The 117,606-nt window shown below is 34.3% G+C and overlaps 5 protein-coding genes, 4 long non-coding RNA genes and 1 pseudogene across 15 annotated transcripts; 4 read left to right on the top strand and 6 right to left on the bottom strand.

Annotated features, from left to right (window-relative positions):
* The first annotated feature begins 13,611 nt into the window (after window positions 1–13,611).
* On the top strand, window positions 13,612–17,173 carry LOC133882369 (uncharacterized). The gene is made up of 3 exons (XR_009902659.1): window positions 13,612–13,907; window positions 15,748–15,848; window positions 16,868–17,173. It is a non-coding gene; the product is annotated as an uncharacterized LOC133882369 (long non-coding RNA).
* A 1,742-nt stretch (window positions 17,174–18,915) lies between these two features.
* LOC133882370 (uncharacterized) lies at window positions 18,916–20,624 on the top strand. The gene is made up of 2 exons (XR_009902660.1): window positions 18,916–18,990; window positions 20,320–20,624. It is a non-coding gene; the product is annotated as an uncharacterized LOC133882370 (long non-coding RNA).
* Window positions 20,625–22,785: 2,161 nt separating this feature from the next.
* Window positions 22,786–23,908, bottom strand: LOC133881045 (germin-like protein subfamily 1 member 7). The gene is made up of 2 exons (XM_062320009.1): window positions 23,707–23,908; window positions 22,786–23,478 (listed from the first exon to the last, which is right to left on the bottom strand). The coding sequence occupies exons 1-2, from the start codon at window positions 23,906–23,908 to the stop codon at window positions 22,940–22,942; spliced, it is 741 nt and encodes a 246-aa protein (XP_062175993.1). The 3' UTR covers window positions 22,786–22,939.
* Window positions 23,909–37,646: 13,738 nt separating this feature from the next.
* Window positions 37,647–38,629, bottom strand: LOC133882709 (germin-like protein subfamily 1 member 7; annotated as a pseudogene).
* Window positions 38,630–46,151: 7,522 nt separating this feature from the next.
* On the top strand, window positions 46,152–54,375 carry LOC133882448 (uncharacterized). Of its 3 annotated transcripts, none has more exons than XR_009902670.1 (6): window positions 46,152–46,410; window positions 47,608–47,737; window positions 48,014–48,168; window positions 48,718–48,831; window positions 49,612–49,691; window positions 54,084–54,375. It is a non-coding gene; the product is annotated as an uncharacterized LOC133882448 (long non-coding RNA). The 3 variants fall into 3 exon arrangements; XR_009902669.1 differs by having other exon boundaries at window positions 54,028–54,375; XR_009902668.1 differs by lacking the exon at window positions 54,084–54,375 and having other exon boundaries at window positions 46,154–46,410; window positions 49,612–49,816.
* A 4,867-nt stretch (window positions 54,376–59,242) lies between these two features.
* On the bottom strand, window positions 59,243–60,195 carry LOC133882175 (germin-like protein subfamily 1 member 7). The gene is made up of 2 exons (XM_062321289.1): window positions 60,011–60,195; window positions 59,243–59,916 (listed from the first exon to the last, which is right to left on the bottom strand). The coding sequence occupies exons 1-2, from the start codon at window positions 60,135–60,137 to the stop codon at window positions 59,375–59,377; spliced, it is 669 nt and encodes a 222-aa protein (XP_062177273.1). The 5' UTR covers window positions 60,138–60,195; the 3' UTR covers window positions 59,243–59,374.
* A 4,987-nt stretch (window positions 60,196–65,182) lies between these two features.
* On the top strand, window positions 65,183–109,669 carry LOC133882176 (uncharacterized). 5 transcript variants are annotated; one of them, XR_009902635.1, is made up of 6 exons: window positions 65,183–65,393; window positions 65,567–65,672; window positions 67,657–67,728; window positions 69,837–70,058; window positions 70,142–70,227; window positions 70,331–70,505. It is a non-coding gene; the product is annotated as an uncharacterized LOC133882176 (long non-coding RNA). The 5 variants fall into 5 exon arrangements; XR_009902636.1 differs by having other exon boundaries at window positions 69,800–70,052; XR_009902634.1 differs by having other exon boundaries at window positions 69,800–70,058.
* LOC133882546 (germin-like protein subfamily 1 member 11) lies at window positions 76,038–77,034 on the bottom strand. The gene is made up of 2 exons (XM_062321744.1): window positions 76,858–77,034; window positions 76,038–76,703 (listed from the first exon to the last, which is right to left on the bottom strand). Exons 1-2 carry the CDS (start codon window positions 76,982–76,984, stop codon window positions 76,162–76,164), a joined length of 669 nt encoding a protein of 222 aa, XP_062177728.1. The 5' UTR covers window positions 76,985–77,034; the 3' UTR covers window positions 76,038–76,161.
* On the bottom strand, window positions 99,156–100,106 carry LOC133882356 (germin-like protein subfamily 1 member 7). The gene is made up of 2 exons (XM_062321506.1): window positions 99,922–100,106; window positions 99,156–99,827 (listed from the first exon to the last, which is right to left on the bottom strand). The coding sequence occupies exons 1-2, from the start codon at window positions 100,046–100,048 to the stop codon at window positions 99,286–99,288; spliced, it is 669 nt and encodes a 222-aa protein (XP_062177490.1). The 5' UTR covers window positions 100,049–100,106; the 3' UTR covers window positions 99,156–99,285.
* Window positions 109,670–115,682: 6,013 nt separating the features above from the next.
* Window positions 115,683–116,694, bottom strand: LOC133882076 (germin-like protein subfamily 1 member 20). Its single transcript, XM_062321179.1, has 2 exons — window positions 116,512–116,694; window positions 115,683–116,354 (listed from the first exon to the last, which is right to left on the bottom strand). The coding sequence occupies exons 1-2, from the start codon at window positions 116,636–116,638 to the stop codon at window positions 115,813–115,815; spliced, it is 669 nt and encodes a 222-aa protein (XP_062177163.1). The 5' UTR covers window positions 116,639–116,694; the 3' UTR covers window positions 115,683–115,812.
* Window positions 116,695–117,606: the final 912 nt, after the last annotated feature.

Below are 117,606 nucleotides of genomic sequence, written 5' to 3'. Positions count from 1 at the left end.
CTAGGCTAGTTTTTGGTGTGGAAGTCTTTGGAACTTCCAGTATAAGATCGACGCTTCTAGAAAAGAAAGAAAAAATGATGGGGTGCGGCGCTGCTAGGGTTAGATTTTAGGGATTTTTGTTTTTTACTTTTAATGGTGCGGTGCGGGTGCAGGGCAGGGCGGGTCCCAGTAATTTCCAAAGGGCCCACCCGCAGCCCGCAGCCCGCACCGCACCGTGCATGGGGCCCAGAACATGGCTTGCGGCCCGCGTTTCATATGCGATTAGAGGGGCTTTTGGGGCGGGGCGGCAGACTCAGGGCAGGGAGGGTATTTGCATGTTTGCTCACCCCTAGCCATAATGAACCATTAGATGCATGGTTTGAATAAGGTTTGGCATGTTTCCCTTGTTTTAATGTCATAGCAATATATAATTATAATGAAATAAAATGGTTGCTTATGTACTCTCCTATTTTTTTTTCGACACGTACAGCATGCATGGTAACTAAGATTAAACTTAATGAATTTTTGAATCCATCAAGTGTGTGAGATAGGAGGTGTAAGTTCTCTTGTTACACGCCCTTCACATCCTCTTTTCTCAAAATAATAATAATAATAATAATAATAAACATTGAAATAAATAAATTAAAATTAAAGAAAGAAAAAATGATTCAAAAGGTTGCTTGTAGCATAAGGTCCAATTAATATCTGTACATTACTATCTAACATTGCTCACCTGACAGTCTTAGCCAATTTTTGGATCAGTTCTTGTTTAATATATATATATATATATATATATATATATATATATATATATATATATATATATATATATATATATATATATATTTCAAAGGTATATTAAGAGTACCACATTAACATTATAAAATAATTGTGATAAAAATATAGTTTCTTGCATTTTTCATATTTGTTTTCTTGCGGAAGCGCCATCTTGTTGTGTTAGAGCACTAGCAGCAGATTCCCAACAATTTTCCCTATATTTAGGGAACAAAACTATTTTTTCCTTCCCTATAAAAAAATGCCCCACAATAGATTCCCTTACATTTCCCTATATCAATTAAGTATTATTTTTTTTACTCTTATTTTATTCTTTTTCTCTCTTTCCTACTTTTTCTCTCTTCCCTATATCAATTAATTATACTTCTTTTATATTAAAATATACATAGGGAAGGAATAGTAGACATGTATATATAGGGAATTACTATTCATTCCCAACCCCCTCATCTAAATATAGGGAATCTGCTGTGAAAGGTTTTTTGATGTTTTTCATGAAATTTTCCCTAAATATAAGGAAGGGAACCAATATAGAGTAACTGCTACTAGTGCTCTTAATCCTTTCTTCACTTTTCCTCTGAGACGTACATCATACGATAATACCGTCTATCCGGATCTGGTGTGAAACTCCATCTTTACCGCCTCCGATAGAAATTTCAAAAGTCAACTAAAAACACATGCAAATAGAATTAATGAAGATGAAAACACCGAATATTTTTACCAAACCAACCCGTGGACAAAATTTTGTTGTCTCTTTTTCCATTCATTCCAACCCCGGCTCACTGCCCATCACCTACACCACCACGTAGACGAAGTGAGTATCTGATACCGGTGGCATAGGTGCAACCACCGCCTCCAAATAAGAAGCGGTTTGGTTTCTAGGCGAGGAAGAGAGACACCTGAAATTGATCTTCTTTTTGCAATAGCTCCAAGACCGCAAGCCCGTGTTTAGAAGCGTGGCATTTCTTTTCCTTTTATGTTTGTTTTTTTATTTGAAAGAGTGAAGAGAGTGTACATATTATTTATTTATTTTTTATTAGGGTATCCCGTTTCACTTATAGCCAGGCATACATCACGTCGACCGGACTATGTCCAATACGAGTGATTCTAGAGGCCCAGTCAAAATCCGCAGACTAATCCCAACCCACACCCGGCGCTACAATGGGTATAAAGCATTAAGTCTCAAGCTTTTCACCTGGGTGGCTGGCTCCAATAAGCAAGTAACACCAAGAGGATTCGATCAAGGGACCTCGTGGGAGTTATCCCCCAGAAGCCCCATGTTTAACCACTTGGCCAACCCCTTGGGGTTAAGTGTACATATTATTGAGGTTGTAAACTTGTAACATATGCAAGCACCATGTCCAGCTAGCTTCGTCGTACAGAGGCGACAATCTTGTCTTTAACTTCGCTACTAGAAATGACGACATAGCCAGAGTCAGCTAGCATTCGATTCCTATCGTGAAACGAAGGTATAGAGAAGCCAAACATCTCAGACATCCAAGGAAGGATTGAAGCAGCACTAGCTCTCAGGCCCGGCGAAGGCAAAAGCTCTTAAGCGGCCACTAGTCTCCTCAGGGGTGAAGGCAAGGGGTCGAGAGGGGTCAAATGCCTCCCTCACCTCCCAAAAATTTTCCCTACTCTTAGAATTTTTTTTTTTTTTTTTTTTTTTCTTGTAAAGTCTTAGTTGCCCACCCTAAAAAACTCATCAAGTGGCAAATATTTTTCAAGAGAATTGAGTTTCATGAGTCACACCACCTTTTACCATTTTTTTCACTGGTTTTTCAACCTCAAACCAGTTACTATAGCAGTTGCCAGAGGTTGAAGACGACATTTTCTTATTTTGATAAAACGCTTTGTTTTGTTAAAAAAAAAAACGCTGGTTTGGACTTTGGAGGAGACGCCTATGACTAAGAAAAAGAGCTATGCCCGGTCCAATTCTGAAAAAAGAGCTATGCCCAGTCCAAGAGCATGGCCTTCTAGGGTCCAATTAAAGCATGATCCAGCTTTTCATACTTTTTGGTCAGACAAGTTTATAAAGTAATAATTTAACCTTTTTTGAAAAAAGAAAAAAGAAAAAGCCTTACGCCTTTAGCTTAGCCAACTAAATAGGTTAGATGGCGGTCATGATATTTGTATATTTTGAAATTAAGACTTAGCTTAGTCTGACTTTTCTTAGACAGTCAAATGTGAGATCAATAGAGAAATTATTGTCTCGGTAGGTATATGGAGAAGGATATATTTAAAACTATCAGCAATGAATAAATCATACAATGATTTCAAGGTATGAAGACACGTCGAAGACAACTGAATAAATATAAAAATTAGTTGTGACAAAATAAATTATAAATTACATTTATATATTTTAAGGAATAATTAAACTTTGTTGAATTATTTATTTATTGTGTTAGTTATATTTTTTTATATAAAAATTATATATATATAAATATATATATATATATTGACCCCCCTCACCTAAAATCCTGGCTCTACCACTAAGGGTCCGTTTGGGTTTGCGATTTCAAAACGTGCGATTTAAAATAACGATTTTAAAATGTGCGATTTGAAAAAAGTGATTTTTAAAAACGCAGTTAAGCGTTTGGCAAAATCGCAGTTTAGCCTTTAAAATCGCGAATTTACATTTAAAATTCTGCATTTTCAAAAAAGTATCATTTTATCTGCGATTTTAAAAAAAAAAACAGATTTTTTACATTTTCAAATCGCAATTTTTAAAAACGCAGTTTCCAAACGATCTGTGTTCTGCGATTTGGTTTAAAATCGCACTTATTATCTACGAAATCACAATCCCAAACGCATCCTGAGTCTCTACCATACCACGTCCCCGTCACAGTACTTTGCTTAGAAAGCTTGAGCGGCTCAGCCCCTGTGTTTTCTTTTTGCAGCGAATTTGTTATTTTACCCTTGGGTGTGACTTCCCATGGGTTCTAAATGCAAGTTCGATTTAGTTTTGAAAAATAAAAAATTAAATATATAAATAAAAAGCTTAAGTTGTCCATTTTTGACCCTATGTTGCTACAGTAATTTGGTCTATTATTGGTCATGTTGCTGATCCAAACCCATTTTTGACACATTGTAGGCTCCCAGACTTGTTTAAGGTCCATAGTGGGCTTCAGTTCAGCCCTTTATTGGCTCTCATTGTGGCCTTTTATTGGCGTAATTTCTTCGGCCTTTTTGGTATTATTTAAAACTCAGGCTTATTTAAGGCTCATAATAAGCCTCATTTCAGCCTTTTATTAGCTCTCATTTTAGCCCATAGTTTGCTCCTATTTTTTTGGCATGTTGTTATTAAAGGCCCATCTTTAATCATTGTCGCCGACCGCCTTCAGTCACCATTGTGGGCCGCCATCAACTCCAACGAGTTTCTGGTCTTTGTCGCCACCTACTATCTCCAATCTAAAAAACAAAAAAAATCAAACTCAAAGTTTCAGAATCTTACACATTTAGTTTGGGGGAGAATGTTAGAGTATATTATGAGATTTGATTTTAAAAATTTATTGGAATTGATAGTAATCGATCTCCTATAATTAGATTTGATGGTAATCAAATCCAATTTCAAATCAATTGGATTTGATTACCATGCATACTTGCATACTTATCTACCACAATTATCATATAAATATGAGTTTGATGTATTATAAAAATATCAATGAATAAAAAACAAAATATAGCTTTTTGGGCTCTATCCCGTAGGCGTAAGCCATAGAGCGAAACACGTAAAATCTTAATTTGTCTCTATTTATCTTTATTCCGCTTTATTTTTATTCTTATATTTCTATTTGATTATCAATTCTTTCACTTTGTCTTTCTTGAAAAAAACTCTACACATCCTACTCAAACTACCACTTAATTGATAATGTCCTCACAACTTTGAATTATGACAATGTTCTCTCCAAACTACCTAAAAGTTGTCCATGTCCCCCTAAGGCATTATTGCCGCACAATAAGGAGCAAAACGCAAACAACCTCATAAAAATAAAATAAAATAAAATAATTTCTTTTCTTTTCTTTTTTTGTAAAAAAATAAAAAAAAAAAAAAAAAAAAAAAAAAAAAAAAAGCAACCAAACTAATACACACACACAATTTAAGTAAAGAACTGGAAAAACAAAAAAACAAAAAACAAAAAACAAAAAAAAAAAACCAAAAACCAAAAAAAAAAAAAAACAAAAAAGAGGAAAAAATAAAGAAAAAAATAAAGAAAAGAAAAAAGGAAACCTCATTTAATCTCTCTTTACTTCCATCGATCACATTTGCAATTATTTCCCTAAATTAAAAACGCTCAATTTAGTGTATCCATCTTTCATTTTTTTAAATTTTACCCTCCGTTATGATTTTCCGTTAAATCCTAACGGAGGGGTGTCAAAATTTCTAAAATACCTATCTTTTTTTAGGAAAAAGAAAAAGAAAATTAAAATGATTTACGCGTTAGCCAAGATTTAATGGAATTAGCAAAATACAGGCACCTAATCCATTTTTTTTGTTAAAAAAACAGGGATACAATTTTTTAATAATTTTGACAACATTTAACAGAAATCGTAACGGATTGTTGAAATTGAAAAAAATTAGAAAATGAATACACTAAATTGAGAGTTTTTAAAGTTTAGGAGGGTAATTACAATACTGGTAACAATTCAAAAGGAGTTAAGTAAAGTTTCTATTTAAAACCAAAAAAGAAAAAAATGATGTGGTGGTAGCAGAGAGAACCCATAAATAGCGACGGTAATCCGAGATGAAAGTGGGTACAAAACACGAATAAGTGGAAGGCCAGACATGAGACAACAGTGGGCTAGCAAGGATTGACAGTTAAGGTAATTAACCAAGGAAAGAGAGGAAATTAAGAGAGGAAACATGGTGTGGGTGTTGGAAATTGGAAACCACACACACTAGGAGAGAGAATGAAAAGGAAGAGAGACAATAAATTGATAGAGAACTTTGTATTCTCTCATTCAACTTGATTAAAAATAACTTGCTTACATGGATATTTATAGGATATAAATGACTCTTCTAACATATTTACATTAACTTCATTCATTTACATCTCAAATAACTCATATGTAACTCCTAGTAACTTACAACAATAACAAAAGACTTAAATAAATGTTATTAAAATTAAGTTTATGATTCAACACCTCCTTTTAAACTAAATTTCTAGTGACTCTAAGTAATGCTCGTAGCTTGCTAAAAATCTCATTCTTTATGGGCTTTGTAAAAATATTCACAACTTGATCATGAGTTTTCACAAACTTGAGTTGTACTCCTTCTTGACAATACACTCTCTAATAAATTGATATTTGGTGTCGATGTGTTTGCTCCAATCATAAAATACCGGATTTTTTGCCAATGCAAGTGCCGACTTGTTGTCAAGATAAATTTTCTTAGCATCCTCTAGTAGCATGTGTAGCTCTTTTAACAATTTCCTCAACCAAATTACATGACAAACACTTGATGTAGCGGCAACCTATTCTACTTCACATGTTGAAAGTGTCACAATAGGTTGTTTTTTAAAACTCCAAATAAATGCCGAACTCCTCAAATAAAAAACAAATCCAGTTGTACTCTTTCTATCATCAACATCACCACCCCAATCACTATCATTATAACCCACAAGTTTGAATTCATTAGAAGATGGATAAAGTAGACCAAAATCAATTGTACCTTTGACATAATAATGAATTCTTTTAGCCGCCTTGAAATGAGTTATGGTAGGTGACTCCATATAACGACTAACAAGCCCAACTCCATAGAGAATATCTAGCTTTGTGCATGTCAAATATCTCAAATTTCCAACTAAACTTCTGAACATTGTTGGATCTACCATTTCTCCTTTTTCATACTTTGACAATTTAATTCCACATTCTACCAGAGTGCTAACAGGTTTGCAATTGTTCATCTTGAACTTTTTGAGCATTCTCCTTGAGAAACTTCCTTGAGAAATAAAAATTCATTTCTCCATTTGCTTCATTTCAATTCTAAGATAATAGGACATGAGACCAATATCTGTGATTTTGAATTCTTGAGTTATTGTTTTCTTGAAATCCTCGAACATACTTGAATTGTTGCCTGTAAAAATTAAATCATTCACATACAAACAAGCAAGCAAAATATTTCCATTTTCACGCACTTTAGCATAAAGAGCATATTCATGAGAACATTTGATGAAACCATTCTTTTGAAAGTAGTTATCGATTCTACTATTCTATGCCATTGGTGCTTGTTTTAAGCCATACAACGTCTTTTTCAACTTCAAAACTTTTTCCTCATCCCCTTTGATGACATAGCTCATAGGTTGTTCAACATAAATTTCTTCTTCAAGAATTCCATTCAAGAAAGCAGATTTTACATCCATTTGATAAATCTTTCATTTATTTTGAGCCATCCTTATGGTTTCCAACCGTGCAACAGGATCAAAAACTTCACCATAATCAATGCCGAGTCTTTGACTATATCCCTTGACAAACAATCTTGTTTTGTATCTCTCGTTTCTCTTTTAGCATTTATATTTGCCTTTGAACACCAACTTTACTCCAATTGTTTTTTGTTATTTTGGAATAGTCGTCAACTCCCATGTGTTATTCTTTTCGATTGCTTTGATTTCCTCATCCATGGCATTCCTCCATTTGTCATCTTTAACCGCTTCTTCAAAACCTATTGGTTCACAATCCGCAAAATGACAATAAAGAGTTAGATCATCATTTAAATTATCTATTACCTCATAGAGTTCTTGGAGACTTCTCATGTGTAGTGGCATTTCACTAGAACTTCCTCTCGAAGATCATCACGACGATGTACTAGAATTTGTTGGTGATGGAGAAAGTGTAGTGAACTCTTCGTTTCTTGACTCTTCTTCTCTATCTTTGAAACAGATCTTTGTAGCAAGAACTTGTTCCAATGGCTCTTCTTTCTTCTTGTTGAACCTTTCTTCATGAGCTTGAAGAGATATCATGAGTTGATCAATACTCATGGCTTCTAAATCTTTTGACTCTTCAATAGCGATAACAATATAGTCAAATCTTTGTTGCAAGGGACGAAGGATCTTTTCAATGACTCGAACATCCTACAATCTTTCTTCATATCTCTTCATTTGACTTACTATGGCCAACACCCTTGAAAAATAATTTGCAATCGACTCAGATTCTTTCATTCACAAAACTTAAAAAATTCACCTATTAATGTTTGAAGGCGAACTTTCTTCACTTTATCAACTTCTTGGTAAGAGTTTTGGAGAATCTCTCATGCTTGCTTGGAGGTGGTTGCATTCGCCACCTTCTCGAACATAGCATCATCCAAACATAAATAAATAAGGGTGAGAGCTTATTGATCCTTCTTTCGAAGTTTATGTAAAGCCTCTCTTTATCAAAGTAAAGGTTGCTAAGTCTAAGGTCATTGGTGAGAAAGTCTTGGCCTTTATATAATTAACGGGTGTCAATCTGGTTGGTTTTGATAAAATTTCTTGAAATAGACCAATTTGGATGGATTTTCAGTTAGGTTAGTTACGTTTTTTCATAACCTTTTCTCACCCAGACCTACTTTTGATCAAATGATTTCATCCAAACACATTAGTTAGTCATATTTTTATTATTTATGATCATATTTAGATCAAATGATTAATTTCTTGGTTACCATGCATGCTATGTCGAAAAAAAGAATAAATAAGCGACCATTGTATTTCAATATAATTAAATACTGATATGACATTACAAGAAGGGAAATATGGCAAACTTTTTTCAAACCATCTAACGTACGGTTCATTGTGGCTATTACATATAGTTCTCTAATTGAACTGTTTCTGAAGATACTCAACCACATTCTTGTCCAATTGGAAGGCCTTGATGAGAACATTCGGATTGATAGGAAGATTGGATCCAAACACATTATCTGCTATAGTGATGAGCCCAGGATTCTGGCTGCTGAGAAAGGCAAAATCAACAGTATTGGTATTTCCTACATTAAACTCGAAGTGAATGAGACCAATTGGGAAGGCGAAGACGTCTCCTGCATTTAGAGTTTTGGTGATGAAGCGATTATTGGGGTTGGATGTGACGAACCCAACGTATATTACCCTTTAAGACTACTAAAATCTCGCTGGCACGAGAATGAGTGTGGGGTAGAATTAGGCCATATGGTGCAAATTGTGACGATTCGTTTTTTTTTTTTTTTTTTTTTTTTTTTTTTTTTTTTTTTTTTTATATACAAAACATAAAACGAGTCATCGCAGTGGCACGACTACGTGTCGCTCAGCCAACATAGGCATATGCCCCATAACATGCACATGATATACAAAGTTACATCTACAACAGAATATATATGATACCATCAAATATAGCAGAAAACCATAACTATAAATAAACCTATTATCTATACAAAAGTGAGCCATAACACAAGTCTATCTGTTTAAGGTTTAAATACATATAACTATTACAAAATAATACGTGACACATACGTCACAAGCATATACAAAAGTACTCAAAATAGACTTCATAGTCTATCCCACTACTACTGTCGCTACAGGCTTCAATCGTAATAACCCAAATAAAATGCTACCGGATCATCATCCGCATCAGGAGTACCTGTAATCATAGGAATATCTTCTACACGGTTGTGGTGGTATCCACATCCGCATAGGTGAAAGAATGAGTCCGCCGTTTCAGTATAAAACATACTTAGACCTCAATGATATTAAACTAACTGAGTTTTCACAAAGAACCAACCTTTATTTTATTTTTAATCACGCGAGCACTATATCAGCCACAATTTACCAATAGCTAATACAGTAAACACTGACTATCTAGAAAACATTTAAAACATACTATATAGTTGTGAACATATGTAGAAGTTTCAGTAATCCCTCCTTGGAAGTTTCTACATATAGACCCCTCTACAATAATACTTTTCAATGGTGGCTTAGACATATGTGCACACGATCACTCCATCACAGATATCACGTCTACACATAAGTCTTAAGTAATAAAATAGGGCATCTTACTCTTCCATACTAGGATATTATCCTTCAACAAAATACTCGTAACACTATCTCTAATCGTATTTCAACTTCGTGCCTTGAACGTCAGTAGATCATGAGAGCACTAGAGTTAACTCAATTATGCTAACATGTCTTTTCTAAAGAACAATAACAGTCAACCTTCTTACTTATAGACATGTCATTACTCGCACCTGGGCAGTGATGAATCCATGTACATTCAAGTTCAATGTATGGCATCTTAACACATGTGACTATCTGATAGAAATATGCATAAACGCTTTTCATTTAAAACACTTATGCATACCAATACGTCTAGTAAAAACTACTCATAACATAAAAACATCACTCATGAAACAATGATATACATGATATGCATAAAACTGGGTCTATTGGGGCTTGGGTCACCCACGATGCTGGATAACTGCTGTTTAATTGTGTTTACTGCGTTCTGTTACTGTTGTTGTATGTATGCTCTATACTACATGCTCTATGCTCTATGCTTGACCAGTGTATATTTCACTACTGTATCATGCTATAAAATCATGCAGTTACCAAATCACGTTCCCTTAAAACTAATCAATTCAATATTTTATCAAACACTTTGAAATCATTCAAAACATAGCTTCTTCATAAAACATAAACAGTTTCAACATGACATGTTATCAAACAATTTGCATAATTTAAATCACAACCGCAACACACACTCAAACACTTTAAATCAATTTAACACTCTTCACTCTCTTCACTCATACATTACTTCTTAAACATCATGATATAATTGAACATAATCAAACTAATCAAATTATCCAAAACATATATCTCATCATATAGTCAGTTTGATTTTATAAACAATACATACATATATATATATATACATATCGATCTATTACATATAAAAATATATATTTTTCTCAGTGAATAGAATACTCACCCCAGATCGCTTGTACTCCCAATATCCAAACGACTTTAAGCTCAACTGTACCGTAAAGTGCTGCTAAAATACAATACATTGTATTAATTAACATTCAACCAATAAACACCCTAGGTAGCATTTTGAATCGCTCAAAAAGCCACGAGGCTAAAGTATTCATATTTTTTCTAATTTTTTCAGGAATTGAAATTTTTTCATTAGTGAGAGACATGTTGCATGGGAGCATGTCTATTTATAGCGGGGAGTCAATGAACCGGTCTATGTTTTTCACTAGATGGAGCCTCGAAGACTTTGAAAGTTATCCATTTTTTATTTAGAGGGTGAACCGGCCGTTATTAATTTAACCAGTTAATTTGATCATATATATTAGAAATATATGCAGCCAAATCCGACCCTTCAAATAATGGAATATTGGTTTCTCCAAAACGCCAAAGCCTTAAAGTGATGGTATACTTGACCCTGTCCTTGCTAGTATTATCTGTCCCATTAAATTATGAAGCTGCGAAATGCATGTTTGCTTGTCTGCCTGCATGTTCACTTTTAATTACGATCGAACACTTAATCATGCATGTTTCGAGTTGTGAAATTATTTAATGATTTTATGCATTAATTCCAGGAAAATGAAACAGCGTGAAATGCTCCAAGTCAAATGATTTGATCTTATCTCTCATTAAGCTTATTATCTTTTGCTCTTCTAGAAAAAGCTCTCCTACGGACATATATAACAACTAATCAAATAAGTGTTCATTTATTTCCCAATATATCATTGCAATGTAGGGTAGAAGATGAGGTTTAGATTTGCGCGTCAGAACAAATTTCATGCCAACGTTTGAAAAAGCCTTTGATATTTTTATTATGTTAATTTAGATTTCAAAAATATTTTCGACCAAACATCATGGGAAAGAATTGTAATCATATATCATATCATATCATTTATATATATATATGAGTTAAATACGTTTTTTTTTTTTTGCCCCATATAGTTCATTTTTTATTGCAGATGGTATCTCGTTTATGGCTAAAGATAGATATGATATGACTTCCGTCCAAAAATAGACGGAAGTCCATGTCAACACCTCTAAGAAGCTAACACGTGTCTTATGTATGCCTAACTAAAAATTATATATATATATTGAAAATAATAAAAACATAAAAAATAAAAAATAGAAGCTTTAAATTTTTTTTTTTTTAAAAAAAAAAAAAATTGAAAAAAAAAGAGGGGTGTCTGATACACCCCATGGCCGATTTCGGTGGTTCGGCCACTCCTTAAAAGCAAAATCGAGGTAGTTGAAACTACCCCCAAGAGCCTTGGAGGTGGCTCTGCCACTCCCGTTTCGCTTGGGGATTGGTTCGGCCACCCCAGACCAGGCGGTCAGGGGGTGGCCGAACCACGCCTATGGCCCTTGGAGGTGGTTCGGCCACTCCCAAGGGCCAAACCCTTAACTTTTTTCTTTTTTTTTTTTTTTTTTTTTTTTTTTTTCCCTCTCTCTCACTTTGGCCTTGTGGGGTGGCCGAACCACCCACACTTTCGGCCACCTCCATTTTCTCTTTAGGGGTGGTAAACTGGCCAAGGGGATAGCTTGAGCCACCCCTCCTAATTTTTTTTTTCAATTTTTCTTTTTAATTTTTTAAAGCTTTAATTTTTTTGAAGTTTTTATTATTTTCAAATTTTTTATTATTTTTAATTTTTAATTAGACAACATATGACACATGTCAGCTTCTGAGGTGTTAACGTGTACTTCCTTCAAGTTTTGAACGGAGGACGGAGGTACCAGCTGTAAAGACCAAGAATTTAAACAAGGAGTTTAGCAATTAGTAAATCATATTTATTAAATAGGATGGACCAATAATAGATTTTAGGTGATCACATTTATATTATGAAAGAATAAAATAAGTTTAAAGTAAATAATGGAGTTAAAATAAATATTAACAATAATGAGTCCTAATGTAGTGTATGATTAATTGTAAGGTTAAGTGATAATGATATTGAATAAAATTGGGTTGAATAATAATTATTTGAGAAATGAATAAGATAAGATGTGGGCAAAATTGCAATTTAGAAAGGATAAAGGACTAGAATTGGAATAAGACTAAGGTTTGGTCTTATCCACAGCCACGTGTGTGGCTGTGGATTGATGTGGAAAAATATCCCTCTCCCCCTCATATCCCTCTCCCCCTCAAGCCCCACGCATCAGCCCCCCCCCCCCCCCCCCCCCCCCTTCCTCTTTTCTTTCTTTGTTCTTCTCACCCGATCGCACAGAGAGAGAGACGAGAGAGTGAGATGGAGTGATTGAGAGGGAGTTGAGAGCAAAGAGTGAGATGGAGACAGAGAGTGTAAAGACCAAGAAAATAAATAGGGAATTTAAAATTTAATAAATTATATTTACTATAGTAGGATGAGACTAATAATAAATCCTAAGTAGATAAATTTATATGATTCGAATAAAATGGGTTTAAGACAAAGTAATATAATTAGAATAATAAATAATACTAAAGAGTCATTGGGTAATAAATAACTAATTGTATGGGTAAAACGTAGTTAGATTAAAAAGGAGGCTAGAAATTAATTATCAAGGAAGAGAATAAATATTAGGTGGCATTGCAGTAATTTTATAGAAGAAGAAACCTTAAAATAAAAAGGAAATCTATCATGTGCCACTTGTCACATGTTGGTTGACTATGGAGGTATGTCATCTCTTGGTTTGGATAAAGAGCCCTTCTACACATCTTCCCTTCATCCCCCTTATCACCATTTTATAATAAAAAATTTGATGTGACATCAGAGACAACTTTTTAATAAAAATCAATTTTTTTAAGGAAAAGAGGGTGATGAGGGGGAATAAGTGGAGGATCTTTAGCATTTCCCTTGGATAAAAGAGATAAAAACAAAATAAAATTTGGAAAAGAAAAGAATGGGCAAGCCCATTTTCGGAAAAAAAAAATTCTCCCCCTCCCCACCCTTTCATTCACGCACACACATATCCATCTCCCCCTTCATCCTTATATCCTTTCTTCTCCCCATTTTCCTCATTTCTCCTCTCTTCTACCATACACCCACACACCCGTGAAAGAGAGGGCTGCCGCGTGAAGGAGAGTCGCCGTGGGAGAGGATTACCGGCTGGAAAAGGGAGATCCAGCCACGTTGCAGCCCAAGAAAAAGAGAGAAAAAGAAGAAGAAATAAGAGATCTGGCCATGGGCTTTTGTAGGGGTAAATTTCTAGCCTTTCTTCGTGTTCTATGTTGCCCATTGTTTATAAAGCACAAAAATCATGTGAATAGTTTGAAATTTATTTAGATTCGGATTTTAGGTTAAAATGGTAATGGGTTTTAGTTGTTAGGAGGTTATTGTAGATTTTTTTTTGGGTGAAAACCGAATGGGTATTGTTGAGAATTTCTTGGATTTGCTTTGTAAACCGAATGGGTTCCATTTGGTTTGATTTAGATTGAAATCGTGGATTTTGCTTAAGATAGAAATTGAGGGTTTTATGGTGAGTTTGGAAGGGGATGGCCGAATGGTGTATATCTTTTGGGGTTTTGGTTTTTAGTGATTTTAGCTTGTGTTTAATGCTTTATTGTTGATTGTTGGAATTTTAGAGGGATTTCCATGGGATGGACCGAGTGGGTTGTCCTCTTGGGGTCTTGGATTTTGGTGTTGGATGTGAAGAAATCTCAACAGATTTGATGTTGTATTTTTGAAGCTTAGCTTAGTGATTGATAGTTTGAGTTTGAGGGGTGTATGGGCTAATTTGGATGGGTGTTTGTGGTGGAACTCAAATCTGGTTTTGGGTGGTGATTTGATGATGTTGGTTATTAAGTTAATAGAGGTTTATTTTGGTAGCTCATGGTTAATGCCTTGGGCAGAATTATGAGTGGAGAATAAGAGAAATGACTAAAACAAATAATTATTAAAAATGGGAGTAAATGGAAATAAAGTGTAATAAGGGTCATTAAGTTAATAGTTAAGTAAGATGAAGGGGTAATAATGATAAACAAGTGAATGGATAGTGTCACAAGTAAATAAATTATAAATGGATTTGAAGGAAATACAAGGATTAATGGAGTTAGTCAAATAAACATAAATAGTGAGTTAAATGTTGAAATAGAAACATAATTAATATTGGAATAAAGTTCATAAGAACTATGGATTATTAATAAATCAATTATTAGCATAATGTTTAGTTTTGAGTCTAGGTATGTGCCTCAAGTTTTAGTAATGGATATAGTATAAATGTGATTATAATCTAGTTTAATTTGAGTTATTAAATTAGTATGTTAAATAAGATTAAAGTCTTAAATCTAAACTACTTGGAAAGTTAGAAACTAATAAGAATAAAATATTAGATGAAGTGATTAAGGTTAAAAGAACATAGAGTTGTTATGTCCAATACAATCTTACGTCAATAAGTATACATAAGTGAGGGAAAAACATAATAAGCTCTGGAGTCATTTGGTAAATGTAATGGGATGATTAATGTGTTTACCTATGTAATATGAAACCTCTAAGTGTGTTAGGAGACTATGTTTAACTTAATAAGCCTTCTATGCATATATGTACCTACATATGTTTATTGACCGAATACACATAGTTAGCCTAAGTGGATAAGCAAATTATAAGACTTAATTGATAATAATGATAGTAAGGTGACTAAGTACCTAATTCACCTATCTGTGTACACATGATATTTATGTATATCAATTGATTAGGTTTGAGCGTTGTATGTATATATGTGTAAATGTATATATATACATATATATACATATATATGGGTTAAATACATATTGTTAACTTAGTAAATAAGTAACAAGCCATTAAAGGATTAACGATGATAGTGTGACATCATAATAATAAGTAGACAAATAAAATAGTAAACGCGACTTTAAAATAAGAAGCGAAATAATTATGAACCTATAACCAATGGTTAACCTAATGGTAGCCAAGGTACTTAGTTGGCTCTAGAAGCGAGTAAAGCGACGTGTGAGCACGCAGGTAGTTTATGTGTCTTAGAGTATAGGTTCAATAGCATAGTTTAACGTCCTAAATGGTTGCAGGCACGTGCCGTGATTGGAAACTTCAACGTGTTCTCCAATCTAGAGTTCAAGTAACTAGAACACGGGGGAAATGTTTGAGTCAAGAGTTCGATGCAGCCAAGGTGAGTATTCTACTCACTGAGAAGTATTATTTTCATAAATGATGAATTGCAAAATATATATTGTTTTACAAACCTGAACTAACTTTATGTTGATTATGATCTGTTTTGGATGATTTGAGTACTTTTGAGTATATTGAAATTATGATGATGTTTTGAAGTATGAATATGATATGTGAGTTTAGAGTGAGTATAAGTTGGAGATTTAAGTTATGCAAATTGTTTAAGAAATGACATGTTAAATCGTTTACGTTTTTATAAAGAAAGCATGTGTTAAAGGCATAATTCATGAAATGAAATGTATATTGTTTTAAAGCATGAGGCATATGCATATGAACGCTAAACGTGCATCGAAGTGAGGTTTACAACTCACGGGAAACTATGCTTGGGGTAACACCCATGATGCTTGGATTAATTTCCATGATGCTTGGATTAATTCCCATGATGCTTGGGGTAAAACCCATGATGCTTGGGGTAACTCCCATGATGCTTGGATTAATTTCCATGATGTGCATTGCATAATCATTTATAGCATGGTTTTGATGAGTGTGATGTTTTTGTATTATGAGTAGTTTTGCTAGACTTATTAGTATGCATAAGAGTTTTAATGGAAAAGAACTTATGTATATTTCTATCGGATGGTTGCATGATTTAAATGTCATTGATTTCTAACATAAGGGTTATGTAAACCTAAGCAAATAAATCTTAAAGTATTATCGTAGGTGAGGTCGTACGTAGTCGTTTCTACAATAGAACTTCTACGTATAATCTTAGTTGCCAAGTATGTTCAAATGTTTTCTATTAGTCGGTGTGTGCTGTATCAGCTATGGGGGTTTTGAAACAAAAGTTTATAAAATTGGTGGCTGTTATAGTGTACGCGAGACTAAAAAAAAGAAAAGTTGGTTCTTTGCGAAAACTCAGTGAATAGTATACCTCTGAGGTCTTAGTGTATTTATTTATGATAAGATGGTGGGCTCATAATTCCACCTATACGGATGTGGCAAACCCCCACAACCGTATAGATGTTCCTTTGGCTGCAGGTACTCCGGTCATAGGGGAGAGTGTTGTAGATGTGCACTTTGGATAATATGACCGAAGCTCGCCACGACGGTCATAATGGTTGGACCACAGTTGTCCACTATTTTATAGGTTTTGTTTATGGCTGGTGACGCTTTAGTCACTTGTTATTGTATAAGCCATTCCTGTTGTTTAAATATTATGTTGATAGGACTTAAACATATAGATGTTAAATGGCTCTGTATTGTAAATAATTTGTAATAGATGTATAAGCTATGCTTTTTGCTATTCAGGTTTATGTTTCCGCTGCATAGTTAGTTATATGTTATACTCTGATTTACCAGGTGTATATATTATGGGATATATACCATATGTTGGCTTTGCGACGCATCGTCGTGCCACTATGAGGACTCGTTTATGTTTGAATTAAAAAAAAAAAAAAAAAAAAAAAAAAAAAAAAAAAGGGTCGTCACAGAGAGATTTCCGTGGAAACCCGTCGAACCCGCCAGACCCGGGAGTGAAACCCGTGACCCGTGTGTGCAACCCGACGAATTCGGGAGAACCTGTGCGACCCTTATCTTCAATGGCGAGGTTTGGTGCGATTTCCGGTGTTTGGAGGTCGATTTCCGGCGGTTCCAGTGGATTTCCGACGAAGACCTGTTGAACCACGAGGACCCCCGACCTGCTGAACCCGTGAAGGAAACCCGGTCCTCCAGGAGCTATTTTCCGGCGAATTTCCAACGACTGCCAGTAGCGTTTTCCGGTGGATTTGTTGAGGGAAATCCCCAAGGTATAAATTCTATAATTTTTGTGGATTGGTTTGATTATTATGGAATTAGGGTTTGATATTTTTGGGGCTTTTCAATTGATTGTGTTTCGGCTAGGCATAGTTTAAGAATTGATGAATTTGAACCGATTGTATGGGTTTTGTGTGGGCTGTTTACTGATTTGGGAGCTTTGGGTGTTCACTGTTTTGGATGGCTGGCCGTGTGTGTGTACCGTGATGGGGTTCACTGTGGTTGGCTGATTTGGGCTGATTATTGAAGTTGTTGAGTTAGTTATTATTTTGTATGTAGTTAAACGAACAAGATAATTACTAAAGTAAATAAATGAGTAAAGACTACATAGAGTAAACGAGCAAATAAAGTATGTGGGCATAATGAAAGAATAAACCCATGAGTATGTAAAGTGATTATATAAATAGATTATGGGATTTTAGTATAATATAGTTAAAGACATTTAGATAACCTTTAAGATTAAATCACTAGGGTCCTAGGTTGGAAAGACTAAATGGATAAGTGTATTAATAATAAGGTAGGAGCGTTAATGTAGAGTTGTGGTGGACTAATAGTAAATTGAGCTTAAGTGTAACGCTTAATTTTGAGGTCTTGGTATATGCCTCAAGCTTTGGTAGGCGTAAACATTACAAAACGAGATTGTAACCTAAGCTAATCTAAAGAGTTATTAGATTAGTACGTTAAATAAGATTAATTTTCTATAATCTAAACTACTTATGTGGTTAGTAACTAATTAAGGTTAAACATTAAAGTAATGGTTAAGATGTGAATGCCGTGAAATGATAATTATTCATATAATCCTTAGACAACGAAGAATTGATAAAAATGTAGAAGTACATAAATGTACTTTGAATCCTATAGGAGCTAATTTAGTAACTAACTCACCTATTCCTGTACACAAAGTATTTGAGTGCATCATCGGTTAGGTTTAAGAGTTGTATATGTATATGTATATATGTACATATGTACATATATACATATACATGCATACATGTTAAATATATATTGTTAACTTAGTAAATAAGCAACAAATCATTAATGGATTCACAATGGTAATGTGATGTAATAATAATACGTAGGCAAATAAAAAAGTAAATGCATCTCCTAATTAATAAGCAAGATATAATTAGCCTAATAATAGATTAGGATACCTAGTTAGCTTTAGAAGCGAGTGATGTGACGTGTGAGCACGTGAGTAGTCTATGTGTCATAGAGTATAGAGTTCAATAGCATAGTCTAATATTACCAATGTTTGCAGGATCGTGTCATAGTTGGAGACTTCAACGGGTTTTCCAATGTAGAGTTCGAATCGTGAGTCCAATGCAGCCAAGGTGGGTATTCCACTCACTGAGAAAAATATATATTTTTATATGTATTGGATTGATAAAAATATATATATATATATATATTGTTTATGAAACCGAACCGACCATATGATGAAATGTATATGCTTTGAGATGATTTGATTAGTTTCGATTATGTTTAAACTATATCAATGATGTTTAAAAGATAGTGCAAGAGTGAAAAGTATTGAATAGATTTAAAGTGTTAAGTTCTGTGGTTGAGATTTAAATTATGCAAATTGTTTGAGAACATATCATGTTGAAACTGTTTAGATTTTATAAAGAAACCAAGTTTTGAATGATTTCAAAGTGTTGGATAAAATGCTAGATTTGTTTAGTTTTAAGAGGACGTGATTTAACAACTGCATGATTTCAGCGTGATACAGTAGTGAAATATATACTGGTCAAGCACGGAACATTGAGCATGTAGTATAGAGCATACATACCAACAATATCAGTATATCAGCAGCATAACAGTATCAGCAGCATATCTGTATCAGCAACATAACAGTATCAGCAGCATATCAGTATCAGCAGCATTATTAGCCCCAGTTCATGCATAGCATATATAGCATTGTTTTATGAGTGATGTTTTTATCCTATGAGTAGTTTTATTAGACGTATTGGTATGCATAAGAGTATTCATGAAAAAGATCTTATGTATATTTCTATCGGATAGTCATGTGTTAAGATCATACATTGAACTTGAAAGTACATGGATACATGATTGCCCAGGTGCGAGTAATGACATGTCTATGAGTAAGAAGGTTGACTGTTCTTGTTCTTCAGGAAAGACGTGTTAGCATGATTGAGTTTAACTCTAGTGCTCTCATGATCTACTGACGTCAAGGCACGAAGCTGAAATACGATTAGAGATGGTGTTGCGAGTGTTTTGTTGATGGATGTTATCCTAGTATGGAAGAGTAAGATGACATGTTCCTTGCTTATGACCTATGTGTATGCGTGATATCTGTGATGGAGTGATCGTATGCACATATATCTGAGCGACCAATGAAAAGTATTATTATAGAGAGGTCTATATGTTGAAACTTCCAAGGAGGGATGACTGGAACTTCTACATATGTTCACAGCTATATAGTATGTTTTAAATGTTTTCTGGATAATCAGTATTTGCTGCATTAGCTATTGGTAAATTGTGGCTAATATAGTGCTCGCACGACTAAAAATAAAATAAGGGTTGGTTCTTTGTGAAAACTCAGTTAGTCTTATACCACTGAGGTCTTAGTATGTTTCATGCTAAGGCGGTGAACTCATTCTTTCACCTATGCGGATGTGGATACCACCACAACCGTGAAGATGATGTTTCTTTGGCTGCAGGTACTTCGGTATAGTTGATGAGTTGGTAGCAGTGTACTTGAGATATTATGACTGAAGCTCGCCGCGACAATTGTAATTGTCGGACCACGGGTTGTCCACTATGTTATAGGTTTGGTATGGTTTGTGACGTTTGTGTCACTTATTCTTTGTTAAGCCATTATTGTTATGTAAATATTGTGTTAATAAGACTCAAACAGATAGATGTTAAATGGCTCAATGTTGTAATTAATTTGTGATAGATGTATAAGTTGTAATTTTCGCTATTCAGATTTATGTTTTCCGCTGCATAGATAGATATATGTTATACTCTGATTATCTGGTGCATGTTATGGGACATGTGCCATATGTTGGCTGAGCGACACGTAGTCGTGCCACTGCGATGACTCGTTTATGTTTGTATTAAAAAAAAAAAAAAAAAAAAAAAAAAAAAAAAAAAAACGGGTCATCGCACCAGCTCCGTCTTTTCGCCATAGCCAAGGTACCATATGCGATATGAAATGAATCACAGGAGACAAAAAATAAAGGCGTTAAATAGTAGGGACCAAAAACAAATTTAACCCTGTGTATATATATATATATGTAAACTGAATCCTTCCTTAGAGTTATAAACTAAATCCTTCCTTAGAGTGGCCTAAAATTGCAACACGTACATAACGTGAAGCCATAATTTTTAGTTGATAAACTGGTCCTTTAAGTACTAACTTCCTTTAGCAAAAAATGAAGTGAACTGTATTTTTTTAAGTCGTTAACAACTTAAAAGTATCACGAACGTGAATTACTCACATCCTTTGAAAAAGGATCAGATTCACGTCGTTTGAACAGTTTAAAACGACGTGCGCCATTTAAGACAACTTTTATATTAATGCCATTTACAGTCAGAAACGACGTGAACCTATTTTCCATAACTCGCTTTCTCTCTCAGGAATTCTGCTTGCCTCCAACGAAGCAGCTTCTCTCCATCTCTCACAGGTAACCTTCTTTTTCTCTCTATTTTTCGGTAGATCTATCTCTTTTTTGGACGAGAAAAATCCCCTCTACTGTTTGTTTGTTTTTTTTTTTTTTTTTTTTTGAAGTTCTTTCTTTGATCAGATCACGTACATTTGCAGAAATTTGAAATTTTATTTTGTAAATAATGACGGGACATTGATAAACCCATTAGAAAAATTGCATGCCAGATTTCATTATGCTTTTCTTCGTGCTCTTGTTAATGAAACGGATGACCGTCTCTTTGATCTATATATCTTTTTAGCATATTTATCCATATATCTATATATCTGTTTTTCCCTTATAAGAAAGAGGTCTGAATTCCTATCAATTTCCACCAAAGTTTGTATGAAAATGTAAGGTAGATTACTCATCTGCAGCAGCTTAAGCACAGCGAGTTTATATAAGCTTGTGCCAAACTTATATGTGAGAGACTTGTTGCTAAACTTAATTAATGGATGATTTAGAGATATTTTGGAAAGCCCACTACTGACGTAAGATTTTGTTTTACCTTTTAAAAATTACGAAAATGAAGCCAATGATTTATATATGAACACAGGTGTCGCATAATTCAAACTTAATGTTATTGATTAGTGGTTTAATGACAAAATATATGAGGAGCCAGAAAGCTCTCGCAGGAGCTCATAGGAGCCCCCACAGTCAGACACACAGCCTAGATATGGAAATGCTGAATTTTGTGCCTCTGGTGCTCTTCTCTTGCTGGTTCCCTTGGTTAAGTTTCTTGTACAGAAAAATAATACTAGAAACTAGAAGTGTTCAGACAAAATTTGTCTAAGCAGTACTAGAGAGAAGAGTAAAACGACACCAATAATGAGTTAAGAGGCCATTTTCAATCGATTGGGTGTAATGTTTACTCAGTTTTTCACTCTATTGTTTTTGCTTTTCCTCCCTATAGATGTGCTGAGAATGAGTTAAGAGGCCGGAACGACTAGTACTGTTTCAGACATGAACTCTCAGTATTTACTTTCTTATACTTAATAAGTGTGCTTGTTTGGCACAGAGTTTTAAACTTATTTTGATTAATGTTGTAATTTAGGACAATTTTTCAAACATTTACTTGGATTAAGCTTCTTCACTTTATCGCCTCTAAAGTTTTTAATAAACTCTTTAGTTAGATTATTTATTCTCGGCCTTTCTTGTAATTTTTTGTGCCTTTGAGACTGAGTCCAGTTAGTTAACTAGCCCAACCCTAGGTCATGCATGGTACATTAACTCTCTCTAGATTATCACAATTTAGAGTCATATATATATATATATATATATGTGAAGATGCTTGATTATAAATTAGTCAACTAGTAATGGTGAATTATAATTCCTTTTCAACGACTCAAGATGATCGATTAAAGTTAACTAGTAATGGTGCATTCATAAATAGTGATACGTATAATTAGCAAGCTGCAGTTTTACTACCTTAGTTACCACGCATGCTAAGTCTAAAAATAAAAAAGAACAAAAAAGATCGAATATGAGAGTACATAAGCAACAATTTTATTTCATTATAATTATATATTGCTACGACGATACAACAAGCTCGGAAACATTTCAAACTTTTCAAACCATCAGACGGTTCATTATGGCTAGAACATATAGTTCTCTAACTGAATGTTTTCTGAAGAGACTCAACCACATTTTTGTCCAATTGAAAGGCCTTGGTGAGAACATCTGGATTGATAGGAGGATTGGATCCAAAAACATTCTTTGCTATGACGATGAGCCCAGGATTCTGGCTTCCAAGACCGGAGAAAGAAACAGCATTGGTCGTTCCTACATTAAATTGGAAGTGAATGAGACCGATTGGGAAGACGAAGACGTCTCCTGAGTTTAGAGTTTTTGTGATGAGGCGGTTATCCGGGTTTGATGTAACAAAGCCAACTAACAAAGTACCCTCTACAACTACTAAAATCTCTGTGGCACGAGGATGAGTATGGGGTGGATTTAGGCCGTACGGTGCAAAGTCAATGCGAGCCAAGGATACGCCTAATGTATTAAGGCCAGGTATTTGGTCTGCAGTCAAAAGAGTGACATTCGACCCGAGTTGATTTGCGGTGCTTCTAGGAATGTTCAGGCCTTGGAAGAAGAAATCATTGGCATTGGCAAGCTTTGGGTCTCTGCAGAACTTTCCATTCACAAATACTGCACAAAGGAAAGTTTGTTAATAGATATCACAAGGCACTTAGATAATAATGGTTTATAACGTGTGATGCAGAAATTAAAAAGGCCTATTCAAGTAATCCCTCCTACCATAATTACATTGATATGTAGATCCCATGGATGAGGAAAAACAATCCAGATTCCAGATTCTTCAAATGACTTCAAAAGAACATAATAATAATAACAAGAAGAAGAAGAATGTGAACGTACCAGCATCAGTGGAAGTATAATTGACTGCAACACAAAAGTCTTGCAGAGGAGCAGGGTCAAAGGCAGAGGCAACGGAGCATGCCAAAGCCATGAGTGCCAGAGCTACAACAAGGTAATTAAGAACCCCTTTCATGCTTATTTGCTTCTGTATTCGGTGAGTTGTTGGTTTTGTGAGGAGTGAGAGATCTTGGGTGGGAAACATGTCTATTTATAGCGGGGAGTCACTGAATTCACTAGATGGAGCCTCTAAGACTTGGTAATTATGGATTTTTTCACTAGATGGAGCCTCTAAGAGTTGGTAATTATGGGTTTTTTTTTTATTAGAAATGCAGCCAAATCCGAACACTTCCATTACTGGAATATTGGTTTCTCCAATATTCCGCAAAAGCCTTAATTAAAGTGATAGTATATTAAGAAATTGAAATTGAAATACCTAGTACACTTGACCCTGTCTTAACTAAGAAAATCTTTCCCATTAAAATATTAAGCTCCGAAATCTTTGCTTTTAATTACGAGCACTTAATCATGTTTCGAGTTGTGACATTATTTAATGATATATTTTATGCATTAATTCTAGGAAAATGTAGATGTTCAAACAGCGTGAAATGCTCCAAGTCAAATGATTTGATCTTATCTCGTACGTGAAGCTTGCTTCTTAGTTCTTTTGCTCTGCTAGATAAAGCTTTCCTAGATAACAACTATATATGTACCATGCTAAGGCATTTGGTATATTCTTGTCTTCTCCTTTTCTTTTCTTTTTTTTTTCTCTCTTCCATTACGTGTGGTTTGTAGGTATTTGGGGGAAATAAATTCTTGCAATTTAATGTTTCTGGTGTATTTCATTTAATTTAGAACAAAAGATCTAACTATCATTGATCCAAAATAGAAAAAAAAAAATAAAAAATAAAACAGAAACAAACAAAAAACAAAAGATCTAACTCCAATCGAAGATTTTACTGTTCAGACATGAAGTCCATTCTTTATATCTTAGCTGCAGCTTTCCTTTCAAGGAACTAGAAAACAGAGTCATGTTGGAATAGAAAATTTTGACACAAATTGCTCTTTGTCTTCTCAATCTACCGCTTTATATGCTATGTCCGTAACAAATTTCAAAATGCTCTATTAGTACAGTGACCGCACCTTGTTCGCCAAAAAGAAAAACTGAAAGAAAGTATAGAGGTTAGAGGGGTTCGTCGGGGCTATATATGGCGAGATCACTCCAACGCTCAAGTTGGTGTATATGGAGAGGGAATTTTAGCAGAGTCCTGTTAAGGCAATATGGGTGTACCTGAGTGAATATTATCCCTTTCTTTAGGGTTTTAGGGATTCTTGCCAATAAGTTGTTATTGAAGTGGAGATTTCCTCCCTAAATTTGTTTCAAATTGGCGTATGGCGCAGGCAAGCAGTAGCTGAGCTGGAAAAGTGAGGAATCATTTTTTGAGCACTGCATCTTGGTAGGGGTGCACTCAAATCATTGATAGTTATTTGGGCTGTGGCCCCGGTAGACCTTCTAGGCTTTTTTGTTGTGGCCGCTAGGAGAACATTGGTAACCAAGCCCTCCAGTAGTCTCACAATTCCCTTAAGGCTTAAGCGATTGGGCTGATAATCGTTTATGGGAACTTTGTCTATATGGTTGTCGGTAACCGGAACCTCTAGTAGTCCCCCAATTCTCTTGAGCGATTAGGCTAATAGTCGTTCATAGGAATTTTCTCTATAAGGTCATTAGTAACCCGACCTCTAGTAGTTCCCTAATTTCCTTAAACTATTGAGCGGATAATTAATCATGGGGATTCTCTTCTAATGGGCTAGCGTGACTTTGATTAGTCTGTCGAAAGTTGTGATTGTTAAGCCATCTTGACAAGTCGTGATTGGTACTCCATCCATACCAATGTGCGTACGCCGAGAATTATTTGTTGTCCACATTAATGCCGACCGCATCACAAAAGATTTTTCATCAAGATATCAAAAGTTTGTACCCCTACATTCCATAAATCCTATTATTCTGATATCAGAGGTTGTAGGTAGACATATATATTCATTCTAGATGAAGTTGGGCCTGAGATAATCATGGATAAGATGAAATACGTTTGTTTCATGCACAACCAAAAAGGCATGTTACAACAAACTAGCATGACAAGCCAAGTACTATAGGTTGTGTTCATGTTCCCAAAAAGATTAAGTCTATCTGAGACTTGCTCAAATCTAACATTGGGTGGGTTTGATGCAAAGTCTAGGTGTCGTATATCGAATGAGTTCCATGTTTTACCATCAGTCGGATGCCTTAATACCCGACTTTTGAGCGCCCATGAGTGTGCCACCTCATGCAACAGTACACTGTCACATAAGCAACCTTTGCAGTCTTGGTATCAATGGAGGCCACCGCAACATTTCACCGGCCATCTTTTCGATGTGCTAGATGATTCATCTTCATATATAATTTCGCACATCCTTCCACTTTGATTTTTCACACACTGTACATATATTAACTTCTCAATGTCCCTCAAAAATTGCATACAATCATTGCAACAAGCCCGAATCTTCTCATATCAAAGCTTTAAGTGCCTCAAATACTTTTTGACCTCATATGTATTTTTAGGCAAAGTTCCCTTTGTTGGTACGGTACAGGATATTTTTGGGATTTTTCATATATGCCCGTCTAGTAGGGTTTTGTTATAAATATGTTATACTGTGACTCTAAATTATTATTGAATATAGTTGCACTCCTGTGGACGTAGACACATTGTCGAACCACGTAAATCTATATCTCGATTTTCTCTTGCTCTTTCTCTTTTTCATTCCATATTATTCACCATTGTTGTGTACAGTAACAACATTGTTCATAAGTATGTCATGTTCTGCTTATTTTAAGTTAGTAGTAGTAATTATAATGAAAAGGTTTTTTATGTACACTTTATTTCTTTCTTTCTATTGTATTTATTTTTTTTTTTTTTTTTTTTTTTTGGGGGAAAACGTGGAAACAGAGGTAGGGAAAGCATACAATTGAATTGAATTAGATTAATAATCTTTATTGACCGTGAGATATCCGGTCACATCAGTGGGCCCAAGATTGGATGTATTAGAATTTTTGGTTCGAGTGATTTTTCTTTACAGCAATTTGTACTCCATCTTTAATTAGTGAATTATTTTGTGATCACCTTCTCCTGAAGACATATCTTATATCAAAGGAATCGATCACATAAATTCATGTGCTCTCGTGTGTGATTGATTTGTGTTATTTTATTGCGATCATAATCTATTGCAAAACAAATGGTACGTGTCAAGTTAAGTTCACGTGTTCCAATCGATGACTACATTAAATATGGAAAGAATAACTTCTCTATTAAGAAGAAAATGATGAAAAATCTTTCAATTCACCGAGTTTACATGAAATTATTGGGAGAGATGAAGAAATCCAAACAATGGACATCGATGAGTGAGAATTGATAGATGTCAAGGCTGCCAATGCAATCCATCTCAGTATGTCAGAAGAAATTTGATGAATAAGTTGTATGTAAAGAAGCATTTATATGGTTTACAGAAGAAGGAAAATATTGACCATTTGAACTTAACATGTTAAATACACAATTGTTAATTACATTACGAGAATCTTTTTTTTTCTTTTTTTTTTTTTAAGTACTTAACATGCATGTTCTCATTGTAAAGTTAAAAATAATAAAAAAGAAGTTATAGAAACTTATACTAGCCTATACAAGTCAAGTCGGGCTTATACGAGCAGAGCCTAAATTTATATGAGCCTGAATTTTTTGTTCAAGCTCTGTTCATTTAATAAACGAACCGATCTCGATTCTAGCTAAAGCATGTTCACGAGTAGCTCTGGTTGCTTACAACCCAAGTTCTAAGTGATTTTCTCTCTACTATATTTTGTACTCCATCTATTGATAGTAAATTTCTTCCGAGTCATCTCTACTAGTAGATGTAAAATTGTTAAGCTGGACCACTTAAATCTAAGTGTCATGTGTCATTGAGTTTTTTGCTTTCTTCTAATTTTTCGCATCTCACGGGCCTTGAAAAATAGAATAAATTTCCTAACATAATGCTAGTACTGTTTTGATGAGAAATGATGTTATGTGTAAGGCTATTGGAATAGCTACCATAAAAGTCAAAATGTTGGACAGGATTGTGAGAACACTTACTAATTTTATATATATTCTAGAATTTAAGAAAATCCTTATGTCTTTAGGCATATTAGATTTATTGGGCTATGGTTATTTAACTAGAGATGGAGTTTAAAATAATCAAAAGTGCTTTCGTAGTAATGACATATCAAAAATTGACAATTTGTATAAGTTACTCTTGAACCCAATCATATATGAAGTTGCACTAGTATCTCCTAAGGCAGAATTAGATTTTCATGATATGGTTTTGTAGAATATGCAACTTGGCTATTTAGGCAAACGTGGTATGTTTGAGCTTTACAATTAACTTTTGTTAAAAGGTGTAAACCATGCATGCAAATTGAGTTTCTACAAGTACTCTATCTATGGGAAGCATCGTAGATCGAGATGAATTTTTAGGGCAATGTTTGTTAACTTTCTCAAAAACACTTCTTTTCTTTTTCTTTCTTTCTTTTTTTTTTTTTTTTCCAAATACAAAAATACACTTTTCTCAAAATATCACACTTTTCAAAACTCAAAATGCAAAAACTTTTCAAAACACAAAACGTTTTTTCAGAAAATAAACACACTTAATGTTTTAGAATCTTCCAACACCTTCTTATAGAAATATTTTTATAAAAAAATGTACTTATTTTTTCTTCCACAAAATAGAAAATAAAAATAAAATTGGGAAAGATGGTCACATGGTCAATCCCAATGGAAGAGAAGGGTTGCTGCATGCCTACATCTAACCTATAGCGGGAGGTGGTCACTTAGCCGCTACAACAAGACCGGGGTGGCCGAGTGTCCACACTCTCTTTTCTTAGATTTTCTTTTTGTCTTTTTCTTCTTTTTTTTTTAACAGTAAAAATGTTAGCCTCCAGGCCTTAAAAGTTCATTTGGTATTGTATATTTAGTATTCATTTCTTTGAAAATACAAAGCACTTTTCAAAAAGTTTACCAAATGTAGACTCGAAAAATACTTCAACTTTCTATCACTTCAAAACCTTTTTCAAATAAGAAAATAAAAAACAGTTTTCAATACATTTAACAAACATAGATTAAATTTCACAAAATATAAGGCTTTACTCATCACTTCAACATTAAAAAGACTCCACAACAGAACGAAGTTGCTGAAAGGATGAATAAAACTTTGTTGGAAAGGGCAATATGCATGAAGATGAATGCAGGATCGCCAAAAAGTTTCTAGGTTGAGACAGTTAATTTTGCATGTCTCATCACAAAATGATCTTTATCTGGAGGGATAGATTTGATATTTGATGTCAGTGTGGTGTCAAGGGTTTTAAAGAATAAAATTGTTAGCAAACATTTGATATTTGATGAGTTCCATATGCTAAGAAAAAGTGAAGATGAAGCATCAACTAAATGATAAAATGGAAAACAACTCGTGGAGATGGATTTTGATGATTAAAGTTCACCCATGGAAAAGAGTGATGATAAACAGGTTTTTAAAGACTAACAGCACCAAGAAAGAGGCTTATTCTATAGAAAAAGGTAGAGAGGAACGTGATCAAAATGCACCAGAGAGGTGTAAATTTAAAGATATGGCTCATTTTGCTATAGTAGCTAGTAGCTGAGATCCATTGTGTATTTAGGATGCTACTAACACGAAGAACAGTAACAGTTATATGTTGGTAGAATTGCCTTAAAGAAAAAAGGTTATAACGTGCAAATGGGTTAATTTATAGAAAGACAGAGTTAGTTAATAAAAAAAATTAGACAAAAGGAACTGGTAGAAGATTATGGTGTTATGACCAAACCAAGTTCTATGCTCAAATTCAAGCTATGCTTGAACTTGAATAGTACTTGCAGCCTGTGGTTGTCAGTAAGGGCTTTGGCGGAGAAATCTTAATGAGACTCGCAATGTTTGTGTTAATGGAATGCAAATCAAGGTGGAAATTTGTTGATATTGATTTGATATTCCATCACATCAAGGGATTTATGTCTCTTTTCCCATTGTGGTTTAGAAGAAGCCGGCTATGTGTCTATGTAAAAAACCTACAAACTTAATGTTTTCAATGATGTACATGCTTAGCCAACTTAAAAAAAAAAATAGTATATATATTAGGCACTTCTTTTTTATTTAAGTGCAAGGTGAAGAAAGTGGCCGCACTAAAGATGAGAGAGAGAGAGAAAATTTTGGTAAAAAAATGAATAGAAGAAAATAGGAAGAAAAAACAGAAAAAGAGAAATAGTTTGAGCTGCCACACTAAAAGGTATTTCGATGTGTGCTGCCCATTTTTTTTTCTTTTCTAACGCTTATGAGCTTAGCCCAAGTCTAAGTTTCACGTCTAGCCCGCATTCAATGTAGCATTGGGATTCATGTACCTTCCAAAACCAAGGGTATTTAAGCCTATTGCTTACAATTATCTAGCCTTGCAGCAGCGAAAGGATTAGACATTCTCCCATGCTACGATTCCCTACAGTCCAAACCCGGTGCCGCATTAAGCTAGGGAGATGGGTGCATGAGAATAGCTCCTTTGGATCCAAAAGCGCATTGGCCTCCTAAGCTCAACCATATTAGTACCACTCAAATACCAAAGAAAGATAGAGAACGCTTAAAGGGTAAGCTAGTTTCGCCCAATAAGTCATTGCAACGAAGTTTACAAACAACAAATATTTTCATTATTATTAATTTTGAAATTATTTTCGACGAAACATTTTGGGAAAAAATTGTAGAAAATAATTTCATTCCACTTTGGGTCTGGATTTTCTGGATCCTCACCAGGGACAGAGAAGTCCACTCATGTAGGCCAATAAAAGAACCAAGAACCAAAACAAACTCAAGAGGAGTCCCATATTGTTTTCTCCTTCTCCAGTCAAAGCCAACAAATAACATTAGCTCTCTTTGAAATACCACAATGAGAGTGTGCGGAGATAAGAGAAATTTTGTACACGTCTCTCCACCAACTAGTAATCTAAGATTGCATATATACAATCGCTTTTTAGGTGCGTGCTATTGTAAAAAAGGTGGCAAAATATTTTTCAACAACAAGAATTAGTGGAAGAATATTGCATGTTGTAATCTTATATATAAATGTATTACTAAAATACTTTCTAACAGAATGCTTCCTATTTTGGATTCTTTGGTTAGTAAGAATCAATCTGCTTTTATTCCTGGCAGAAGCATTTCTGAAAATGTGTTGTTGGCTCAGGAATTGGTTAGAAATTACCATAGAAAGGTTGGGCAGCCTAGGTGCACTATGAAAATTGACTTGATGAAGGCATATGATTCGGTTAATTGGGATTTTATCATCCATTGCTTGTCTTGTTTTGGATTCCCAACTAGATTCATAAATTGGGTTAAAGAGTGTGTCTCTTCTCCTCGGTTCTTTATTGCTATAAATGAAACTTGGTTGGGTATTTTAAGGGAGCTAAAGGTTTGAGGGAGGGGGATCCCCTTTCTCCTTATTTGTTTGTCATTGCTATGGAAGTTTTCTCTAAACTCATGGAGGAATACACTGCTGCAGGATCTGATTTTAAATTTCATCCTAGATGCTCTAAAATGAAACTTACACATTTATGTTTTGCAGACGATTTGCTACTGTTTTCTGATGCTAGTATTCAGTCTATAAATGTTGTTAAGGCTGTTTTGATAGAGTTTGAAAAACTTTTTGGATTGAGAGCAAATCCTTCCAAAAGTTCTTTTTTCTGTTCTGGTTTATCTTCCAGAATGAAGGATTTATTGTTGGATGCTCTTCAGATGAAAGAAGGGACACTTCCTGTCAAATAACTGGGGGTGCCTTTAATATCTTCTAAGCTCTCTGGTAGCGGACTAACCGGCAACGTGAATTTTAAATTTATAAGTTTACCACTTGCAATAGTACGTATCGATTGTACTATAGTAAGGGTGATCGAACAACAGAGATTATTGGTTGTTTTGCGTAATGGAATATTAAAGAACGTATTTAACTTAACTTAAAGATAAAAATAAAAGCAAGGGTTGTAGAATTGAAGCTACAACAATAAAGTGAAGGAATGAAAGCGGAAATTGAAAACGACTTAAAGAAAACTTAGGGTGTTGATCTTATCCAATCCTCAACCAATGAAATGCTTAAAGTCTATATGGTTCTTCCAAACATGCATGATATGAGCGCGTAATGGGCGTCAACCATTACGATGACCTCGACGTGAAAACACTTTCGTTAAGATGTAGTTATAAAGCACCTAGTTTTACATTAATCTACTCTACGTAAAGATTAGTCTATAATTGAAAAACGTTTACACTACGAAAGGTGTGGAGTGATTAATGCTCCCTAGCTTACTACTCTACAACACATCCTAATAAGTATACACAATACATGAAAACCCTAATTAGGCCACAATGATAAAATATCTAGTTTCACACCAAACCATTTCACATAAAGTTTAAACTACAATTGAAAAACATTTTAGACTACCAAAGGTGTGAAATGATTGGTGTTCCCTAGCATACCCTATAAGGTGACTCTAATGAGAAATCACACATCATGTCAAATAGCATCATTGCAAAAGAAATCGTTCTTGTTTCCAAGAACGTTGGTTTTACTCAAAAAATCTAAGAAAACTCATAGACAAGTTTAACTCTTTTTCATGAATAATTAGATTGGAATCTTGAAAACAAAACCTTTTAGCATGGGTTTTGAGATCCTCTGACCCTTAACAATCATCAAACATCTAAAGAAAATCCTAAGAACCTCAAGAACACTTCATGATTTTTGGATTGGATTTTTATCAAACCTTAAGAACTAAATTAGCTAGATATGAAGTAAACTAATTTAAGCATGAAATTAAAGGAAAACAGTAAAGAAAACAAGATTTAAATAAACTAAGAACACTATATTAATCAAAGAGAATTCGGATTACAGAAAGAAATGAAAAGCATTAAAATTAACTAAGATACACCTGAGACAATCGAAACTCCTAAAAGATGCATGATAAACTACTGATGCTCTGGAAAATAAAGTCAGGAAAGCATACATCTCTCTCTCACCCATGCCTCATATATATAGAGGAAGATATTTAAAAATATCTAAAAAAGAGATAAGATAAGAGATATATCTGAAATATCTAAGATATTTTGGAAATATCTGAAAATATCTAAAAATATCTAAAAAATATCTAAAATATCTAAAAATATCTAGGAAGAGTGACATGTCATCATTGTTCCAGATTGTTTGGAAAATATCAAAATTCGATCGATCGATCGCATTTCGCTCGATCGCATTCGTGGTTGCTTTGTCTCGATCAATCGCATCTCACACGATCAATTTTTCTTCAACTAATGATTCGATCGATCGATTTGCCTTAGCCGATTCTTCACTCGACAGGAGCAACTTTGAACTCTGGAAATGACCAAATCACCCTTGATATATTTTCAGGTCTAATTCAAGTATTTTGAATTAGATTTCAATTAAGACCTGAAAATAAGACAAAACACTAAAACATAACAAAATATTATATTTACAACACAAACTAGGTATAACAAATGTAAATTAAGGGGTCTTGAATCGAATAATTCAAGGCTTATCACTCTCTGCTATGGATTGTAGAATTTTAGTTGAGAAGATTACCAGCTGAATTGACTCTTGGACTTCTAAGAAGCTGTCTTTTGCAGGGCGATTGCAATTACTTGTCTCTGTTCTCTATGGTTTGCAAGTCTATTGGACTAGTATCTTCATTCTGCCTAAACAGATTCTTAGGGAGATTTCTCAAAAATTTAATAGGTTTTTGTGGAATGGGAGGGATGGAGAGGTTGCTAAAGCCAAAGTTGCTTGGAATGATGTGTGTTTTCCTAAGGCAGAAGGTGGATTGGGTTTAAAATGTGTGGAAACTTGGAACATTTCGTCTGTGATGAGGCGCGTCTGGTCCTTATTTGCTCGGTCTGGTTCCTTGTGGCCGGGTTGCATGGGTGAAAGAATACCTCTTGAAGGGGAGAAGCTTCAGGAATATTAGTGTTTCCCAAAACTGTTCCTGGAGTAGGAGAAAACTCTTGGGTTTGCGTCAGCTTGCTCGAGGTTTTATCAAGTTTGAAGTGGGTGATGGGACTAACATTCACATGTGGCTGGATAATTGGCACCCTTGTGGTCCTTTACTTGAGAAATATGGCTTCCGAATTATTTATGATTCTCAAAGCCGAATTGATGCTAAGCTAGTTTCTGTCTTAAGGAATGGGGATTGGAATTGGACACCTGCTTGGTCCAAAGAGTTAGTAGACATTCAAAGTAGACTTTTGGAAGTCCATTTAGGTGTTTGTGATAAACCGGTCTGGACTACTGCACGTAAGGGTGTGTATGTAAGTGCAGATACATGGGATTTTCTAAGGAAGAAAAGGCCTGTGGTAGAGTGGTGGTCTATGGTATGGTTCCCCTATGCTATTCCAAAACAAGCTTTTTTGTTGTGGTTGGCTGTTCAGAATAGACTAACAACAGGTGATCGTCTTGCGGCTCGGGGGTATAAAGGGTATACTCGGTGCATGTTTTGCAGAAATGCAGCTTTAGTTCTCGGATATGGAGAACTTGCATGCAGTGGTGTAATGTTACTAACCCTCTCCTTGATTGGCAGCAAATGATGGATGAAGGGTGCAGGCAGTGGAAAACAAAGAAAATGTGGGGTATACTTTGCTGTGTGGTTTTGAGCTCTACTGTGTACAACTTATGGAGAACAAGGAATGAGATAAAATAGCATGGGTTGCCTAGAACAGAGGAGCAGATTCTTAGGATGATCTTCTGGGAAGTTAGGTTCCGGATTTCAGGAAAGGGCAAATTTGTGAAGACTAGGGAGAATATAGCTATATGTCATTACTGGAACATTGATAATTCGATTTTGGTTGAACTGTAGTTTCTTCTGTAGTGTTGTAGTTTGCTGAGTTTTGTTTTGCTCTGTGTATGACCTCTGGTTGTTTTGTTGCACTTTGTTTGTTCTTCGTTTGATGTTAGTAATAATATGGCTTACTTATTCATCAAAAAAAAAAATTAGTGGAAGAAGCCATGACAATTAGGTGATTGATTGGTTTCTTTTCATATAGTCTATCCTAATAAAACTTCCTTAATTAGCAATTGTCTATTTATTTTCATTAAAATATCGTTGAAAACTGTAAGTAGTTTGTTCATATCAAGGGCAAAAAATTTCGTTCTCTGACATCTCAATTTCTCTCTTATAAAGATACATATTTAAATAAGTAGAAACTTCGCTTAATCTTCTTGAACTTTCATCGCTTTTACAATCACCACCTTAAAGTTGATAAACTATCAATTCAGTGTTTCTAACTTTAAACAATTTGCAATGTCCCCCCTCCATTAGTATTTTCTGTTAAATCCTAACGGAAGTGGCCACACGGGCGTGCTATTTTGGCAATGTTCTCCCCATTATACCCCTTATCCATGCAAGTGAAACTCTAAAAAAACCCTTAACCCATTTGTTATGCTTTTAGTATTGGCAAATTCTGTGATGTCCCGAATATTTTTTCTTTTTAAAAATAAATTTAATGGGATAAATGATTAAAATTAATTTAACGATTGGAAAATACAATAGGACGCACAGAAAATATTTTATGGTCCTAAGAAATAAATTATATAAAAGAAAAAGAATTTAAAAGAATAAAATAAAGATTTAAAGAAAAGGCTAATAAATTAAATAAAGTAAAAATAATATAATTGGTGCATGGGGCGTAGACCTGCGCCCCACGTCCAAATTATTTGAGTGAAGGGCTAATAATTTTTCCACTTGATAAAGACTTCAAATTTATTTTATTTCTATTTGCTTTACAAAAAGAAAAAAAAAAATGTTTACAAATTTGGGATTAAGAGATGAAATTGCAACAAAATATCTATTGATTAATGTTCTTTTCTATAATCACTATTTGTTTAAGATTTTGCTCATTAAAGACTTTGGAGCTGATTTTGACCTGAAAAATCATGTCTTCTTTTAAGATTTGATGTAATTCCCTTTATTAGATGCGTTAATTAAAATGTTTTTTATTTATATATTTGAATTTGCTTTACTTATTGCTTACATACCTCTCTTGATATTCTTCTTCCTTTGCTTTTATTTTGCCTAAACTTTTATCTTTCAGTTTGTTTCTTAGTGATCGTATGATATTTGAAAAGCTTTTGAAAATTGTGAATGAAACCGACCTTTGAAATTTGTGAATCAAAGCGATCGACAGTTTTATTACGATATATATTACAAAAAATAAAAAAATTATAAAAGATTAAATTATAATAAATAAAAATTAGGGTTAAATACATATTTGCCCCCTGTGCTTTACGACCTTAATTTATTTTTTGCCCCCTCAGTTTCACTTTTTATCAAATTTGGTACATGTGGTATATGAAAAGACGGAAATGGTATCTCCGTCTGATTTCCCGTCCAAAACTAACGTCCACCCACGTCATTGGGTACCTAAAAATTTGAAGCCCAAAACCCAATTCTTTACACATCGTTTCCAACAACATGACAGAAAATGCTGTGGGTGAACGTTAGTTTTGGACGGGAAATCAGACGGAGGTACCATTTCCGTCTTTTCATATACCACAGGTACCAAATTTGATAAAAAATGAAACTGAGGGGGTAAAAAATAAAGGTCGTAAAGCACAGGAGACAAATATGTATTTAACCCTAAAAATTATTATAATATTAAGTATTCTTAAAATTAAATTATAATAAAAAAAAAATCCGCATATAGTGGGGGATATAGAGTAATGCTATACGTGCGTCAAGAGTCCGTCTGGTGTCCGGCTCTTGACCCACGTGGCACGTTTGTTTTTCGTTTTTTATTAAAAAAAGAAAAAATCAAAAAGAAAGGAGAAAACCGCAGGTATAGCATTTCACTTTCATTTCCAAAAAAATTTCCCCCCATTTCAAATCTCCCCCTCTCCACCGTACCCTACCCCACTGACCCACCAACCCACCGGCGCCTACCTACCGACCGCCCAACGACCGGCACCCACTGACTCACACCGTCCCTCGGCCAGCTCTCTGTCTCTCTCTCTCTCTCGCGAACCCAGCATACCGACGACCACCGACCGACCGGCGCCCAACCACCATCCGTCCCTCGCCCAACTCTCTCTCTCGGACCCAGCAGCCCAAGCGCCACCCCCCCTTCAGCCATCCTCCCAGCTGAAAGCCCCAAAACAACCCAAAATCAAACAATCAAACACCCCCCCCCTTTGGCCATCAACAGTGACCGGCCGTGGAGAGAGAGAGAGAGATAAACACAACAAAAATCCAGTGGCCGACTGTGGAGAGAGAGAGAGAGACCGTAGAGAGAGAATACGGTGGTTGGAGATCCTGGTCGGCGGTGCGAGGCGAATTGCGGTAGGCGGTGCTCCGAAGGGTGGCGGGGGGGTGGCTGTCGGTGGGGTGAGGGAGGAGGGAAAAAATTGGGGGAAAGTTTTGGGGAAGAAAACGTTTTTGAAAACTTTGGGGAAATCCGTGTGTTTTAACGCTGGTTAGCTTGTTTTTGATTTTTTTTTTTTTTTTAATAAAAAAACAAAAACTTGCCACGTGGGTCAAGAGCCGGACACTAGTCGGACTCTTGACGCACATATAGCATTACTCGGAGATATAAGCTAGTAAAGATTATGTAAAGATATTAGACCTGCTATTAGCTACCTTTTGAATTCGCTCTCGCGCCCTTTTTATTATTCATTTATTTCTAGGTTTATTAGTTTATTTTTTAGAAAAGAGGAAGCAAAGGGCATGTATCAAAAGAAATTAATAGTGATATCTCAAACGCACCGTATTACATACCTTAAATACCACGCATGCTACATCTAAACATAAAACAGAAAAGAGAAGAATATGAGACTACATAAGCAACCATTTCATTTCATTATAATTATATATTGCTACAATGTTACAATAAGGAAACATGTAAAATTTATTCAAACCGTCTAACGGTTCATTATTGCTACTAGACATATATAGTTCTCTAAGTACTGAATATTTTCTGAAGATATTCAACCACATTCGTGTCTAATTGGAAGGCCTTGGTGAGAACATTCGGATTAATAGGAGGATTGGATCCAAAAATATTCTTTGCTATGACGATGAGCCCAGGATTCTGGCTACCGAAACCGGAAATAGCGACAGCATTGGTCATTCCTACATTAAACTGGAAGTGAATGAGACCAATTGGGAAGACGAATACGTCTCCTGCGTTTAGAGTTTTGGTGATGAGGCGGTTATCCGGGTTGGACGTGATAAGCCAACTAACAGAGTACCCTCTAAGACTACTAAAATTTCTGTGGCACGAGGATGAGTATGGAGTGGATTTAGGCCGTATGATGCAAAGTCTAAGCGAGCTAAGGATACACCTAGTGTATTGAGGCCAAATATTTGGTCCACATTCAGAAGAGTGACATTCGACCCAACTTGATTTACAGTGCTTCTAGGAATGTTTAGTCCTTGAAAGAAGAAATCATTGGGAGTGACAAGCTTCGGGTCCTTGCAGAACTTTCCATTCACAAATACTGCACAGAAAAAAGTTAGTTAATGTCACGCAAGATACTAGCAAAATTACGTTGATATGTAGATGCCATAGATGAGAGAAAAGAATGGAGATGCATCAAATGACTTCAAAAGAACATAATAATAATAACAAGAAGAAGAAGAATGTATGCATACCACCATCGACGGAACTGTTAGTTGAAACGCAAAAGTCTTGCAGAGGAGAAGGATCAAAGGCAGAGGCAAGGGAGCATGCCAAAGCCATGAGTGCCAAAGCTACAAGGTAATTAGGAACCCCTTTCATCCTTATCTGTGTTTACGATCTCTTGCTTCTGTATTCGGTGAGTTGTTGGTTATGTGAGGAGTGAGAGATGTTGCGCTCATGGGAACATGTCTATTTATAGCCGGGAGACAATGAACCAGTCTATGTTTTTCACTAGGTGGAACCTAGCTTGTAAGACTTTGTAAGTTATTCATTTAAATTTTTATTTAGTGGGTGAATTAACCGGCCCTTATTGGACCTCTTAAAACGTAATTTGCACATAATAGAAATGCAGCCAAGTCCGACCACTTCAATTAATTAATGGAGTAGTTCTAACGTCACTTTGCTGCAATCCGCAGGAACCTTGAAGTGATTAATTGTACGTTCAGAAATTGACATGGCTAACCGGTACGTTCGCCCATGTACGCTTTCGTAACAACTACCTTGTAACTGTTGAAAAGTTTGTTAACTGTTAAAATATTAAGCTGAAATATTTGAAATAGCACGAAATGTTCCAAGTCAGATGATTTAATCTTTTCTTATTAAGCTTATATAAATCTCCTTAATTTTGCTCTTCAAGAAAAAGATTTCCTAGATAACGAGTATATATGTACCATGCCAAGGCAAATATGGCATATTTTTCAGTTCTCTATAGATGTTAAAATAAGAATAAAACAAAATAAAGATAATTAAACAAGTAATCATAAAAGAACATAAGATTTACATAGTTCACAACTAAGAGCTACGTCCACAAAGTTGCAGCAGATTTTACAATGTTGGAGAATATATCTCTATTCATAGACTTTTACAATCCAGAGATGTTGATTAAACTATTCAACTCTCAAACTCTTCTATAGATAACCTCTATATATAGAAAACCTAGAAAAGATCTCTCAGTGTTTTCACAATTTTTCCATAACAACAAAGTCTCATTTCAGTGTTTAAATAAAAAATAGAGTTTTCGAGTGGCGGTGTCTGGACGCCCCTAGGGTTCCCTAATTTGATACCCCGCATGTCCGGACACGTACACCATCGCACCGTCTGGACATGCACCAAAAAAGTCACTTCCTGAAACTCATGTTCAGACAGAATATATTGTCTATCTGTACACCCCAAATTAATCCAGCATCTCTAGAGTTCTTGTCCAAACAGGTTGTGCTGCCCGTCCGGACAGGCTCCATACCACAACATAATCATATCTACTCCTTTCTGTTTTTTTCTCTTCCAGTTATGGTTTATCAGGATTTGAAAGGTTTGTAGGTATTTGGGGGAAATAAATTCATGCAATTTAATTTTAAAATGCAGCAATCAGGCCCCTAATTCAAGTTCTAGTTGCCATATGCCCTCTCCGATCAACTCATACACACCAGGCAGCGTCCAATGTTCATTTATTCCATCCAAAATTATTTAAAATGACCAAATTACTTCATAGTATTGGAAAAAAATATTAAAATAAAAATAAAAAATAAAAGAAAAGCCATAGACAGTGCCACCCCTTGTATAAATTATCTCTATTCTACGCATGCATACCTACACACATCCTTTATTCCCACTCTCCTTTCCTTATTTTGGGTTTTGTTTGCACTCTCTTAACTCGAGAATAAGGAATCTCAAATTCTGGAACATGTTTTGCTTGATGAGGTGGATGAGATTGGCAATATTTAATGTACTTTACTTTTTCGACGTGAAGTCGAGCTAAAGCTATATATTATACTCACGCCCTATTACCATCTTACTATATTGATATAGTATTACCAATTTATTATTGAACTTCTTATTATTATTATTTAACAATAGATTATCTAAGTATGGATTGACAGTGTTATGTTAACATCATTATTCTTTTGAAAATTCTACCTTTTATTTATTCTTGATACAGTTGACCGCACACCGTTACTTCAAAAATTGATATGGATGACTCGCCGGATGTACCAGCAGAAGACATTGCGATGCCTAAGTTAGTGTGGTGTTTTTGAACGAAGCTAGGAGGCAAGAGAATGCTATGAAAAAAAATGTGCATACCTCGTTGTAGGGTTGTTGCCTTCACTTATAGGACCATCATTATTAAGGCAAGGTGGTTTGATATGGCAAGAATCAGAGGTGAAGGGTCCGTTATGGAAGGTAGCTAATATATTATCCTGAATGGCTTCCCTAGGGAAGTGCATCTACAGATTCTTTTCTTATCAAGCCAAATTTAAATAGGTAAGACCGTAACCGAAGGGATCTCAAAATACCTTCATTTTATGATCCTTTCTTCTAAGGTCCCTAAACCATTGGTCGGACAATCTCCGAGGGGTAAGGGACTATATATATTGGACTTTGAGTAGGCCTGTAAAAGGTCCGAAGAAGATTTTAGTGGTAAACGTACGGGATCACCATTTACCATGCATAACATAGACTTTTCAATTAAGCTTACCTAACGTAAGTTTCACATGAAACAGTAGCAATGTTTTTAAATTCAGAATACCCAAAGACATATTCTACTATATATATATATGAGCAGCAAATTCACTTCACTTCGGTGCGTTTGAAATTGCAATTTCGTAAACAATAAATGCAATTTTGAACCAAATCACAGAATATAAATCGTTTGGAAACTACGTGTTTAAAAATTACAATTTGAAAATGCAGAAAATCTGTTTTTTCAAATCACAGGTGAAATGATGTTTTTTTAAAAATGCATAGTTTTAAAGATTAATTTGCGATTTTAAAGGCTAAACTGGGATTTTGCCAAACACTTAACTGTACTTTTGAAAATCACTTTTTTAAATTGCAGATTTTAAAATTATTATTTAAAATTAAATTTTTTAAAATCGCAAATTCAAACAGACCATTCATCAACTGTGAGCGGCAACTTGACTCTTGTGCCACAAACATTCATCGGGTATAGAACGTAGAAGACAATTTTAAGGTTGGTTGAACAGATAGAATATGAATAGCCTTTAATGTTGTAAATTAAACACGACAGCAATTTTATTACCATTTTTCAAATCCAAGTTTTTCTATTCTTGCGAACAAGCCAGCCACCAAAGTGTTAATTAACATTGTTAATTAACATTCACAAAAGTGTCAATTATCGTTCAACAACAAATGTAAACAAATTAAGGATATTATACAAGATTTCCACATATCCATAAATATAAGGAAAATGTTAGATTTACAACACCAATACAACAACTGCACAACAACTCCTCACATGAGGGTAGATCCCACACATTGGGGCCCACCCTCACGTGAGGGATTGTTGTGTAGTTTACTACAAAAAATTTGATCATTAGCGGCCACATTATTAGCGGCCAACACATAGTGGCCGCTAATGATCATATTATTAGCGGCCACTTTTAAAAGTGGCCGCTAATAATACACTATTAGCGGCCAAACACAATTGGCCGCTAATAGTCGCCGTTATTTGTAAACTATTAGCGGCCACCTAATTGTGGCCGCTAATAACTTGGCGGGGAGGTGCGAAAAATTCCGGGAAACTACTAGTGGCGACTAATGTCGCCGCTAATAATAAAACTATTAGCGGCCAAAACAGTGGCCGCTAATAATTGATTATTAGCGGCCACTTTTTTATATGGCCGCTAATAATCAATTATTAGCGGCCACTTTTTATCCATTCCCCATCAAGTTTTTAGCGGCCACTTTTTTGTATGGCCGCTAATAATATTTAGCCTTTTTTTTATGTTTTCAAAATAATATGTACAAACTTTTTTCGTTTTCTTTTTTTTTAATTTTTTCAAAATTTTTTTTTTTGTTTTTATTTTAAATATATATTTTCCATTCTTATTTTTTTTTTTTCTTTAATTTTTTTAATTTGTTTGTAAACAATATTTTTTAAAAAAATAAAATTGGTTTTTTTAAAATAATAAAAAGAAAAGTTAATTTTTGGTTTTTCTATCAACAAAAAAAAAAATCGTTCTTTTTCCTTTAAAAAAAAGAAGATTAATAGAAAACTAGTTTTTCTTTTTATTTTTTTGTTTTTTTCAAAAAAAAAAAAATTGTTTTCCAGTACTATTAGCAAGTGGCCGCTAATAATATTTAGCGTTTTTTTATGTTTTCAAAATAATATGTGCTAACTTTTTTTTTTTTTTTAATGTTTTTAAAATTTTCATTTTTTTTGTTTTTATTTTAAATATATATTTTCATTCTTTTTTTTTTTTTGTTTTTCTTTAATTTTTTTAATTTGTTTGTAAAAAATATTTTTAAAAAAAATTGGTTTTTTTAAAATAATAAAAAGAAAAGTTAATTTTTGGTTTTTCTATCAACAAAAAAAAAAAAAAAAATCGTTCTTTTTCCTTTTTTTTTTTTATTTTAAAAAAAGAGATTAATAGAAAACTAGTTTTTTCTTTTTTATTTTATTTTTATTTTTTCGTTTGTTTTTTTAAAAAAAAATAAAAAAAATTGTTTTCCAGAGCTATTAGCGGCCACTTTTTTGGCCGCTAATAATCAATTATTAGCGGCCACTTTTTTATATGGCCACTAATAATGGATTATTAGCGGCCACTTATGTGGCCGCTAATAATATTTTTACTTTTTTCGTTATTTTTATTTTTATTTTTATTGTTCTTCTTTTATTTTTTGTTAATTTGTTTGTAAAAAATATTTTTTTTGAAAAATTGGTTTTTTTTTAAAAAAAAAAAAGTTAATTTTTGGTTTTTCTTTCAACTAAAAAAAATTCATTCTTTTTTCTTTTTTCTTTTTAAAAATTAATAGAAAACTAGTTTTTCATTTGTTTTTTTTTTTTTAAAAAAAAAATGTTTTCATAATTAATGCAATATGGTCAATCAGATGGTTTATCAATCATATTAATCGATCAAACCTTCATTGTGTGAAGTCTGATCAGTCGAACTCTATCACAATCGATCATATTGGTCTATCAAGATCATTCGATCACGATTGATCGGATGATTTATTGGTCATATTTATTGATTAGGATCGATCGGATGATCTATCGGTCCTATTGATCGATCACGATCGATTGGATGATCTATCAATCCTATTGGTCTATCAAAATCGGTCGAATGATCTATCGATTATATTGATAGATCACGATCGATCGGATGATCTATCGATCCTATTGATCTATAAAGATGGACGTTAATACACAAAAATATTAATATTAGTGTCGAAATTTGAGTCGCCGCTAATAACTTCGCGGGGAGTTGCGAAAAATTTCGGGAAACTATTAGCGGCCAAAAAAGTGGCCGCTAATAATTGATTATTAGCGGCCACTTTTTTATATGGCTGCTAATAATTAATTATTAGCAGCCACTTTTTTATATGGCCGCTAATAATCCATTATTAGAGTGGCCGCTAATAATATTTTTACTTTTCTTCTTTATTTTTTTTGTTTATTTTTTATTTTTTCAAGTTTTTGTTTTTGTTTTTTTAAATATATATTTTTCTTTAATTTGTATGTAAAAATAATTTTTTTTTCGAAAATTTCGTTTTTTTTATTTTTAAATTAAAAAAAAATGTTAATTTTTTGTTTTTCTTTCAAAAAAAAAAAATCTTTTTTCTTTCTTTTTTTTTAAAAAAAATAAAATTTAATAGAAAACTAGTTTTTTCGTTTTTTTTTTTTTTTTATTAAAAAAAAAAAAAAAATTGTTTTCATAATTAATGCACTACGGTCAATCAGATGGTTTATCAATCATATTAATTGATCAAACCTTCATTGTGTGAAGTTTGATCATTCGAACTTTATCACGATCGATCAAATGATCTATCGATCATATTGGTCTATCAAGATCGATCGAATGATCTATCGATCATATTGATCGATCGGATGATTTATTTGTCCTATTTATTGATCATGATCGATTGGATGATATATCGATCGATTGGATGATCTATCGGTTCTATTGATCTATCATGATCAATCAGATGATCTATCATGATTGACTGGATGATCAATCGATCCTATTGATCTATCACGGTCGATTTGATGATCTATTGATCCTATTGATCTTTCATGATCGATCGGATGATCTATCGATCCTATTGATATATCATGATTGATGGGATGATCTATCATGATCGATTGAATGATCTACCATGATCTACTATGATTGATCGGATGATCTATCGATCCTATTGATCTATCATGATCGATCGGATGATCTATTGATCCTATTGATCTATCATGATTGATCGAATGATCTATCATGATTGATCGGATGTTCTATCATGATCGATCAGATGATTTATCGATCTTATTGATCGATCGGATGATCTAATGATCTATCACGGTCGATTTGATGATCTATTGATCCTATTGATCTTTCATGATCGATCGGATGATCTATCGATCCTATTGATATATCATGATCGATGGGATGATCTATCATGATCGATTGAATGATCTACCATGATCTACTATGATTGATCGGATGATCTATCGATCTATTGATCTATCATGATCGATCGGATGATCTATCGATCCTATTGATATATCATGATCGATGGGATGATCTATCATGATCGATTGAATGATCTACCATGATCTACTATGATTAATCGGATGATCTATCGATCCTATTGATCTATCATGATCGATCGGATGATCTATTGATCCTATTGATCTATCATGATTGATCGAATGATCTATCATGATTGATCGGATGTTCTATCATGATTGATCAGATGATCAATCGATCCTATTGATCGATCGGATGATCTATAATGACTGATCATATGATCTACCATGATTGATCTATCCGGATTGATCATATGATTTGATCTACCATGATCGATCGGATCATTTATCATGATCGATCGAATGATCTATAATGACTGATCATATGAACTACCATGATTGATCTTATTGATCTATCCGGATCGATCAGATGATTTGTTGTGATCGATCAGATGATGTACCATGATTAATCGAATGATTTATCGATCATATTGATCTATCATGATGGATCGGATGATCTATCGATCGTGAAAAATTAAAGAAAAATCACATAAACCTGTTCTCATAATTAAAAACAAAAAAATTGAAAAATAACAAAAAAACCAAAGAAAATTTTTTTTAAAAAAAGAACTTATATTATATTTTTTAAAATTGAGAAGAATCTTAGTTGATTAAAATTTTATTTTACTTTTATTTTAATCTTTTCTTGGAATAAAAATATGAACTCAATTTTTTTTTTAAAAAAAAGATTTGATCATTTTAAAAAATTAGAATTAATTATTTTCTCTCCTAATCTACAGAGAGAGATTAGGAGAGAAAAGTCTTCTCTCTTTGTGAGAAAATTTAGAAAGAGAGATAAAGGGCAAGTGTTTGTGCTTTTTATAGGTGGGGTGTAAAAAAAATATAGTTTTTTAATTTTTTTTTTTTTAGTTTTTTTAATTTTTATATTCAATTGGAGTTTTTTTTTGTGCAAAAACGAGTCAACTGGAGTCTTTTCTCCCAAAACGACTCCGTTTTGGGGGGTGCGCGGGACACGAAATTTTCGTGTCCCGCGCAACCCCCTCTGTTTTTTTGGCAAAATTTTTCAAAGTTTTTTCTCCTGCCTCTTTTCTCTATTTCTTTTTCTTTCTTCCTCCTTTTTTTTTTCGTCGGCCTGCCACCCTCTTTTGGTCCTTCCTTTTTTATGTTTTTTTTTTTTTTTTTTTTTTTTTTTTTTTTTTTTTCGGATTGAGAGATCGGGAGAGGGAGATTGAGAGATCGGGAGCGGGAGATCAAAGAGGTCGAGGGAGATCGAGGGAGAGGGAGAAGTTTCTGGTGGGTCGGCCGCCGCTGCAGAGGACGCCGACGCCGGCGAGTCACGGTTGATGCCGGCGACGCCAGAGAGGGGTTTTTTCGGCGTTTTCCCGGAACCCAAACAGTGGGTTTCCGATTTTTGGGCAAATAGCTTCTCAGATTTTGTAAGTGGTCAATCACAAACTTTTTTTTGGACTTGTTTATCCAAGGAAACGAAAATTGTTCTCTTTACCGACTCTGGAAGCCTTGACTTGTGCTCTTGCTAAATCTATTTGAGGCCAAGAAAGGAAAGCTGGTTAAAAGAATTAAGATTATTTTGAAGTTTCTCTGATTTTCTAAGTTTTTGTTGCAAGAAGTTGATTCTCTTAATCTATCAATTGTTTGTCCTAACTATTTAATCGTAATATAGTTTTTGCTATTTACTACAGAATCAAGGTAGTCTTTCTTGGTATATCTTTGATTCTCTTATATGCTTGGTTGCATTTCAAAAAAATTATGTATATGCATTTACGTAGTTATATATATATATGTACATGTTTTTCTATTACCAGGCACGAGAAAATTTTGTGTCTTTGAAGAAAAATACAAGAGGAGAGATTGTTGCATAACTAGAAGAGGTATGCTTTGTATTCATTTTGACATTAGTAACTCATCTAACAATTTCCTGAACAAAAAATATCCATTATGACTATATTTTATATAATCTCCATTTGTGGATCTTTTTTCTTGACCGGTTACTTCTTCTATTGCATTTGCATTTTTCAAGTGTTGTCTTGCCGGTAATAAGTGTAGTTCATAGTATAACATCAATTATCTTAATATCAGACACTTATTACCATTATTGTGATTTAATGTGGGAGGATTACTGATTACCAATTTGAATTTATTACTGGTTTGGAGTTAGACCTAGAAACGGAGACAAAGTACACACACACACACACACACACACACACACACACACACACACATATATATATATATATATATATATATATTCATTTTTTAATAGTATTAGTTGCATATTGAGATTTAATTAATGCAGTGAAAGATAAATGGATCTAATTTTTTTTTAAAAATATATATATACCCACTTTCACGCATGGTTAGGGATTGATGTTTAAGCTTTTTGGTTTTCAATGCATTATATTTTGAAGAGAAAGGAAATGTACGACATCTTAAACATAGTTGGTCTCTGTTAAGTTCATAATTTACATGAGAATTGAGGTGAACATATGGAAATTAATAATGTGGCCTTTTTAAAAGATTAGTACATCATGCTTAGTTTTGGAACACCTTAACAATTGAGGCATCCTGTTGTCCAATATCATAGTTCATCATTTTATTTATTTTTCTCTCTTTAGTAACAGCAAGAAAACATCCAGCAAATGAGCTCCCTTCTTCTCTCATCAAGCCATTGCAGATTGAAAGAGTTGGTGTACAAGTTCATTGAGCCGCTGCTTAGAGACCTCTATCTTCATCGCACTTCTACCGGTGGTTATATATCTATTGATCATTTTCTGCTTACAAACTATAGGAGTTGATCCAAATTATTGTCTGCCAGTAATTTTGTGTTTAGAAATACATGATTATATATTAGTATCTGATTTTTTTTTTTTTAAAAAAATAAAGGGCTATTAATATTAATAGTATTTATTTTGGTTCCTAGCAATGGTCTCTATTCCGTTCGGGGTCTAGCGAAATAAATTTCATTTCCTTTTCAATTTTGTATGTTGTCATAATTATGCATTTTTTTTTTCTTTTGCTTAGACTTCGACTATGTTCTTGGTTGTGCGTGGTTACGGATTGGGCGATTAGGCTTTCATCTCTTGCTTAGCTGTGATGATTTGGATCCTGCCATGAAATTCTATTGGAAGTCTTGACAGTCAGTAGAAAAGATAACATCGCTTAAGCTTGAGATGCAGGTATCTTGCTATTATATATTGTTCGATTATCCAGCAATGCTTCAAATGTCTTTGTTGTGGTGTTTTGTCCCTTAGGCTTTTGTTCATGTATTGCTTTACTGTATATTTTATTAACCACTAATGCAATGGTAAAGACAGCATCATTGAACTCGTCTGTTGACATCTAAAGCACATCAAGCCACCTCTCATCAAATTTATTTCTTCTAACCCATTACTGCTCGCTGAGTTCACATATTTGTTTCTTTTATGAATGCCTCAATTAATTGTGAACTATTTGAACTTGAACCACAAGTTGACTGCAGAGTAAATTATGAAGTCAGTTTGACAATCTTGAGTTTTATTCTAAGCTTGCATTAACATTTTAACTTTAACATAAGCACATGGAATTTCTATTTGTAAAATCATATACATAAAGCTTTTACATTATGTGACTGAATGTGCATGATCATGTGTAGGTGCACATGGGCAGTTAACCTTTTTCTTCGCAGCCATGAGATTATTCTTTGCAAGATGATAAACTTAAAGCTATTACTATATTGCTTCTCGTAGGTACGACAAGAATGCAACTATCTAGCAGGATGGTTTTCTACAAGAGAAGCTGATGATAGAAGAGCACATGCATTAGAAAATCTTCAAGTAGAGCTTAGAACGGCACAAAGAAAGGTCTAAACATTTAAAGAGTTTTACTTCTGTCATTGGACTTTTGCTCAATCATAAAGTTACAACCTGTAGAGTGGACTTTTGCTCAAATGGAGAAGCAAAAAAAAAAAGAAAAAGAAAAAATTGATATGGACATTAATCTTTATCTAATGCTCTTTTTTCCTCTCTCTCTCTCTCTCTCTCTCTCTCTCTAGCAATATTTTTGCATTATTCTTGGCTTGTATCATATCAATTTAACTCCACTTGAATTTTATCTTATGAAGTTCTTGCTTTTGGGTGTGATTTCAGATGCATAGGTTCTGTGATTGCTCACCATCTCTCTTTCTATGGATGAACATATCCACTGCTTTGGATCCTGACATTTACAAACTGCTCTGGGATATGATAAATTATTATAAATTATGACATTTAAAAACAAACCTTATATCCTTCTCGAATAGAAGAACAAGTTCTTCCGAATGTTTTTAATTTATATAGGGTCCCCAGGGCACTGCATTTGGGTAATGAACATTCGTGTCAACCTTGCATAGGTTGCTGTCCTGTTAGACACTCTTTGGACATTCTTAATTACAATTTTCTACCACTACTTTTGCTGACAGTTCTTCTGCTGATTAGTGATATTTTCCCTTATAACTTGCTTGGATTACAGAATTTTACAATCTGCAATCTGCAATTTGTAGTTTATTTTTTGATAGATTCTGTTGGACAGTTGCTATTGCTTACTATCTGATTCTTGGTTTTTCGGGATTGGTGATTACATCAAAACTGCCTTTAACTGTGCAGGGTCAGCGATGCTAAAGCAACTTCATGCTCATAAGACACAGAATCGACTGGAAAGGGGTCTGGTTGAAGGAGAGGAAAATGTGAGACCTATTCTTCTATCTCACTTTTGGTTTGTTGCATTCACAATTATATTATTACTTGTGATATGAATATATGATGACTGTGTAGGTTGTCAACTCAATGACAATTTTCTTATTTTGGTATATTTTGTTTGATGTTTTTGTCTTATATCTCTGAACTGCTCCTGTTTATTACCTCTTTTTGGGAATTGCTTTTCCTTTACTCCATCTTATGCCATTGAGCTGTTTTTCAGCTTTAGCCAACAATGACTGTTTTTAATCCTTTGCTTAGTCCTCTGTTTTCTGGTTCTAGCATTAATGAAAAAAAAAAGGTTTCATTTCTTTGTTTGTTCCACTAAGATTCGTCTTGATTGTGCTAGTTAACCTCGTAGTCATTACTATTAGTTGAGTACTTAGATTAGCAGCGTATATTGTAGCTTTTGATAATTTGGTTTATACATTTTTTTCTATTTATCTAACAAAGAAGCCATGTGCTTGGTATCCTCAATATAGTGACAGTTTTATATCAATTTTCAATTTTTTAACCTACTTGACTTCTAGGTTATTAGTCTTAATGATAAATGAATTATTGAAAACTAATTTTTTGGTATTATATATATATATTTTGTTTTTTAAAAAATAAGACATTATTAGATGCGACTTTATAGTGGTTCATTTTTTAATAGTATTAGTTGCATATAGAGATTTAATTAATGCATTGAGGATGGATGGATTTGAATCTTTTTTTTTTAATTTTTTTTTTTTTTTTTTTTTTCCATTTTTTAATAAATGTGGCCGCTAATAGTTAAAATACTCAGGTATTATTAGCGGCCACGTATGTGGCCGCTAATAGTCTAGTATTAGTGGCCACATATGTGTGGCCGCTAATAATACTAAATGTATTTTAACTATTAGTACTAGACTATTAGCGGCCACACATATGTGGCCGCTAATAGTCTTTAGCGTCAGACTATTAACGGCCACTCTTTGGCGGCCAAATTTGGCTGCTGTTGATCAATAGCAGCCAAAATGACATTATTAGCGGCCAAATTTGTTGGCCGCTAATGAGTAAATTTTTTGTAGTGGTTGTTGTATTGGTGTTGTGCAAGAATCAAATCCCAAAATATAATAATAAATACATGATGATATCTCTTCAATAAGTGCTTTTAAAAAATTCGTACAATTTTAAACCTCTAATGACCACCATCATAATGAAAATCTCTTAAGGAATAGAGTAAATTAACCAAATCTAGTTTGAAATTTCTAGTTTAGACCGCAATTATGAGCTATAGCTCAATAAACCAAATATACAGTTATCAAATTAATCACCACATATATTATTACCACAATCAAAATAAGCAAGAAAATGAAAAAAAACACAAATTTGATGAAGAAGTTGAAATCTGTTTGAAGAAACGATCTTCAAAAACTAAATCCACTTCGGGAGACAACCAAGTTCTAAGCCATCCTCTATTGAAGACTTATGTTAGAGATTTTTTTTTTTTTTTTTTTTTTTTTTTTTTTTTTTTTTCCTTTTTACAAAACCCTTATAAACGTTGTTGGGAATAATCCCACTCGGTCCAGCCCACGCTAGGAGCTACAAGCCTTTTAGCCCACCTTCGCTCATGTAGAGATATGGGCCCAAGGCCCACCGGATATGAGTCAACAAGGATGAGTATCCGGGAGCCCAGCATGGTATTATCCCGGGGCTAACACAGCGGACCGGGAGTCTATTATACGCGGTCCCATATATTTTGGAATAGCGCATTGTCCCTTAAAATCCGGGATTGACATTAATCTCGGATTTGTATCTATGAATCTCGCCTTGAAACTATTAAGGAAAGAGTCTCGATTTAGAAGGTGAGTGATTCCTAGCTAAGGTCTGATTTTGGCGACGCTCCTAGGTAAAAAAAAAGAGACAAAACCCAAAGGCTGTGAAGGTACTGATCACTTAACCTATAAATAGGCCGAAACCTCATGTAAGAAAAAGATACTACTATTATTCTACTTGTGCATATTATACACTCAAACACTGACTTAGGCATCGGAGGAAAGAACGCTGGCCAACCCCCGACGTATTCTCTTCACCTTGTTTGTCCTCGCAGCAATTGGAAGGCGAAGTCATCGTAAAGGTGCGAGCTGTCACGGCCATACCGGAAACTGTACCAACAAATGTGAAGATCCAATCTCGTAACCTCGGTAAAAAACGCATTCACCTCCTACTGTAGTGGCTACAAACTATTCTGTGATTTGGAAGGCTAAGAAAAAACTAGGTAAAGTTTGATTTGTTTGGGTTAAAGAACAAGATGATGCTTATATAGAGAGGAGGAAAAAAAAAAGGTTTTAGGTCAAAGTCGATAGGAATTGAAATAGCTGGCGGGTGGGGTTGGTCGACCGAGTTAGAAGCTCAGTTGATCAAGCACTAGGGTTTCACAATCTTGAAAGCACTTTGCACTATCTTGGTCAACCAAGCTTAAACTGACCCTCTCAAGTTTTAATATGGAACAAGGATGCATCAGCTCGGTAAACCAAGGCATCATCTGAGTATATGGGATTTTGTACTAAAGTTGGATGTGCATCATTCTTAATACTTCTCCACCCATAGTTTAATCCCTACTCAACCCTAAACCTAATTCTTACAACAAATTAAACATGTTTTGACATTGAATTTACCAACACTAAAAGCCTAACATTGTTCCTCAAACATTAAACCAAGTCCAATAACATATATTCTATATGAATGTATGATGTAGACCAAGTTGTGTGTTTGACTAATGATGAAATCAGCAGAAGACAATGGCATCTTAATGAAGTCCAAAGCTCTTCCAAAAATACCTTCTGGATGAGCATAAGTAGCAGTTCCAGAGAGTCTCGATCAAAATGTTGGCACGTCAACATTCAAAAGGCATGTCTAGAACTGAGACCAGTTAGGACCCAAGGCATTCATTCGGTTCCACGGTCACACCCCGTTCGGCCAAGTATTAAGTTTGAGATGTCTGGTTGGAAGACTAGTTAGAGATTGTCCGACCAAAAGCATTGGTAGAGTTTCATTTTGTTCCTCGTTCGAAGGGGTTAGTAGTCCCATTTCAACAAGATCACGATTTGGTGTTTTTGTTGGTTTATTTTAATTAGCTCACTCTGTCTTGACAAAAACACCTCCATATCTGGAACTTTTATATCAGAGACTTCCATAACAGGGATACTGAAATTGCAGAGGATTCCAGAAGAATATTGCAGAATATATTTTTCAATATGGAAAGGAGTGATCAGAACAAGAATTTGCACAATATATCACTAAGAAGGAAATATCCTTGTGAATGAAAGAATCTGGAAGATTTACAACTCAGGAAGTCAGTTTTCCCTATAGACCGTCTGGACGCCTAGTTACCAAGGTCCGAACGCCCAAGTCAGAAATTCAGTGTCCAATCAAGGTTCGAACGCTATAGCAGACGGTGGAGTCAGTAGCTCATGGTCCATATGACGGTCCGGACAGCCCAATAGACGCTGAAGTCAATAACTTCCCGACAGCAAGGAGTCCGAACAATTATGCGGTAACTGCGGACGAAGGAACTACTTTATGCAACCGTTCGGACGCTAGGGCTTTCAAGTTTGGACGCGCTTCAGTATTTTATGAAGTCTCAGTTGTAGGTCAGGACGCCGCCTATGCAAATCCGAATTTGAGTAGAATTATGATTTCTATAGCCTATTTAAAGAGGCTCATAGGTTGTGTATATGTAAGAATTCAATATAGAATTCTCTTTGTGCTAAGAGAGGGTGTTTAGGCAGATATTGTTAGATGTGCAACACTCTTAGAGTATTTGTGTGATTTGATCAACCATTTGAAGTCTAGCTCAGATAGGAGCTCTAAGCTAAAGGAGTCCATTGAAGAACTCTTCAGACAAGAGGTCTAGTGGAGAGGCGTTCACGTATAAATGTGTCAGAGTTAAAGATACGACTACTACATTAGGGGTATGCGAGTACGACTGCTTTGTGACTAGTTTTTTCTTCAGAATAGTGGATTTCCTAGGTTTGGCTGTCCCATATGGGTTTTTCTCTTTGGTACAAAGGGTTTCCACGTTGTCACCAAAATATCTTTGTTATTTATTTTCTGCATTTTATATTTCAGTTGATTGGTTGATCACACACACACACACACACAAATATATGAGTCTTTATGTTTCAGTTTTATTTTGGGTGTTACTAGGGTAAGGACTTTATTTCTATATAAACCTAATAAAGACGGCTTAGGGCACAACTTATGTGTATTTTTCATTAGTTTTCAATAGGAAACTCCCTAAGGTTGAGTTTTCTCTTATTTTATCTTAATTCCTTGATTGGTTCTTCGTTTTGGAAATAGTTGTGAAACTTGTACTTGTTTGGCTTTGTGATCCACCACACCTTGCACTGCATTAGTTGGTATTAGAGCCTACGTTTCTTTCCTGCTATGACGCAAAGAGGCAACATGTGAGGACCAACTGATGGCATGTTTGCAACGCATGGAAGAACAGTTTGATCTGTTTGAGATAATGGGCACACAAATTGGAGCATTAATTGAGCAATTTGCTATCAAGGGTGATCCTAATAGACGTCGTTGTTAGCCAAATTCGCATTTCTTAGGATTGGGGTGTAATTTATGTGGTATCAGACCAAATGTTAGTTAAATTATATTTATATTCTCGAAAAGCCAGAGAGCATATCTACATCATTCATATTAATCGATTGACAAAAACAAAATATTCTCATATCACTGCGTGTTTTGGTGATGATATTGATATCAAACGTTTAACTACCTGAAAACTCAAAAACGTTAAGCCACCCATGACTCGCCAATTAAGGTTTGTTTGGGTTTATGATTTCAAAAACTGTCATTTAAAATTACAATTTTATAATGTATGATTTGAAAAGTGATTTTTAAAAATGCAGCTAAGCGTTTGGCAAACTCACAATTTAGCCTTTAAAATCACAGGTTAACTTTTAAAATTCTGCGTTTTTTAACAAAAACTCATTTCCTACTATTTGAAGGATGAGGCTTTGGGTGCTGTAAAATAGCTATGGCATATGTGCGGTAGTTTTTTCAATGGTAAAGATATAGTTTTACATGTTTTATAAAAATGAGAGAAAGAATGAAGTTAGATCTTAACCATTAAAAAAATTACAGCAGCTATGTTGTTGTTTTTGTTACAACACCTAAGCCAAATCTGGATTGGAAAAGGTAAATTTTTGCGTTTTTAAATTTGTAATTTTTTAAAAACGTAATTTCCAAACGATTCATTTTTTACAATTTGATTTAAAATTGTACTTTTTTATTTACGAAATTGCAATCTCAAACACATAATCTTTTTTTTTTGAACAAATAGAACTGGTTCATTCATTGAGGAAAAAACGACCTTACATAGAAGATCTAAGGAATCCTAAGTTAAATACGTTTGAACCCTTTGTGGTTTAACTCCTTTTTTTTTTTGCCCAATGTAGTTCATTTTGTATCGTAGATGGTACTTCATTTATGGCTAAAGATGGAGATGGTACTTCCGTTCAACTTCTGTTTAAAAATTGACGGAAGCCCATATCAACACCTTTAAGAAGCTGACATGCGTCTTATATCTAATAAAAAATTAAAAATATTGAAAATAATCAAAACTTAAAAATAAAATTAAAAATAAAAGCTTTAAAAGTTATAAAAAATAAAAATAAAAATAGAAGGGTTGCCTGAGCCATGCACCTCTATGGCCGGTCTGGGGGTAGTTGAACCACCCCATGGCCATTGGAGGTGGTTCGGCCACCCCCAAAGAGCAAAATTGGGGTGGGCGAAACCACCCCCGTTTGGCCTTGGGGTGGGTTCGGCCACCGCAGATCGAGCGGTCAAGGGGTGGCTGAACCACCCCTATGGCCTTTGAAGGTGGTTCGGCCACCCTCTTTTTTTTTTTTTTTTTTTTTTTTTTTTTTTTCTTCTTGTGGGGTGGCTAAACCTCCCCCAGGCCAAATGGGGGTGGCTCAAGGCTCTTGGGGGTAGTTTCAGCCACCCTCATTTTCTCTTTGGGGGTGGTAAAATTGTCACCTCCTAAATTTTTTTTTCAATTTTTTAAAGCATTTTTTTTGTTTTTTTTTGTTTTTTTTTTAAAAAAAGTTTTTATTATTGTCAAATGTTTATTTTTTTAATTTTTAACTAGGCATATAACACATGTCAGCTTCTTAGAGGGATTAACGTGTGCTTTCGTCAATTTTTGAACGGAAATTTGGACGAAAGTACCATCTCCGTCTTTCGTCATAATCAAGGTACCATCCTGCGATACGAAATGAATTACAAGGGACAAAAAATAAAGGCATTAAACAACATGGGCCAAAAACGTATTTAACCCAGTATATATATATATAAACCGAATCCTTCCTTAGAGTGGCTTAAAATTGCAACACGTAGCGTGAAACCATAATTTTTAATTGCTAAACAGGTCCTTTTAAGTACTCAACTTCCTTTAGCTAAAAATGAAGTGAATTGTATTTTTTTAAGTCGTTTAATAAAAACTTAAGAAGTATCACGTGAATTACTCGCATCCTTTGAAAAAGGATCAGATTCACGTCGTTTGAATTGTTTAAAACAACGCCATTTAAGACAACTTTTATATTAACGTCGTTTACAGTTGGAAACGACGTGAACCTATATTTCATAACTCTCTCTCTCTCTGTGTCAGGAATTCTTGTCTCCATTTTCAATCGATTAGGTGCATTAATTAATGTTTACTCAGTTTTTCACTCAATATTGTTTTTGTTTTTCCTTCCCTATAGATGTGCTGAGAATGAGTTAAGAGGCCGGAACGACTAGTGTTAGAGATAGACATGAATTCTCAGTATTTACTTTCTTATATTTAATAAGTGCTTGTTTGGCACTGAGTTTTAAACTTATTTTGATTAATGTTCTCTTTGGTTATATTATTTATTCTTGGCATTTCTTGTAATTTTTTGTGCCTTTGAGTCCAGTTAGTTAATTTTTTGTGCATTTCTTGTAATTAATTGCTACAAGATGAGTATTGTAGTATATTTCAGATGAAGTACACATTGAGTCGTTGGTGTATATGGAGAGGAAATTTTAATTAGGAGAGTCTTGTTAAGGCAAAGTGTATAAGATGAGCGTTAGAAAGCCATTGCACGTACGTTACAACAAATTTCATATTATCATTTGAAAAAGCTACAAATATACTCATTATTATTAAATTTCAAAAATATTTTCGACCAAACATTTTTGGAAAGAATTGTGAAAAATAATATCATTCCGCTTTGGGTTTGGATTTTCTGGATCCTCACTAGGGACAGAGAAGTCCGATCCACTCATGTAGGCCAATAAAACAACCAATAACCAAAGCAAACTTAATATATACAAGTCCCATATTGTTTTCTCTTTGAAATACCACAAGTAGAGTGTGCGGAGTGAAGAGAAGTCCTCCAATCATCCTGATTTGCCACACCATGTCCACGTTGCCAGTGACACGTGGCCAGCAGTTAGCCACGTGGATGACTCATTCACGTGGCTAACTGTAAGTGGCATAAAAAAATAAAAAAATTTATTTTGTAGGTACGATTCTCATGTTTGACTTTGAACTCATTCACGTGGCTAACTGTAAGTGGCATAAAAAAATAAAAAAATTTATTTTGTAGGTACGATTCTCATGTTTGACTTTGAACTATATAAGACTGATCGAGTTGTTTCACTAATTTCAATTCGATCAAATCTTACCACTTCAAATTTTATTTTAGTTAATAGTTGGTATTGTATTTGATCTTGAGGAAGTTATTATACTAAATACATTTTTCTTACACTTAATTCAACTCTGGTGCTTTGGACAATGGATTGGTGTCCTGGAATTTTTCCACATGACAAAGACTTCAAATTTATTTTATTTCTATTTGCTTTACAAAAGTAAAAGAAAAAGTTCACAAACTTGGAATTAAGATGAAATTTCAGTAAAATATTTATCGATGAATTAATGTTCTTCTCTAAAGTGACCATTTGTTTAAGCTTTTGCTAATCAGAGAGTTTGGATCGATCGAGGTGACAAATCATGTCTTTTTTGAGATTTGATGTAAGCCCTTTACAGATGCGTTAATTAAAATGTTTTTTATTCATATATTTAAATTAGCTTTACTTGATGCTTCCATACTATACCTGAAAAGAATAAATATGTTATTCAGTTTTAATTAAATTATTAGTTTTTATTTGTAATTCAATAATGGGCTTGGCCCACAGTTAGTCATGTTAGTTTAAATTATTTGCCATTTTATAAGTAGGCTTGACTCTTGGCCCAAAGTTAGTCACATTAGGGTTAGGGTTAGAGTGTCTATTTAAGTATAATGTTCTCTTGTAATATGACAGATTATGATATTATGAAAAACAATTTTGTTTCTTTGAGGTGTGACTCCTCTCTTCTTTCTTGGTGGTGAGACGCTGCCAAGGCCAGTGAGACGCTGGTTTGTTCTATCATCTTCGTTAATTTGGTGAGACTCTAAATTAACATAGATTTATTTTTATTTTATGTTCTTTTGTTATTCCTGCTGCGTCAATTTTGGTATCAGAGCTGGTATCAGAGCTCTGATACCAAAATTGACGCAACAAGAATTTAAAACAAACAGAAAATTAAAGAGATAAACATTTAGCTAACCTAGAGTTTCACCAAATTAACAATAGGGAAGAACAAACCAGCGTCTCACTGGCATTGGTAGCATCTCACCACCAAAAGAACATAGGCCTCACACCTCGAAGAAACAATATATTTTTTATTCCATCATAATCTGTCATATTACAAGAGAACATTATGCTTAAATAGACACTCTAACTCTAACCCTAATGTGACTGACTTTGGGCCAAGAGTCAAGCCCACTTATAAAATGACAAATAATTTAAACTAACATGACTAACTATTGGCCAAGCCTATTATTGAATTACAAACAAAAACTAATAATTTAATTAAAACTGAATGACATATTTATTCTTTTCTCGTCCTGCGTCAATACCTCTCTTGATATTCTTAATTAATAGCTTTTATTTTGTGTAAATTTGTCTTTCAGTTTGTCTCTTAGTGATCATATGATAGTTGAAAAGCTTTTTCAATTTGTGTATCAAAGCAACAGTTTTATTAAGATATATTACAAAAAATAAAAAATAAAAAATTATAAAAGATTAAATTATAATAAATAAAAATTATTTTAATATTAAGCATTCTTAAAATTAAATTATAATAAATAAAAAAATCCTCATACAGTGGGGTATATAAGCTAGCTAGTAAAGATTATGTAAAGATATTAGACCTGTTAATAGCTAGCTACCTCTTGAATCTGCTCTCGCTCCTTTTTTATTATTCATTTATTTCAATGTTTAATAGTTTATTTTTTTAGAAAAGAGGAAGCAAAGGGCATGTGTTTAAAGAAGTTAGAAGTGATATCTCAAACGCTTTGTGGATTCAAAATGTTATTAGGATTTTTTTTTTTTTAATTAAAAAATGCTGATAAGATTAATCGTGCACTTTTACTACCTTAGTTACCACGCATGCTACGCCTAAAAAAAAAAGAACACAAAAGATAAAATATGAGAGTACATAAGCAATTATTTTATTTCATTATAATTATATATTGCTACGATATTACAACAAGAGAGACATGTCAAACTTATTCAAACCATCAAATGGTTCATTATGGCTATTACATATATATATAGTTCTTTAAGTACTGAATTTTTTCTGAAGAGACTCAACCACATTCTTGTCCAATTGGAAGGCCTTGGTGAGAACATCCGGATTGATAGGAGGATTGGATCCAAAAACATTCTTTGCTATGACGATGAGTCCAGGATTCTGGCTACCGAGACCGGCAAAAGCAACAGCATTGGTCTTTCCAACATTAAACTGGAAGTGAATGAGACCAATTGGGAAGACGAATACATCTCCCGCATTTAGAGTTTTGGTGATGAGACGGTTATCTGGGTTGGATGTGACAAAGCCAACTAACAGAGTACCTTCTAAAACTACTAAAATCTCTGTGGCACGAGGATGAGTATGGGGTGGATTTAGGCCGTACGGTGCAAAGTCTATACGAGCTAAGGATATACCTAGTGTATTGAGGCCAAATATTTTGTCCACATTCAAAAGAGTGACATTCGACCCGAGCTGATTTACAGTGCTCCTAGGAATGTTTAGTCCTTGAAAGAAGAAATCATTGGCATTGACAAGTTTTGGATCCTTGCAGAACTTTCCATTCACAAATACTGCACAAAAGAAATCCAGATTCTTCAAATGACTCCAAAAGAACATAATAATAGTAAGAAGAAGAAGAAGCCAAGAAGAAGAATTTGTACATACCAGCCTCGGTGGAAGTGTTAACTGCAACACAAAAGTCTTGCAGAGGAGCAGGGTCATAGGCAGAGGCAAGGGAGCATGCCAAAGCCATAAGTGCCAAAGCTACGAGATAATTAGGAACGCCTTTCATCGTTACAAGCTTCTGTATTCGCTGAATTCTTGGTTATGTGAGGAGTGAGAGATGTTAACGTTGCGTGGGAACATGTCTATTTATAGCGTGGAGTCAGTGAACCGGTCTATGTTTTTCACTAGATGGAGCCTCTAAGACTTGGTAAGCTATCGATTATTTATTAGAAATGCGCCAAATCCGACCACTTCCATGAATGGAATATTGGAATTAATATTGACCCATTAAAATATTAAGGTGGGAAATGTTTGCTTGTAAGCCATGACTTTTGATTACGAGCAATTAATTAATCATGTTTCGAGTTGTGAAATTATTTAATGATTTTATGCATTCAAGGAAAATGTGGATGTTCAAACAGCGTGAAATGCTCCAAGTCAAATGATTTGATCTTATCTCGTGAATTATTGCTCGAAGTCAAATGATTTGATCTTATCTCGTGAATTATTGCTCGAAGTCAAATGATTTGATCTTATCTCGTGAAGCATTCTTCTTTTGCTCTGCTAGAAAAACCTTTCCTAGATAACAACTATATATGTTCCCTTTGCTCAGCTACTAGTGACTCTTTGATGCATTTATTTTTCTCCTGTCCCATTGCAAGAGTAATTTGGAGGAATTCTTTTTGGCCTTTGGATATTTCTGCTTTGCCTATTGCTTCTATGGCTGATTGGTTACTTATTATTTTGCATCCGGAGAAGATAGGTATTCCTCTTGTGGATACACAATTCTTTCAGATTTTTGCAGTGATTGCTTGTGATCAGATCTGGTATTCACGTAATAAGGCTTTGCATGAAGGTTTGATTCCTAATGCTTTATCAATTTCACGTTCTGTTAATCAAATCTCTAAGATTCATCTCTCTGCATGGTCTACACGTTCCCCTAGTTTGAAAGAAGTATGGAAGAAGCCTGATCCTGGCTGCTTCAAGATCAACTACGACACAGCCATTCGTTCTACTTTCTCAGCTCAATCTGCAGTTTGTCGTGACTCCAATGGGTTTATCGTCAATAGTATTACTCAGATTAGGCCTCCCTGTGTGGCTTTGTATGGAGAAGCGTCTGCGACTCTTCTTGCTGCACAGCTTTGCTCTTATTTGGGTTTGTCTCATGTTATATTTGAAGGGGATTCTCTCACAGTTAATCTTGCCATCAACAATCCATTGATTACACAAGATTGGCGTATCTCCACTGTCATCTCTGATTTTATTTCCACTATTCCATCTTCCACTTGCTGGTTCGCTAGCTCTGTTAACCGAAGTGCTAACTTCTGTGCCCATCATGTGGCTTACTGGGCCGCAACTAGATTTGCTTCTAGCTGCATTCCCAACTTTTCTACTCTACTAGTTTCTGGAACCATTCTACCCTGTTTTGGCACGGATTCCTCTTTTCCTTTTCTAGTTCCTTAAGTTTGGTTTATTTTCTCCTATTGTACTTTAAAAAAAAAAAAAAAAAAAAAAAAAAAAACTACTATATATGTACCATGCTAAGGCATTTGCTATATTCTTGTCTACTCCTTTTTGTTTTTTTCTCTTCCGTTACTTGTGGTTTGTAGGTATTTGGGGGAAATAAATTCATGCAATTTGATGTTTCTGGTGTATTTCGTTTCATTTACAACAAAAGATCTAACTATCATTGATCCAAAAAAAAAAAAAAAAAAAAACAAAACAAAAGATCTAACTCCAATCGAAGATTTTACTGTTCAGACATGAAGTCCATTCTTTATATCTTAGCTGCAGCTTTCCTTTCAAGGAATTAGAAAACAAAGCCATGTTGGAATAGAAAATTTTGACACAAATTGCTCTTTGTCCTCTCAATCCACCACTTCATTTGCTATGTCCATAACATATTTCAAAATGCTCTGTTACTATAGTGACCACACCTTGTTTGCCAAAAAGAAAAACTGCAACAAAGTAAAGAGGTTAGAGGGGTTCGTCGGGGCTGTATATGGTGAGACCACTCTGACACTCGATCAAGTTATTTGGTTTATATGTAAAGGAAATTTTAGCAGAGTCCTGTTATGGCAAAATGGGCGTACCTAAGTGAATATTATCTCTTTCTTTATATAAGACATCATCTCTGCCCTTCCTCTTTAGGGTTTTAGGGATTCTTGCCAATAAGTTGTTATTGAAGTAGAGATTTCCTCCCTAAATTTGTTTGAAATGGGTGTATGGCGCGAGCAAGCAATTAGCTGAGCTGGTAAAGTCAAGAATCATTTTTTTGGCATTGCAACTTGGCTGGGGTGCACTTGAATCTTTGATGGTTATTTGGGCTGAGGCGTGGCATACCTTCTAGGCTTTTCTGTTATGGATCTTCTAGGATATATTAACAGAAAAACTAAACCGTTTTGTATTTACAAAAAGTACAAAACAGATGCGGAGTTGAAGACACCTTCTTCGTTCAACTTCTTTCATCCTATATATTCATCACATGAAAGAACTCAAAAACCTAACTTAACCTAAAAAGCTGATTCCCTCTTTCTCTCTTGTTGTTGCCATCATTGCCATCATCAAACTCTGAATTTTGAAACTCATTCTCTCTCAATTTCTCGCTGAGTCGACCGTGCTGTGATTTGTTTTGAAAGGTAAACAAACTTGTTGTTTTATGCATTATTTATTCTTTCTTTTTTTAACTTTTAGGCTTTATTTATTTTTCTTTTTTGTTGTAAATTTTAGGCCTTAGTCTAGCCTATCTAGAAAGTTGGACGTTGGACTCCAAATTTTGGAGCAGTGTGCCACACAGTGCCAGTGCGTCTTTCACTTTTCAACTTCCACATGTCAAGGACGTCTTAGACGTGCACCAATCCATGACACGCATTAAAAATAATTGAAAGGACATAGCTTGAAATAAGTAACTTTTTTCTTCCACTAATGCTCCATCAATTATAAGCAACAACACTGTCAACACGAATGACACTAGAGGGTGTAGCTTTCTTTCATATACCGATATACGATTAGTATTTGCTACATCTACATCGTCCAAAGTCCAAGACGTGCGATCATTTGGAACAATGTGTCAATTTCAATCACTATTACACTGCAATTTTTTTTTTCTTTTTTTTTTTATGATAATTTTACTGGTGATCAGTTTCTCTTCAAAAAAATTATAAATTCGGAACACAGTTTGTGCCAATCAAACTGAGATGCAGGGCTAATTTGGAACCGTGTGTGTCAATCTTAATCACTATTTCACTGCAGATTTTTTTTCCTTTTCTTTCATAATAATTTCACTTCTGATCAGTTTCTCTTAAAAAAAAAAAATTATAGAATTTATATAGAACACCAAACACTGATTTAAACCGACCGTTTATTTATTTATTTATTTTTGAATTCAAATTAACCAACCCTTTATTAGACTATTAGTTAAAAACTTTTGTCTGACATATTTTTTCGAGATCATTATTCTATTTTTTTAAAAAAATTATAATTAAATTAATAATTTATTGGGAGTATCATATCATTATTATTGGACAATTGTTATATATATAGAGAGATTAGACTGTATGATTATTTGCTAGGAAAAAGAAAAATCACTTTGATGACTCAAATCATGAAATCACAATAATGCATCATGTTGGTTTACCATAATAATTAATAAGGAATAATATTAATTTTTAGCTTTCATTCATTACAGATGGATTCACCTCTAGGCTCACGTTCATTGGGTAGTGCTTCTTGTCATCTATCTTCTCCTCTGAACACTCCAGTGACTCCAATAGAGATTGAGGACACTCCGGTGACTCCCATAGAGATTGAGGACATAGAAACATCTGCTACTGGATCTATGCCAGCTAGTGGTCTTGGTCGTGGTGGACGACCACCACTCCTTAGAAAAAAAAAAAAAGAAATCTTTCAAACAAATCTGCAGCATGAGACCATTTCACTAGAAATAAAAGTATCCATGATGATGATCCTGTGGCACATTGCAATTACTGTGGGACTCCCTATAAATGTCACCCAAAAATCAATGGCACATCATCTATGTTGTATCATGTGAACTCATGCCAAAAGTACAAGAGCCTAAAATCTAAACAGGATAGGTCTCAATCTAAGTTCACTTTTGGGGTCGGGCAGAATGGTGGTGGTAACAACCTTATGATTATCAAGTATTCTGAGAAGGTTATTAGGGAGGAACTTTGCAAAATGATTATTGTTGATGAAGTGCCTTTTATGACCATGGAGGGAAAAGGATTTTAGAAACTACTCAGGATTCTTGAGCCTCGATTTAAGGTTCCTTCTCGATACACAATGATGAAAGATTATGTCAAACTGTATATGAGGGATAAAAACATACTGAAGAACACGTTTTTTACGGCTGGCCAAAGGGTTTGCTTGACCACTGACACATAGACTTCAGTTTAGAATATGAATTATATGTGTGTCACTCGGCATTTCATTAATACTAAATGGAAATATCACAAAAGGATATTAGCATTTCGTCAAGTGCCAGATTATAAAGGGCAAACAATTGCAAGGGAATTAGAAGAGTGTTTTGTTGAATGGGGGATTCATAGGATATTAACAATATCAGTTGACAATGCAAGTGCTAATGATACTGCAATTGATTGGTTTAAAAAAAGAACTGTGACCAATAAAGGAGTTGTTTGTCATCATTAATTTATTCATGTGAGGTGTTCTGCACATATTCTTAATCTAATTGTGCACGAGGGTTTGAAAAATGTTGACGATTCAATCATAAATGTAATATCCAAGAAATTATTTAATAAGTTTATTATGAATTAAATTAAAGTAAGCCCACTTAGTGTCGTAAAATTACACTTGTGGATTTAATTAAGAAAAGGGAAGAGACAAAGGTAAAATATTATTGATGGGTTTTTAGGATTAAATAAAAATAAGACTATTTAGTGTGGTAAAATAAAACAAGTGTTTTATTTCATCCTATGGGTTTGTAAGTGCTAGCACAAGAAAAGAAAATATAAGTGACATTTTTTAGGCCCAAATCACAAGTTTCCACTAAAGCCCACAAATGCCCATGTCTTTCACTTAAGTTGGGGGCATTTTTGAAACTTACACTAAAACACCTTATCTCCTCTATGTGGCTCACGATACTCCCTCTCCCAAATCAGATTTTTACTCTTTTTCTCCCTAAAACATAGCAGCTCTTGGTCTTTCTTCCTCCCCACCAAACCGTGAGCTCCAACCCCTCTCAACTCCCATCTCTTCTTCACACAAGCTCGGATTAGCATGAGAATGGGTTAAGCTCGTGCAGAAGACAAAGAGGAAGGGTTTCAAAGGCTGAAAATAATAGGTAATTTCTCAAACCCTCTTGCTCTCTCATTCTCTTTCACATGGGTTAAGATTTGAACATGAATTGCACACTTTAGATTAGCCAAAACAGCACGTATTAGAGAGCATTGGGGCTGATTTGGTGAGTTAAAATCCTGGAATTTCTCACCTTTCTCTATCTATTTTCATGTGAAGCTTGAGCTTGGATCATGGGTTTTGCTTCCAAGTGAAATTCCATCATCTACAAGCCTAGAGTAGCGATTATCAACATCAAATGGTTCAATTTACCAATTATTCCAAGGTAATTTCGAAACCCTAATATTCTTCGAAGTTAGGTTAATTTTGGGGATGTAATGAAATTATTGGAATTGGCATGAGGTCTTTATTTGCAATAAATTCTTACATGATATTTAAGTTTTGGGTTGATTTATTATTGGTCTAAAACTTCAATTTTAGGATTGTTGTAAATGAGGTGCTTTCTTTGGAACCGATTGGGAGTTGGGTTGGTGGATTGATTGATTAGCATGTTGATGTACGAATTTCGGTAGTGTTAGTTCGGTGTTCATTATGCTAGAATGGATTGTTAATTGGATATTGGTCTTATGACTAATAGAGGGTTGATTTTAATATGAAAAGGAAGATTCCAAAGTATTTGTAGGAATACAGTGGAATTGATCTTTAGTATGGGTTTTGATGTGTAGTTGGTTAATGAGGACTAATATGCTCTCCATGATATGCTTATGATGTTGGATATTTTAGAGATTGATAAAGTTGAATTAATTTGGGATAGGTTGTTAACTAATGGTTGAATTCCTCATTATAGTGTTATAGGTGTGTTGACTATGAAATTGTATTAGGTTGTAGTTTTAAGTAATATGAATAACAAATGAATAAATAGAAGATAGCTAAAATAAATTCTAGAACCTATCTATGCCCATAGGTTTGATGAAGAGTAAAGTATTAAATGAGAATGCTTTAAAATGGTAAATTCTCCAAATAACCTTAAGACAACAACTATAAATTAGTAAGGTATTAGAGATACATAATAGGTTTCGAATCCATTTGGTAATGTAACTAAATAATTAATACGCCTATCTATGTATTGTAAAATACCTAAGTGCGTTATGAGGCTATGCTTAGCTTAATAAGCATTTTATGTATGCATACATATACGTACCAAATATACACTTAGCTTAAATGGATTAACAAACTATAAGGCTTAATAGTTAATATTGATAATGAGGTAACTAAGTGATTAATTCACCTACCCATGTACACTAAGTGTTTTAGTGTATCATCGGATTAGGTTTAGACGTTGGATGTATAAATATATATGTAACAAGCTATAAAAAGGATTGAAGGGTTTGAAGTTAAAGTGTTTAGATCCTTGTTATGTAAATGACGGATACGGTTGAAATAGAGAATAAGTTATTGTGATGTCTAAAGGGATATATTATGAAAAGGGAATAGTTAAAGAAAGAATAAAATGGTAAAGTAGAACAAATGGGATGAATAGATCCACATAAATAGCAAATTAAGCTCAAAGTATAATCCTTAGCTTTGATGTTTGAGTATATGTCACAAACTTTAATAAATAAATGTATTGTAGTACGTGATTGTAACTTCATCTAATAATTAAAATGTTAAACAAGATTAAGGTTCTATAATCTAAACTATTTATATGGAAAGTAATTAAATAACTAATGCGCTTATTCATGTATATTAAAAATACTTAAGTGTATTACTGAACTAGGCTTATGTGGATAAACAAACCATAAGCTTAACGTCTAATAATGATTATAAGCTAACTTGGTATCCAATTTACCCATCTATGTACACTAAATATTTTAGTGTGTTCATGGACTAGGTTTAAGTATTATATGTGTATATGTATACATGAATACATATGCATGTACATGTATACGACTTAAATATATATATATATATATATATATATATATATATATATATATATATATATATATATATATATATATATATATATATATAATGCTAACTTGGTAAATAAACAAGAAACTATAAAAAGGGATTAACAATAATAATGTGACTTAATGATAATTAGTAGGCAAGTAAAATAGTAAACATGCTTTAGAGATAATAAGCGAAATAAAATGTGAACCTAAATCTAAATGATAACCTAATCATAGTTTTGGATACTAAACTAGACATAGACACGAGAAATGCGACGTGTGAGCACGCGGGTAGTCTTTGTGTCATAAAGTGTAGAGTTCAATAGCGTAGCCTAACGATTTCAATGTTTGCAGGATAGTGTCCGGATTGGAGACTCCAATGGGTTCTCCAATGTAGAGTTTAAGTTGGAGTCCAATGCAGCCAAGGTGAGTATTCTACTCACTGAGAAGTATTATTTTCATATGTGATGAATTGCAAAATGTATAGTGTTTTACAAACCAGAACCAACTGTATGTTGATTATGATCTGTTTTGGATGCTTTGAGTACTTTTGAGTATATTGAAATTAAGATGATGTTTTGAAATATGAATATGATATGTGTTTTTAGAGCAAGTATAAGTTGGAGATTTAAGTTATGAAAATTGTCTAAGAAATGACATGTAGAACTGTTTATATTTTATAAAGAAAGCATGTGTTAAAAGCATGATAATGAAATTAAACGTATAGTATTTAAGCATGAGCATTGAGCATTGAGCATGAAACATGAACGCATAAACAAACTATTAGGGGGATCTATGCCCCATAGGCATGAACTAGAAGGTGGACATATGCCCCAGGGGGGATCTACATCCCAAACGCATGAACTAGAAGGGGGACATACGCTCCAGGGGGATCTACTCCCCAAACGCATGAACTAGTGGGGGATATACGCCCCAGGGGGATCTACGCCCCAAACGCATGAACTAGTAGGAGATATACGCCCCAGGGGGATCTACGCCCCTTAGGTATGAACTAGTGGGGGGACATACGCCCCTTAGGTATGAACTAGTGGGGGGACATACGCCCCATACGAACACACGCATGAACTATGGGGGGACCGACGCCCCAGGGGGATTTACGCCCCATACGAACGTACACATGAACTAGTATTGGGAGATTTACACCCTTCAGGAACATACGCATGAACTAGTATTGGGGGACCAACGCCCCATAGGAATACACAGAAACTTACATGGGCATGTATATCATTGTTTTCATGAGTGATGTTTTTATACTATGAGTAGTTTTGCTAGACGTATTAGTATGCATAAGAGTCTCAATGAGAAAGAACTTATGTATATTTCTATCGGATGGTTGCATGATTTAAATGCTATTATTTTCTAAGTCTCATTGAATCAAAAGTATATGCTCAGCTGTGTAGTATGTTTTAAATGTTTTCTATTAGTCGGTGTTTGCTATATCAGCTATGGGGGGGTTTTCAAACAAAAGTTTATAAAATTGATGGCTTTACGACATATCGTTGTGCCACTGTGATGACTTGTTTATATTTTAAGAGATTAATGTATATGCAAATGTTTTGTATATATATATATATATAAAAAAATCGGGTCGTCACAATAAAGATCCGAAATATGTTGAAATATGTGAAGTCTTCTTCTCAAAGATTGGCTCTCTTCAAGTCTTGTGCAGAAAGAAAAAACATTGAGTGCAATGCTTCCTTAACACTTGATGTTTCCACTAGATGGAACTCTACTTATATGATGTTGGAGGTGGTAGAAAAGTACTAAATGGCATTTGAACTTATGATAGACGAAGATAGACATTTTTTAAACTATTTGTACGAGGATGGTGCGGGAAAAAGGGTGTTGGGTTCTCCGACTGATGATGATTGATATAATATCCGTCACTTTATTAAGTTCTTGCAAGTGTTTTACGATGTCACAATGCAAATCTCTGGTTCCTTGCATTCAACTTCCAACTTATATTTCGATGTACTTTGTTCTGTTTATTCATGTTTGACAGAATATTCTGAAAGTAGCGATCCGTTGTTGAATACTATGGCGAACAAAATGAAAGTAAAATATGATAAGTATTGGATTGGGGAGATGTTGAGAAGATTAACCCGTTGTTATTTGTGGTTAGTTTGCTTGATCCACGTTACAATATAACTGGTTTGGAATATTGGTTCCGGCTTAGTTTTAGGGCTGAGAAAGTGAAAAGAATTGACTTTCAACTTAAGGGGGTATTGGGCCGGTTATATGATCACTATGCCTGTGGTTCTAAAAATGTTGGAAGTGGGTCTATGTTATCAAATGATGAAGTGCGGAGTGATACAACATTAGTTGGTAGTTCTAGGTCTAGAACTACTTTTTTACTGAATTTTCATTCATTTCGGGCGTCTCGAAATTTGATGCAATGTAAGACAGAAATAGAACAATATTTTCCGAGGATGTTGATACACCCAATGAAAACTTTGATATTTTAATGTGGTGGAAGGTAAATTTGACAAAGTTTATAATTCTCGCTGAGGTAGCGTGAGATGTATTGGCAATTCCAATTACCACGATTGCTTCTGAGTCAGCATTTTGCACTGGTGGACGCGTGATAGATCCTTATCGGAGTTCTTTGGCTCAAAAAACAGTGGAGGCTCTTGTATGTACTCAAAATTGGTTGAGATCTTCTCCCATTAGTGCACATGAGTCATACTTGCCTAACGTTAAAGATGAAGAGAGCTACAAGCTTGACTCAAGTAATGGTAACAAAATAAATTTCATATTTTGTTAATTGTTCAAATTATTAATTGATTTTATTAATTCTTTAAAAATTTTATTGTGGTAGAAATAATATTCAATTCCATCACATATGACGCAAATTAAGGCTTGAATTATGTACTTCGTCAAACGATGTTTCTTTGTTAGTTCGAGGTATTTTTATGCATATTATTATTATTTTTACATAATATTTAGTTTGTAGAATTTTTTTTAATTGATCACTATGCTTATGTTTTGATTTATTTGATTATTGCAGGTATCACATGGAAGGAATAAAATCAAGTTGTTTAGTTTAATTTGATTATTTGATAATTTGATAGCATCAAATTGAATGATGCTATTTACTATTTAACTTGTGTTAGTTTTCTTCAGTAAATTTTAATTTGGTTTGTAAACTTTTAATTTGTTTTTTGTTTAATTATTTTTGTGAAGTATGATATGTTATTAAAGTATTTTATTTAATTCTTTCTTTCTTTCTTTCTCTTTTTTTATACAAATTTTCGAATCGTTTGGACTCTTTGTTTGACAAAAACACCATGACAGTTTGAACTTTTGGAGCAATGTGACGCAGTCACACTGCTTTTTTGGAGTAGTGTGCCTGCAACTAAACAATGTAGGTAGCTGCTAGCCGTAGTGCGTGTTTAGTCGTTGAATTCTTGAATTGTTATATTATCTGTTGTATTCTTGAATTATTTGGAATATGATTTTAATTTTTATTATTTTTATTTTTTTAAAGTGATCACTCCATAGTGGATCTATACACAATTCTATCTTGGAAATCCAAATTCATCAAGTTTCACAACTTTCACTTGTCACTTCACACTATACCTGATTCCTTCATTACACATTTTACACTGCCCAAGTAATGAAATAAATCCATGCTTGATTCATTTGTTACCTTGTAATTCGTGTCATCATTAATTTTTATTATTATTATTTTTTACTTCATTTATTAATTTTTTGGTAATATCTATTGGTAAAAAAATGTTCTCTAGAATCTCGTCTCTTCTGTCTCCCTTATTATCTTCTTCTCTCCTTGTCTAAACTCCCACAGTGTTAGGTGTCTGACTCTGCTGCACTCTCTCCTTTCTGTCAATTACAGCAGGAACCTTCATTTTCTTTATGGTCATGGTTAATGGTTACAGTGAAGTAGATTCCATTACTTGAGGCCAGATTTGAAGAGAGCTGAGGTACATTCACACAAGAGGAAAAGAACCTTATCAAACATCCATCTTCTTCTTCTTCTGCACGTCTAACCTCCCTCTAACCGACTTCACCGACTTTTACCGTCTTCGATTAACCAGTGACGGTAACGGTCAAAATATGAGATATCGGCACTTTGTCGGTGAAATTACCGATTTCACCGACAAATTCGGGACCGTAGGCGGAAAACCCTCTACCGTCACCGATTCCCCCGATACCCACCTCTAGCTAGAAGCATGTTGGTAACCGAGCCCTCCAGTAGTCTCTCAATTCCCTTAAGCAATTGGGCTAATAGTAACTGATTGATAAACTCAAGCAAGGATGTGAAAATCGAATTACTCCATCCACCCATACACTTCAAATTATATAGATGTACAATAGCACTCAGTTTGCTATGTCTTGTTTTCTCATGTAGTAGCTTATCTGCATCTTTAAGCAAGTTATAGAATTTTCTCGAACTCTTCTCGATCCTCGATGTCTTCTTCAACTACTTCTATTGCTTCAGCTTGCACTTCCTTTTGATACCTATAGTGGTTTGCTAGAACATCATGCATGCCGAAAACATCATGCAGAATAGCATCCATTGTTCTAGACTCGTTAGGTATTGAGGCTGTATCAACGTCTGCCGACCGACTCGAATTGGAGCCTTCCACTTGCGGTTCTCTATTAAGTACAGGAGCCCTAATCTTTTCTCCATGCCATACCCAGTCAGTGTTACCAGTCAAAATTTCACTTCCCACTGTCAAATGGTTAGATACTTCCTGTTGTCGTAGTGTTTTGTTCAAGCAACACTTGTTACATGGGCACACAATGAACTCTTTAGTTCTAGACTTGCTAAATTTCAAATCTCACAAACGCCTTAACCCCATCAATATACTCCTTCGAACCTCTCTACTTTGTCATCAAACTCTTGTCCATAGCATGACTACATTTTAAATGCACAACACGTATTCGTAAAGATGATTTGATATCATATCATATTATCACAATTTAAGTACTTAGGCTTATCGGTAGACATATGATAATTGACAATATATTATAGCTTATTGTTATTAAAAAAAATATTGGATAAATTAAATGGTTATACCATGCATGATTATAATTTTCTAAAGACTATAAACCCTAAACCATAAACATTAAACCCTAGAACCCTAAACCCAAACCCCAAACTCTAAACCCTAAAACACTAAAGTCAAACCCCAAACCCTAAACCACAAAAACAAAACCGTAAACCCTAAACAATAATGTTCTTAAAAATATTGAAAAAATTAAATGGCTATGACATGCATGAATTTTCATTAATTGTCAACATAATTTTTTAAGGACTTAGGTTTATTTGTAAGGTAAACATCAACTTGGGTATGACTATTCTTATGCACACATAATAACTAGTTAGAACATATATACTAACATATTAAAGTAAACTAAGTAACATTGTTAGTGTTACAAACTTAATATATGTTATCATAACTAACATTAATACCTTATCGTATATGCTGGTTAATATTCATATGTATATATGTATATTGACCATTTATTTATTCATTCTAACTTAAGAATCCGGCTTATGTGTTGTACTTTAAAAGTACATAACAATTGCTGTAATTTGATCAAAGGTTAGGATTGTTTTAGTATTTTTGGTTAAATACTTTATTGGTACCTGAGTTTTAAGCCATTTTAAATTTAGTACGTGAGTTTTATTTTGTATCACAGGTGGTACCTGAATTAGGGGTAAAAACTCAGTTGGTACCTCTGTTAGAGGTTGACATGAGGCACTATATAAAAATAAATAAATAAAAAATCTTTAAAAATTAATTAAAAATAGTAAAATTGACAAAAAAAAAAAAAAAAAAAAAAACTAGAAGGAGGTTGGTTGAGCCACCCCCTTGGCCGGTCTGGGGTGCCCGAACCACCCCCATGGGCCACGGGGGTGGTTCGGCCACCCCCAAGGGCCAAAACCCAGCAATTTTTTTTTCCTGCCATGGGGTGGTTCGACCACTGATGAGTGCCAAAAAGTGTATATTTGGACCCCTTAATTTACATTAGTTAAACCTTTAGCTTTATTATTTTATGATGTTTTGGTTAGTTTTTGTGTTTTTGCAGGACATTAAGAGAAAAATGGTAATTTTCAAGTGAAAATACATACAAAGCTGAAAATTCAGAATTGCTGGGAAGTCGATCGATTGAATCTCAAGTCGATCGATCGAAATTGTCCGAAGTCGATCGATCGATTATAAATACCATTCTTGTCTCATTTTTGAGGAGAGGAGGCCGCTTGGAAGCGCCCTAGGCGCCGTTCTCACTATAGTTTAGGGCTTTTGGGTTGATTTTGACCTAGAACTTTAATTATTTGTAAGTTTTTTTGATTTTTAATGCATTCTTGTTGTTTATTTATGCTTTATTTAGTTATGTGTAGCTGAAATCTCATCTAGGGGTGAGGATGAAACCTCACCATTGAAGAGAAACTGAGTTTCGATACTTGTTTATGCTATTTGAGTTTATGGATTTTGATTTCTCATTATTCTACTTCGATTATTGAGATTATTGTTGGATATCTCTTGTGATTTACAGATACAAGTGATGATTTGATATGGTTTCATTAAATTGATGGCTTGGGTTTTCATTTATCAAAATGTTGGATATTCGTTGTGTTTTATTCCATTGATACATTTGATGATTTAGTCAAAACTAGATATCTTTTGTGATTTGTGCAAGTATGGATTCATCGAATGATTTAAACAACTTTTGAAGCAAAGTAGGGCATATCTAAGTTTTGCATGTGAAAACTTCAAATATGTGTGATGAGCATGAGAATAGATTGCTATGATTTGGTGAGTATTGATTCCAAAACCCTAGATCCCTTTATTTTTATTAATTTTGTTTATGTTTCTTTTGTTAAAAATCTCTAAATTTGGAACTAGGTTAAAATAGAATTAGTTTAAATAGAGATTAATTTTTGCAACACAATTTCCTGTGGGATCGACCTCGCACTTGCATAACACTATATTGCAAAACGATTCGTGCATTTGCGAGTATTATAATTTGCACAATTGAGCCACCCCCTTGGCTGGTCTGGGGTGCCCAAACCACCCCCATGGGCCACGGGGGTGGTTCGGCCACCCCCAAGGGCCAAAACCCAACAATTTTTTTTTTCCTGCCATGGGGTGGTCGAATCACCCCAGACCGGCCAAGGGGGCGACCCGTCTTCTTTTTTTTTTTTTTTTTTTTTCAATTTTTTTTTTTTTAAAAATTTTATTATTTTATTATTTTTAATTAATTTTTAAAGATCTTTAGTTTTTAGTTTTATTTTTTTTTATATAGTGCCACTTGTCAACCTCAGTAATTGACACGTAGCAAGCGGTTAAAAAATTTGGACGAAAAATCTAACAGAGGTACCAACTGAGTTTTTACTCCTAACTCAGGTACCACCTATAATACAAAATAAAACTCAGGTACTAAATTTAAAATGGCTTAAAACTCAGGTACCAATAGGTTATCTAACCCTAGAATTTTACTAAAACAAACTTTTTGTGTCCTTGTTGTTTGACGCCGTTAAGGACGGTAGCAATCTTTTGCTCTCTCACGTCTCTCCCCCTTTCCTCTCTCTCTCTCTCTCTCTCTCTCTCTCTCTCTTTGTCAAATTTTCTTCCTATGAGATACTGGGATCTTCTGCTATCTAACGCCTCTCCCCCTTTGCATAACGACCAATCAGAAGAAGAAATTTGAGGTTTTTGTCTCTCTTCCTTTCGTCTCTCTCTGTCTCTCTCACACACACACACACAAATATGCCTCTCCCTTTCTCGTCACTGTCTCTCTCTCTCTCTCTCTCTCAAATTTTCTTCTTATGAGATACTAGGTTCTGAAATGGATTGAGATTAAATTGATAATTTATGGTTTTTGTTATACCCATTAGTTGGTTTAATTGAAATTTGGTAAATCCTAGAAATTGAAATTGATTGGTTGAAGTTTGACAAGATTCTAGGTTAAAGGAAGCTTGATTGTAATTTCTGATTGGTCAAAGGATTAGTGTCTTGGAATTTTTCCACATGACAAAGACTTCAAATTTATTTTATTTCTATTTAATTGCTTTACAAAAAGAAAAAAGAAAAAAGAAAAAAAAAGTGTACAAATTTGGGATTAAGAGATGAAATTGCAGCAAAATATTTGTTGATTAATGTTCTTTTCTACAATGACTGTTTGTTTAAGATTTTGCTCATCAGAAACTTTGGAGCTGAAAAATCATGTCTTCTTTTAAGATTTGATGTAAGCCCTTTTATCAGGTGCGTTAATTAAAATGTTTTTTGTTCATATATTTGAATTTGCTTTACTTAATGCTTACATACATGTCCGATATTCTTATTCCTTTGCTTTTATTTTGCCTAAACTTTTATCTTTCGATCAGTTTGTTTCTTAGTGATCATATGATATTTGAAAAACTTTTGAAAATTGTGATTGAAAGCGACTTTTGAAATTTGTGAATTATCTATATATATATAAGACTAAATTATAATAAATAAAAAATCCGCATATATTGGGGGATATAAGCTAGTAAAGATTATGTAGATATTAGACTCGTTATTAGTTACTTTTGAATCCGCTCTCGCTCCTTTTTTATTATTCATTTATTTCAATGTTTATTAGTTTATTTTTTAGAACAGAGGCCAGGAAGCAAAGGGCATGTACCAAAAGAAATTAGAAGTGATATTTCAAACACACCGTATTACGTACCTTAGATACCAGAAAAGAGAAGAATATAAGAGTACATAAGCAGCCATTTTATTTCATTATAATTATATATTGCCACGATGTTACAACAAGGGAAACATGTCAAACTTATTCAAACCATCAATTGGTTCATTTTGGCTACTACATATATATAGTTCTCTAAGTACTGAATTTTTTCTGAAGAGACATAACCACATTCTTGTCCAATTGGAAGGCCTTGACGAGAACATCCGGATTAATAGGAGGATTGGATCCAAAAACATTATTTGCTATAGTGATGGCCCCAGGATTCTGGCTACTAAAACTGGCAAAAGCAACAGCATTGGTCTTTCCTACATTAATCTGGAAATGAATGAGACCAAATGGGAAGATAAATAAGTCTCCCGGATTTAGAATTTTGGCGAAAAGGCGGTTATCTGGGCTGGATGAGACAAAGCCAGCTAACAGAGTACCCTCTACGACTAAGAAAATTTCTGTGGCACGAGGATGAGTATGGGGTGGATTTACGCCGTATGGTGCAATGTCTACACGAGCTAAGGATATACCTAGTGTATTGAGGCCAAATAATTGGTCCACACCCACACCAGTGACAGCCAACCCAAGTTGATTTTCAGTGCTTCCAGGAATGTTTAGTCCCGGAAAGAAGAAATCATTGGGAGTGACAAGCTTTGGGTCCTTGCAGAACTTTCCATTCACAAATACTGCACAGAAAAAAGTTAGTTAATGTCACGCAAGATACTAGCAAAATTACGTTGATATGTAGATGCCATAGATGAGAGAAAAGAATGGAGATGCATCAAATGACTTCAAAAGAACATAATAATAATAACAAGAAGATGAAGAATGTGTGCATACCACCATCGAGGGAACTGTTAGTTGAAACGCAAAAGTCTTGCAGAGGAGAAGGGTCAAAGGCAGAGGCAAGGGAGCATGCCAAAGCCGTGAGTGCCAAAGCTACAAGGTAATTAGGAACCCCTTTCATCCTTATCTGTGGTTACGATCTCTTGCTTCTGTATTCGGTGAGTTGTTGGTTATGTGAGGAGTGAGAGATGTTGCGCTAATGGGAACATGTCTATTTATTGCCGGGAGTCAATGAACCAGTCTATGTTTTTCACTAGATGGAACCTAGCTTGTAAGACTTTGTAAGTTATCCATTTAGATTTTTATTTAGCGGGTGAATTAACCGGCCATTATTGGACCTCTTAAAACGTAATTTGCACATAATAGAAATGCAGCCAAATCCGACCACTTCAATTGATGGAGTAGTTCTAACGTTACTTTGCTCCAATCCGCAGAAACCTTAAAGTGATTAATTGTATGTACAGAAAATGACATGCCTGAAGCGCCTCTCTTATGCATGTGTAGTTGACCACATATTAAGCTGAAATATTTGAAATACCACGAAATGTTCCAAGTCGAATGATTTGATCTTTTCTTATTAAGCTTATAGATCTTCTTTTGCTGTTCAAGAAAAGCTTTCCAAGATAACGAGTATTATATATGTACCATGCCAAGGCAAATATGTCATATTTTTCAATTCTCTATAGATGTGAAAATAAGAATAAAACAAAATAAAGATAATTAAACAAGTAATCATAAAAGAACATAAGATTTTGTGGTTCACAACTAAGAGCTACGTCCACAAAGTTGTAGCAGATTTTACTATGATGGAGAATATATCTCTATTCAGAGACTTTTATAATCCAGAGACGTTGATTAAACTATTCAACTCTTAAACTCCTCTATAGAAAACTTAGAAAAGATCTCTTAGTGTTTTCACAATTTTTCCATAACAACAGAGTCTCATTTCAGTCTTTAAATAAAAAAATCAGAGTTTTCGGGCGGTGGTGTCTAGACTCCCCTAGGGTTCCGGAACTTGATACCCCACATGTCCGAACACGTACACCATCACACAGTCCAGACATGCACCAAAAAAGTCACTTCCTGAAACTCATGTTCAGACAGAATATATTGTCTGTCCATACGCCCCAAAATTAATCCAATATCTCTAGAGTTCTTGTCCGAACAGGTTGTGCTGCCCGTCCAGACAGTCTCCATACCACAACATATTCATATCTACTCCTGTCTGTTTTTTTCTCTCCCAGTTATGGTTTATCAGGATTTGAAAGGTTTGTAGGTATTTGGGGGAAATAAATTCATGCAATTTAATTTTAAAATGCAGCAATTAGGCCCCTAATTCAAGTTCTACTTGCCATATGCCCTCTCCGATCAACTCATACACACCACGCAGCGTCCAATGTGCATTTATTCCATCCAAATTTATTGAAAATGACCAAATTACTTCATGGTATTGAAAAAAAATATTAAAATTAAAATAAAAAATAAGAGAAAAGCCATAGACACCACCCCTTGTATAAATTATCTCTATTCTACGCATACCTACACACATCCTTTATTCCCACTCTCCTTTCCTTATTTTGGGTTTTGTTTGCACTCTCTTAACTCGAGAATAAAGAATCTCAAATTCTGATACATGTATTGCTTGATGACGTGGATGAGATTGGCAATATTTGATGTACTATACATTTTCGACGTAAAGTCGAGCTAATGCTATAAATTATACTCATGTTTTATTACTATCTTACTATATTGATATAGTATTACCAATTTATTATTGAACTTCTTTTTATTATTATTTAACTATAGATTATCTAAGTGTGGATTGAAGTGTTATGTTAACATCGTAGGATAGTGGTGGAGATGAGGGTATAGTATGTATAATTACTTTTTTGAAAATTCTAACTTTTATTTACTGTTGGTACAGTTGACCGCACACCGTTACTTCAGCTGAGAATATCTATAAAATCCTCTTCGGACCCAAAAACATGAAACAGTTGCAATGTTTTTAAATTCAGAATACCCAAAAACATTTTCAACTATATATATATATATGAGCAGCAAATTCACTTTGCTTCAGTTGACCCTGTCCTTGTTAGAAATATTTAACATATTATTTAAACTAACATGCGTAGCGAAAATAAATAAAACGGATCTAAGCTTACCTCTAGCCATATTTGCTCAAGCGTTTTTCCGATCCATCTGAAGAACAAGGAAAATTATCTGAGGGATCTTCTAACCTATGTCTATGACTAAATTGCCGTACTGATGGTGTACACAGGCTATTAATTTATAGGCTAGGTCAGGGACCCTCAAATATGGTAAATATCGTATTGTTCTTCCTATCAAGAAACAATATTATTAATTAATTTTAAATCAATTAAACGATTCTATTACGGTAATTTAAATTAATAGAAATTATCATAACTATAATACCGTATATTATATTTATAATAAATATAACAAACACCGTATATGTGGCATATAGGCCATATATGGAGATAATATCTTACATTCTCCCACTTGGCCTTTATGACACATGACCTTATGGTATTAGGTTCTTTAATTTGGCCAATTTCTTATGGAATCCTCCAACTCAGATAAAAAATGTTTCACACGAATCATGGCGGTAAAACTATTATAAAATTAGGACGTCCCTTCCATGTATCACAATGTAAAACACTTTTTACATGAGTACCTTATGAATAATCAAGCTTTATGAATGAACTTCCTATAAGTCATTCGGGTCCAATTTTATTTATCCTCATGAATAAAATAACAAATGTGTACAAAATATTTATTATAATAACTTTATGTCTATAGACCAAAAAGAGACAAACCAATTTAACCAAGCAAAAATGAATTAATGAGTTTCATATACTCCGCATGACATTATACTTTCTTTACCGGTAAACTTTAAGTCATGGGATCCGTAATCATTAATTCAGTACTTATATGCTCAATAGACCATTTTATGTCTTTAATGTTATCTCTCGTACTGAGATACTTTATGTCGATTTACTTCTGCTTCTACTCTTTATTCTAATAAAGAAGATTATAGTAGAATTACCGCAGAGTATCTTTATGGTCTAACTGTAAAATCGATAATACTGAGACTTTCAACAAAATGTCTCATCCATCATGCCTGTGTACTAAATTCATAGCACACGAGAATTTTAGCTTTCTTGGTAGACGTAGCAACTATAGTCTGCATACTGCATCTCTAGGATATATCCCTCAATAAAAAAGATATATACCCTAAAGAAAACTTTCTACTATCTACACAATCAGCAAAACTCAAATCTGAACAACTAACCACCTCCAAATAGAAAGTGTATCTTTATGTTAAGTTGTACTTCTTGGTTCCTTGCGTATACTGCAATACTTTATTTGCAAAACTTTATTGACCCAGTATTCTTACTGTTAGTCCAATGGTTAAGTCTAGTGCAAGCCTATGCTTTTCTTAGGTTGCATAATGCAAATGCTTACAAAAGACTTTTCATCAACCCTTGTTCCAATATATTTTGGGACAATAATTTGTCCATCTTAGTTGCTACTGAAGGTGCAAAAATCCTTCATTCTAAATCTTCCCAAAACCTTTTCAATGTAAGCCTTCCGAGACAATGTTAATATTCTTTATGTCTCTATGAATCTCTATATCAAAAGACATAAAAGGTTTTACCCAAATCCTTCATTTCAAAGTTTTGTGAAATGAACTTTATGTAGCAAACCTAAATCACCACTTGCAAAAATAATATCTACATATAGGACTAGAAAGATTACTGCACTCCCACTGACCTTGGGACATATATACTAATTTACAAGGTTTTCAATAAACAATGAAGCAATAACCTTGTAAAAAGTATATCACCGATGAGAGATCTGTCACAGCCCATAAACTTCTTTAGTTTGCAAGCTTTCTGACTGTTATTTATAAAACCTTTTGATTGTTTCATGTAAACCTCTTACTTGAGATCCTTATTCAGGAAAGTTGTTCTCACATCCATTTGATGTAGCTCTACGTCAAAATGAGCTACTAATGCTATGATTATCTTGATAAACCATCTTAAACACTGGAGAGAATGTTTCATGATAATCAATGCCTTCTTTATGAGTAAAACCATTGGCTACAAGTCTAGCTTGACTTTTGAGCCATGGATTTATCTCTTACTTTATGGCATTGAACCACAATGTGGAGTTATCTCCACTCATAGTATGTGAAACCAATTTTAGATCATTTTTATGTCCAACATCAACATCAGACTCTATGAGGTATACAACATAATCACTAAGAATTGTTAATCTTCTTATTCTATAGGATTTTCTTAATTCTACTTCCTCTGCATTTTGCAAAGTCTAAGTAGATTCAAACTGAACCTATTCTACATAAGTTGACAATTCTAAGATTGATTGTAGCTCAAGGTAATCAATTTGATTTTCCATAAGTACAATCAAACATCTTTCATATGAAGGAGCCTCAGTCAATTCTCGTGTTTCCTCTAAGTAAAACCTCTGAATATAAACACTCCCACTAGGTTCAACATCCTCTAGAAATTTTACAACCAACAACTTTATGATTATATGAAGGATAATAAAACCTAAAACCCTTTCAAGTTTACTAGATAGCCTATAAAAGATCCGTTGGTTGTCCTTGAATCTAATTTCCTTAGGCGAGGATTATAATTCCCCTCTTTAGCAAGGCAACCTCATACGTGCAAATAATTTAAACTTGGCTTCCATTTATTTCATAAAAGGTGTCTTAAGGACAACCTTAAATGGAATCGTGTTTAACATATACACAATGGTCTTTAAAGCTTTATTCTATAAGGGTAATAACAGATTAGTATTACTAATCATTTCCCTTTTGTGTGTACTTACCATAATACTCTATGCCTATATCAGATCTTATGATCTTCATGTTGTTTCTCTTCTTCTTCCTTATAGGTATTATTTAGAAGATAGAGATAAATAAACCTTATATGGCCATCACTAAAAGAGATAAAAATATCTTTGACCATTTAGGCAATGAGTATGAAAAGGTTAACACCTTTCAATGTACATAATCTCAAAAATCTCAAAAGGCTCTCTTTGGCACCTTTAGTAGTCTTGTTGGTATGCTTTCCCTTATGCAGTCCACACAAGTACCAAAGTCAGTAAATTACCGACTTTTATTTTCTGTATGGAGATATATTTTAATCTCCAAAGCCATAACAAGAGCATTTTTAAATTCTCAAAGACTCTACTTTACGTCAACACCAGTATGCAAAAATAAACAAATAATTTTGTTTCAAAAAGTTGGGACGTAGGTCAATTTTAAATTGACTTTAAATAAACCCCCAACTAATATTCCACCCAAAATAAGAAAAATTTCAAGTTTAAAATAAAATTGAAATTTTTAACAAACTAAACTAGAAAATAAATTTCTAAATGATTATGGAATATAAAACATTTTTTAGGTCAAAATAATAACTGAATTTTAAAATTAACCTATAGATCCCAACAATCTGCAATTATAAAAACACGTATTCTGCATTTGTTGACTATGTGGATTGTCAAACTATAATCAATCCACAACAAATTTGAATGAGTCACTAAAAGAGATTCACGACATACTAGATATGTGAGATTAGCTTTATTTTAAGTCATTTATCATACTTTATGCAATCTTTCTTTATATGCCATTAATTTTTCTTATTACAGGAGAAATAGGTATCTTGATTACCATAATACTTTATTGGCACCTTATTCTCATGCTTTAACTGATGGACATGATTGCATTTATTGGTCTTTCCCTTAACATGAGTAACCATGTGACCACTTTATGGATTCTCTCATTTTCTTGAGCATACATGGTCAGAAGTTACTTTACTGACCATTTATCCTTATGTATGTCTCAAGATAAAATCTCATATTTAGAAGAGAGAATTCAAAAAAAGAAATAGACCACTAATGACTCAAAATCTCAATCTTTAGGGACTTAAACTAAGCTATAATATCTTTCATTCCCATAATGGGATTAGAAACACTCAAATGAAAAAGCATATTAATCTTTTTCCAGTCAGAAAAATATTACCATAATGTATTGGAATATAAAACTACCAAAAGGTAGAATAACATGAATAGCTGCAATCACCAAGAATATTAAAATAATATTACTTTAATGCTATCAAGTAACTTTATTTTAAATTAGCCAATGCCAATTTAAATAGTAAATTACAACCTAACTGTGAGCAAAGGTTGCATTACGCATGAAATTTACTCTTTATTAATAAGACTAAAGTAAATTTAAATATTAATAAATAAAATTCTCCGTACCTGTGGGCAACCGAGAGAAATTCTACTTTTAATACTAAATTTGTTATCTTATTCTAACTAAGTCATAAAAATAAAAACTTCCCTATGGGGATAAGTAATTAAATTTATGAATTAATTACAAGACGATATTAATTTTTCTATATGAAGTTCATGTGTATGATCTTTATACAATTATTATAAAATCGAGATGCTGTGGCACTCCCAAAATCATAATAATCATGCTATAATTCATGAACATCTAATAAAATTCTTTATGATGTTCATGCGTGTAATCCTGATGTAATTATCATAAAAAAATAGGATGCTGTGGCTCTCCCAAAATTATTATAATAATTACGTGTGTGTAATCCTAATGCAATTATCATTAAAAAATTAGGATGCTGTGGCTCTCCCAAAATTATTATGATAATTGTGACTTCATTAACATCTAACAACTTTATAGATGCCCACAAATGGCCCCAAGAATATAACAAACCAATACCTAAATGGGGTAAACAGCATTTTTCAATGTGCAACTAGGTGAGTTCCCAGGAAAGTGAGGGGGGTCACATGGACACACTTAAATCTCAAGACTTTCCTAACCAGAACTTTTCTAGACATTGCATTCTTGGATATTACTGTAAACACACTAACATATATGGTATTGTTAATTATTCTTAGGTCTAAGCATCAAACAATTTATATTTAAACAATATAAATTCAACAATTAAAAAATATATTCTTCAATTCATGTATTAAAGAAACAATCATTTTAATACATAGTATTGTAAATAATAAAATGAATAAAATCTTAATAAGAAAACATAAAACCAAGAATAGCTGAATGGTTTGAAGTTTGTCACTTTATGGACATGAAGGTCCCGAGTTTTAACCCCATATGAGCCCAACCTTCACTTTTAATTCTTGATGGGCTACTGAAATGGGTTGCTGTATTGGGGTCAACCCACCTAATCGAGTTGGGTATCTGTATTGGGCTGACCAAAATAAATCAGCCCACTCTATGGTAGGGCCGATTGATTTTCTGGATTAGGCTGACCTGAATGGGTCAACCCACTTAACAACCGGGTGGGCTAATAGGGCTAAAACCTTACCTGGTTCCCAATCAAACTCGGATTCCTAAATGGGTCAAAACCATTTTTACTCGAAATTGAATAAACCCTAACCCGTTAACCCTAAAATGACCCGGAAACACCTTAACTTCAACCTGAAAAACTCCTAACCCTAGCCGCCGCCCTTCACCTTCCTCATGCCCCGCCGCCGCCCGTCATAGTGACGGATCCTCATGTAGCGGCCCCTGCTCAGCACCAACGGCAACCCAGAGAGGTCGCCGTTTAACCTGAAACCAGGCGGCCCGTAAAGGCCGCCTATCCCGATGATGAGACGCGGAACGACGCCGGTCACGGAAAAGGCCAGCTTCTTCTGCATGCGGCGAAGTCGACGAATCATCGGTGCTGAGGAAATCGGCTGATTGGCCAGGGGCGACTAGGTGAATTTCTCGGCAGTGGGCTTGCGGTTCTACAGATTTTTGGGTTAGTGCACAGTAGATCTCATGGTGTCTCCAGTAGGTCTAGCAAATACATTATGGAAAAAATACCCATATCAAATATCACGGCAAGGATCTATTTCGTAAACCAATATGCTTTTCAACCAGACGTGAACATCAATAAATGTAATTACAAATAAATTATGTTCACAAAAAAAATATTGAATTCAACAAAAAACTTAATACTGACTACTGAGAAATACATGAAAGTACCCATATCGTAGTTCAAGAATCCATATCATAATATACCATGAATAGAAAATATCCATATGTTATACATGAACAAATTATGTTCACAAAAATACTGGATTGAACAAAAATATGTTCACAAAACTATGTTTAACAGCCGTATGTGAACAATAAAAATAGATTATGTTTACAAAAATTATGGATTCAACAAAACTTAATGCTAAGCAAAATAGCATAGAAGTTGCTCTGATACCACATGTAAGAAATATTTAACATATTATTTAAACTAACATGCGCAGCAGAAATAAATAAAACGGATCTAGGCTTACCTCTAGCCATATTTGTTCAAGCGTTTTCCCGATCCATCTGAAGAACAAGAAAAAGTTATTTGAGGGATCTTTTAACCTATGCCTATGACTGAATTGTCGTACTGATGGTATACACAGTCTATTAATTTATAGGCTAGGTCAGGGATCCTCAAATATGGTAAATATCGTATTGTTCCTCCCATCAAGGAAACAATATTATTAATTGATTTTAAATCAATTAAACGATTCCATTACGGTAATCTAAATTAATAGAAATTATCGTCACCATAATACCGTATATTATATTTATAATAAATATAACAAATACCGTATATGTGGCATATAGGCCATATATGGAGATAATATCTTCAAGTCCTAACCGGTGGAATCTGTGCCATTCAAAATATTAATCTGAAATATTTGAAATAGCACGAAATGTTCCAAGTCAAATGACTTGATCTTTTCTTATTAAGCTTATAGATCTTCTTTTGCTCTTCAAGAAAAAGCTTTCCTAGATAACGAGTATATATGTACCATGCCAAGGCAAATATGTCATATTTTTCAGTTCTCTATAGATGTGAAAATAAGAATAAAACAAAATAAAGATAATTAAACAAATCATAAAAGAACATAAGAGTTCGTGGTTCACAACTAAGAGCTACATCCACAAAGTTGTAACAGATTTTACTATGATGGAGAATATATCTCTATTTAGAGACTTTTACATTCCAGAGACATTGATTAAACTATTCAACTCTTAAACTCCTCTATAGAAAACCTAGAGAAGATCTCTCAGTGTTTTCACAATTTTTTTCCATAACAACATAGTCTCATTTCAGTCTTTAAATTAAAAAAAAAAAAAAAAAAAAAAAAAAACCAGAGTTTTCGGGCAGTGGTGTCTGGACTCCCCTAGGGTTCCGTAACTTGATACCCCACATGTCCGGACACGTACACCATCGCACAGTCCAGACATGCACCAAAAAAGTCACTTCCTGAAACTCATGTTCAGACATAATATATTGTCTGTCCGTACGCCCCAAATTAATCCAGCATCTCTAGAGTTCTTGTCCGAACAGTTTGTGCTGCCCGTCCGGACAGTCTCCATACCACAACATATTCATATCTACTCCTTTCTGTTTTTTTCTCTTCCAGTTATGGTTTATCAGGATTTGAATGGTTTGTAGGTATTTGGGGGAAATAAATTCATGCAATTTAATTTTAAAATGCAGCAATCAGGCCCCTAATTCAAGTTCTAGTTGCCATATGCCCTCTCCGATCAACTCATACACACCACGCAGCGTCCAATGTGCATTTATTCCATCCAAAATTATTGAAAATGACCAAATTACTTCATAGTATTGAAAAAAATATATTAAAATTAAAATAAAAAATAAAAGAAACGCCATAGACACCACCCCTTGTATAAATTATCTCTATTCTACGCATACCTACACACATCCTTTATTCCCACTCTCCTTTCCTTATTTTGGGTTTTGTTTGCACTCTCTTAACTCGAGAATAAGGAATCTCAAATTCTGAAACATATTTTGGTTGATGACGTGGATGAGATTGGCAATATTTGATGTTCTATACTTTTTCGACGTGAAATCGAGCTAATGCTATATGATATACTCACGTCCTATTACCATCTTACTATATTGATATAGTATTACCAATTTATTATTGAACTTCTTATTATTATTATTATTTAACAATAGATTATCTAAGTATAGATTGACAGTGTTATGTTAACATCAAAGGATAGTGGTGGAGATGAGGGTGTAGTATGTATTATTACTCTTTTGAAAATTCTACCTTTTATTTATTCTTGGTACAGAAGACATTGTGATGCCTAAGTTAGTATAGTGTTTTTGAACGAAGCTAGTAGGCAAGAGAACGCTATGAAAAAAAATGTGCATACCTCGTTGTAGGGTTTGTTGCCTTCACTTATAGGACCGTCATTCTTAAGGCAAGTTGGTTTGATATGTCAAGCATCGGAGGTGAAAGGTCCGTTATGGAAGGTAGCTAATATATTATCATGAATGGCGTCCCTAGAGGGGTGCTTCTACAGATTCTTTTCTTATGAAGCCAAGTTTAAATATGTAAGACCTTAACTGAAGGGATTCTCAAAATACCTTTCATTTTATGATCCTTTCTTCTAAGGTCCCTAAACCATTGGTCGGACAATCTTCGAGGGGTAAGGGACTATATATATTGGACTCTAAGTGGGCCTTTAAAAGGTCCGAAGAAGATTTTACTGGTAAACGTACAGTATCACTATTTACCATAACATAGACTTTTCAATTAAGGTTACCTAACGTAGGTTTAGCATGAAACAGTAGAATTGTTTTTAAATTCAGAATACCCAAAGACATATTCTACTATATATATATATATATATATATATATATATATATATATATATATATATATGAGCAGCAAATTAACTTCACTTCGGTGCTTCGTAAACAATAAGTGCGATTTTAAACTAAATCGCAGAACATAAATCGTTTGGGAACTACGTGTTTAAAAATTACAATTTGAAAACTCAGAAAATCTACCTTTTCAAATCACAGGTGAAATGATACGCGCTTTTTTAAAAATGCATAGTGTTAAAAGATTAATTTGCAATTTTAAAAACTAAACTGAAATTTTGGCAAACGTTTAACTGTACTTTTGAAAATAACTTTTTTAAATTACAGATTTTAAAATTATTATTTTAAATCAAATTTTTTAAAATCGCAAACTCAAACTAACCTCCATCAACTGTGAGCGGCAACTTGACTCTTGTGCCACAAACATTCATCGGGTATAGAACGTAGAAGACAATTTTAAGGTTGGTTGAACAGATAGAATATGAATAGCCTTTAATGTTGTAAATTAAACACGACAGCAATTTTATTACCATTTTTCAAATCTAAGTTTTTCTATTCTTGCGTTCAAGCCAGCCACCAAATCAGTCCTTAGATTCTTCGTCACATGGACGCAGACACATGCACGTTGGGTAATAAATAGCCGCCAATAAGGGGGGCCTTATGAGTTTTCTTAAAAAATAAAATAAAATAACAAAGTCGGGGATGCCGGATGTCCACATAGATCGAGATCCACCACAATTAAGTTGATCGAAAATTTTGAATATTTTAGAAAAGATTATGTCACACGGCATTTCTAAGAAAAATGAGTAGATGGTAAAGGTGCGAGTTTGCTAGAAAGGAAGAGAATAAGAGATAAGATGGAGTTTTGGAGTTCGCTAAAGATCAGTTACGTGACAGCATCTGAATTGGACAGATGAGAGGTGTGATCTAGCTGGCTTCTAAAAAGGTTTGCCCAAACGTTGTGTTTTGACTAGCTTAGGGTTATGCGTTTTATTCACAAGCTATAATCGTTTTTTGTCTTTATTAGTAGGTGTCATTTTATGTCTTTTGGGGTTGTGATTTGTAAGGGACCTATATAAAGTTTCAAGAGTGGTTTTAGTAAGTATTTTTGGAATTGTTGAATTGTGTTTGGTTGAAGGTTGGCATCCTCGAATGTGCCTGAATTTGTTTCTCTCAGATTTATCAATCTATCTTAGTAATTTTCATCAAATTTCATCCGAAATTTCGGAATAGATAAATCCCATACCTTGCTTTATAAAAAAATTTAAATAGCCTAATTGCAGTGAATTCTCGTCGTCTTCGCGTTTAGGGCACCCAACTCGAAAAACTTCTTCTAGAGAGCGCAAAAATAATCGCTTTCTCGCCTAGACTGCCTAATTTGGTGGCCGAAATTGGCTATTGACCCTTCCAAAAGCACAACCAAACGGGCTCGTAAGAGCCAATATACCATTGAATATAGTACTGACCAATTAACCTGATTCTCACCTCGAACGGCTGAGAATTGATGATCCTTACGAGGGAACACCCCAAAGTTAAACAGTGACAGCAATTTGGATAACAGGTGTGAGGCTAATTCATACTATAAAAGCCCAGAACCGGATGTGAGCCTTTGGAACGTACATAAGGCCACAATAAAATGTAGATAAACTTCAGAAAAAATTATATAAATACAAATAAACAAGACGATCAATTAAAACAAATATAATAAATACATAATGATATCACAAAATATATATATATATATATATATAAAATTATAAAATTCTCTTCAACATTGTTAATTAACATTCACAAAAGTGTCAATTATCGTTCAACAACAAAAGTAAACAAATTAAGGATGTTATACAAGATTTCCACGTATCCATAAATATAATAATAAATACATGATGATATCTCTTCAATAAGTCCTTTTAAAAAATCCGTACAATTTTAAACCTCTAATGACTACCATCATAATGAAAATCTCTTAAGGAACAGAGTAAATTAACCAAATCTAGTTTGAAATTTCTAGTTTAGACCGCAATTATGAAATAGCTCAATAAACCAAATATACAGTTATCAAATTAATCACCACATATATTATTACCACAATCAAAATAAGCAAGAAAATGAAAAAAACACAAATTTGATGAAGAAGTTGAAATCTGTTTGAAGAAACGATCTTCAAAAACTAAATCCACTTCGGGAGACAACCAAGTCCTAAGCCATCCTCTATAGAAGACTTATGTTAGAGATTTTTTTTTTATTATTATTATTATTTACAAAACTTTTATAAACGTTGTTGGGAATAATCCCACTCGGCCCGGCCCACGCCAGGAGCTACAAGCCTTTTAGCCCACCTTCGCTCATGTAGAGATATGGGCCCAAGGCCCACCGGATATGAGTCAACAAGGATGAGTATTTGGGAGCCTAGCATGGTATTATCCCGAGGCTAAGACAGCGGACCAGGAGTCTATTATACGCGGTCCCATATATTCTGGAATAGCGCGTCGTCCCTTAAAATTCGGGATTGACATTAATCTCAGATTTGTTTCTATGAATCTCGCCTTGAAACTATTAAGGAAAGAGTCCCAGGTTAGAAGGTGAGTGATTCCTAGCTAAGGTCTGATTTCGGCGATGCTCCTAGGTACAAAAAAGAGACAAAACCCTAAGGTTGTGAAGGTACTGATCATTTAACCTATAAATAGGCCGAAACCTCATGTAAGAAAAAGATACTACTATTATTCTACTTGTGCATATTATACACTCAAACACTGACTTAGGCATCGAAGGAAAGAACGCCGGCCAACCCCCGGCGTATTCTCTTTACCTTGTTTGTCCTCGCAGCAATTGGAAGGCGAAGTCATCGTAAAGGAGTAAGCTGTCACGGCCATACCGGAAACTGTACCAACAAATGTGAAGATCCAATCTCGTAACCTCGGTAAAAAACGCATTCACCTCCTACTGTAGTGGCTACAGACTATTCTGTGATTTGGAAGGCTAAGAAAAAACTAGGTAAAGTTTGATTTGTTTGGGTTAAAGAACAAGATAATGCTTATATAGAGAGGAGGGAAAAAAAAAAAAAAAAAAAAAAAAAAAATTAGGTCAAAGTCGATGGGAATTGAGATAGCTGGCGGCTCGGGTCAGTTGACCGAGTCAGAAGCTCAGTTGATCAAGCACTAGGGTTTCACAATCTTGAAAGCACTCTGCACTATCTTGGTCAACCAAGCTTAAACTGACCCACTCAAGTTTTAATATGGAACAAGGATGCATCAGCTCGGTAAACCAAGGCATCATCTGAGTATATGGGATTTTGTACTGAAGTTGGATGTGCATCATCTAGGTCAATCAATCATCGACTGAGCTCTTCCTAACTTCAATTCTTGATGCTTTTTCAACCACATTTTCGTCCCAACTCAAACCTAAACCTAATGCTTACAAAAAAAAAAAAAAAAAAAACATATTTTGCACTAAATATGTCAACACTAAAAACCTACTAAACTCCCATTTGGGAATTCTACCCCAAAACTATAAAACAATTATAACTAAAAAAAAAAATGAATTACAAATCAACCCTATCAAACATCTAAAGTAGTATTAGTTTGAATTCATCGACTACGCATTGAGTGACTCTTTTGAGTTTTAGTATGGTACAAGGATGCATCACCTTCGTCGACTGAGTGTCTCAAAATTTTGTATTGGACTTGGATGCATCATCTTGGTCGATCGAGCATCAACTGTGCTACTCCCAACTTCAATTCTTAATACTTCTCCACCCATAGTTTAATCCCGACTCAACCCTAAACCTAATTCTTACAACAAATTAAACATGTTTTGATACTGAATTTACCAACACTAAAAGCCTAACATTGTTCCTCAAACATTAAACCAAGTCCAATAACATATATTCTATATGAATGTCTGATGTAGACCAAGTTGTGTGTTTGACTAATGATGAAATCAGCAAAAGGCAATGGCATCTTAATGAAGTCCAAGCTCTTCCAAAAATACCTTCTGGATGAGCATAAGTAGCAGTTCCAGAGAGTCTTGATCAAAATGTTGGCACATCAGCATTCAAAGGGCATGTCCAAAACTGAGACCAGTTAGGACCCAAGGCATTCATTCGGTTCCACGGTCACACCCCGTTCGGCCAAGTATTAAGTTTGAGATGTCTGGTTGGAAGACTAGTCAGAGATTGTCCGACCAAAAGCATTGGTAGAGTTTCATTTTGTTCCTCGTTCGAAGGGGTTAGTAGTCCCATTTCAACAAGATCACGATTTGGTTTTTTTGTTGGTTTATTTTAATTAGCTCACTATGTCTTGACAAAAACACCTCCATATCTGGAACTTTTATATTAGAGACTTCCATAATAGGGATACCGAAATTCCAAAGGATTCTAGAAGAATATTGCAGAATATATTTTTCAATATGGAAAGGAGTGATCAGAACAAGAATTTGCACAATATATCACTAAGAAGGAAATATCCTTGTGAATGAAAGAATCTGGAAGATTTACAACTCAGGAAATCAATTTTCCCTATAGACCGTCTGGACGCCTAGTTACCAAGGTCCGAACACCCAAGTCAGAAATTCAGTGTCCAATCAAGGTTCGAACGCTATAGCAGACAGTGGAGTCAGTAGCTCATGGTCCATATGACGGTCCGGACAGCCCAATAGACGCTGAAGTCAATAACTTCCTGTCAGCAAGGAGTCTGAACGATTATGCGGTAACTGCGGAAGGAGAATCTACTTTATGCAACCGTTCGGACGCTAGGGTTTTCAGGTTTGGACGCGCTTCAGTATTTTATGAAGTCTCAGCTGTAGGTCAGGACGCCGTCTTTGCAAATCCGAGTTTGAGTAGAATTATGATTTCTATAGCCTATTTAAAGAGGCTTATAGGCTGTGTATATGTAAGAATTCAATATAGAATTCTCTTTGTGCTAAGAAAGGGTGTTTAGGCAGATATTGTTAGATTTGCTAACACTCTTAGAGTATTTGTGTGATTTGATAAACTATTTGAAGTCTAGCTTAGAGAGGAGCTCTAAACTAAAGGAGTCTATTGAAGAACTCTTCAGACAAGAGGTCTAGTGGAGAGGCGTTCACGTATAAATATGTGTCAGAGTTAAAGGTACGACTACTACATTAGGGGTATGCGAGTATGACTGCTTTGTAACTAGTTTTTTCTTTAGAACAGTGGATTTTCTGGGTTTGGCTGCCCCATATGGGTTTTTCGCTTTAGTACAAAGAGTTTCCACTTTGTCACCAAAATATCTTTGTTATTTATTTTCTGCATTTTATATTTCAGTTGATTAGTTGATCACACACACACATACATATGAGTCTTTATGTTTCAGTTTTATTTTGGGTGTTACTAGGGTAAGGACTTTATTTTCTATGTAAACCTAATAAGGACAGCTTAGGGCACAACTTATGTGTATTTTTCATTAGTTTTCAATAGGAAACTCCCTAAGGTTGAGTTTTCTCTTATTTTATCTCAATTCCTTGACTGGTTCTTCATTTTGGAAATAGTTGTGAAACTTGTACTTGTTTGGCTTTGTGATCCACCACACCTTGCACTGCATTAGTTAGTATTAGAGCCCACGTTTCTTTCCTGCTATGGCGCAAAGAGGCAACATGTGAGGACCAACTGATGGCATGTTTGCAACGCGTGGAAGAACAATTTGATCAATTTGAGATAATGGGCACACAAATTGGAGCATTAACTGAGCAATTTGCTATCAAGGGTGATCCTAATAGACGTCATTGTCAGCCAAATTCGCATTTCTTGGGATTGGGGTGTAATTTATGTGCTATCAGACCAAATGTTAGTTAAATTATATTTATATTCTCAAAAAGTCAGAGAGCATATCTACATCATTCATATTAATCGATTGACAAAAAAAAAAAATATTTTCATATCGCTGCGTGTTTTGGTGATGATATTGATATCAAACGTTTAACTACCTGAAAACTCAAAAACGTTAAGCAACCCATGACTCGCCAATTAGGGTCTGTTTGGGTTTATGATTTCAAAAAGTGACATTTAAAATTGCAATTTTATAATGTACGATTTGAAAAGTGATTTTTAAAAATGCAACTAAGCGTTTGGCAAACTCACAATTTAGCCTTTAAAATCACAGGTTAACTTTTAAAATTCTGCGTTTTTTAACAAAAACTAATTTCCTACTATTTGAATGATTAGGCTTTGGGTGCTGTAAAAAAGCTACGGCATATGTGCGATAGTTTTTTCAATGGTAAAGATATAGTTTTAAGTGTTTTATAAAAATGAGAGAAAGAATGAAGTTAGATCTTAAGCAATGAAAAAATTGCAGCAGCTATGTTGTTGTTTTTGTTACAACACCTAAGCCAAATCTAGATTTGAAAAGGTAAATTTTTGTCTTTTTAAATTCGTAATTTTTTAAAAACGTAATTCCCAAACGATTCATTTTCTACAATTTGGTTTAAAATCGTACTTTTTTATTTACGAAATTGCAATCTTAAACACATAATCTTTTTGTTTTTTTTTTTTTGAACAAATAGAACCGGTTCATTCATTGAGGAAAAAACGACCTTACAGAGAAGATCTAAGGAATCCTGAGTTAAATACGTTTGAACCCTTTTGTGGTTTAACTCCTTTTCTTTTTTTTTTTTTTCTTTTTTTTTTGCTCAATGTAGTTCATTTTGTATCGTAGATGGTACCTCATTTATGGCTAAAGATGGAGATGGTACTTCCATTCAACTTTCGCTTAAAAATTGAAGGAAGCCCATGTCAACACCTCTAAGAAGCTGACATGCGTCTTATACCTAATAAAAAATTAAAAAATATTGAAAATAATAAAAACTTAAAAATAAAAGCTTTAAAAATTAAAAAAATAAAAATAAAAATAGATGGGTTGCCTGAGCCATGCACCTCCTTGGCCGGTCTGGAGGTAGTTGAACCACCCCATGGCCCTTGGAAGTGGTTCGGCCAACCCCAAAGAGTAAAATTGGGGTGGCTGAAACCACGTCCGTTTGGCCTAGGGGTGGGTTCGGCCACCGCAAACCGAGCGGTCAAGGGGTGGCCGAACCACCCTTATGGCCCTTGGAGGTGGTTCGGCCACCCCTTTTTCTTTTTTTCTTTTTTTCTTGTGGGGTGGCTAAACCTCCCCCAAGCCAAATGGGGGTGGCTCGAGGCTCTTGGGGGTAGTTTCGGCCACCCGCATTTTCTCTTTGGGGGTGGTAAAATGGTCACCTCCTAAATTTTTTTTCAATTTTTTAAAGCTTTTTTTTAAAAAAAAAAAAAAAAAAAGTTTTTATTATTGCCAAATGTTTATTTATTTATTTATTTTTAATTTTTACCTAGGCATATGACACATGTCAGCTTCTTTGAGGAATTAAAGTGTACTTTCGTCAATTTTTGAACGGAAATTTGGACGAAAGTATCATCTCCGTCTTTCGCTATAACCAAGGTACCATCTGCGATACGAAATGAACTATAAGGGACAAAAAATAAAAGCATTAAACAACGTGGGTCAAAAACGTATTTAACCCAATATATATATATATATATATAAACCGAATCCTTCCTTAGAGTGGCTTAAAATTGCAACATGTAGCATGAAGCCATAATTTTTAATTGCTAAACAGGTCCTTTAAGTACTCAACTTCCTTTAGCTAAAAATGAAGTGAATTGTATTTTTTTAAGTCATTTAATAAAAACTTAAGAAGTATCACGTGAATTACTCACATCCTTTGAAAAAGGATCAGATTCACGTTGTTTGAACTGTTTAAAACAACGTCATTTAAGACAACTTTTATGTTAACGTCATTTACAGTTGGAAACGACGTGAACCTATTTTCATAACTCGCCCTCTCTCTCTCTCTCTCTCTCTCTCTCTCTCTCTCTCTCTCTCTCTCTCTCTCTCTCTCTCTCTCTCTCTCTCTCTCTCTCTCTCTCTCTCTCTCTCTCTCTCTCTCTCTCTCTCTCTCTCTCTCTCTCTCTCTCTCTCTCTCTCTCTGTGAGGAATTCTTGTCTCCATTTTCAATCGATTAGGTGCAATGTTTACTCAGTTTTTCACTCGATATTGTTTTTGTTTTTCCTTCCCTATAGATGTGCTGAGAATGAGTTAAGAGGCCGGAACGACTAGTGTTAGAGATAGACATGAACTCTCAGTATTTACTTTCTTATATTTAATAAGTGCTTGTTTGGCACAGAGTTTTAAACTTATTTTGATTAATGTTCTCTTTGGTTATATTATTTATTCTTGGCATTTCTTGTAATTTTTTGTGCCTTTGAGTCCAGTTAGTTAACTAGCCCAACCCTAGGTCGTACGTGCATGGTACATTAACTCTCTCTAGATTATCACAATTTAGAGTCATATACATATGAAGATGCTTGATTATAAAATCAACTAGCTAGTAATGGTGCATTGGTAAATAGTGATACGTATAATTAGCAAGCATTAATTGCTACGAGATGAGTATTGTAGTATATTTCAGATGAAGTACACATTGAGTCGTTGGTGTATATAGAGAGGAAATTTTAGGAGAATCTTGTTAAGGAGGAAAAGTGTATAAGATGAGCATTAGAAAGCCATTGCATGTTACAACAAATTTTATATTATCATTTGAAAAAACTATAAATATATTCGTTATTATTAAATTTCAAAAATATTTTCGACGGAACATTTTTGGAAAGAATTGTGAAAAATAATATCATTCCCCTTTGAGTTTGGATTTTCTGGATCCACTCATGTAGGCCAATAAAACAACCAATAACCAAAGCAAACTCAATATATAGAAGTCCCAAATTGTTTTCTCCTTCTCCAACCAAAGCGAACGTACGACTAACATGATTAGCTCTCTTTGAAATACTACAATTAGACAAACTCAATATATGCGGAGTGAGGAGAAGTCCTCCAAACATCCTGATTCGCCACGCTGTGTCCATGTTGCCAGTGACACGTGGCCAATAGTTAGCCACGTAGATGACCCATCCAAGTGGCTAACTTCAAGTGGTAAAAAAAAAAAATGATAAATTGTAGTGTGAACACGTCTCTCCACCAACTAGTAATCTAAGATTGCATATATACAATTGCTTTTTAGGTGCATGCTGCTGTAAAAAAGGTAGCAAAATATTTGTCGACAACAAGAATTAATGGAAGAAGCCTGACAAGGTAATTGATTGCTTTCTTTTTATATAGTTTATCCTAATAAAAACTTCGTTAGCAATTGTCTATTTATTTTCATTAAAATATCACAAAAAACTATGACTAGTTTGTCCATAGAAAGGGCAGTAATTTTTTTTTTTTTTTTTTTGACATCTCAATTTCAGGGGGTTTATATGAAGTTTCTGTAATATATTATCTCCATATATGACCTATATGCCACATACACCGTGTTTATTATATTTATTATAAATATAATATACGATATTATGGTTATGGTAATTTCTATTAATTTAGATTACCATAATAAAATTGTTTAATTGATTAAAATCAATTAATAATATCGTTTTCTTAATGGGAGGAACAATACAGTATTTACCATATTTGAGGATCTCTGACCTAGCCTATAAATTAATAGCCTGTGTACACCATCAGTACAGCTATTTGGTTATAGGCATAGGTTAGAAGATCCCTCAGATAACCTTTTTCTTGTTCTTCAGATGGATCGTAGAAATGCTTGAGCAAATATGGCTAGAGATAAGCCTAGATCCTCGTCTTTTGTTTTTCCGCTGCGCATGTTAGTTGAGCATAATAAGTTTGTATGTTATAACATGTGGTATCAGAGCATCCTTTATGCCGTTTTGCTTAGCGTTAAATTTTGCTATGTGTTATCATTGTTGAATTCAGTAGATTTTTGTAAACATAATTTATTTGAAATTATGTCTTACTGTTCACATCCTATTGAAAAACATGGAACATTGATATGAGTATTTTCTGTTCATATTTACTATTTTGCCCTTGTGAAGCCTATTGAATATTCAACAACCCATTGCCACTGCCGTGAAACCTACCTTGGGAGACCACCGTTGTAGGCGGTCCTTGCGGGCCGCTGCTGTCTTGGAAAACAGCAACCCCTGTGGGTTGCTATTGGTCGCCGAGCGGCAGCCTCTCTTGGCCGCCACACAAGTTTCTGGCTAAGGAAGGTGGTCGGCGTAGTCCGTGTAAGGCGGCCTCTCCCCGTCACGGACGCCATACGGAGACGCGCTAGCCGCTGGGCGTAGCGGCGTCGTTGCACAAAGAGGAGAGGCCGCTTCCAAGCAGCCTCTACCCTTCACAATGACGGGCGGCCCCCAAGGGTTGCTCGTGGCAATATCGATGGGCCGCTTGGTACTTGGGTGAATGGCGACCCCTGTGGGTTGCCGTGACCTGCTGAGCAACGGCCCTCGTGGCCGTCGTATGAGGAAACAGTGGGATTGGCGGCGGCAAATTTCTAGTGTTTGCTGCAATAGGTATACAAATCTCAAATTGTTAGGTAAAAATCATCTTAATGAGGCTATGATTAACATGTTTTTAGGTGAAAACTAAACATAAGTAATGATTATAATATAACTGCCTAGATACATACTCATACAAGCAACTTAATTTTTTCTTTTTCGCTTCAAATGATAGAATAGATCCTTAAACTAGTAGTAACATTAGGAATTAAGTAGCTAACTTTTAACTGTCAATATCACACTACTAAGCTAATGTACATTAGAGAAAACAATGACGGTATTGCACTACAGAGCCATTTCAGGACCTACACATCAAAGCCATTTCAGAACTGCAAAACCTGAGAGGCACGTTACAACTACAACGACAAATGTCCTTTAATCGCTCAAGGTAATTGATTGTTTTCTTAAAATAGACACTCTAACCCTAACCCTAATGTGACTGATTTTGGGCCAAGAGTCAAGCCTACTTATAAAATGACAAATAATTTAAACTAACATGACTAACTTTGGGCCAAGCCCATTATTGAATTACAAACAAAAACTAATAATTTAATTAAAACTGAATGACATATTTATTCTTTTCTCGTCCTGCGTCAATACCTCTCTTGATATTCTTAATTAATAGCTTTTATTTTGTTTCAACTTGTCTTTCAGTTTGTCTCTTAGTGATCATATGATAGTTGAAAAGCTTTTTCAATTTGTATATCAAAGCGACAGGTTTATTAAGATATATTACAAAAAATAAAAAATTATAAAAGATTAAATTATAATAAATAAAAATTATTTTAATATTAAGTATTCTTAAAATTAAATTATAATAAATAAAAAAATCCTCATATAGTGGGGTATATAAGCTAGCTAGTAAAGATTCTGTAAAGATATTAGACCTGTTAATAGCTACCTCATGAATCTGCTCTTGCTCATTTTTTATTATTCATTTATTTCAATGTTTATTAGTTTATTTTTTTAGAAAAGTGGAAGCAAAGGGCATGTGTTGAAAGAAGTTAGAAGTGATATCTCAAACGCTTTGTGGATTCAAAATGTTATTAGGATTTTTTTTTTTTTTTTAAGTAAAAAATGTTGATAAGATTAATCGTGCACTTTTACTACCTTAGTTACCACGCATGCTACGCCTAAAAATTAAAAAGAACTGAAAAGATAAAATATGAGAGTACATAAGCAATTATTTTATTTCATTATAATTATATATTGCTACAATATTACAACAAGAGAGACATGTCAAACTTATTCAAACCATCAAATGGTTCATTATGGCTATTACATATATATAGTTCTTTAAGTACTGAATTTTTTCTGAAGAGACTCAACCACATTCTTGTCCAATTGGAAGGCCTTGGTGAGAACATCCGGATTGATAGGAGGATTGGATCCAAAAACATTCTTTGCTATGACGATGAGTCCAGGATTCTGGCTACCGAGACCGGCAAAAGCAACAGCATTGGTCTTTCCAACATTAAACTGGAAGTGAATGAGACCAATTGGGAAGACGAATACATCTCCCGCATTTAGAGTTTTGGTGATGAGACGGTTATCTGGGTTGGATGTGACAAAGCCAACTAACAGAGTACCTTCTAAAACTACTAAAATCTCTGTGGCACGAGGATGAGTATGGGGTGGATTTAGGCCGTACGGTGCAAAGTCTATACGAGCTAAGGATATACCTAGTGTATTGAGGCCAAATATTTTGTCCACATTCAAAAGAGTGACATTCGACCCGAGCTGATTTACAGTGCTCCTAGGAATGTTTAGTCCTTGAAAGAAGAAATCATTGGCATTGACAAGTTTTGGATCCTTGCAGAACTTTCCATTCACAAATACTGCACAAAAGAAATCCAGATTCTTCAAATGACTCCAAAAGAACATAATAATAGTAAGAAGAAGAAGAAGCCAAGAAGAAGAATTTGTACATACCAGCCTCGGTGGAAGTGTTAACTGCAACACAAAAGTCTTGCAGAGGAGCAGGGTCATAGGCAGAGGCAAGGGAGCATGCCAAAGCCATAAGTGCCAAAGCTACGAGATAATTAGGAACGCCTTTCATCGTTACAAGCTTCTGTATTCGCTGAATTCTTGGTTATGTGAGGAGTGAGAGATGTTAACGTTGCGTGGGAACATGTCTATTTATAGCGTGGAGTCAGTGAACCGGTCTATGTTTTTCACTAGATGGAGCCTCTAAGACTTGGTAAGCTATCGATTATTTATTAGAAATGCGCCAAATCCGACCACTTCCATGAATGGAATATTGGAATTAATATTGACCCATTAAAATATTAAGGTGGGAAATGTTTGCTTGTAAGCCATGACTTTTGATTACGAGCAATTAATTAATCATGTTTCGAGTTGTGAAATTATTTAATGATTTTATGCATTCAAGGAAAATGTGGATGTTCAAACAGCGTGAAATGCTCCAAGTCAAATGATTTGATCTTATCTCGTGAATTATTGCTCGAAGTCAAATGATTTGATCTTATCTCGTGAAGCATTCTTCTTTTGCTCTGCTAGAAAAACCTTTCCTAGATAACAACTATATATGTACCATGCTAACACTACAAGAAATTTGCACATTAGCGGCCAACTTTTTAGCGGCGACACCATAGTCGCCGCTAAAGACACCTCATTAGCGGCGACATTTAGAGGTCGCCGCTAATTAGTGATCTTTAGTCGCCGCTAAAAAGTTGCCGCAAATATACATTAGATCTTTAGCGGCGACCATTTGTCGCCGCTATTGACCCATCATTAGCGGCGACCCTTGTTGGTCGCTGCTAATAATGGGTCAATAGCGGCGACAATTGGAGTCGCCGCTATTGACCCTACAAAATAAAAAATAATAATAATAATAAATCATATTCATTAGCGGCGACTCCTAAAGTCGCCGCTAATGCTAGATCAATAGCGGCGACATTTAGATGTCGCCGCTAATAATTGGTCAATAGCGGCGACAATTGGGGTCGCCGCTATTGATCCTACACAATAAAAAAAATAGAAAAAAAATAATGAATCATATTCATTAGATGCTAGATCAATAGCGGCGACATTTAGATGTCGCCGCTAATAATTGGTCAATAGCGGCGACAATTGGGGTCGCCGCTATTGATCCTACACAATAAAAAAAATAGAAAAAAAATAATAAATCATATTCATTAGCGGCGACTTCTATAGTCGCCGCTAATGCTAGATCAATAGCGGCGACATCTAAATGTCGCCGCTAATAATTGGTCAATAGCGGCGACAATTGGGGTCGCCGCTATTGATCCTACACAATAAAAAAAATAGAAAAAAAATAATAAATCATATTCATTAGCGGCGACTTCTATAGTCGCCGCTAATGCTAGATCAATAGCGGCGACATTTAAATGTCGCCGCTAATAATTGGTCAATAGCGGCGACAATTAGGGTCGCCGCTATTGATCCTACGCAATAAAAAAAATAGAAAAAAAATAATAATCATATTCATTAGCGGCGACTTCTAAAGTCACCGCTAATGCTAGATCAATAGCGGCGATATCTAAATGTCGCCGCTAATAATTGGTCAATAGCGGCGACAATTTGGGTCGCCGCTATTGATCCTACACAATAAAAAAAAAAAAATAGGAAAAAGTACACATAACCCCTTTAAACAACCACCTCATTGTCAATGTACCTTCCAAACTACCAATTGTATCAATGTCCCCCCCCTAAACTACCAAAAAATGTCAATGTCCCCCTAATGACAAAAGTGTCATTCATAAAATTATTAAAATAAAATAAAATTATTAAAAAAAATATATAAAATAACAAAAATTTCTTCAAAAAAAAAATTAAAAACTATTTTTTATTTTTTATTTAAAAAAAAATAATAATTTTCAGTTCTTTTTTCTTTTAAAAAAAAATGTACTTTTTTGTCTTTTTATTTTAATAAATTTTTTTTAATTTGTTTTATTATTTAAATAAATAAATAAAGTTCTGTTATTTTTTCGTTTTTTTCTTTAGAAAAAAAATTGTACTTTTTCGTTTTTTAATTTAATAAAAATTTGTTTTTCTTTTTCTTTTTCTTCATTTGTTTTATTTTTTAGTCTTTTAGTTTTAATTTTTTGAATTTATGATGACATTTTTGTCTTATTCAAAAAAAATTAAGGTCATTTTTGTCTTTTTGTTGGTCTTAGGAGTTACATTGACATTTTTTAGTAGTTTAAGGGGGGACATTAACACAATTGGTAGTTTGTGGGGTACATTGACAATTGAGTGGTAGTTTGAGGGGGTTATGTGTACTTTTTTCAAAAAAATAATAATAATGATAGAATAATAAGATCCTTTTGTAGTGATAGTCTGGTCAATCATGATAGAATAATAGGATCGATAGACCATCCGACCTTGTGCATTAGTCTGATCAGATGATCTATCGATCCTATAGATCTATCATGATCGATTGGATGATTTATCGATCCTGTAGATCTATCATGATCGATCGGATGATCTATCGATCCTATTAATCTATCATGATCGATCGGATATTCTATCATGATTGATCAGATGATTTATCAATCCTATTGATCTACCATGATTGATCAGATGATCTATCGATCCTATTGATCTATCATGATCGATCGGATGATTTATCAATCCTATTGATCTATCATGATCAATCGATCCTATTGATCTATCATGATCGATCAGATGATCTACCATGATTGATCGGATGATTTATTGATCACATTGATCTACCATGATTGATCGGATGATTTATTGATCACATTGATCTACCATGATTGATCGGATGATCTATTGATCACATTGATCTATCATGATCGATCAGATGATCTACCTTGATTGATCGGATGACGTATTGATCCTATTGATCTATCATGATCGATTGGATGATCTATCATGATCGATTGGATGATCTATCGATCCTATTGATCTATCATGATCAATCAGATGATCTACTATGATTGATCAGATGATCTATCGATCATATTGATCTATCATGATTGATCGGATAATCTATCGATCACATGTATCGTACCATGATCGATCACATAGATCGTACCACGTTGCATCACATAGATCGTACAACGATCGACCACATAAATCGTACCACGATCGATCACATGTACAGTATCATGATTGATCACAAACTATCAATTATGTCAATGTTCCTCCTAAAATTATAAAAAAATGTCAATGTTCTCTCATAATGAAAAAGGACACCATTGATAAAATTATTAAAATTAAGAAAAATAGAAAAAAACAAAAAATTATAAATAAATAAATAAATAAAAACTGGTTTTAATTTTTTTTTAATTTTCTGTTTTTTTTAAACAAAAATTTGTTTAATTATTTTTTAATATATATATATATATATATATATATATATATATATATATATATATATATATATATATATATATATATATATATATATATATATATATATATATATATATATATATATATATATATATATATATATATATATATATATAGATTATTTTCGAATTTATAAGTGATTGGAGCCATTTTGGAAGAAAATAACTCTAAATTTTGGGGTCCTGCAGCAAAAAAATTTCAAATTTTTTGAATTTTAATTTTTTTTAAACAAAAATGTTTTTTTCATTTTATTTTTTTTTCTTTAATTTGTTTTTAAAAATATATATTTTTTATTTTATTCTTAGATTATTTTTAAATTTATTTTTCTTAAAAATTGGTTCTAAATTTTGGAGTACAGTGCGCGGGACACGAAATTTTCGCGTCCCGCGCGCACAGCCAAAACAAAATGCAAAGTTTTGAATTTTTTGTTTTTTCCTCCTTTTCACACACTCATAAGTATCTCCTTAACTCTCATCTCTCTTAATCTCTAGAGACAGAATATCTCTTTCTTTACTCATAAGTATCTATCTGATCCGTCTCTCATCTCTCCATAGCTCTCCATGATTTTCTTTTCTCTCTTTCTTTCTTCTTTCTTGTTCTTCTTCTCCCTTCTTCTTCTCTCTCTCCCGACAACCACCACTGTGCATCTCAAGAGACCCAGCCGTGGGTCTCTCAAGAGACCCACGTCCTGGGTCTCTTGAGAGACCCAGGATGTGGGTCTCTTTGAGAGACCCTGCCGTGGGTCTCTCAAGAGACCCACATCCTGGGTCTCTCAAGAGACCCACATCCTGGGTCTCTTGAGAGACCCAGCGCTGGGTCTCTCAAGAGACCCACGTTCTGGGTCTTTTTTTTTTTGTATTTTGAATGCTTAATGCATATTTTTTTGCCCTTTTTTTTGTATTTGCATGCTTAATGCATTTTTTTTTTGGCTTTTTTTGTTGGATTCTGTGTTAATTTGAATGTGAATGTTGATTACAATAATAGTAAAAATTAGGACTTTGTTTGGTAATTTTTCATGTTTCTTTGCTTATTATGAAGTCATTTGCAGTCCTCTCAAGAGACCAACGTCCTGGGTCTTTCTTTTGTATTTGCATGCTTAATGCATTTTTTTTTTTTGGCCCTTTCTTTTGTATTCGCATGCTTAATGCATTTTTTTTTTTTGGCTTTTTTTGTTGGATTCTGTGTTAATTTGAATGTTAATGTTGATTACAAGAATAGTAACAAGTAAAAATTAGGACATTGTTTGGTAATTTTTCATGTTTCTTTGCTTATTATGAAGTCATTCGCAGTCCTGGGTCTTTTTGATGGGTCTCTCTTTTTTTTTCTTTTCTTTTTTTTCTTTTCTTTTTTTTTTTAATTTTTTTTATTATCATTAGCGGCGACCCGTATGTCGCCGCTAATAAGTTTTTTATTTTTTTTTAATTTTTTTCATATCATTAGCGGCGACCCATTTGTCGCCGCTAATAATGTTTTTTTAATTTTTTTCATATCATTAGCGGCGACCCGTATGTCGCCGCTAATGATAGCACATTAGCGGCCACATTTGGTGTCGCCGCTAATGATAGATCATTAGCGGCGACAATGACCTCCATTCTATAATTTTTTTGCGGCGCCAAAAAATATTATTAGCGGCGACATTTGTCGCCGCTATTGAGCGAACATTAGCGGCGACTCTATATGTCGCCGCTATTGATCTTTAGAGGCGGAGTATATGCGGCGACTGCATTAGCGGCCACATGTCGCCGCTATTGATCAATAGCGGCGACAAAAAGACTTTTAGCGGTGACAAAAAGTCGCTGCTAATGATCTTTTTTTTTGTAGTGTAAGGCATTTGCTATATTCTTGTCTACTCCTTTTTGTTTTTTTCTCTTCCGTTACTTGTGGTTTGTAGGTATTTGGGGGAAATAAATTCATGCAATTTAATGTTTCTGGTGTATTTCATTTCATTTACAACAAAAGATCTAACTATCATTGATCCCAAAAAAAACAAAAACAAAACAAAACAAAAGATGTAACTCCAATCGAAGATTTTACTGTTCAGACATGAAGTCCATTCTTTATATCTTAGCTGCAGCTTTCCTTTCAAGGAATTAGAAAATAAAGCCATGTTGGAATAGAAAATTTTGACACAAATTGCTCTTTGTCCTCTCAATCTACCACTTCATTTGCTAAGTCCATAACATATTTCAAAATGCTCTGTTGCTATAGTGACCACACCTTGTTTGCCAAAAAGAAAAACTGCAACAAAGTAAAGAGGTTAGAGGGGTTCGTCGGGGCTGTATATGGTGAGACCACTCCGACACTCGATCAAGTTATTTGGTTTATATGTAAAGGAAATTTTTGCAGAGTCCTGTTATTGCAAAATGGGCGTACCTAAGTGAATATTATCTCTTTCTTTATATAAGACATCATCTCTGCCCTTCCTCTTTAGGGTTTTAGGGATTCTTGCCAATAAGTTGTTATTGAAGTAGAGATTTCCTCCCTAAATTTGTTTGAAATGGGCGTATGGCGCGAGCAAGCAATTAGCTGAGCTGGTAAAGTCAAGAATCATTTTTTTGGCATTGCATCTTGGCTGGGGTGCACTTGAATCTTTGATGGTTATTTGGGCTGAGGCGCGGCATACTTTCTAGGCTTTTCTGTTATGGACCTTCTAGGATATATTAACAGAAAAACTAAACCGTTTTGTATTTACAAAAAGTACAAAACAGATGCAGAGTTGAAGACACCTTCTTCGTTCAACTTCTTTCATCCTATATATTCATCACATGAAAGAACTCAAAAACCTAACTTAACCTAAAAAGCTGATTCCCTCTTTCTCTCTTGTTGTTGCCATCATTGATCATAAAAAATAAAAATAAAAAAAAAAAAAAAAAAAATTGCAGTGTAATAGTCATTGAAATTGACACATTGTTCCAAATGATCGCACGTCTTGGACTTTGGACGATGTAGATGTAGCAATTACTAATCGTATATCGGTATATGGAAGAAAGCTACAGCCTCTAGTGTCATTCGTGTTGACAGTATTGTTGCTTATAATTGATGGAGCATTAGTGGAAGAAAAAAGTTACTTATTTCAAGCTGTGTCCTTTCAATTATTTTTAATGCGTGTCATGGATTGGTGCACGTCTAAGACGTCCTTGACATGTGAAAGTTGAAAAGTGAAAGACGCACTGGCACTGTGTGGCACACTGCTCCAAAATTTGGAGTCCAACGTCCAACTTTCTAGATAGGCTAGACTAAGGCTTAAAATTTACAACAAAAAAGAAAAATAAATAAAGCCTAAAAGTTAAAAAAAGAAAGAATAAATAATGCATAAAACAACAAGTTTGTTTACCTTTCAAAACAAATCACAGCACGGTTGACTCAGCAAGAAATTGAGAGAGAATGAGTTTCAAAATTCAGAGTTTGATGAAAATTTTACTGATGATCAGTTTCTCTTCAAAAAATTATAAATTCGAAACACAGTTTGTGCCAATCAAACTGAGATGCAGGGTTAATTTGGAACCATGTGTGTCAATCTTAATCACTATTTCACTGCAAATTTTTTTTCCTTTTCTTTCATAATAATTTCACTTCTGATCAGTTTCTCTTAAAAAAAAAATTATAGAATTTATATAGAACACCAAACACTGATTTAAACCGACCGTTTATTTATTTATTTATTTTTGAATTCAAATTAACCAACCCTTTATTAGACTATTAGTTAAAAACTTTTGTCTGACATATTTTTTCAAGATCATTATTCTATTTTTTTTAAAAAATTGTAATTAAACTAATAATTTATTGGGAGTATCATATCATTATTATTGGACAATTGTTATATATATATATATATATATATATATATATATATATATATATATATATATATATATATATATATTAGACTGTATGATTATTTGCTAGGAAAAAAAAAATCACTTTGATGACTCAAATCATGAAATCACCATAATACATCATGTTGGTTTATAATAATTAATAAGGAATAATATTAATTTTTAGCTTTCATTCATTACAGATGGATTCACCTCTAGGCTCATGTTCATTGGGTAGTGCTTCTTGTCATCTATCTTCTCCTCTGAACACTCCAGTGACTCCAATAGAGATTGAGTACACTCCGGTGACTCCCATAGAGATTGAGGACATAGAAACATCTGCTGCTGGATCTATGCCAGCTAGTGGTCTTGGTCGTGGTGGACGACCACCACTCCCTAGAAAAAAAAAAAAAAAAAAAAAAAAAAAAAAAAAAAAATCTTTCAAACAAATCTGCAGCATGGGACCATTTCACTAGAGATAAAAGTATCCATGATGATGATCCTGTGGCACATTGCAATTACTGGGGGACTCCCTATAAATGTCACCCAAAAATCAGTGGCACATCATCTATGTTGTATCAGGTGAACTCATGCCAAAAGTACAAGAGCCTAAAATCTAAACAGGATAGGTCTCAATCTAAGTTCACTTTTGGGGTCGGGCAGAATGGTGGTGGTAACAACCTTATGATTATCAAGTATTCTGAGAAGATTATTAGGGAGGCACTTTGCAAAATGATTATTGTTGATGAAATGCCTTTTAAAGCCGTGATGGCAATGAACCTATCAGAACTCCGCAGTTAAGCGAGCCGCTGCGAAAGCAATCCCAGGATGGGTGACCTCCTGGGAAGTCTGGTTTGGGGAGCCAAAAGCGGACAATATTGTTTCATTGGGGGTGGGTCGTTACACATGAACTAGTATTGGGGGACCAACGCCCCATAGGAATACAACAGAAACTTACATGGGCATGTATATCATTGTTTACATGAGTGATGTTTTTATACTATGAGTAGTTTTCCTAGACGTACGTATTAGTATGCATAAGAGTCTCAATGAGAAAGAACTTATGTATATTTCTATCGGATGGTTGCATGATTTAAATGCTATTATTTTCTAAGTCTTATTGAATCAAAAGTATATGCTCAGCTGCATGGTATGTTTTAAATGTTTTCTATTAGTCGGTGTTTGCTATATCAGCTATGGGGGGGTTTTCAAACAAAAGTTTATAAAATTGATGGCTTTACGACATATCGTCGTGCCATTGTTATGACTTGTTTATATTTTAAGAGATTAATGTATATGCAAATGTTTTGTATATATATATATATATATAAAATAAAAAAAAAATTAAAAAAAAAAAAATCGGGTCGTCACAATAAAGATCCGAAATATGGTGAAATATGTGAAGTCTTCTCCTCAAAGATTGGCTCTCTTTAAGTCTTGTGCAGAAAGAAAAAACATTGAGTGCAATGCTTCCTTAACACTTGATGTTCCTACTAGATGGAACTCTACTTATATGATGTTGGAGGTGGTAGAAAAGTACCAAATGGCATTTGAACTTATGATAGACAAAGATGAACATTTTTTAAACTATTTGTACGAGGATGGTGCGGGAAAAAGGGTGTTGGGTTCTCCGACTGATGATGATTGGTGTAATATCCGTCACTTTATTAAGTTCTTGCAAGTGTTTTACGATGTCACAATGCAAATCTCTGGTTCCTTGCATTCAACTTCCAACTTATATTTCGATGTACTTTGTTCAGTTTATTCATGTTTGACAGAATATTCTGAAAGTAGTGATCCGTTGTTGAATACTATGGCGAACAAAATGAAAGTAAAATATGATAAGTATTAGATTGGGGAGATGTTGAGAAGATTAACCCGTTGTTATTTGTGGTTAGTTTGCTTGATCCACGTTACAATATGTCTGGTTTGAAATATTGGTTCTAGCTTAGTTTTGGGGCTGAGAAAGTGAAAAGAATTGACTCTCAACTTAAGGGGGTATTGGGCCGGTTATATGATCACTACGCCTGTGGTTCTAAAAATGTTGGAAGTGGGTCTATGTTATCAAATGATGAAGTGCGGAGTGATACAACATTAGTTGGTAGTTCTAGGTCTAGAACTACTTTTTTATAGAATTTTCATTCATTTCGGGCGTCTCGAAATTTGATGCAATGTAAGACAGAAATAGAACAATATTTTTGGAGGATGTTGATACACCCAATGAAAACTTTGATATTTTAATGTGGTGGAAGGTAAATTTGACAAAGTTTCCAATTCTCGCTGAGGTAGCGCGAGATGTATTGGCAATTCCAATTACCACGGTTGCTTCCGAGTCAGCATTTAGCACTGGTGGTCGCGTGATAGATCCTTATCGGAGTTCTTTGGCTCAAAAAGCAGTTGAGGCTCTTGTATGTACTCAAAATTGGTTGAGATCTTCTCCCATTAGTGCACATGAGTCATACTTGCCTAACGTTAAAGATGAAGAGAGCTACAAGCTTGACTCAAGTAATGGTAACAAAATAAATTTCATATTTTGTTAATTGTTCAAATTATTAATTGATTTTATTAATTCTTTAAAAAAATTATTGTGGTAGAAATAATATCCAATTCCATCACATATGATGCGAATTAAGGCTTGAATTATGTACTTCGTCAAACGATGTCTCTTTGTTAGTTCGAGGTATTTTTATGCATATTATTATTATTTTTGCATAATATTTAGTTTGTAGAATTTTTTTTAATTGATCACTATGCTTATGTTTTGATTTATTTGATTATTGCAAGTATCACATGGAAGGAATAAAATCAAGTTGTTTAGTTTAATTTGATTGTTGATAATTTGATAGGATCAAATTGAATGATGCTATTTACTATTTAACTTGTGTTAGTTTTCTTCAGTAAATTTTAATTTGGTTTGTAAACTTTTAATTTGTTTTTTGTTTAATTATTTTTGTGAAGTATGATATGTTATTAAAGTATTTTATTTAATTCTTTCTTTCTTTCTTTCTCTTTTTTTATACAAATTTTCGAATCGTTTGGACTCTTTGTTTGACAAAAAGACCATGACAGTTTGAACTTTTGGAGCAATGTGACGCAGTCACACTGCTTTTTTGGAGCAGTGTGCCTGGAACTAAACAATGTAGGTAGCTGCCAGCCACAGTGCGTGTTTAGTCGTTGAATTCTTGAATTGTTATATTATCTGTTGTATTCTTGAATTATTTGGAATATGATTTTTATTTTTATTTTTTTAAAGTGATCACTCCATAGTGGATCTATACACAATTCTATCTTGGAAATCCAAATTCATCAAGATTCACAACTTTCACTTGTCACTTCACACTATACCTGATGCCTTCATTACACATTTTACACTGCCCAAGTAATGAAATAAATCCATGCTTGATTCATTTGTTACCTTGTAATTCGTGTCATCATTAATTTTTATTATTATTATTTTTTACTTCATTTATTAATTTTTTGGTAATATCTATTGGTAAAAAAATGTTCTCTAGAATCTCGTCTCTTCTGTCTCCCTTATTATCTTCTTCTCTCCCTGTCTAAACTCCCACAGTATTAGGTGTCTGACTCTGCTGCACTCTCTCCTTTCTTTCAATTACAGCAGGAACCTTCATTTTCTTTATGGTCTTGGTTAATGGTTACAGTGAAGTAGATTCCATTACTTGAGGCCAGATTTGAAGAGAGCTGAGGTACTTCACACAAGAAGAAAAGAACCTTATCAAACATCCATCTTCTTCTTCTTCTTCTGCATGTCTAACCTCCCTTTAACCGACTTCACCGACTGTTACCGTCTCTGATTAACCAATGACGGTAACGGTCGAAATATGAGATATCGGCACTTTGTCGGTGAAATTACCGATTTCACCGACAAATTCGGGACCGTAGGCGAAAAACCCTCTACCGTCACCGATTCCCTCGATACCCACCTCTAGCTAGAAGCATGTTGGTAACCGAGCCCTCCAGTAGTCTCTCAATTCCCTTAAGCAATTGGGTTAATAGTAACTGATTAATAAACTCAAGCAAGAATGTGAAAATCGAATTACTCCATCCACCCATACACTTCAAATTGTATAGATGTACAATAGCACTCAGTTTGCTATGTCTTGTTTTCTCATGTAGTAGCTTATCTGCATCTTTAAGCAAGTTATAGAATTTTCTCAAACTCTTCTCGATCCTCGATGTCTTCTTCAACTACTTCTATTGCTTCAACTTGCACTTCCTTTTGATACCTATAGTGGTTTGCTAGAACATCATGCATGCCGAAAACATCATGCAGAATAGCATCCATTGTTCTAGACTCGTTAGGTATTGAGCCTGTATCAACGTCTGCCGACCGACTCGAATTGGAGCCTTCCACTTGCAGTTCTCTATTAAGTAGAGGAGCCCTAATCTTTTCTCCATGCCATACCCAATCAGTGTTACCAGTCAAAATTTCACTTCCCACTGTCAAATGGTTAGATACTTCCTGTTGTCGTAGTGTTTTGTTCAAGCAACACTTGTTACATGGGCACACAATGAACTCTTTAGTTCTAGACTTGCTAAATTTCAAATCTCACAAACGCCTTAACCCCATCAATATACTCCTTCGAACCTCTCTACTTTGTCATCAAACTCTTGTCCGTAGCATGACTACATTTTTAAATGCACAACACGTATTCGTAAAGATGATTTGATATCATATCATATTATCACAATTTAAGTACTTAGGCTTATCGGTAGACATATGATAATTGACGATATGTTATAGCTTATTGTTATAAAAAAAAAAAATATTGGATAAATTAAATGGTTATACCATGCATGATTATAATTTTCTAAAGACTATAAACCCTAAACCATAAACATTAAACCCTAGAACCCTAAACCCAAACCCCAAACTCTAAACCCTAAAACACTAAAGTCAAACCCCAAACCCTAAACCACAAAAACAAAACCATAAACCCTAAACAATAATGTTCTTAAAAATATTGAAAAAATTAAATGGCTATGACATGCATGAATTTTCATTAATTGTCAACATAATTTTTTAAGGACTTAGGTTTATTTGTAAGGTAAACATCAACTTGGGTATGACTATTCTTATGCACACATTATAACTAGTTAGAACATATATACTAACATATTAAAGTAAGCTAAGTAACATTGTTAGTGTTACAAACTTAATATATGTTATCATAACAAACATTAATACCTTATCATATATGCTAGTTAATATTCATATGTATATCTGTATATTGACCATTTATTTAGTATATTCTAACTTAAGAATCCGGCTTATGCGTTGTACTTTAAAAGTACAGAACAATTGCTGTAATTTGATGAAAGGTTAGGATTGTTTTAGTATTTTTGGTTAAATACCTTATTGGTACCTGAGTTTTAAGCCATTTTAAATTTAGTAATTGAGTTTTATTTTGTATCACAGGTGGTACCTGAATTAGGGATAAAAACTCAGTTGGTACCTCTGTTAGAGGTTGACATGTGGCACTATATAAAAATAAATAAATAAAAAATCTTTAAAAATTAATTAAAAATAGTAAAATTGAAAAGAAAAAAAAAAAAAAAAAAAAAACTAGAAGAAGGAGGTTGGCTGAGCCACCCCCTTGGCCGGTCTGGGGTGCCCGAACCACCCCCATGGGCCACGGGGGTGGTTCGGCCACCCCCAAGGGCCAAAACCCAACAATTTTTTTTTCCTGCCATGAGGTGGTTCGACCACTGATGAGTGCCAAAAAGTGTATATTTGGACCCCTTAATTTACATTAGTTAAACCTTTAGCTTTATTATTTTCTGATGTTTTTGTTAGTTTTTGTGTTTTTGCAGGACATTAAGAGAAAAATGGTAATTTTCAAGTGAAAATACATAAAAAGTTGGAAATTCAGAATTGCTAGGAAGTCGATCGATTGAATCTCAAGTCGATCGATCGAAAATTGTCCGAAGTCGATCGATCGAATTTATGCGGAGCTGGAATTTTAGAAACCCTAGCTAACTCTATAAATACCATTCTTTTCTCATTTTTGAGGAAATGAGGCCGCTTGGGAGCGCCCTAGGCGCCGTTCTCACTATAGTTTAAGGCTTTTGGGTTGATTTTGACTTAGAACTTCAATTATTTGTAAGTTTCTTTGATTTTTAATACATTCTTGTTGTTTATTTATGCTTTATTTAGTTATGTGTAGCTGAAATCTCGTCTAGGGGTGATGATGAAACCTCACCATTGAAGAGAAACTGAGTTTCCATGCTTGTTTATGCTATTTGAGTTTATGGGTTTTGATTTCTCATTGTTCTACTTCGATTATTGAGATTATTGTTGGATATCGCTTGTGATTTACGGATACAAGTGATGATTTGATATGGTTTCATTAAATTGATGGCTTGGGTTTTCATTTATCAAAATGTTGGATATTCGTTATGTTTTATTCTATGGATACATTTGATGATTTAGTCAAAACTAGATATCTTTTGTGATTTGTGCAAGTATGGATTCATCGAATGATTTAAAAAACTTTTGAAGCAAAGTAGGGCATATCTAAGTTTTGCATGTGAAAACTTCAAATATGTGTGATGAGCATGAGAATAGGTTGCTATGATTTGGTGAGTGTGGATTCCAAAACCCTAGACCCCTTTATTTTCATTAATTTTGTTTATGTTTCTTTTGTTAAAAATCTCTAAATTTGGAACTAGGTTAAAATAGAATTAGTTTAAATAGAGATTAATTTTCGCAACACAATTCCCTGTGGGATCGACCTCGCACTTGCATAACACTATATTGCAAAACGATTCGTGCATTTGCGAGTATTATAATTTGCACAACTGAGCCACCCCATTGGCTGGTTTGGGGTGCTCGAACCATCCCTATGGGCCACGAGGGTGGTTCGGCCACCCCCAAGGGCCAAAACCCAACAATTTTTTTTTTCCTGCCATGGGGTGGTCGAACCACCCTAGACCGGCCAAGGGGGCCACCCCTCTTCTTTTTTTTTTCTTTTTTTCTTTTTTTCTTTTTTTCAATTTTTTTTTTAACTTTTATTATTTTATTATTTTTAATTAATTTAAAGATCTTTAGTTTTTTGTTTTATTTTTTATATATAGTGCCACTTGTCAACCTCAGTAGTTGACACGTGGCGAGCGGTTAAAAAATTTGGACGAAAAATCTAACAGAGGTACCAACTGAGTTTTTACTCCTAACTCAGGTACCACCCATAATACAAAATAAAACTCAAGTACTAAATTTAAAATGGCTTAAAACTCAGGTACTAATAGGTTATTTAACCCTAGAATTTTACTAAAACAAACTTGTTGTGTCCTTGTTGTTTGACGCCGTTAAGGAGGGTAGCGATCTTTTGCTCTCTCACGTCTCTCCCCCTTTCCTCTCTCTCTCTCTCTCTCTCTCTCTCTTTGTCAAATTTTCTTCCTATGAGATACTGGGATCTTCTGCTATCTCACGTCTCTCCCCCTTTGCATAACGACCAATCAGAAGATGAAATTTGAGGTTTTTGTCTCTCTTCCTTTCGTCTCTCTCTCTCTCTCTCTCTCTCTCTCTCTCTCTCTCTCTCTCTCTCACACACACACAAATATGCCTCTCCCTTTCTCGTCATTGTCTCTCTCTCAAATTTTCTTCTTATGAGATACTAGGTTCTGAAATGGATTGAGATTAAATTGATAATTTATGGTTTTTGTTATACCCATTAGTTGGTTTAATTGAAATTTGGTAAATCCTAGAAATTGAAATTGATTGGTTGAAGTTTGACAAGATTCTAGGTTAAAGGAAGCTTGATTGTAATTTCTGATTGGTCAAAGGATTAGTGTCTTGGAATTTTTCCACATGACAAAGACTTCAAATTTATTTTATTTCTATTTAATTGCTTTACAAAAAGAAAAAAGAAAAAAAAAAGTGTACAAATTTGGGATTAAGAGATGAAATTGCAGCAAAATATTTATTGATTAATGTTCTTTTCTACAATGACTATTTGTTTAAGATTTTGCTCATTAGAAACTTTGGAGCTGAAAAATCATGTCTTCTTTTAAGATTTGATGTATGCCCTTTTATCAGGTGCGTTAATGCTTTACTTATTCCTTTGCTTTTATTTTGCCCCAACTTTTATCTTTCGATCAGTTTGTTTCTTAGTGTGGATCATATGATATTTGAAAAACTTTTGAAAATTGTGATTGATAGCGACTTTTGAAATTTGTGAATCGAAGCGACAGTTTTATTAAGAAATAAAAAAATATATATATATATATAAAAGATTAAATTATAAAAAATAAAAAATCCGCATATATTGGGGGATATAAGCTAGTAAAGATTATGTAAAGATATTAGACATGTTATTAGCTACCTTTTGAATCCGCTCTCGCTCCTTTTTTATTATTCATTTATTTCAATGTTTATAAGTTTATTTTTTTAGAAAAGAGGAAGCAAAGGGCATGTACCAAAAGAAATTAGCTAGAAGTGATATTTCAAACACACCGTATTACGTACCTTAGATACCAGAAAAGAGAAGAATATGAGAGTACATAAGCAGCCATTTTATTTTACTATAATTATATATTGCTACGATGTTACAACAAGGGAAACATGTCAAACTTATTCAAACCATCAATTGGTTCATTTTGGCTACTACATATATATAGTTCTCTAAGTACTGAATTTTTTCTGAAGAGACTCAACCACATTCTTGTCCAATTGGAAGGCCTTGACGAGAACATTCGGATCAATAGGAGGATTGGATCCAAAAACATTATTTGCTATATTGATGGTTCCAGGATTCTGGCTACTAAAACTGGCAAAAGCAACAGCATTAGTCTTTCCTACATTAATCTGGAAGTGAATGAGAGCAAATGGGAAGATAAATAAGTCTCCCGGATTTAGAATTTTGGCGAAAAGGCGGTTATCTGGGCTGGATGAGACAAAGCCAGCTAACAGAGTACCCTCTACGACTAAGAAAATTTCTGTGGCACGAGGATGAGTATGGGGTGGATTTACGCCGTATGGTGCAATGTCTACACGAGCTAAGGATATACCTAGTGTATTGAGGCCAAATAATTGGTCCACACCCACAGGAGTAGCATTGAACCCTAGCTGATTTTCAGTGCTTGCAGGAATGTTTAGTCCTGAAAAGAGGAAATCATTGGGAGTGACAAGCTTTGGGTCCTTGCAGAACTTTCCATTCACAAATACTGCAAAGAAAAAAGTTTGTTAATGTCACGCAAGATACCAGCAAAATTACATTGATATGTAGATGCCATAGATGAGAGAAAAGAATGGAGATGCATCAAATGACTTCAAAAGAACATAATAATAATAATAACAAGAAGAAGAAGAATGTGTGCATACCACCATCGAGGGAACTGTTAGTTGAAACGCAAAAGTCTTGCAGAGGAGAAGGGTCAAAGGCAGAGGCAAGGGAGCATGCCAAAGCCATGAGTGCCAAAGCTACAAGGTAATTAGGAACCCCTTTCATCCTTATCTGTGGTTACGATCTCTTGCTTCTGTATTCGGTGAGTTGTTGGTTATGTGAGGAGTGAGAGATGTTGCGCTCATGGGAACATATCTATTTATAGCCGGGAGTCAATGAACCAGTCTATGTTTTTCACTAGATGGAACCTAGCTTGTAAGACTTTGTAAGTTATCCATTTAGATTTTTATTTAGTGGGTGAATTAACCGACCATTATTGGACCTCTTAAAACGTAATTTGCACATAATAGAAATGCAGCCAAATCCGACCACTGCAATTGATGGAGTAGTTCTTACGTTACTTTGCTCCAATCCGCAGAAACCTTAATGTGATTAATTGTATGTTCAGAAAATGACGTGGCTGAAGCACCTCACTTATGCATGTGTAGTTGACCCTGTCCTAACCGGTGCAATCTGTGCCATTCAAAATATTAAGCTGAAATATTTGAAATAGCACGAAATGTTCCAAGTCAAATGACTTGATCTTTTCTTATTTAGCTTATAGATCTTCGATCTTTTGCTCTTCAAGAAAAAGCTTTCCTAGATAACGAATATATATGTACCATGCCAAGGCAAATATGTCATATTTTTCAATTCTCTATAGATGTGAAAATAAGAATAAAACAAAATAAAGATAATTAAACAAATCATAATAGAACATAAGATTTCGTGGTTCACAACTAAAAGCTACGTTCACAAAGTTGTAGCAGATTTTACTATGATGGAGAATATATTTCTATTCAGAGACTTTTACTATCCAGAGACGTTGATTAAACTATTCAACTCTTAAACTCCTCTATAGAAAACCTAGAAAAGATCTCTCAGTGTTTCCACAATTTTTCCATAACAACAGTCTCATTTCAGTCTTTAAATAAAAAAATCAGAGTTTTTGGGCGGTGATGTCTGGACTTCCCTAAGGTTCCATAAATTGATACCCCACATGTTCGGACACGTACACCATCGCACAGTCCGGA

This window comes from Alnus glutinosa, chromosome 11 (genome assembly GCF_958979055.1).
Source record: "Alnus glutinosa chromosome 11, dhAlnGlut1.1, whole genome shotgun sequence".
Classification (NCBI taxonomy): domain Eukaryota; kingdom Viridiplantae; phylum Streptophyta; class Magnoliopsida; order Fagales; family Betulaceae; genus Alnus; species Alnus glutinosa.
The sequence above is the reverse complement of the archived record's forward strand: the minus strand, read 5'-3'. Positions and strand labels throughout refer to the sequence as shown.

Coding starts and splice junctions, on each gene's coding strand:
- LOC133881045 (XM_062320009.1), bottom strand. CDS start 23,908: ATGTTTCCCACCCAAGATCTCTCACTCCTCACAAAACCAACAACTCAC. Junction 23,479..23,706: donor TTATACTTCCACTGATGCTG/GTACGTTCACAT, acceptor TCCTTTGTGCAG/TATTTGTGAATGGAAAGTTC.
- LOC133882175 (XM_062321289.1), bottom strand. CDS start 60,137: ATGAAAGGCGTTCCTAATTATCTCGTAGCTTTGGCACTTATGGCTTTG. Junction 59,917..60,010: donor TAACACTTCCACCGAGGCTG/GTATGTACAAAT, acceptor TCTTTTGTGCAG/TATTTGTGAATGGAAAGTTC.
- LOC133882546 (XM_062321744.1), bottom strand. CDS start 76,984: ATGAAAGGGGTTCCTAATTACCTTGTAGCTTTGGCACTCACGGCTTTG. Junction 76,704..76,857: donor TAACAGTTCCCTCGATGGTG/GTATGCACACAT, acceptor TTTTCTGTGCAG/TATTTGTGAATGGAAAGTTC.
- LOC133882356 (XM_062321506.1), bottom strand. CDS start 100,048: ATGAAAGGCGTTCCTAATTATCTCGTAGCTTTGGCACTTATGGCTTTG. Junction 99,828..99,921: donor TAACACTTCCACCGAGGCTG/GTATGTACAAAT, acceptor TCTTTTGTGCAG/TATTTGTGAATGGAAAGTTC.
- LOC133882076 (XM_062321179.1), bottom strand. CDS start 116,638: ATGAAAGGGGTTCCTAATTACCTTGTAGCTTTGGCACTCATGGCTTTG. Junction 116,355..116,511: donor TAACAGTTCCCTCGATGGTG/GTATGCACACAT, acceptor TTTTCTTTGCAG/TATTTGTGAATGGAAAGTTC.